The 144179-nt window shown below is 35.3% G+C and overlaps 1 long non-coding RNA gene across 1 annotated transcript; it reads left to right on the top strand.

The window, feature by feature from the left end:
* The first annotated feature begins 43249 nt into the window (after positions 1-43249).
* LOC102135648 (uncharacterized) lies at positions 43250-130600 on the top strand. The gene is made up of 3 exons (XR_001489651.3): positions 43250-43353; positions 84362-84464; positions 128808-130600. It is a non-coding gene; the product is annotated as an uncharacterized lncRNA (long non-coding RNA).
* Positions 130601-144179: the final 13579 nt, after the last annotated feature.

Raw genomic sequence — 144179 nt, 5'->3', positions numbered from 1 at the left:
ACCAGATGTACAAAGAGCTGGTGTCATCCACACGGAAACTATTTCAAAAATTGAGGAGGAGGGACTTCTTCCTAATTAATTCTGTTAGGCCAGCATCATTCTGATCTCATAACCTGGCAGACATACAAGAAAAAGAAAACTTTAGGCCAATGACCTTGATGGACATAGATGCAAAAATCTTCAACAAAATACTAGCAGACCGAATCCAGCAGCAGGTCAAAAAGTGAATCCACCACAGTCAAGGAGGATTTATCCCTAGGACACAAGATTGGTTCAACATATGCAAATCAATAAATTTAATTCATTGCATAAACAGAACTAAAAACAATAACCAAATGATTATCTCAATGAATGCAGAAAAGGCTTTTGATAAAATTCAACATCCCATCATTGTAAAAACCCTCAATAAAGTAGACATTCAAGAAACATACTTCAAACTAATAAGAACAATCTATGCTAAACCCAAAGCTAACTTGATACTGAACAAGCAAAAACTAGAAGACTTCCACTGTGAGAACGAGAATAAGACAAGATGCCCACTCTCACCACTCCTATTAAACATAGTACTGCAAGTCCTAGTCAGACCAACCGGGCAAGAGAAAGAAAATAAAGACATTCAAATAGGAAGAAACAAAGTCAAACTATTTGTGCTGTAGACAATGCAATCAATACTCTACCATGAACTCCATAGCCTCTGCCTAAAAACTCCTAGACCTGATAAACAATTTCAGCATAGTTTCAATATACAAAATCAATAGCATTTCTACACACCAACAATGTCCATGCTGGAGCCAAATCAAAAACTCAATTTTATTCACAATAGCCACAAAAAGAATAAAATACCTAGGAATACGGGTAGCCAGGGAGGTGAAAGGTCTCTACAATGAGAATTAAAAAAACACTGCTGAAAGAAATCAGAGATGACACAAATAAATGGAAAAACATTCCATGCACATGGATAGGAAGAACCAATATTGTTAGAATGACCATACTGCCCAAAGCAATGTACACATTCAATGCTATTCCTATCAAACTATCAATGACATTGTTAACAGAATTAGAAAACACTATTTTAAAGTTAATATGGAACCAAAATGCGCTCAAATAGCCAAGGAAATCCTAAGCAAAAAGAACAAAGCTAGAGGCATCACATTACCCAACTTCAAACTATACAACAGGGCTGCAGCAACCAAAACAGCATAGTAGTGGTATAAAAACAGACACATAGACCAATAGAACAGATTGAGAGCCCAGAAAAAAAAAACAAAACACACACACACACACACACACACACACACACACACACACATTTACAACCATCTTACCTTTGAAAAAGTTAACAAAAACAAGCATTGGGGAAAGGACTTTCTATTGCATACATGGTGCTAGGATAGATGGCTAGCCATATGCAGATAATTGAACCTCAATCCTTTCCTTATACTACATACAAAAAAATCAACTCAGGATGGATGAAGACTTAAATATAATACCTTAAATTATAAAAACCCTGGAAGATAACCTAGGAAATGCCATTATAGACATAGAAAGAGGCAAAGCTCACATGATGAAGGTGCCAAAAACAACTGCAACAACAATAAAAAGTTGACAAATGTGACCTAAGTAAACTGAAGAGCTTCTGCAGAGAAAAAGAAACTGTCAACAGAGTAAACAAACAACCTATAGAATAAGAAAAATTAATTGCAAACTAGGCATCTGACTAAAGGCCTGGTATCCAGAATCTACAAGAAACTTAAGCAAATTAACAAGCATTAGCCAAACGACCCTATTAAAAAGTGGACAAAGTATATGAACAAACACTTTTCAAAGAAGACATACATGTGGTCAGTAAGCATATGAAAAAAAGCTCAACATCACTTATCATTAGAGAAATGCAAACCAAAACCACAATGAGATACCATCTTACACCTGTCAGAATGACTTTTATTGAAAAATCAAAACCTAACAGATGCTGGCGAAGTTGTGGAGAAAGGGGACACTTGTATACTGTTGGTGGTAATGTAAATTAGCTTAATCATTGTGTAAAGCAGTTAGGCAATTTCTCAAATAACTTAAAATAGAACTACCATTTCCCCCAACAATCCTGTTATTGGGTATATAACAATGGAATATGAAGCATTCTACTATAAAGACATATGCACATGTATGTTCATCACAGTACTATTTACAATAGCAAAGACATGTAATCAACCTTAATGCCCACCAATGGTAGACTGGATAAAGCAAATGTGGTGTATATACACAATGAAATACTATGGAATCATAAAAAGGAGTGAGGTCATGTCCTCTGCAGAAACATGGATGAAGTTGGAGGTCATTATCCTATGCAAACTAACACAGGAACAGTAAACCAAATACCAGATGTTCTCACTTACATGAGGGAGCTAAACATTGAGTACACCAAAAGGACATAAAAAGAGGAACAACAGCGGGCGGAGCAAGATGGCCGAATAGGAACAGCTCCAGTCTCCAACTCCCAGCGCGAGCGACACAGAAGACCGGTGATTTCTGCATTTTCAACTGAGGTACTGGGTTCATCTCACTGGGGAGTGCCGGACGATCGGTGCTGGTCAGCTGCTGCAGCCCGACCAGCGAGAGCTGAAGCAGGGCGAGGCATTGCCTCACCTGGGAAGTGCAAGGGGGAAGGGAATCCCTTTTCCTAGCCAGGGGAACTGAGACACAAAACACCTGGAAAATCGGGTAACTCCCACCCCAATACTGTGCTTTAAGCAAACAGGCACACCAGGAGATCATATCCCACACCTGGCCGGGAGGGTCCCACACCCACGGAGCCTCCCTCATTGCTAGCACAGCAGTCTGTGATCTACCGGCAAGGCAGCAGCGAGGCTGGGGGAGGGGCAGCCGCCATTGCTGAGGCTTAAGTAGGTAAACAAAGCTGCTGGGAAGCTCCAACTGGGTGGAGCTCACAGCAGCTCAAGGAAACCTGCCTGTCTCTGTAGACTCCACCTCTGGGGACAGGGCAATAACAAACACAGCCGAAACCTCTGCAGACGCAAACGACTCTGTCTGACAGCTTTGAAGAGAGCAGTGGATCTCCCAACACAGAGGTTGAGATCTGAGAAGGGACAGACTCCCTGCTCAAGTGGGTCCCTGACCCCTGAGTAGCCTAACTGGGAGACATCCCCCACTAGGGGCAGTCTGACACCCCACACCTCACAGGGTGGAGTACACCCCTGAGAGGAAGCTTCCAAAGCAAGAATCAGACAGGTACACTCGCTGTTCAGAAATATTCTATCTTCTGCAGCCTCTGCTGCTGATACCCAGGCAAACAGGGTCTGGAGTGGACCTCAAGCAATCTCCAACAGACCTACAGCTGAGGGTCCTGACTGTTAGAAGGAAAACTATCAAACAGGAAGGACACCTACACCAAAACCCCATCAGTACATCACCATCATCAAAGACCAGAGGCAGATAAAACCACAAAGATGGGGAAAAAGCAGGGCAGAAAAGCTGGAAATTCAAAAAATAAGAGCGCATCTCCCCCGGCAAAAGAGCGCAGCTCATCGCCAGCAACGGATCAAAGCTGGACGGAGAATGACTTTGACGAGATGAGAGAAGAAGGCTTCAGTCCATCAAATTTCTCAGAGCTAAAGGAGGAATTACGTACCCAGCGCAAAGAAACTAAAAATCTTGAAAAAAAAGTGGAAGAATTGATGGCTAGAGTAATTAATGCAGAGAAGGTCCTAAACGAAATGAAAGAGATGAAAACCATGACACGAGAAATACGTGACAAATGCACAAGCTTCAGTAACCGACTCGATCAACTGGAAGAAAGAGTATCTGCGATTGAGGATCAAATGAATGAAATGAAACAAGAAGAGAAACCAAAAGAAAAAAGAAGAAAAAGAAATGAACAAAGCCTGCAAGAAGTATGGGATTATGTAAAAAGACCAAATCTACGTCTGATTGGGGTGCCTGAAAGTGAGGGGGAAAATGGAACCAAGTTGGAAAACACTCTTCAGGATATCATCCAGGAGAACTTCCCCAATCTAGTAGGGCAGGCCAACATTCAAATCCAGGAAATACAGAGAACGCCACAAAGATACTCCTCAAGAAGAGCAACTCCAAGACACATAATTGCCAGATTCACCAAAGTTGAAATGAAGGAAAAAATCTTAAGGGCAGCCAGAGAGAAAGGTCGGGTTACCCACAAAGGGAAGCCCATCAGACTAACAGCAGATCTCTCGGCAGAAACTCTCCAAGCCAGAAGAGAGTGGGGGCCAATATTCAACATTCTTAAAGAAAAGAATTTTAAACCCAGAATTTCATATCCAGCCAAACTAAGTTTCATAAGCGAAGGAGAAATAAAATCCTTTACAGATAAGCAAATGCTTAGAGATTTTGTCACCACTAGGCCTGCCTTACAAGAGACCCTGAAGGAAGCACTAAACATGGAAAGGAACAACCGGTACCAGCCATTGCAAAAACATGCCAAATGTAAAGACCATCGAGGCTAGGAAGAAACTGCATCAACTAACGAGCAAAATAACCAGTTAATATCATAATGGCAGGATCAAGTTCACACATAACAATCTTAACCTTAAATGTAAATGGACTAAATGCTCCAATTAAAAGACACAGACTGGCAAACTGGATAAAGAGTCAAGACCCATCAGTCTGCTGTATTCAGGAGACCCATCTCACACGCAGAGACATACATAGGCTCAAAATAAAGGGATGGAGGAAGATTTACCAAGCAAACGGAGAACAAAAAAAAGCGGGGGTTGCAATACTAGTCTCTGATAAAACAGACTTTAAACCATCAAAGATCAAAAGAGACAAAGAAGGCCATTACATAATGGTAAAGGGATCAATTCAACAGGAAGAGCTAACTATCCTAAATATATATGCACCCAATACAGGAGCACCCAGATTCATCAAGCAAGTCCTTAGAGACTTACAAAGAGACTTAGACTCCCATACAATAATAATGGGAGACTTCAACACTCCACTGTCAACATTAGACAGATCAACGAGACAGAAAGTTAACAAGGATATCCAGGAATTGAACTCATCTCTGCAGCAAGCAGACCTAATAGACATCTATAGAACTCTCCACCCCAAATCAACAGAATATACATTCTTCTCAGCACCACATCGTACTTACTCCAAAATTGACCACGTAATTGGAAGTAAAGCACTCCTCAGCAAATGTACAAGAACAGAAATTATAACAAACTGTCTCTCAGACCACAGTGCAATCAAACTAGAACTCAGGACTAAGAAACTCAATCAAAACCGCTCAACTACATGGAAACTGAACAACCTGCTCCTGAATGACTACTGGGTACATAACGAAATGAAGGCAGAAATAAAGATGTTCTTTGAAACCAATGAGAACAAAGATACAACATACCAGAATCTCTGGGACACATTTAAAGCAGTGTGTAGAGGGAAATTTATAGCACTAAATGCCCACAAGAGAAAGCAGGAAAGATCTAAAATTGACACTCTAACATCACAATTAAAAGAACTAGAGAAGCAAGAGCAAACACATTCAAAAGCTAGCAGAAGGCTAGAAATAACTAAGATCAGAGCAGAACTGAAGGAGATAGAGACACAAAAAACTCTCCAAAAAATCAATGAATCCAGGAGTTGGTTTTTTGAAAAGATCAACAAAATTGACAGACCACTAGCAAGACTAATAAAGAAGAAAAGAGAGAAGAATCAAATAGACGCAATTAAAAATGATAAAGGGGATATCACCACCGACCCCACAGAAATACAAACTACCATCAGAGAATACTATAAACACCTCTACGCAAATAAACTGGAAAATCTAGAAGAAATGGATAATTTCCTGGACACTTACACTCTTCCAAGACTAAACCAGGAAGAAGTTGAATCCCTGAATAGACCAATAGCAGGCTCTGAAATTGAGGCAATAATTAATAGCCTACCAACCAAAAAAAGTCCAGGACCAGATGGATTCACAGCTGAATTCTACCAGAGGTACAAGGAGGAGTTGGTACCATTCCTTCTGAAACTATTCCAATCAATAGAAAAAGCGGGAATCCTTCCTAACTCATTTTATGAGACCAACATCATCCTGATACCAAAGCCTGGCAGAGACACAACAAAAAAAGAGAATTTTAGACCAATATCCCTGATGAACATCGATGCAAAAATCCTCAATAAAATACTGGCAAACCGGATTCAGCAACACATCAAAAAGCTTATCCACCATGATCAAGTGGGCTTCATCCCTGGGATGCAAGGCTGGTTCAACATTCGCAAATCAATAAACATAATCCAGCATATAAACAGAACCAAAGACAAGAACCACATGATTATCTCAATAGATGCAGAAAAGGCTTTTGACAAAATTCAACAGCCCTTCATGCTAAAAACGCTCAATAAATTCGGTATTGATGGAACGTACCTCAAAATAATAAGAGCTATTTATGACAAACCCACAGCCAATATCATACTGAATGGGCAAAAACTGGAAAAATTCCCTTTGAAAACTGGCACAAGACAGGGATGCCCTCTCTCACCACTCCTATTCAACATAGTGTTGGAAGTTCTGGCTAGGGCAATTAGGCAAGAGAAAGAAATCAAGGGTATTCAGTTAGGAAAAGAAGAAGTCAAACTGTCCCTGTTTGCAGATGACATGATTGTATATTTAGAAAACCCCATTGTCTCAGCCCCAAATCTCCTTAAGTTGATAAGCAACTTCAGCAAAGTCTCAGGATACAAAATTAATGTGCAAAAATCACAAGCATTCTTATACACCAGTAACAGACAAACAGAGAGCCAAATCAGGAATGAACTTCCATTCACAATTGCTTCAAAGAGAATCAAATACCTAGGAATCCAACTTACAAGGGATGTAAAGGACCTCTTCAAAGAGAACTACAAACCACTGCTCAGTGAAATCAAAGAGGACACAAACAAATGGAAGAACATACCATGCTCATGGATAGGAAGAATCAATATCGTGAAAATGGCCATACTGCCCAAGGTAATTTATAGATTCAATGCCATCCCCATCAAGCTACCAATGAGTTTCTTCACAGAATTGGAAAAAACTGCTTTAAAGTTCATATGGAACCAAAAAAGAGCCCGCATCTCCAAGACAATCCTAAGTCAAAAGAACAAAGCTGGAGGTATCACGCTACCCGACTTCAAACTATACTACAAGGCTACAGTAACCAAAACAGCATGGTACTGGTACCAAAACAGAGATATAGACCAATGGAACAGAACAGAGCCCTCAGAAATAATACCACACATCTACAGCCATCTGATCTTTGACAAACCTGAGAGAAACAAGAAATGGGGAAAGGATTCCCTATTTAATAAATGGTGCTGGGAAAATTGGCTAGCCATAAGTAGAAAGCTGAAACTGGATCCTTTCCTTACTCCTTATACGAAAATTAATTCAAGATGGATTAGAGACTTAAATGTTAGACCTAATACCATAAAAATCCTAGAGGAAAACCTAGGTAGTATCATTCAGGACATAGGCATGGGCAAAGACTTCATGTCTAAAACACCAAAAGCAACGGCAGCAAAAGCCAAAATTGACAAATGGGATCTCATTAAATTAAAGAGCTTCTGCACAGCAAAAGAAACTACCATCAGAGTGAACAGGCAACCTACAGAATGGGAGAAAATTTTTGCAATCTACTCATCTGACAAAGGGCTAATATCCAGAACCTACAAAGAACTCAAACAAATTTACAAGAAAAAAACAAACAACCCCATCAAAAAGTGGGCAAAGGATATGAACAGACATTTCTCAAAAGAAGACATTCATACAGCCAACAGACACATGAAAAAATGCTCATCATCACTGGCCATCAGAGAAATGCAAATCCAAACCACAATGAGATACCATCTCACACCAGTTAGAATGGCGATCATTAAAAAGTCAGGAAACAACAGGTGCTGGAGAGGATGTGGAGAAATAGGAACACTTTTACACTGTTGGTGGGATTGTAAACTAGTTCAACCATTATGGAAAACAGTATGGCGATTGCTCAAGGATCTAGAACTAGATGTACCATATGACCCAGCCATCCCATTACTGGGTATATACCCAAAGGATTATAAATTATGCTGCTATAAAGACACATGCACACGTATGTTTATTGCAGCACTATTCACAATAACAAAGACTTGGAATCAACCCAAATGTCCATCAGTGACAGATTGGATTAAGAAAATGTGGCACATATACACCATGGAATACTATGCAGCCATAAAAAAGGATGAGTTTGTGTCCTTTGTAGGGACATGGTTGCAGCTGGAAACCATCATTCTTAGCAAACTATCACAAGAACAGAAAACCAAACACTGCATGTTCTCACTCATAGGTGGGAACTGAACAATAAGATCACTTGGACTCAGGAAGGGGAACATCACACACAGGGGCCTATCATGGGGAGGGGGGAGGGGGGAGGGATTGCATTGGGAGTTATACCTGATGTAAATGATGAGTTGATGGGTGCAGCACACCAACATGGCACAAGTATACATATGTAACAAACCTGCACGTTATGCACATGTACCCTACAACTTAAAGTATAATAATAATAAATAAATTAAAAAAAAAAAAAAAAGAGGAACAACAAACACCAGGGTACACTTCAGGTTGGAGGGTGGGAAGAGGGTGAAAAACTACCCATAAGGTCCTATGCTTATTACCTGGGTGAAAAAATAATCTGTACACCAAACCCCTGTGAGAGAAAATTTACCTATATTATAAACCTGCACATGTACCCATGAACAAAAAATAAAGTTAAATACATAAAAAAGAATAGCCTATGGCAGCCTGGCCAACATGAGGAGATCCCATCTTTGCAAAAAAAAAAAAATCTAAAAAAGTAGGCAGTTGTGGTGGTGCATGCCTGTGGTCCTAGCTACTCAGGAGACTGAGGTAGAAGGATTACTTGAGCCTGGGAGAGAGGTCGAGGCTGCAGTGAGCCACAATTTTGCCATTGCACTCTGGCCTGTGCAACAGAGTGAGATCGTGTCTCAAAAAATAATAGCCTATGACTCATAAATTAACTTTTTGAATCTCAATTATTAAAAATTTTTTTTTTTTATTTTCAGTTCTGGGGTACATGTGCAGGATGTGCAGGTTTGTTACATCGGTGAACATATACCATGGTGGTTTGCTTGCACCTATGAACTCATCACCTAGGTATTAAGACCAGCATGCATTAACTATTTTTCCTAATGCTCTCCCTCTCCTCAACCCATTTTTATTTGATGCCAAATATCCAAAAAAGCAATTCTTTTAATAGTTTGGTTAAATAGGAAGTAAATTTTGTGTATTTCCAGTATAAAACTGAAGATGTTGCCATCATAATATATTTTCCCAAAGGTTTTCATGTACACAATATCATTTTTTCAAGGATCCACCTGAATTACTTCCATTAGAGTCATTCATTTAGGCTAAGTAATTATTTTCAAGAGGCTCTTGTGTAAATGAAAATGTCTTACCTCTTTAGCCTATAAATTGCGATGAATATTTTTGTTAGTAAATAGGAACTATTAAAAAAAGTCCTGAGGGAGATTACATTACGAGAGATATGTGAGGGACGGGAGCAGGAAAATCGTTATAATCCTGATACCTGTAATGGAGAGAAATACCATGTTAGGCAGTTAACTGGTAATGCTTATACCACTGCAATGCAGAATGTTCTAGGAGGCAAAGCAGCATAGTGGTCCAGAGCCTAATGGCTTTGGTTCAAAATTCTGTTTACCACTCCCTGGCTGTGTAATATCTTGCAAATAACTTAACCTCTCTATATCTAATCCATGAAATAGATACTATAATAATATCTGTCTGACAGAACTATTAGAAGAATAAAAGCAATTTCTGCATAACAAAGTGTCTGCATCAGCTAATGGTGACTATTATTATTAGAGAAGCTGAAAAAAACAGATAAAAATGGCTACCAAAAAATGGAAACCCAAATTCACACTATATGTTAAATTATTGACTGAATAAGAACAATTGGTGTCAGATGAGCAAACAATATATATCAAAGAATAGAACCTCATAATGCCTTATATGTATTAAATGATCAATACTAATAAATGAATAATTATAAAGGAAACATTTTGATGTCCAACTATACATTTGAAAGTAAAGTAATAAAAAGGAATAATGTAGACAAATAGGTAATTAGTTAACCATAAAACAATGGCAGGTATATTTTTTAAATTGTATTTATTGTTTTCGGAATTATCAACAAAAATACTATATGCCTCTACTCCTAAACAAAGAATGTGGTAAAATGAAATTATCATAGAAAAAATCTAAAGAGTATTAGTTAGTCTTTAATAGTGTTGATGCTGCATTTTTAACTATCTTCCCATGTAATTATGTAATTAAATTATTTCCATTGAGGTTTCTGAAGGTTTTCTTATGGCATCACTACGACTGCGTTTAAAATGTGTTTAGACACTAATGCAGTTTGCATAATGACCTGTTCATCAGCAAAAGGCCTAGGGAAACAAGAAGAAAAAGTGTCGAATTCTTCATATTAACTTATCTAAAAAACTCAAGTATGTATCTGATATCAGCAAAACAAATACCAAATATTGTTTTCATGTTTCATTTTCAGTATAAATAGCATTATGTCTAAACTAGTTTTAGTTAAGGAGAGCTGCTGATGAAAGCCTGTGTTAGTCTGTTCCCACTACTATAACAAAATACCATTGACTTGGTGGTTTATAAACAACAGAAATTTATTTTTCACAGTTCTAGGAAGACTAGAAAGTCCAAGATAAAGACCCAGAAGATTCCATTTTGGGTAAGTGCCCATCATCGTGCTCTGACTTCACATGGGGGAAGGGGCAAGGGATCTGTCTAGGATCTCTTTTATAAAGGCACTAATCACATACAAGGGAGTTAACCAGCTTTCAAAGTCCCCACCTCCTAATCCATCACCTTGGGGATTAGTATTCCAACTGTAAACATTCAGTTAATTGCACCTAACTTTTGTGTGTTTGCATATGTCAGTATTTAAATGTATTACTACTCTTTATAATGACCAAAAAAAAAAAAAAAAATCCAGAATTAGAATACATCTAAAACCTTCTTTGAGGCTTAAGCCTTGAGGCTATTATTCATTAATTGTAAGAAATTGATGATTTGCTCTACCACCCTAAATGTGCGATGACATAAACCAGATTATGTTTGATTTGATTTTGTGGTGCTCATATAGCAGTTCTAATTAACAGTCAAATAGTTCAGATTCAAATCTCCTCAGGCAAACCTACAAAATCTTTGAGGGAAGAAAAAGCTGTTAACTGTCACCGAATTTTGCTTTTTATTTTTTCTCTTCTCTGTCAAATGTCAAAGTGATAAATCAGGAATTTGAAAACCATATCAAAGAAAGGCGAGCACATGTTGTGGCAGCACCACATCAAGATTCACATCTGCATAAAGACTCTTGGACCAAGGTACTGTGCAACCTACCATTGAGATGCAAGGCACCCACTTGCTCTTCCTGTCACTTTCAATCACTCATTCAGGTTCAACAGGGACCCATCAGATATAAAGATCAAATGACAAAATAAGCCTCCAATCATGAGCTGCTACAGCACAGGCGCATCACTGTGTCCACTTCATGCCATTTTGACAGGCCTTTCATACAAAGGCAAAGACTAATGTTAATAGACACTTCAATAAATTATTTTTGAAAAGGTATTTACTATATGCTTTCACAGGACAAGCAAAGGTAAATCATTTAAATTTACTCGCAAAAAGTGAGTTGAAAACAAAAATGAGATTTTAAATGTGTATATATATATATATATTTGAGATGGAGTATCACTCTTGCTGTGTCACAGAGGCTGGAGTGTAGTGGAGGGATCTCGACTCACTGCAACCTCTGCCTCCAGTCTTCAAGCAATTCTCCTGCCTCAGCCTCTGAAGTAGCTGGGACTACAGGTGTGTTCCTACAGGTGTGCCACCATGCCTGGCAAAATTTTTATATTTTTAGTAGAGATGGGTTTTTACCATATTGGCCAGGCTGCTCTCGAACTCCTGACCTCAAGTGATCTACCCATCTTGTTCTCCCCAAAGTGCTGAGAATACAAGCTTGAGCCACTGCGCCCAGCCAAAAAAAAAAAAAAAAAACCAAAAAACCCAGAAAACGCTGGTCTCCTTGAAAACTCTCATTGGTGAAAGCAGATGCAACATTGTGAGCATATTTTGCTGGCAGCTTCCCTCCTAGACTGAAGCCACACCGTCTTGTATGTCTATCCTGTGAGTCATCTGTTGTTACTCATTTGTGTGCTCTCTTTTGCTTCTTCCCCCCACCCCCCGCCGCTTTCTGGGTGTCAGTTGAACTTCAAAGGGATAAAGGAAACAAAGCTTGATATCAGGTAGAGTGGCAACTCCTTTTTAAATAGAGAAAGTGGTTCGTGTGAGAAAAAGCTGAAATTCTTACATAGGGTTTGAGTCTCATGAACACAAGTCCTTCCTAAAATTCCTTGAAAAGCAGCACATTGCATTTCATGTTTGTCTCACTATTGTTTTATGATGGCGATCATTTATGCCGACAGAAACAATATAGCATTTCAAAGGGTCAGAATTTTTTGTAACATACTACAAAAAATATGAGAGACCATGTGAGAGACCAGTAAAAAAATAGTCATCAACACCAAGAATTGAAACACATAAGTCATTAAAAGTGACTTGCTTCAATAACATATTTCCCTAAAACAACAAATATAGTAATTTAATATAATACAAATTGCTATAGGAAAAAAAACAAAAACAAAAAAAACCCTTAAGCGAGAAACAATGTCATCAAGTTAAAACAGAGTGACTGACTGTACAGTGATAAAATAAAACTATGGAATATTTAAGTTGAACTATATAAAATTGGTGATATCTGACTGATTTTTACCTAGAAAAGTGCCAGTTTCATCCATATATTTTTAAATTACAGACAGTTTCTTGCTCTGTTACCCAAGCTGGAGTACAGTGGCATGATCATAGCTCACTGTACTCTCCAACTCCTGGGCTCAAGCAATCCTTTCACCTCAGCCTCCTAATCAGCTAGGACGAAAGGTGTGTGGCATCATGCCTCACTAAGTTCCAAAAAATAATTTTGTAGAGACAGGGTCTTGCTGTGTTGCCCAGGCTGATCTCAAATTCCTGGCCTCAGGAGATCCTCCCTCCTCAGCCTCCCAAAGAGCTGGGATTACAGCTGTGAGTCACTGAGCCTCGTTTATATGGTTTTATCTAAAGCTAAAATATATGCTCTATACAAATAACATCTTCAGAGATCTTGCATGTATCATGTATGTTGTAAATAGGATTTTTCTTTTTTATGACTAAAACATCCAGGTAAATCATTATTTTTCAAAATTCTTCCCAAGTAGGAATCTTTATCAAATTATCTATAAAATTGTATTGCTTTTTATCTTCTCCTGCCCTTTTTTCATACTTGCGTCTTTAGAAAAACTTGATGACATTTAGAAAGTGCATCTGATTCATATGTTTATCACTTGTTGAAAAGAAAAATCCATTTTGTACAACTTGAGAAATACACTTCTCTTTGCTTTGGAGTTCAAATATTGCTATCTGAGGTTTATTTGCCAGAGAACAGGTAAACTTTCTGCAGTAGTCAAAGCTTGAGGCAATTATGCTGGCAGAAACAACTATCTAACCAGAGAAGTTACAACTGGGAAATAATTAGAACGCTGGTCCTTGGCATCCGGTTCAATGGTTTTAAGGAGAGCTTGCAAAGATATCTCTGACCCCTTAGTACCTATTACCTCATTCACAAATATCAACAAAAATGGCTGGTGGGTGATATCTTCCCTTTAATGTGATTACTGCATAATTGACAAGAAGAAAATATTTTCTTGCTTTACACCACACTACCGTAGTTAGCAAGACTACAGCAAAATGTAAAAATGTGATGGACATGCAAAGAAGTTAAAGAGTTTACCAACAATAGGATTCTCTAGTCTCATGGCATGAGAAGCAGCGTTAAGAAGAAATTATACATGCATACATATATTTATGGGTAAATATCATATTATCAGAATTGTTAGGTACTTGTGAGGGTAGAAATAAACTAAAGATATCCATCATACATTGCTTTTTACTTATTTTCCAACTCTAATAAAATTGCATCTGACCTTGAAAACTTTTTGGCAAAATAGAATTGTTAATTACCCATCTATATATTTACTGATTAAAATAGCATCCTTAAGCTTTTAATTTTCATGTTTATTATCTGTAAACAGTTTTATGTTTTCAGTACGTGGAGTTAATTTTTCTCTGTGAATATGTACTCTATCCTCCTTTTTAATTTTTATCAATCTCAAATTTAACCTTTAAATTTAATTTTATATTTGCTATCCATGTTACTTTTTAGAACCTACCATTTATGGAAAGAGAATTCTCTTCATGATACCATGCTAGGTTGAAGCTAGGAATTTAACTTAGCTTGTTTATTGACTGATCTAGACTTGTTAGGTGCAAGAAGAAACAAGTTAATTTTTTGTTAAAACTGCCCCTATTGTCTGCCATATGGACTCTTGCCCCTAGGCGAAACACCAGCAGATTTCATGTTTTTCTTGTTTTTCTTGTTATTATCAAATGCTTTAAAGCCCAGTCTATTCTACTATACAAAATGTTAGATTTTAGGATTTCACCCTATATGGATACAACATCCCCTCTCACTGTAGCAATTGGAAATATCATTGAGAATGTTAGAGCAGCACAGTCACTTTCATGACTGCAGCATTGTCCCTCTGTATATGACAAATTTTTGTAGGGTGATTTTGTAATTGTCTCAGAATTTGCCTGCTGGATATTATGTTAATTGTTCTCTAGTGTAAAAGATATCTCAATTAGTTGGCTGCAACTAATTCATAACATCTCAAGCTCTGGTTTTCTGTGTTTGGTGTAATTGGGACACCTCAACTTATCAGCTTGGGGAGATAGGCCTTTAAACTTTCATTGCCCCTCATCTGTATTTTTCAGGGTATACTCTGGCCTATAGGAAATAGATGCCTTAATCCAACAACTCAAAAATGGTGTCCCTCTCTTTCACGGTGTTAACTTAAGCTAGATTTGGGTCCTTTGCTTTTATAAGTATAAATTGAAGTGCATAACCAGTTGACTTTAATTAAGGGAGATTATTCTAAGAAATCTGTGTGGGCCTCTTCCAGTCAGATAAAAAAACTTAAAATTAGAGAGGCAAGGTTCCCTACAGGAAGAAGAAATTCCCTCTATGAATAGAAGCTTTAGCTTCTGCCCAAGGGTTGCAACCTACATTTCTTGATCGTGTTCAGATTTCAGGTTTGCCTTGGCAGCCTCCCATAATTGCATCCTTACAATAAATCTCTTAATACCTATCTACTTCTGGTTTCACTTCTCTGTTTGTATCTCTTTGACAGATGCAAATGGTGGTACCTAAAGAGGTTCAAGAGAGACAGAATCTTAGGATGAGTTTTCTGAATTGGTTATGTATTTTCTGGTATTGGTTCTCTAATTTGATTCCATCTAAAGACACTGACGACTCAATTTTCATTGATGAAGAAGGCATTAGTAGTCCGTGGCATGGTATGATAGCAGCAATATGCAAAATATTGCAATTGGACACTCCTAATCAGATGCTTATTAAAGGTAGGGTTCTAGGTGACCCTGTATTTGGTATCTCAATATATTCAAATTAAACTAAGAAGTATAATGGGATTGGCTGGTTGCTCCTAACTGCCCTAGAGAATGTGGGGAAAAGAGTCAAATAAGAACTTCAAATTTGCAACAGAAACTCCTTATATATGACCTTGAAGCTTTCTATGCTTGATCTGCAAGAAACTCTTAACTTCTGTTGCTGCAGGGCTGAGATTCTGAAAGTTAAACCCAGAGCCTTATCCTGCTTGTCGCTGAATTAAAAAGCAAATTTAATTACTAACTTTAGAGAGTTCCTTCCATTAAAGTGAGGGCATTTATTAGGAAGAAATAGAATCCTGAAAGTTGGAATGGGGAAATATGGGAAGATCCTGATGGGGGACATCAAACCTGTAAGTTTCGCTAAATCTTCTTGCCAATTGAATGAGCCTTTTTTTTTTTTTTTTTTTTTTTTGAGACGGAGTCTCACACTGTTGCCCAGGCTGGAGTGCAATGGCGCGATCTCGGCTCACTGCAAACTCCCCCTCCCGGGTTCCCGCCATTCTCCTGCCTCAGCCTCCTGAGTAGCTGGGACTACAGGCGCCCGCCACCGCGCCCGGCTAATTTTTTGTATTTTTAGTAGAGACGGGGTTTCACTGTGGTCTCGATCTCCTGACCTTGTGATCCGCCCGCCTCGGCCTCCCAAAGTGCTGGGATTACAGGCTTGAGCCACCGCGCCCGGCCAAGCCTTTTCATTCCTGCCTGAGGAGGTTACCTCTGCTTTGCCTGAAGAACCAACTCCTGTGGTAGTTGCTTTGCAAAGCATTGCTGATTCTTCTTAGGCATTTACCCCTGCTGTTTTTCACCTCCAGACCTATGAGTAGAAGTCCCAGCAGGTCCTAGAGGATAAGGTACAAAATGAGATTCAAGAGGAGATGTACTATACACATGATGGAAAATAAACAAAGGTGGATCAGGTTGAATTTATTGATATAGGTACACAAAGTAAAGATTTTGCATTCAAGTTTTCTTTCTTTCTTTCTTTCTTTCTTTCTTTCTTTCTTTCTTTCTTTCTTTCTTTCTTTCTTTCTTTCTTTCCTTTCTTTCTTTCTTTCTTTCTTTCTTTCTTTCTTTCTTTCTTTCTTTCTTTCTTTCTTTCTTTCTTTCTTTCTTTCTTTCTTTCTTTCTTTTTTTTTTTTTTTTTTTTTTTCTGTTTAAGACAGAGTCTTGCTGTGTTACCCAGGCAGAGTGGAGTGCAATGACGCCATCTCAGCTCACTGCAACCTCTACCTTCGGGGTTCAAGCAATTCTCCTGCCTCAGCATCCCAAGTAGCTGGGATTACAGGCACACACTACCACACAGGGATAATTTTTTATTTTTGGTAGAGACAAGGTTTCACTATGGTGGCCAAACTGCTCTTGAACTTCTGACCTCAAACAATCTGCCTGCCTCAGCCTCCCAAAGTGCTGAAATTACAGGCATGAGCCACCGTGCCCAACCCTCAAGTTTTATTTCAAGGAGCTAGAAAGAACCCTGACCGTTTAGTTGGTTGGCTGAAACATGAATCCAAAGGTGATTTACACCAAATGAGATTGAAATGCCAGAACTGATTTGGTATAATATAAAGAAAGGAATACAAAAGCTTAAGGAGATTTAAATGTTGAGTGGGCCGGGCGCGGTGGCTCAAGCCTGTAATCCCAGCACTTTGGGAGGCCGAGACGGGCGGATCACGAGGTCAGGAGTTCGAGACCATCCTGGCTAACACGGTGAAACCCCGTCTCTACTAAAAAATACAAAAAAAACTAGCCAGGCGAGGTGGCGGGCGCCTGTAGTCCCAGCTACTCGGGAGGCTGAGGCAGGAGAATGGCGTAAAAACCCGGGAGGCGGAGCTTGCAATGAGCTGAGATCTGGCCACTGCACTCCAGCCTGGGCGACACAGCGAGACTCCGTCTCAAAAAAAAAATAAATAAATAAATAAAATAAAATAAAATAAATGTTGAGTGGATTTATTATGGAAGACCCACTCATTCACTCTGAGAAGGCCCAGAATTTTTCCCACGACTGTGAGAAATGAATTTTTGAGGGCAACTAAGCATCTTTAAGTTATCTGTGATCACTTGTGTCTGTAGGTCAGAAATTGCAGTGGGAATGCTTATTGCCAAACTAGAATCTCTAAATACAATGGCATAATGGTATCCTACGGAGGCAAGACCAAGTAGAAAAGATGTTCAAAGTCAAAGTGGGCATGGATGTCATAATGGACAGTGAAGTCACAGCAGTAATCCTTAATCTGATTTGCAGAGACCTGTGGTGTTGGGTGGTTAATCATGGTGTTCCTACAAATGAAATAGATAGGTAGTCCACTAGTTCTGTGTAAAGGGGATAGTTCTAGGTCAAGTGAACAGAGGACTAATTTGTATGATAAAAACAGGAGTCAGGACCACTCAATAAATTTCTAGACTTGAGGAAATTTGCAGAGACACAAAACTCCTTGAATAAAGGAGAGGCTATATCCCCTTGAGAGAGGATCCCATGAAGTTGTAAACAATCTACTCTGGTATTCTTTCTTCAAACCTTCCTTTAAGGGACACATGACCATTTACCAAGATGACAGTGTATTGGGAAAAAAGAAATAATCATACTTTTCCTAGATTACTGACACTGACTCTGAACTGATACTAATTTCTAGAGATCCAAAACGTTATTGTGGTCAAACAGTTAGAGTGGTAGACCTTAGAGGCTTATGAAGGTCCGGTGATCAAAACAGTTTTACAGCACCTGTCTCACCATAGATGCAGTGGGTTCCTGAACATATTTTTGGTTATTTCCCCATTTTAGATTGCATCATTGTTACAGTTGTACTTAGCAAATGGCAGAATATCCACATTGGTTCCCTGACCTGTGGAATGAAAGCTATCATGGTGGTAGTGGCCACATGGAATACAATCAAACTACCTTTATGTACAAAAATAGTAAAGAAAAAGCAATGCTACATTTCTAAAGAGATTTCAGAGATTAATGCCACTATCAAGGAACTTGAAAAATGTAGGGGTTGTGATTCCCACCACATCCGCATTCAACTAATCTATCTGGCTTGTGCAAAAAAGAGATAAGTCTTGGAGGATGACAATAGATTAACTTAATCAAGTGGTGACTCCAGTTGCAGCTGTTGTTCCAGACATGCTTTCATTGTTTCAGCAAATTAAGGCATTCTCTGGTCCCTGATATGCAGTTATTGTTCAGGCAAATGCTTTTCCTTTATCCTTGTTATGAAAGACCGCCAGAAATCAGTTTGTTTTGAGCTCTTAATGCCAGTAATATAAATTCTCCAACCCTATGTCATAATGTAGTCCATAGGGACACAATCACTTCTGCCTTCCACAAAACATCACAAAACAAAGTGTAGACTGCCATCCAGTAACTTTGAGTTTCACGCCTCTGAAACAATAGGCAAAAAAGGAATAATATTATCAATGCATTACATTGATAACATTATTCTGGTTAGAACTGGTAAGCAAGAAATAGCAAGTATTATAGACATATTTTTAGGGGTCCGGAGGTGTGAAACATGTTGAGATGTTCCTTGTACACTTATGGATAGTTGTCACATTTGGCCTCTTCTACAACCGAAAAAGAGCACAACACCTAGTTGGCCTTTTTGGATTTTTTTTTTTTTTTTGTCAGCAACATATTCCTTATTTGAGTTTTAAGTAGGGCCCAGAACAAAAGAAGGCTCTGCAAAATGTCTGGACTTCTGGGAAAGCTACCCTGACACTTGGTCCATATAATCCAACAAACATCTTGCAGTGTCATATGCAGATAGAGATGTTCTTTGGAGTCTTTGACAGTTCCCTATCGGTGAATCCTAGGGCAGTTCCTAATGATTTTCGGACAAAACTTTGCTATCCTCTGTGGATAACAGCTTTCTTGAGAAACGCCTCTTTGGCTTGCTAATGGGACTTAGTAGAGACTGAACATTTAACTCTAGGCTGCCAAGTTACCATATGACCTGAGCTGCCTATCATGAACTAATACAAACTGACCCAGTAAACCATAATGTTGGGTGTGCACAGCAGAACTCTAGTATGAAATGAAAGTGGTATATACAATCAGGTCTGAGCAGATCCTGATAGCATAAAGGAATTGTATGAGAAAATGGTCCAAATACCTATGACCTCTACGCCTGTTACACTACCTTTTATCTCTAAGCTCACTCCTATGCCCACGTAAATAATTTCCTGTGACCAGTTGACTAGGAAGGGAAAACTGAGGCCTGATTTATGATTGGTTCTGCTTGATGTGCAGGTACCACATAAAAATGGACAGCTGTAGCAGTAAAGGCCCTGTCTATAACATTCCTGAAAAACAGTGATAAAGGAGAATCTTCCCAGGGGGTAGAACTTCAAGCAGTATTCTGGACTGTTTATTTTCCTAGGAAGCAAAAAACAGTCAGAAGTAAGAGTCTATATTAACTCCCAAGCTCTGATCAATTATTTGACTAGGTGGTCAGGGATTTGGAAGGAGCACAATTGAAAAACTGGTTGCAAGATAGTGTGGGAAAAAGTATGTTTATAGACTTCCCTGAATGGACAAATAATGAAAATTATTTTGTCCTGTGCGAATTCTCATAAAAGGGTGATCTCAGAAGAGCAGATTTAATTAAACAAGTGGATAAGATAATCTTTTCTGCTCGTACTAGTCAACCTCTTTCCCCAGCCCCTCTTGCCATTGTCCAACAGGTTAATAAAGAAAGTGACCATGGCAGTAGGGATGGAGGTTGTGCTGGGTTAAGGAATTGAACTTCCACTCCCATTGTCAACCTGGCCACAGCTACTGTTTACTGTCCAATCTGCCAGAGGTAGAGAACAATACTGAGTCCTTGATATGGAACCATTCCGTGGAGCCAAAAGACAGGTTGATTACATTGGATCACTTTCATCATGACAGGTGCAGCACTTTGTCTTTACTGGAAAAGACACTTAGTCTGAATATGGATCTTTATTTTCATTTACAAGATGTTCCTGCCAAAACTAGCCACGAGTTTACAAAATCCCTTATCTGCCTTTATGGTATTCAACACAGTATTAATTGCCTCTGATCAAGAAACTCACTTAACAGCAAGTAAAATGTAGCAATGGGACCATGTTTATAAAATTACTAGTCTTACTATGTTCTTTATCATCCAGAAGCAGTTGGTTTGGCAAAACAGTGGAATGGCCTTTGAAGACATTTAAAACACCATCTAAGGAACAATGCTTAGTGAGGCTGGAAAAATATCCTCCAAGATACTCTATATAATCTAAATCAGCATCCAATATAATAGTGTTTTTTTTTCTTGTAGCCAGGATTATGGTCTAGGAATCAAGGGGTGGAAATGAGAGTGACTCCACAAACTTTTACCCCTAGTGATCTGTTAGCAAAATTGATACTTTCTGTTTCATCACCTTAACATCTGATGGTTTAAAAATTTTGGAGAAACAACAATGGCCATTGAACTGAAAGCTTAGACTGCCATCCAGTAACTTTGGGTTTCATTCCTCTGAAACAATAAGCAAAGAAGGGGATTACTAAATTGGCTATGTGGATTGGTGCTGAATACCAAGAGGAAATTGGGTTACTGCCATAGAATGGAAGTGAGAAACAGTGTGTCTGGGATACAGGATATTCCGTAAGGCATCTCTTAAGATTATCATATTCTGTGATTAAATCAATGGAAAACTACAAAAACCCAATTCAGACAAAACTTCTAACGGTTCAGACCCTTCAGGAATGAAGTTTGAGCCACCCTGTCAGGCAAATAACAACAACTAAGTATATTGATTTCTGAGAGCAAAGAGGATATTGAATGGGTAGTAGAAGAAGTTCTAAATACCAGCTATGATTATGTGGTCAGTTGCAAAAATGAGGACTGTAATAGTATGTCTGATGGTTAATTTTATATGTAAATTTGACTGGGTCACAATGCTCACCTATTTAGTTAGACATTATATTGAATATTTCTGTGAAAATTTTTTTTAGATGAGCTTAACATTTAAGTTGGTGAACTTTGAGCAAAACAGTTTACTCTCCATAATGTGAGTGGGGTTAATTCAATTAGTTGAAAGCCTTAATACACCAAAGTATAACCACCCCAAGAGCTAAAAGGAATTCTATCAGTAGAGTGCCTTTGGATTTGAACTGCAACTCTTCCCTGGGTCTTCAGGCTTCCAGCCTACCCCATCAGATTTTGGACTTACCAGGCTCTGCAATCACATGAACCAATTATTTAAGTTCTCTCTCTCTCTCTCTCTCTCTCTCTCTCTCTCTCTCTCTTTCTTTCTCTCTCTCTTTCTCTCCTTATCCCATTGGTTCTGTTTCGCTGAAGAATCCTAATATGTTTGCATATATAAGCTAAATATTTTTGTTTTCTATCCTCTCTTATTCCTTTGTCATAAAAGATACAAATGATAGCTAACTTTATATTACAGCATTTGAATTACTGAATATCATCAGAGAATAGTGGACATTACTCAAGGTCTTTGCATCATTGCCTCATGTTTTTTAGTTGCACGCAAGATAGTCATACTATATTAGGCAGAATTATGACACTGTTATTATCTTTATTTAGAGATTAACGTGGATTAAGAAGATTTTTGCATGGGTGCTAAAGTGAAAAGGGGTAGGATGTGAATGTAAATTTTGTGGATCAAGTTGGTTAGGCTCCAGCCTCACTTATTATTTACCTACTGAGAAGGCATTTTATAGATTTGAATACAGTTCATAATCAGTTGACTTTAAGTAAGAAAGATTAACCTAGCCTTTCTCCATGGGCCTGATTTAATTAGCTCAGAGTCCTTAAGAGCAGAGCTGAGGCTCCCCTCCCCGGGGGAAGAAGAATTTCTGCCGGTGAATATATGCTTTGGCTTGAGCCGGAGAGTTCCATTCTGCCCTCTTGATTACTTACTATATGAATTTTGTACTTGCCTAGCTATGCCCTAGGAATAGGAAATATTTCAATAGGATATATATTTCAATAGGAAATATATATCATTTCCAATGCCCGTAATGATAAACACTGATATGGATGTAAGGTAAGGTGCCAGTCTTCCAAGTGTTCAAAGTATTCTGTAAATCTCAAATCACCCCCATCATTATATTTACAATTTGCTTTCATTCTTTAAGATCTGGGTTTAATTAAAGGGTTTTCCATATTTTTGACCATGTTTATTAATATGTTTTGGTTAGTTAACCAGATACTGCATTAGCAAAAGTGGAATACATGGTAACCTATATTATAAAAATGTCATTGTGAATGGTTAACTTTGATGAAAGAAATTCTATACTTGCAGAGAATACGGTAGCTGAAGAAGTTAGCCTTTAAATTTAAACATGTTGATAAAGTGAGACTAGCAGATATACTTGGGATTCTATCTATCTATCTATCACTATCTATCTATTTATCTATATCTATCTATCTATTTATCTATCCATCAATGAGGCTGAGGAATAGATGAAATGGGGAGGCATTGATCAAAGGGTATAAACTTCAGCTATAAGATGAAAAAGTTCTGGGGATCTCATGTACAGAATAACTATAGTTAATAATGCAGACAGAATTAGTTTTTGCTGGTTGCCAGTTATGCAATTTCTGCCTTCACTTCTCATATTAGCTTGAGATACCTCCTTAGGTACATTTAGTAAGTCCTGACCTGTTCCACCAGAATGGATAGACTTCTATAGAAAAGCTCCTATTTATGAAATCATGCAATTGCAAATTACACATTTTCCCCTTTGTGTTGTCCTAAATTAATTTATATTTTTCTAATGACTCATAATGATGTCAAGCATCTTTTTCTGTGTTTACAGGTCATTTGTATATCATCCATTGTGAAGTGTTTGTTCAAATATTTTGTGTAGTTTTTATTGTATTGTTTTATTATTGAGTAGTAAAGTTCTTTATATATTTTCTACAGAAATTCTTTGTAACTTACACATATTGTTAATATTTTATCCTACTTAGCATTATGCTGTATGATTTTCTTGTATTATCTTTAGAAAAGCAGCTGTTTTTAATTTTGGCATACTCCAGTTTATTATTATATTCTTCTATACTTAGTGACTTTGTATCCTGGTTGAGAAATTATTGCTTTATAATAATTTTCTCCTGATAATGTTATTGTTTTATGTTTTAATTTAATGTTAATTTTATTCCTAAAAATCTTATCCTAATTCTGTGACTTAATTATAAAGTTTTCGTGAATAATTTTTGAGAATGTTGTAAGGTATGGGTAAGATGCCTTTACTTTTACAAAAAATACATTTCTTCCAGCACCATTTCTAGAAAGACTAAACTTTCCCTATTGATATATAGAACTATTTTCATATGTTCTATTCTGCTTCATCAGAATAGTCTTTTATATATATATACATCTAGATATAAAGCTGGATATTCTAATTATATATCTAACTTCAATACTACACTATTAATCAAGCTTGACAAGAACTCTTGAGGTAAGGTATTTTTAGTCTTTGAGCTTGTTCTATTTTTTAAGATTCTATAAGCTATTCTATGTCCTTTAAAATCCTACCTATTTTAGAATCAGTACATCAGTTTCTAAAAACAAAAATTCTGCTGGGCCTTTGATTAAGATGGTGTTGACTCTATAGAGTAATTTGGGAGATTTGCCAGCCTAACATTATTGAGTTTTTAAATTCATTAACATGGTCTTTCTCTCCATTTATGTATAGTTTGGTACAAAAGTAATTGCCATCTTTGCAATTACTTTCAATGGCAAAACTGCAATTACTTTTGCACCAACCCAATACTTCCTTTTAAATGTCTTCCACAATACATGGCAAATTTAACTGTATATCTTCAACATATTTTGTTAAGTTTGTCCCTGGATATTTCATGTTTTTTGATGCTATTTATAAATGGCATTTTACAAATCGATTTTCTAAGTATTTATTTCAAGTTGTAGAAATAATTAATGTTTTATATTTACCTAGATACTGTTACTGCTAAATTCACATATTGCCTAGCAGCTTTTCTGTGGGTTCTTGAGTATTTTGTACATATATATATATAAAATATTACTTTGTTTATACTATATCTATTATATATACAGATATATATTTATTTATCTATACTATACATAGATAAATATCTATGTATATTATACATATATAAAGTCTATATAGTACATATATAATATGACTACATATATCTGTGTATATATAAAAATCTCTGTTATATATATTATTTCTGTACAAGAATAATATATACAGTTAATATAGTTTGGCTGTGTCCCCACCCAAATATCATCTTGACTTGTAGCTCCCACAATTCCCACATGTCATGGGAGGGACCCAGTGAGAGGTAATTGAATAATCATGGGGGCAGGTCTTTCCCATGCTATTCTCATGATAGTGAATAAGTCTCACAAGATCTGATGGTTTTATAAAGGGGAGTTCTCCTAATCAAGCTCTCTTGCCTGCCACCATGTAAGACATGACTTTGCTCCTCCTCCACCTTCCACCATGATTGTGAGGTCTCCCCAGCCAGGTGGAACTGTGAGTCCATTAAATCTCTTTTCCTTTATAAATTACCCAGTCTTGGATATGTCTTTATTAGCAGCATGAGAACAGACTAATACAACAGTCATAGTACCTACCAATAGTGGCAGTTTTATTTCTTTCTTTGAAATATGTATTCATTTATTTTACCTTACTGAACTAACTAGGACATTCAATACAATTTTGAGTCAAATCTGTGTAAGCAGAAATCTGTGTCTTGTTCTCAATCTTAGGTGAAAAGCATTCTTTTGAGGATTTTCATAAATAATCTTATCAATATGAATAAATTTCCTTCTTTTAGTATTTTACTAAGAGGTTTGTTTTTTCTTTTTCTGGTCATCAATGAGAGGTGAATTATTACAAGTGTTATTGCTCTACCTATTGAGATGATTATACGATATTTTTCCTTGAATCTGTGATCATGGTTAATCACTTAACATGGTTAATCACTCAACATTTCTAGCTCAACATGTGGCTGTGTTTCAGATGTTAAATCAACCATGAATTCCTGTTATAAAATTCATTTGATCATGAATCTTTTTATAGGGTCCAAGATTAACTTTTCTAATGTTTAGTTCAGGATGTTGTGGCTATACTTATGAGGTATATTATTGGTAGATTTATTGTAATGCCTTTTCTTCTGGTTTTCATATCAGGGTAATGCAGGCCTCATAAAATTAGACTTCATTCCTTCCTCTTTCTAAAATTGTTTGTATAAGATCAATATTCATTATAAAAAAATTGATGTAATTAGTGAAACCTGGTGCTTCTTAAATATTAATTCATTTTATGGATAGAGAATTGTAAGACTAAGACTTTTTTTTCTTGTTTCAGTAGGTAATGTGTGTCTTTGAAGATTTTTTTCTCTTTTATCTAGATAGATTCTATTGTCATAAACTTGTTTGTAATATTCTATTACTTTCCTTTTAATTTCTCTACTATTTGTTATGTCTCCTCTTTTATTTTAGATGCTATATTCAGTTATCTCTTTTTTTAATTGATCAGGGTAGATATTTTTGTCAGGTGTTTAAGTTCTATGTGTTTCATAAACTTCAGAATACACTAATACTCTATTTGTTTTAAGTGACCAATTATATACTAACAATTAAAATTGTAAAAATAAAATTTATATTTACTCACATTTTTGGTATTCTTTATTTCCTTGTATTCCTTTGATATTCTTTCCAGAGTTATTTACCTCAGGCTGTAGAGTTTCCTGTAACATTTCAGGTAGTGCATTACTGCCAGCAATACATTTTTACATCTTTTGTTTGTTGGTAAGTATCATTATTTTGCCTTCACTTTTCAAGGTTATATATAATAGATATGGAATTCTAGGTTGATAGATTTCTTTTCTATTTAGCACTTTATCATGTCATTTCATCATCTTGTTTACATCGCTTATGACGAAAAACCTATGGTGTTCTTTTCTTTGTTCCTCTATTCTATATGTTATATGTCTTTTTATGGCTATTTTTAATTTTTTTTTATTTCCATGGGTTCTGGGGGAACAGGTGGCAGTTGGTTGCATGAGTACATTTTTAGTGGTGATTTGTGATATTTTCTCACACTCATCACCTGAACAGCATACACTGAACCTAATTTATCCCGTACCTCCCTCCCACCCTTTCCCATGAGTCTCCAAAGTCCATAGAGTGGCATTCTTAATGCCTTTGCATTTTCTTAGCTTAGTTTCCACTTATGGGTGATAAAATATAATGTTTAGTTTTCTATTCCTGAGTTACTTCACTTAGAATAGTAGCGCTAGTTCCATCCAAGTTGCTGCGAATGCCATATATACTGCAATTTCTTTATCCACTCGATTGATGGGCATTTGGTTCCATATTTTTGCAACTGCAAATTATGCTTCCATAAACATGTGTGTGCAAGTATCTTTTTTGTATAATGACTTCTTTTCCTCTGGGTAGATACCCAGTAGTGAGATTGCTGGATCGAAAGGTAGTTCTATTTTTGGCTCTTTAAAGAATCTCCAAGCTGTTTTCCATAGTTGTTGTACTAGTTTAAATTCCCACCAGCAGTGTGGAAGTGTTCCCTTTTCACTATATCCATTTACAGCCAACTGATCTTTGACAAAGCAAACAAAAACGTAAAGTGGGGAAAGGACACCCTATTCAACAAATGGTGCTGGGATAATTGGCAACCCACATGTAGGAGAATGAAACTGGATCCTCATCTCTCACTTTGTACAAAAATCAACTCAAGATGGATCAAAGACTTAAAATCTAAGACCTAGACCTAAAACTATAAAAATTCTAGAAGACAACAACAGGAAAACCCTTCTAGACATTGCTTAGGCAAAGACTTAATGACCGAAAACCCAAAAGCAAATACAACAGAAACAAAGATAAATAGGTGTGACTTAATTAAATTAAAGAGCTTCTGCACAGCAAAAGGAACAGTCAGTAGAGTAAACAGCCCACAGAGTGGGAGAAAATCTTCACAATCTATACATTTGATAAAGGACTAAAATCAAGGATCTGCAAGGAACTCAAACAAATTATCAAGAAAAAAAACAATCCCATCAGAAAATGGGCTAAGGGCATAAATAGATAATGATGCATTCATCATTGACTTTCAGGACTTTGATTATGGTGTGCCTTAGTGGTATGCATGTTTTTTACTTGTTTAGGGTACACTGATCTTCATGGATTTCTGAGTTCAGAGTTTTCATCATATTTGGAAAGTTTTTGGTCATTATTTCTTCAAATAATTTTTTATTCTCATTCTTTTAGGTAGGTGAAGTCACATGTATATTGGACTATTTGATATAATTATAAAGAACATTAAAGCTCTGCTTATTGTTTTTAGGGTTAAAAACATCTTTTTGTTTCAGTTTGGGTAGTTTCTATTTTTCTGGCATTAAGCTCACTGATCTTTTGTTCTGTTAGTTTCCTATCTGTTTCCAGGCCTGTCCAATAAGTTTTTCTTCTCAGATATGTATTTTTTCAGTTGTTGAAATTCTAATATTTTATAGTTCCCACATTTCCATTCATTATGCTAATGTTTTTCTTTAATATCTTAAATATGCTCATGGTAGTTAGCTATGAGTGTCTCTTTCTTTTCTTTTTTTCTATTTGTCTTTTTCCTTCTAATTTTAGATCAAGATTTCTGCTTTCTTGCACTTCTGTTTTAGTCAGTTCGGGCTGTTAAAACAAAACACCATAGACTAGATGGCTTAAACATTTATTTCTCACAGTTCTGGAGGCTGGAAAGTACATCAGGGTGTCAGCATGGTCATGTTCTCCTGTGGCCTTTCTTTCTGGTTTTCTCATGCGGGCACTTTCTTGCTGTTTCATCACATGTCCATAGTGAGAAAAAGACATGCATGCCACATACACACACATACAGAGAGACAGAGAAAAGACAAGCTCTCTTATGTCTCTTCTTAGAAAGGCACTAATCTCATCATGAGAGCTCCACCTTTATGATCAATTACCTTGCAAAGGCTCTACCTACTAATATCATCCCATTGAGGATTAGGGTTTCAACATATAAAGTGGGGGAGGGCACATAGACTTTCAGTTCATAGCACTTGCATGTGATATTGGTTGCTGGACATTGTTTATACTGCAATATTTAATGTTTCGATTTCATTATCTTCTTTTAAAGGATGTGGAATGTTGGTTTTCCTGGCAAGTATTAATTTACTTTTGTATTAGAGCGATGATGATGATGATGATGATGATGATGTGTGTGTGAGTGTCTGGTGTGTGTGTGTGTGTGTGTGTGTGTGCATGCGTATTTGCACTAATGGGACAACTCTAAAATAGCTTTCCCCTAAGGGAGATTAGTTCTCTTCTTAGAAGAAAGGAATTTTTGGACTCTCTACTAAATGTCCCAGGTATTTAACAAGGTTTCTCCAATCTGTTTTGTCAGGTCTCTAACATTTTTCAATACTTTGGAAGCTCTAGGAAATGTTGCTAGAGATTCTTGGTCATTGTTTTCTTGATAGTTTCTTTTTCTGAGCACAGAGTCTAGCCTTCATATGTACATTTCCAAATATTGGCCACAAGTCAAGGGAATATCTATGCAGATTTAGTCATTCTTCCACTGTGAATGTACCTTCTGACAAATATTTTGCCGTATATTCTATCTGCTTGAGTTTATCTAAACTCTAGTCTTCATCCCTTCAATTTAGCAAGACCATCACGGTTGTGTGAATTCCCTTCCTGTCTGTGCTTTGAAAAAATCATTCAGGCCATGCGCGGTGACTCACTCCTGTAATCTCAGCACTTTGGGAGGCTGAGGCAGGTGAATCACCTGAAGTCAGGAGTTTGAGACCAGTCTGGCCAACATGGTGAAACCCCGTCTCTACTGAAAATACAAAAAAACAGCTGGGCATGGTGGTGGGTGCCTGTAGTCACAGCTACTTGAGAGGCTGAGGCAGGAGAATTGCTTGAACCCAGGAGGTGGAGATTGAAGGGAACTGAGATTGCACCACTATTCCAGCTTGGGTAACAAGAACAAGACTCTGTCTCAAAAAAAAAAAAAAAAAAAAGGAAAAAGAAAAAATTATTCAATCAAAAAATTGGACAATTGTAGGGTTTACTTTATTTGTTTTTTGCTCTCAGGACTCAAAGTCCTGTACCGTCTCTTGTCTTTTTTTTTTTTTTTTAATATATACTTTATTTTCTAGAGCAGTTTTAGGTTCACAGAAAAATGCAGCAGAGAGTACAGAGATTCTCCATATACTCCCTGCCCTCCCACATGCATAGCCTCTCCTCGACCCTGCCCCTGTTTGCATTATCTCCCACTACAGTGGACCATTTGCTACAATTGAGGAACCTACAATGAACACATCATTATCACCTCAAGTTCAAAGTCTGTGGCTCACTCTTGGTGTTGTATGTACTGTGGGTTTTGTAAAATGTATCATGGCATGCATCCACCATTAAAGTATCATGCAGAATAGTTTCACTACCCTAAAAATCCTCTGTGCTCTGCCTGTTTACCCTCCCTCCCTTCTAACCCCTGGTAAACACTGGTCTTTTTATTGTCTTCATTTTTTTTTTGCCTTTTCCAGAGTGTCATATAGTTAGAATCATATGCTATATAGCATTGGTTTGTTTCTCTTAGTAATATGCATTTAAGTTTCCTGCATATTGTTTTATGGCTTGATAGTTCATTTCCATTTAGCGTGAGTCATATTCCATTGTTTAGATTTACCTAGTTTATCTATCTATTTCCCTATTGAAGGACATGTTTGCTTCTACATTTTAGCAATTATAAACACAGTTGCTGTAAACATCTGTGTGTAGTTTTTTGTCTGGATATGTATTTTCAACTCCTTTGAGTAATTACCAAGTATGATTGCTGAATCATAAGATACGTTTAGTTTTGCTAGAGACTGCCAACCTTCTCTCAAAGTGGCTATACCATTTCAAATTTTCATCAGATTCTGTTGGTTTCACATCCTCCCCAGCGTTTGATGGTGTCAGTGCTCTGGATTTTGGCCATTCTAATAGGCAAGTAGTGGTACCTCATGTCATTTTAATTTACATTTCCATGATAACATATAATGGGGAGCATGTTCTCATAAGCTTTTTATATGCTTATTTGATGAGATATCTGTTCAAGCCCTTGGGCCATTTTTTAAATCAGGTTGTTTGTTTTCTTATTGTTGAGTTTTAACAACTTTTTGTACATTTTGCATAACAATCCTTTACTGACATGACTCTTACAAATATTTTATTCTATTTTGTGACTTTTTAGAAACTCCCTTTACATTGTCTTTATTAGAACAGAAATGTTTAATTTTAGTAAAGTCCAGCTTATTAATTCTGTTTTTCATGTATTATGCCTTTGATTGTATCTAAACCCTTGGTCATCTAGACTTTGTCCTGTGTTATCTTCTATAAGTTTCATAGTTTTCTGTTTTACATTCAGACCTGTGATCTGTTTTGAGTTAATTTTTGTGAAGTGTGTAAGGTTTGTGTTAAGATTCAAATTTTTGGACGTGAATGTCAGTTATTCCATCCCCACTTGTTGAAAAGACTATGTTTTCTCTATTATTTCTTCTGCACTTTCTGAGAGACAGGACTAGCTGGATTTCCTAGGCCAAATAAGAATCCCTAAGCCTAGCTGGGAAGGTGACTGCATCCACTTTTAAACTTGGGGCTTGCAACTTAGCCCACACCCGACCAATCAGAGAGCTCACTAAAATGCTAATTAGACAAAAACAGGAGGTGAAGAAATAGCCAATCATCTATTGCCTGAGAGCACAGTGGAGGGATAAAGATCAGGATATAAACCCAGGGATTGGAGCGGGCAATGGCAACCCCCTTTGGGTCCCCTCCTCTTATATGGGAGCTCTGTTTTCACTCTGTTTCACTCTATTAAATCTTGCAACTGCACTCTTCTGGTCGTGTTTTGTTACCACTGGAGCTGAGCTTTCTCTTGCCATCCAACACTGCTGTTTGCCATGTCGCAGACCCGCTGCTGACTTCCATCTCTCCAGATACCGCAGGGTGTCCGCTGTGCTCCTGATCCAGGGAGGTGCCCATTGCCACTCCTGATTGGGCTAAAGGCCTGCCATTGTTCCTTCATGGCTAAGTGCCAGGGTTCATCCTAATCAAGCTGAACACTAGAACACTAGTCACTGGGTTCCACGGTTCTCTTCTGTGACCCACAGCTTCTAATAGAGCTATATAACACTCACCGTGTGGCCCAAGATTCCATTCCTTGGAATCTGTGAGGCCAAGAACCCCAGGTCAGGGAACATGAGGCTTGCCACCATCTTGGAAGTGGCCCGCTGCCATTTTGGAAGTGGCCCACCACCATCTTGGGAGCTCTGGGAGCCAGGACCCTCCGGTGACACTTCCTTGATATAGTTGATTATGTTTATGGGTGAATATTTCTGGGCAGAGTTTATTTTTCATTTATTTTGTTCAGTTTTCTAGCTCTTTATGAGGCTAGTTCAGTTTTAGTTAATCATTATGGTCAAGAGAGGGAATTCTGAAATAAGATTTTTGAAGGACAGGATAATTTGTTCTAAGTTGCGATTTATAAGGAAATATTATTTTTAAAAAATATTTAGGGTAGCAAAACAAGAGATGAGTAGTACTGGGTAGACTTTAAAGGCATGTAAGTAATTGAAAGTAAGAATAAAGAAAAAGTGACCAAGGTCATTAAATAATGCTTTATTTGTCACAGTTAGTAAGCATATCCTGTGTTTTTCTCTTCCTCTTTCTCAATGTATTAGCTCAGATTTATTCTATTTTAAAGGTATTAGGACAGAATTTTATGATCTGTAGATGGTGTAGCTATTTTAATCAGCATTAATAGCACAGAGATAGTGCACACTATGTGTTTATTTTGCTCTTGAAATCAGGTGGTGAATTGAGGGCTATTAATAATACTTCCAGTATTAGCAATTCCAGTAATAATGGCAATATCATTTATAAAACAAGTTACACTTTTCAAACAGATTTTATATATAATGTTGTTATTAGTCTCCTAGGGGTTAAATAACAAAATATTACAGACTGGTGCCTTAAAAACCAGATATTAATTTTCTTACAGTTCTGGAGATCAGAAGTCCTAGATCAAGGTGCCATCAGGGTTGGTTTCTGGCGAGGCTTCTCTTCCTGGATTGCCTTCTCATTGAGTCCTCGCATGGCCTTTTTCTCTTTATGCGGGTGTGGGGGAGATTGAGCACACTCTCTGATGTTTCTTCCTTTTCTTATAAGGAAAACAGTACTATTGCATTAGTGCCCCACAATTTTGACATTGTTGACCTTAATTAAAGTCCCTGTTTCTGAACATAGTCACGTTAAGGGTTAGGCTTTTACATATGAATTTTAAGGGAAGGCAATTCAGTCCATAACAAATATCTTATTTGATGATCACAGTTCATGTTTTATTTTAAAATATGGGTCTATATTTTACATAGCTTTTGTATTATCAAACAAAATAAGTAAGCCATTTTCAAAAATGTTTCATTGTTTGCACACATAATTTCACTTTCAACCTTTTTAATGGTGAAACATGTCATGCAAAAAACACATATGAAGACTCTATGTTATTCTTAAATAAAAATGCTAACGTGAACACTGTTGTTGCCCTGTGAATTAAGAAATAGAACTCTAATTTTTCTTAGATATCAACACCCAAGTCAGTGTATTTTTCCTCCTTCTGCAATCTCGTTACATCTTCTTTCTTCCCAAACATAACTACTGTCTGAAATTTCATAACAATTTCCTTTTTTCTTATAGACTTGTTATATAACTATGTATATCTAAACAATATACTATTTAATATTGCCTATACTTAATTTGTATAAATGAATTAATACTGTGTATATATTCTTAGATTTTGCTTTTTGCCTAACATCCTTTGGAAATTTATTCTTCGCATCAAATGTAGCTGTAGTCATTTATTTTCACTGCTATATAATAATCCATTGCTTCTAAATATTACAATTTATTATTTATAATAGTGATAAAGTTTGGGTTGATTTTTCTCTTGCTTGTTCAATGAATATACTCCTGTATGTCCTCTAGCGTATGTGAAAGGTTTCCCCTAGGTTACTGATATGACTTGGCTGTGTCCCCATCCAAATCTCATCTTAAATTCCCACATGTTATGGGAGGGACTCTGTGGGAGATAATTGTATCATAGGGGCAAGTCTTTCCTGTGCTGTTCTCATGACAGTGAATAAGTCACATGAGATCTGATTGTTTTAAACAGAGGAGTTACCCCGCACAAGCTCTTTCTCTTTGCTTGCTGCCATCCATGTAAGATGTGACTTGCTTCTCCTTGCCTTCCTCCGTGATTGTAAGGCATTCTCAGCCATGGGGAACTGTAAGTCCAATTAAATCTCTTTCTTTTGTCAATTGTCTAGTCTCTGGAATGCCTTTATCAGGAAAGGGAAAATAAATTAATACAGTAAATTGGTATCAGTAAAGTGAGACATTGCTGAATAAATACCAAAATATGTGGAAGCAACTTTGGCGCTGGGTAACAGGCAGAGATTGGAACAGTTTGGAGGGCTCAGAAGAAGACATAAAAATGTAGAAAAGCTTAGAACTTCCTAGATACTTGTTGAATGGCTTTGCCCAAAATGTTGATAGTGATATGGATAATAAGGTCCAGGCTGAGGGGCTCTCAGATGGAAATGAGGAACTTGTTCGGACCTTGAGCAAATGTAACTCTTGTTATGTTTTAGCAAAGAGACTGGTAGCATTTTGCCCTGCCCTAGAAATTTTTGGAACTTTGAACTTGAGAGAGATGATTTAGGATATCTGGCAGAGGAAATTTCTAAGCAGTAAAGCATTCAAGAAGTGAGTTGGGTGCTGTTAAAGACATTCTGTTTTATAAGGGAAGCAGAACATAAAAGTTTGGAAAATTTGCAGCCTGACAATGCAATAGAAAAGAAAATCCCATTTTCTGAGGATAAATTCAAGCTGGCTGCAGAAAATTACGTACGTAATGAGGAGTCGAATGTTAATCCGAAAGATGATGTGGAAAATGTCTCCAGGGCATGTCTGAGATGTCCATGGCAGCCCCTCTCCTCACAGGCCTAAGGGCCTAGGAGAAAAATGTGATTTCCTGGGCCAGGCCCGGGGTCCTCATGCTGTGTGCAGGCTAGGGACTTGGTGCCCTGCATCCCATGAGCTCCAGCCACAGCTGAAAGGGGCCAATGTAGAGCTAAGACCGTGGCTTCAGAAGGTGCAAGCCCCAAGACTTGGCAGCTTGCACGTGGTGTTGAGCCTGTGAGTGCACAGAAGTCAAGAACTGGGGTTTGGGAACCTCCACCTAGATTTCAGAAGATATGTGAAAACTCCTGGATGTCCAGGCAGAAGTTTGCTGCAGAGGCTTTCATGGAAAACCTCTGCTAGGGCAGTGAGGAAGGAAAATACGGGATCAGAGGCCCCATGCAGAGTCCCTACTGGGGCACTGCCTAATGGAGCTGTGAGAAGAGGGCCACAATCCTCCAGACCCCAGAATGGTAGATTCACTGACAGCTTGCACTGTGCACCTGGAAAAGCTGCAGATACTCTATGCCAGCCTGTGAAAGCAGCTGGGAGGGAGGCTGTACCCTGCAAAGCCACAAGGGCAGAGCTGCCCACGACCATGGGAACCTACCTCTTGCATGAGCCTGACCTGGATGTGAGTTATAGAATCAAAGGAGATTATTTTGGGGTTTTAAGATTTAACTGTCCCACTGGATTTTAGACTTGCATGAGGTCTGTAGCCCCTTTATGTTGGGCAATATCTCCCAGTTGGATTGGCTGTATTTACCCAAAGCCTGTACCCCAACTGTATCTAGGAAGTAACTAACTCGCTTTTGATTTTATGGGCTCATAGGTGGAAGAGATTTCCTTGTCTTGGATGAGGTTTTGCACTGTGGACTTTTGAGTTAATGTTGAAATGAGTTAAGTCTTTGGGAGACTGTTGGGAAAACATGATTGGTTTTGAAATATGAGGACAGGAGATGTTGGAGGGGCCGGGGTAGAATGATATGGTTTGGCTGTGTCCCCATCCAAATCTCATCTTGAATTCCCACGTGTTGTATGAGGGACCCAATGGGAGGTAATTGTATTATGAGGGCAGGTCTTTCCCATGCTGTTCTTGTGATAGTGAATAAGTCTCTCAAGATCTGATGGTTTTAAGAAGAGGAGTTCCCCTGCACAAACTCTCTCTCTTTGCCTGCTGTCATCCATGTAAGATGTGACTTGCTCCTCCTTGCTTTCTGCCACGATTGTGAGGCTTCCCTAGCCACGTGGACTATAAGTCCAATTAAACCTCTTTCTTTTGTAAATTGCCCAGTCTCAAGGATACCTTTATCAGCCATCTGATAACAGACTAATACAGTTATATACCTAGGAGTTGAATTGCTGGAAACCAGTGATGCAAATGTGAAATTTTATAATATGTCAAGTTCCCTCCAAGTAACCAATTTGCACATTAACCAGAATTATATTAAATTTAATATATAAAAAAGTCTTTCTAAATCTCCAATCACATCTATGTTTAAACTTTTCTTTCCATGAATTTTAATGCTTTTATGTGTTCAATTACTGGGCTGCATTCTGGATCAGTTAATCACATCTATCTTTGAATTCACTCATACTTTCTTCACTTATGTTAAACATTCTGAGTAAACCTATATAATAAATTCCTACTACCATATATATACATATGTATACCGTGTGTGTGTATATATATATTCTATTTGGTTTATTTGGTTCTATTTGAAATCTGATTCCTCATTCACTTTTTCACTATCACTGTGACTCAATTTTATTATCAAAAGCCTTCTTCTGGCTGTTTTATAGGCCTTCGTAAGCTTCTTTTGCCCTAAAATAATTTTTAATTCCAAATAATTTGCCTCTTTTCTATTGTCTTTTTTGCTTTTAGAATGATCCCTTATTAGCATTTTATAGGGTTTTTTTTTTCACATAATCGTAAGAGAACAATTTGTATTGTTTTCCCTATGTTAATAATCTTTCTTAGTTGCTTCTAAATATTTTGTCAATATCTCTTCTTCTACAATTTCTCATAAAATTTTTCCCAGCAGTTTATTATGTCAAATATTTCTTATTACATTTTCTCTGACTTTAAAAGCTTTTTTAAAAGTCTTAATCTCCTTTAAACTATCAGTTTCAATTTGGTTAATACAGAAATATAAAAATAGTTGGTGACTCATATATTAAATTTTTAAACTTAGAATCTATTAACCATTTTCTGCATTCCTGATAAAGTGCTAAAGAATTTATAGGAATTACCTCATTTTAAAAATCCTTCCAAAATGTATAATTTTCTTTTATATATTTTGTCTAGAAATAATGCTATACAATACTTTCCCAACCATGTGTAACACTGACAAAGATTTAAAAGATTTGTCCTATCAAATTAAATAAACATGACATGCTGTGAGGCAGGCAAGTGCCCTGCATGTAAAACCATATGAGTAACCAACTATGATGTAATGTGATACTGAATTACCTATGCTCCTTTATTGGAATAAGGAAAATAGTGCCAATGAGAATAACCATAATAGGTATGTGTGTCTGTGTAGATATTTAACAAAAGACTAAATATCAGCATATTGGAGAAGAAAACTAGATATTAAAAAATAACATCTTTAAGGTAAATCATATTAGCATTTGTTTTTCATCTTTGAAAATCATAAAACCTATTACATCACCTGACCTTCATTGTTTTTCAGTCTAACTATGTATCCTATATATAAAAGTAGCATACCCCAATCACACCAAATAAAGTAAGGTATTCTGAATCACATATTCCTGTTTTCAAAGGATCCTACACTACTGAGTATATTTGTTAAAGACTCATGAGGTAATCATCCTTCCATATTTTCACATTTTCTTTGATTAATTGGATCATTAGTATGACAAGTAATTTTATAATATCAGTTATGCTCAAATGCATAACTTAATGTTTTCATGCTCTTATAACATTTTAATATAGTGGAATGCAATTGTCATAGTTTTCTAAGCTAAAAACTTTATTCAAATCACATACAATTACATTCATTTTTCTAAACAAAGGCAATAAGAAACAGTCTTCTGTGTTATGACATGTCAGACTACGACTAAAGTTGTTTTACTCTACAATAAGACAAGCAAATTACTTACAAAAATACTTAAAATTACTCTTTATTATTCTCAAATACATGCTTACTGCAAGCATTGATATTTCTGTCTGGAAACATCATATTTTGCCCTTTGACTAAATTATTGTGGACAGTAGAGGTGAAGTACTAACTAATGTTTCATTGTTTCAATAGGCTAATCAGAATTAATTTAGATAACATCAATACTAGGATAATTATTAAATGCTATTTAGCATTTTATACATGTAACCTAGTTGGTTTAATAAAAGTCTGAGAATTAAAATAATTTTGAAAATAAATTTTTCTTTACACATTAAACCTTAATATATTAGGCGATTTCTATGGAAAATTCATATGTTAACAAATATATGAGAGTTTTATTTGCACATGTAGATGCACATTTTAGAACTCTGCCTCATATTTGGATACATTATTATAAGACTGAGCTGCCAGTCTCCACTGGAGTTTCTGGGCTGAACTAGGAGACATTTTGCATGTCGATACTAGACCACTGTGTCATGACCACGGACATGTTTGTATATTGCGAGCCTATGCTATCTGTTTTTGGCACCATTGTGTACAATAAATCTTCACCATCAGAGGCCCTAAAATGTATTATATTGCTTCTCTTTAAAAAAAATACTACCATTGCTTCCTATAAAATAAGCCTGCTTGTAAAACCTAAATGTTTCAGCAACAATAGACTTCCTGCCAAATAATGTGTAACCAAGAAAAAAGTAATTGACTTTAAGCAATGCAATGAGCCTTAGATGAATTGTATCTTATAATAGCATATGAACCTCTCTCCTATAAACACATTTTAGCAAGTAAATTGTGTTTAAGAAATGCCTTTATTCTGATGAATTGGAAATCAGTATTTTGATATTCAAATAGAGTTATCTAATATTAGTATCTAATATTATATTAAATATTAATATATAATATTTAGAAAGTGAATTTTACTCCATTCTGAACTTTAAAGAAGGCCTTTATTTTGGCACCCTCTGACTGCATAATTATGGAAAGATGTGATTCAGTCTATTAAGAATTTCTGCTCCTTTAAGGTTTAGAAATGTCATGAACATCACTATGATTAGTAATTAGGAAAAGGTCCCCTCTACTCATTCTGAAAATACTATCTTTCTTACTCAATTCTGCGATCCGTGTCTGTCATCAGGTTCACACAAAAAGGGCAATCTTTCATCTAAGTATTTTTACTTCCTTTCTTATTTCTTTTTTATCTGCTATCATCATTGTCCATGTTTGCCATTTAGGGATAACATGTAACTGGCTTAATAACAGATGTGAAACTTTTTCATATGTTCTTCAGTTTCCACAACCAGTAAAGTATTCTGTATTTACAACAGAGCCAAATGAAAAATGAGTTTTTAAAACACAGGCTTCCATCACTAAATGTCTGTGATATTTAGTGTAGATGGCATACAATTATACTTAAGCCTCATTGTGATGCTCTTCTCCAGGTCTGAATCAAGGTTGACTGTAAAAGATAAAATTACTTAGTACTGAGGAAAATTAATAATGATGTGCTTATGACTCTATCCTCTGACCAGTAAATATATGGCAAGTTATAAGCATGTCTTTTGGGGATAGTGATGTAGAATAAAGTTTCTTGAGACATTTTCCAATTATCAGAGAGTGCCGTTTATAAATACTCCTAGTGCCATTTATAAATACTGGAAATGGCTGAAAGTGAATTGAAGAACTGTTTGCCCCTTAAGGGCCAAATTGTAACAATCCCATGACCCAAAGCCATTTTTAGGTACTCAGAAGGGGCATATTGTTGAGGTATTGAAACAGATGTCTTAGATTACATTAAATCAGTGAGTTCATGTAATGGAAGTCAATTACAATAGTACTTCTTTCCACAACAAATGCTGGATTAACAGTTGGTAATATTTCCTAACAGACATTTGAGGGCAAAACGTTAGATGGTTGTGGGCACTTGCAATGCTCAAGATTTTCTTTTCAAGTCAAAGTGATTGACAAGGTTTATTGGACGCCAGTGTTGATTTGAGCTTGAGATTCCCAAATGAAGGCTGCTGCTGACAGTCTTTAAGAGAGGGAAATGTGAGAGCAAGGTAGTTGCGATGTAACAAATATTCTTGATGGTTCAGGCATTCATTCTCTTATTAGAGCTAATGGCAACAATTTAGTCAAAACTTTTTATCACTTTTTGACTCAGTTAATTTAGACTTTTTAAATAAAGATGATTATAAGTGTTAATATTCATGATGAATTCAGAGATAATTTGCTACTGAGAATTATCAGTCACAAGAAGCAATTTAACTTCATTGGATTTGATGATCTTAAATCCACTGGTGCTTCACTAATAATATTTTAACAAAAGCTGGAGAAGTGACCTATACTAATTACAGAGAAATAGTTCAAATGAAAAGATATTAGGGTTCTGGGAAGGAAACATATAACATTACAATATAGTAATTGTTAAATAATTATAAACTGGGGTTGTTTTTAGGAGACCCAAACACAAAGTGTTTTACAAGATTTTTTGTCTCAGTGAAGATGAAAATTGGTACATATTGTTGTCAATGTTTCATTACCTTTTACATTTAGATGGAAGTTTGGTAGAAAGAGCAAACACTGGAATCACAGTGTTGTCCAGGCTGTGCTTTTCACCTTATTGTAACTTTGAGGAAGCTACTTGTCCATGTTACCTGAATGGTCAGTTTCCTCATCTATAAATATGTCATAATAATGCTTATTTCATTATACAAAGGTTTCAATGCAAGATATGTCAGATATGCTTTTTACACTAGGCTACTAAGTTTTCATTATTTAAATTATTACTATTATTATTCTTTGAGTTGTCAATTTTATACTTTGTTCAATAATGTAACTCAGGCGTCCAGGTATTATTGTTATCCCAAAACACTTGTTAGAACCGTACTACTCCTTGCGTATTTTAAAGTTACATCTATTTTTTATTCTTAAGCAAGTATAGATAGTTGAAATTATGATATGTTTAAATAACGACAGAACTTGAGTATAAATACCATGATAATAGATAACATCATTTATTTAAAAACATATGAATGAATTATTACTTTGAGTTGGACATTTTATATCATTTATTTTATCTTCATGAATTTGTATTCCCATTCCAATTTAGCAACATTAATTTGTCCTAATGAAACATAATTTTATGCTTGAAGGCCCCCTATATTGAATATCTTATCCTTCTCTACAAATATTTGTTTTAAAATTTGAGTCCCTGTTACCATAAGGCTCTATGTATCTTCTAGGTAAGTTTTTATTACAATTGTTAGTAGTACATCATTTATTTAAAACAGCAAAATACATTATAAATTCTAATAAATACAATTTTAGAGAAGAAAATGTATTTGAAATGCTTTTTAAATAGCATAAAATGCTATTTAAAAGTAAGAATGCTATGGATTATTAGAAGCAATTGTGAAAATATTATTTTATGTGTTAGTCTGGAGATTTGTATGTATCAGACAACCACTAATGTGAGTTTTGAATCAGTCATATGCTTTTTGTTGACTGTCATTGTTAAAGGGGGTATAGGAAAGGAGAACCTGCAGAGCAAATAACATTTCAGCCTTATTCATTTTAAAATAGATTGTAAATAAAATTTAAAAATATGCTATCTGATTTCCTTAAAGCTATTAATAATTTAATAGCTCCTTTCATTAACCCGGGGCCTTTCAGGAATACAAATTAGAAAACCATTTTCTTAACACTTTTTTCCTCCCTCAAAACATGAAAATTCTCCTGCTTTTTATTAATTCTGAATAGTCAATCATCTTTCTTGTCTATTTTCATCAATTAGCCAGATTGTCTCAGTTGTAATAGAGATGAAATAATATAATTCAAGAGAGGTTAGGCAGACCTAAGTAAATCTAACCAACGTAGAACCCAATCAGATCAACTATGGAGGGAATAATTTTGTGTTTCCAAACTCTGGCCATTCCCTATAACTGAGAGGTTTGTTCGTTTGTTTGTTTAAAGACAGTATCCCACTCTGTTATCCAGGTTGGAGTGCAGTGACAAAATCAGCTCACTGCAGCTTTGAACTTTCAGGACTCATGTGATATTCCTACTTCAGCCTCCCTAGTAGCTGGGACTATAGGCGTATGCCACCATCCCCAGCTTCTTTTTATTTTTACTTTTATTTTTTGCAGAAACAGGGTCTTCGTATATTGCTCAGGCTAGTCTCATACTCCTGCGCTCAAGCAATCCTCTCGCTTTGGCCTCCCAAAGTGCCAGAATTACAGGTGTGAGTCACTGTGTCAGGCCTCAGAGGTTTTCTAGGGCCCCGAAATATGGAGATGTAAAGAGCCACCATTATACATAACAAGAAAATCATATTTATGGAACAGCCCACCATTTGGGTGGCCTGGCAAGGGGCTCTATAACTCTCCAGCATTTAATCAACATAGATGGCTAAATAACTGGTTGGTATAGCATGAGGCCAAAGAGCAGCCTGAGGTAGGCAAGTATGATAACATTGAAGAGGAGGCCTCTGCACTAACTTAAAAGTATGTTAAAGACATGACTGAATTGAGAATCATCTATATCCATTAGAGAATATTCTAGGTTTTTATGTGTTTGCTTGTTTGTCCGTCTTTTGGGTTTTTGTATAGTTCAAGTACAGAACATTTTGAGTTCAAGAACTGTCTTCTGTAAGACCTTTGAATTACCCTAATTAAAGGTACATTGTGCTTTCTAGTGGTTATTGATTTATATTCAAAGATTTTTTGGTGACATACAAAGGAATAAATGATCACCTAGACAAACTTTCATCTAAAAAAGGATAAAACAGTAAACCTGAAATAGTAAATGCCATTTCCAAAATCACACAGCTAATGGCAAAGCTGAGTTTAGAGCCTGCTGTTTCAATTCACTGCTTTTCCCCTCTATCTTAATGCTAGAATCATTCTACAAGTGAGGTCCTCAGGGCAGCAGCATCCAAATCAAGTGGGAACTTGCTGGAAACGGGAATTTTCTGGTTCCACTCCAGGCTGAGTGAATCCGAAATTTTAGGTCTGGGGCTTGACAATCTTTGTTTTAACAAACCTTCCAGTGATTCTGTTAAAGCTAACATATGAGAACCACTGTTTTAGAGGCTACAGATCAAAATTGAAAATAATTTGTAACGATGCTGTTTTACATGCCCTTGGCTTTGGTGCACTGAGGCACTGTCTGTGTCCTGCCTTTGGAAGGCTACTGGGCACCATATTGACACAAAATAGAAGTGGTGCCATATAGTATTAAAACTTTGACCTACGCATTTTTAAAGTCCATCTCTCCTTCATTTTGATTTTTATATTTTTTGGTAGAAAAGGTGACAGACTTTGAATTTTAACCATGATTTTTTTGTTTATTAAAGGTCTGCATGAAGAAGAAATGATGGGAGTGAACAATCAAGAGGCAGGGAAGCTCTGTACCAGCTCCTAACACAGGAAGTGCAACATGTTATCCACTAGATGTGACACAACCAGATTGCCCCTACTGCCAACGTTTCAGGAAGAAACAACCTTATACTCACAAGTAAGAAATATTTCAAAAGGCTATTTGAAAGGTAAAATCTGATGATGTATATTTTCAAATAGGTTATATTTATATTTTTAAAAAGTTAAACGTACATTTGAGAGCAAAGACAGTTGTAATAATTGTTCAAAGAAAAAAGTTATGAAGGATATTGAAGTTCTACAAAGGGATTCTGATGTTAGAATTAAATATTTGATTTTTGTAATATGTGACACAAAGTGTGATTGATTATGGAGGAGCTGATTTCATTATCAATATTCAAAGAATATGTGTATGCTATAGAGAGAACAGAATTAAATATTTAAGGCATGGACAATTGTTTATGTAAAGTGTCATAAAATCTATTACTATAACTATAATCAGATATGTAATCAAGCAGAAGACTTAAATTCTTGTTTTCAAATGCTTGTTTAATTTATATAAGTATTCTTGTTGCTCAAAACATGCTCTTATAGCATCATTTCATAAATAAGCATAAAATTAGTATACAATATAAGCAGGCTAACAGCATATTTACAAAGGATATTCTTGAGAATGTTAACATATGACGTTCAAAGGTTTCCTTTTAACCCAAAATACTTTAATGGTTAAATATGTTGTAATTGGCTGAATAAGTTACCTAAAAGTGTCCTTAAGAATTATTATAATTTTTTTCCTAATGAATGAACACATCCACACACCTTTCTCATTCCTATTTATTTTTATGACTCAATAAATTTAAGGACACATAAAGAAAAAATGAATGCTGGCTCCTTAGACATCTTTCCCATATGCTTCCAATATACAATTTGGAAGGAAAAGGAGTGGTTGGTAGCTAAATTGCTGAATATATTTCCTTGCAATAAAAAGAAAAGTGCCTTTGTAGAAATGCTGTGGAATTTTCCTATTAAACATGGTGGAATAATTTCTTGCCATCTGTAGCATTCATTTAAAAATATAAACAGTGGTGTATTTGCCATCTGTTTGAGTGACTTTTTATGATACTTTTTGATTCTGTCATTCAGTGATATCACCAATTTTATCATCTAAGGATGATGGCTTAAACTATGATCAATGGCATTTTTGGTAGCCAAACATACATGCTGTGGAAGTGAATCAGCAAATGGCAATAAAGATGGCCAGTAACAACCATAATAGCTCTGTTAACACCAATAAAACAGTACAGAATTGCTATCTGAAAGCATTTAACATCTTGCTGAAGGTGAAGAGCAAAATATCTGTGGAATGAGTGCTGCATATCAGCTTACATCAGGTAGCTATTAAACAGGTAAATTACAATCCCAGCCCTTCCCACATCCTTGAAAACATTTTTTTAAATGATATTGCCCACAGCAATTTTTACCAGAATTTCTAACCAGCATAATGTTCCAAGAAAACTAGTGAGTTTCTCTACATATTTGAGACTGATTAAAAGTTTACTGAATGAAGTCAGATATAGACATTTATCTTCAAGAGAATGTCAATGGGCCCATTAGTATTTCCTATACTGAGGTGGTATAAACACACAGATGTTCACAGACTTAAATTTCCAAGGATAAGATAATAGTTAGTTCTCATGGAATTAAGACACAATCAGTTTATGAGGTTTGGAATATTTACACAAGAGCAAAACAAAATCATTCCTTTACAACACATTTTTTTAAAACTTTTATTTTAGGTTCGGGGTACATGTGCAGGTTTGTTATATAGGTAAACTTGTATCACGGGGGTTTGTTATACAGTTTATTTCATCATGCAGGTATTGAGCCTAATACTACTAGTTATTTTTTTCTGGTTCACTCCCTCCTCCCACCCTCTGACCTCCAGCAGGCCCCAGTGTCTGTCGTTCCCCTCTATGTGTTCATGTGTTCTCATTATTTAGCTCCCACATGTAAGTGAAAGCGTGTTTGGTTTTCTGTTCCTGTGTTAGTTTGCTAAGGATAAAGGCTGCCACCTCCATTCATGTCCCTGCAAAGGACATAATCTTGTTCTTTTTTATGGCTGCATAATATTCCATGGTGTATGTGTACCACATTTTCTTTATTCAGTCTGTCATTGACAGGCATTTAGGTTGATTCTATGTCTTTGCTATTATGAATAGTGTTGCAATGAATATATGTGTGTATGTGTCTTTATAATAGAATGATTTATATTCCTTCGGGTATATACTCAGTAATGGGATTGCTGGGTCGAATGGTAGTTCTGTTTTTTGGTCTTTGAGGAATTTCCACACTGCTTTCCACAGTGGTTGAACTAATTATGCTATTACTAAAAATGTGTGGAAGCATCCATTTTTCTCTGCAACCTGGCCAGCATCTGTTATTTTTTGACTTTTTAATAGTAGCGATTCTGACTTGTGTGAGATGGTATCTCATTGTGGTTTTGATTTGCATTTCTCTAATAATCAGTGATGTTGAGTTTTTTTTTTTTCATTTGTTGGCTGCATGTATGCATTCTTTTGAAAAGTGTCTTTTCTTGTCCTTTGCCCACTTTTTAGTGGGGTTTTGTTTCTCTTATGAATTTAAGTTTCTTATAGATGCTGGATATTTGACCATTGTCAGATGCATAGTATGGACACATTTTCCCTCATTCTATAGGTTGTCTGTTTATTCTGATAATAGTTTCTTTTGCTGTGCAGAAATTCTAGTTTAATTAGATCCCATTTGTCAATGTTTGCTTTTGCTGCAATTTCTTTTTGGCATCTTCATCATGAACTCTTTGCCCATTTATATGTCCAGAATGGTATTGGTTAGCTTGTCTTCCAGGGTTTTATAGTTTTGGGTTTTACATTTAAGTCTTTATCTTGAGTTGATGTTTGTATACGATGTAAGGAAGGGGTCCAGTTTCAAGCTTCTGCCTGTGGCTAGCCAGTTATACCAGCATCATTTATCAAATAGGGAGTCCTTTCCCCATTGCTTGTTTTTGTCAACTTTGTTGAAGACCAGATGGTTAGGCATGTGTATTCTTATTTCTGGGCTCTCTGTTCTGTTTCTTTGGTCTATACGTCTGTTTTTGTACCAGTACCATGTTGTTTTGTTTACTGTAGCCCCATAGTAATTTGAAGATAGATAGTATGATGTCTCCAGCTTTTTTTCTTTTTTTTTTTTTTTTGCTTAGGACTCTCTTGGCTATTTGGGCTCTTTTTTGGTTCCATATAAATTTTAAAATAGTTTTTCTTAGTTTCATGAAGAATGTCATTGGTAGTTCGATAGGAATAGCATTGAATCTATAAATTGCTTTGGGCAATATGGCTGTTTTAATGATATCGATGCTTCCTATCCATGAGCATGGAATGAGTTTTCCATTGTTTGTGTTGTCTCTGATTTCTTTGAGCAGTTATAACACATTTTAAAATAATACATTTTGAGACATTTTCTCTTGAAATTACAAATATGTGCATAATTACTGAGTAATGCCTTGCCACTTATTACCTTTACCCTGGAAAATAGTAGTCTGGCAAAAAAGAAGGTCAGCAAAATTCAGAACAGACACAGAGGATATAAGATCATATTCTTAGTGAGCCTCACTGATGGTGAAGAGAGCTACCTACAGCCTCTGATCTTTAAGTTAATGTATATAAAGATTTTGTTTTTTATTCCAGGTTTAGTCATTAAATATTTTTATACAAGTATCTGCTGAAGATATACTTTAGAGATTTGGAGTCAAGGATTGAGGTGTCCTAAAGCACTTAATTGTGCCTAATTAAAGAATAGCATACTAACAATATTTAATGAAGGTTGTATAACACTATAATAGAGAATGATTTTGATATTCAGTTCATTACTGCTAGAAACTTAGTTCAGTTATGATTCATACACAAACACAGAGATAGAAAAAATACAAAGTTAGAAAAACACACACTGACTTTAACTAAAGTAAGTTTTATACATTGTGGCTGCATATATTAATAAAATATATATTTAAATAGCCATTTGTGTCTCGTATTATAATCAGTTTTATAGTGGTTCTAACTTCCCTAAACCCAAATAGACTCGTATATTTTCTAGCAAGATATCACTGATGTGAATTTGCCATCTAGGAGAGAATACCCACTGAGAAAGTTTAGCTCTTATAATTGACTAATAAATTTATTTGAATATAGTTTATTTGGGAGCAGACATATGGGAGGTTTACCGGCAATGTAAATGTATTCTTAAAATTCCAGGAAAAAGTATGCCATAATACTTACACTATAAAGTGTAATACTGTATACCTTTGTTATAGTAAAATAGCTTGATGTAAGATAAATATAAAGAAATTAACAATTTCTCAATACAACAGAAAGGAAGTAGAAATTATTTTTAAAATGTGTATCTATTCACAATCACAACAAAATATATAAAAATCTAGAAATAAGTATAAGAAGAAAAGGTGAAAACTTTACCAAGAGACAAAAATACTTGAACAAAAAGAGAAGTACATTATATATTTGGATGAGTGACAAAACATAACAGATTAAATACACTTTAAAGCTTCTTTGCAAAAAACAAGAAAGGCGATAGTAAGACCATTTGGAAGGACACTCAGGGTATAATAGCTCAGCTGTCATTGAATAGGATGAGATATGAAAGGAATTTGTTCTGTTAGGTACTTAAACATACAATAATTAAAATACTGCAGCTTTGATATAAAACCTGTTGTGTTGGTAGAAAGAATAAAATAAATTAGCCCCAAATGGACATATATATGTAATCTACCTGTATATGTGTATGTTCATATGTAAATTAATTTAATATTTAAATAAAAAGCTAGTTACTCAACTGAGGATGCTGGAAAAATTGCTCTATATTTACGGAAGAAGTAATTAATTAATTACAAGAAACCACAAAAGGAATCCTTTTTTGGATATCTTAAAAAGCTAAATATGAAAGATGAAACCATAAAAGGCCTAGAAGAAAGCTACAAGTAAGCAGTTAAATGACAACTAAGAATTTTCTAAGTATGCAAAAGAAATTATCTGAGAATGTTAAAATGTATTAAATTATGATACATTAAAATATATTAAAAGCTAAATGAAAAACCAATGAGCATATTTGCAAGAAGTATGACAAAGTATTACCTTGCTTCATATAAACAGTGTTTTTAAATAATCAGGAAAATATATCAGTTAGCATGAAAAAATAATTCACACAGGGAAAGGTAAAAAATAAAAACGTGTAATTTTTTTTGGTAATTCAGGAAATAGTGATTAAAACATTAATGAGAAATGACTTTTTTCTTAGTGTCTTTTAAAAGTTTAAGAATTCTTTATATTGCAAAATACTAATTTCACTTGTAGCAATCTTCTTTTAAAAATAAGCTTATCTTCCAAAAATTATTACTTTATTTTTGTAAATAGAGGAAACTTCAGGGCTTTTTAGACATATTAGGCTAGAAGAATGAGATTAAAAGTCATGGTACAAACACAAAAAGGAATTCAGCTATTAAAATTATTGTTTTGGCCCTTCTTCTTTTTCTTCCTCTTCCTTTCCTTTCTGAACAATTTGGTCTCAAAATTATTAGGTAGGGCAAAGAAGAGTAGGCATCCATACCCTTGGGGGACACTTGTAGATCCCTGCATTGGATACTAGTGACCAAGTAGGATAGAGGGCACTTGTGCTTGATGTCAGCCTGAGCAGGGTAGGGAGGGTGTCCCCACAAGGGACAGCCTGAAGTAGGAAGCTGTAGCTACAGCAGAGTGGACAGGTGCCCGTGTGGTGGGCAGCAGTGTTCATATCCAAGGTGTCACCCACCTGGAGAGATGGGTGACACACTTCTGGTGTGGGTGGTCACAGCCTAAATAGTATGAAGGATCTTCATGAAGGAGGAGCACCCTGGCACAGGGCTCTGTATCTAGGCAGAGTAAGGTCATCATCTTCACAGGTGAAATAGGACTGTTTTTAAACACAGATAGTGTATCTATGAAGGAAAATGAAAGTGGTTTTCTCACTGAAGGAGAAGGCATTGACAAATTTAGAATGGGATGAAAATAGCATAAACCAGGTGGTATTGGATGATAATTGAAGATACTGGTATGGACTCAGTTTTCAACATGTAGGTATAGGCAAATGTAGAAATATTTGTATCTGGGTAAAAAGAGAAAGTAGGGGGAGAGAGAGAGTTTCATTGCATTTATGCAGAACATTCTGGTTAGTAGGAAGTATATAAGGAAATCAGGAGGTGAGAGGGTCAGCATTTATTTTTAAAAACACAGACAAATATTTTAAAATATTATTTAATATACTGAAAATTCATATAATCATTGTATTGTTTTAAAATTTTTAAAATGTAATTTGGAGTATTATTTAATAGCCTAGATAAAATATTATTCACACATATAAACACTCATATATGTTATGTGAGATTAGAAGTTAAAATGATGGAAGCAGTTTCCCATGTAAATGATCAAAGCTTCAGTTCTATAAACTTAGAAAAATGATGGTATAACCACATGCATTGTTAATAAAACTGTTAGTTTATGAGGATGCTTCACATTTCCCTTCAGTTGTGTGGTAATTACAAATTATTACTCTACTGATCAAACATTAGTGAGAGCTGTAGTTTGACATTTTCACAGTTTGGGTTGATCGATTTACCCATGACTGAAAATAAAGACTTTAAAAATATACATATACGTATACATATATATATATATAAAACACACACACACACACCCCCCAATAAATTAACTAGTAGCATAATAGAGATCAGGTTAACTGCACAAACTCTGGGGTCACTTAGACTAGTTTGAAGTTCCAGTTCCCCCAATTAAAAGCTATTTGGTAAGTTTGAAGAAGTAATCTAATTTCTCATGAGGGGTTAATAAAGCCTGTGTTTTTGGCTTATTGAAAAAATTAAATATGGCAATATATGGTATCTATCATATGATAAGTATCTAGGAAAGTGTCATAAATTATTATGATCTATATATCACTAAGGGAAGGCTAACTGCTGAACCAAACAACCCCAACATTTCAGAGGTTTAGTGAGAAAAACAAATGTTTCTCACTTATTTCACAGTTTCATGCAAGTCAGAAAGGAAATGTCGCTCTGTTCAGCCACTCAGCAACCCACTCTATGTGCCCTTGTCATTTTCTAAGGTCTTGAAGTCCCCTGTGGAATTCTTTGCATCTATCTGTCATACCAATAAAAAACAGCATGTGAAAGGCATACCCATTCTTAATCACTTGGTGAGTGTTGGCATACATTATTTCAGCCCATCATCTATTGATGAGAACAAACCACACTTTTACAAAGGTCTAGGAAATGTAGTCTAAAGATAAGCCCAGGATGAAGAGAAAGAATACATATCTTAAAGCATTTGTGGTCTTTGTTACAATCTTCTGCCATTCTGATCTCCAAATTGTTAACTCCGTTCTTTGCATAGAGAACACATATAACCTTCCCTAAAATAGACAACTCCAAGTCGTGCTACATCACTACACCAGTTCAATGTCCAAGATTGTTAGCAAACAATTTTTCATAGGTCTTTTATGTTGCTGCACATCTAGTTTAAGTTTTTGCTTCAGAGTATTAAGAATTTTTTTATATATGAAAAACAAGTTGGGAAGATAGATATAGTTTCACTCCTTAGGGCAGAGGACATATTTGTTTGCTGTCAAGGAATATAAAAATAATGCCTCCCACTTGGGCAAAGGTAGGGAAGGTTGCCAACAACCTCCTTTAAAATATTGGCATTTCCTAAGCTCAGTTTCCTTAGCAGGAATGCAAACTAATGGTGCATATGCAGCATCCACTTGGGACACTCAGCATTGTTCCTTGGGACTTGGGGGCCAGGAGAACCTATGTGAACATGAAGCTTGAGCTGCTTGCTGTCATGGGTAATGAAGGCTTTTGTCTCTGACTTAAGTGTCTCATGTCTTCCGTGAGCATCCATGAAACTGTACAAGTACCTTGTACATTTAAAATTAGGGTGAAATCTTAGACCCTTCACAATACTTGACAAGGATCTCCAGTTAATCTGCAGCCCTTACACTTGGTCATATATGTGACACTACATAGCGCAGCAACCTATGAAATGAAAAAAAAGAAGTAACTTGCTACACTCAAAATCCTATATACATGGTGGAGGGGTAATAACTGCACACACACACACACACACACACACGTCCAGAAAATAAAAATATTTTTTAAAAGATGTCACATGGTTGTCACTGGAATTCTGGAAAGATATTTTGAAGATTCTGAAGATTGCCCCTAGGGTAGGAAAAATGTTGTTAAACCCTCAGTATGGTCTCTGAAATGAATTTCCATGTTTATCTGTTCACTGTTGGTTCTACCCTGTAGGACAGATACGAACTTTTTTTGTAAGTATAGCAATCTTTTGGGCTTTGGAATTCATATGATCTCTGTCATAACTATTCACCTCTGCTCTTGTGGCATGAAAGTAGCCATTAACAATATATAAATGAATGGATATGGCCACATTTGTGGCTACAGTTTGCAGACTACTGCTCTAGATGATTAATCCTTGTTTAGGACCCTCTATATCACATCCAAAGGGATGCTAGGAAATATGTCCTCTCAGAGTATTTCTAAGCTTTCATAACTCATTTTCTATTAATGAAGGTTTGGGGTTCTGAAAATTGTCTTGTTTCTTCAACAAAAACCTTTCCTAGCCCTAGCCAGTGATTTCTTTGATTATGGCAACAATTTGGTAGGCTTAGGATATATTTATTTATAGTTAGTTTCATGTGTTAAAAACCACACCCAACATGTAGTTTCAAATTATGCTATACCTACTTTATTGACTTCTTAGTAACTCTGTGACTCCTATTCCTCAATTTGGTGGAAGCTACATTGAAGTCATTTGAAATACACTCAGTCTAATCATTGTTACAAAGCTGAATGACTTTGTTGAGCTGAGTTTTACTCACATGGTAGTCTTCCAGCTCCTTTCAATCTTATCTGGTAACTGCTTGGGACAGGAGCAATTTAACATTTTTTTTCCTTTAGTATTCTGTCTTAATTTGAGTTTTTCCAAATAAAATTCTAAGGAAAGAATTTGAGTTAAAATACAGAAAATTGAGGGATCAAGGAAAACTCTGATGGGAGGTTGGGAACTGGGACTGGGAAGCCAAACAGCCAAATAAATATATGTTATCAAGCTATCTAACACTTTGAGTTACTAAAGCATAATCTTAAGGGGAAAATATGAAAAATACTATAGAAAACTGGCCTCAGATTTTCAAATTCCCTCACTCACAGAGAAGAGCAAGGGTTTTGGGTTACTTACACACCAATCTTCGTCAGTCATTGTTTAAAGACTGTTCCCAATGAGACATTTATTTCCCAGGCATTAATGTAGGGAAGCGGAAAGGGAGTTAGGTAAGATCTTGCTATATATTCCAACTGTCTATACTTTGTCAATTCCTTTACATTTCTTGTGGCAAATTGGAAAAGTACTTGCCTAGTTCATCCCTTTCTTATAGTTCTTTAATGCAGCTAATAACAACTAACAACCATTATTTATGTTTTGTTATCCAATCTTTTCCATAAGAACTAAAAACTTAATAGTTATAGTCTTTCATCCAAACTATGATGGGTGAAATTTAGGCAGACAATACCCCACTGCATAAAATAAAGAAGATGAAAAAGTCAAAACTAAAATGTGCAAAAACTTAGAGAAGTACCTTAAAATAAAATCTAAATGACCAATAAACAAATAAAAAGATTCTCAAATTTATTAGGCTGGGCGCAGTGGCTCATGCCTGTAATCTCAGCACTTTGGGAGGCCAAGCTCAGCAGATCGCCTGAGGTCAGGAGTTCGAGACCAGCCTGGCCAACATGGAGAAACCCCATCTCTACTAAAAATACAAAAAAAAATTAGCTGGGCGTGGTGACGCGCACCTATAATCCCAGCTACTCAGGAGTCTGAGGCAGGAAAATCACTTGAACACGGGAGACAGAGGTTGCAGTGAGCTGATCTCATGCCACTGCACTCCAGCCTGGACAACAGAGTGAGACTCTGTCTCAAAAAAAAAAAAAAAAAAAAAAAGAGTTTCTGGCAATACAGGCAATACAAATAAACTTAAACCCACCAAAAAGACCTATTGAAAAGTATGAGATGAGCCGGGCACAGTGGCTCACGCCCGTAATCCCAGCACTTTGGGAGGCCGAGGCGGGCGGATCACAAGGTCAGGAGATCGAGACCACGGTGAAACCCCGTTTCTACTAAAAATACAAAAAATTAGCCGGGCGCAGTGGCGGGCGCCTGTAGTCCCAGCTACTCAGGAGGCTGAGGCAGGAGAATGGCGTGAACCCGGGAGGCGGAGCTTGCAGTGAGCCGAGATTGCGCCACTGCACTCCAGCCTGGGCGACAGAGCGAGACTCTGTCTCAAAAAAAAAAAAAAAAAAAAAAAAAAAAGAAAAGTATGAGATGAAATGAGAGTTTTCATATGATCATATGATGGGTCAGTCAACTTGTAAAAACACTTTATAAAATAATTTGGCTTTATTTTTATAGATTTAAGGGATGCAAGTGCAGTTTTGTTAGATGGATATACTGTGTAGTGGTGAGGTCTGGGCTTTTAGTGTACCTATTACCTGAATAGTGAACACTGCACCCAATAGATACTATTTCATCCTTCACACTACCTCCCTTCCTTCCCTTGTTTTGGAGTCTCCAGTATGTATTTTTCTCTTCTGTATTTCCATTGTATCCACTGTTTAGCTCCCACTTATCAGTGAGAGCATGTGGTATTTGATTTTTTGTTTTTGAATTATTTCACTAATGATAATGGCTTTAAGATCCAACAATATTGCTGTAAAAGACATTTCATTCCTTTTGTGGCTGTGTAGTATTCCATTTGTGTGTGTGTGTGTGTGTGTGTGTGTGTGTGTGTGTATCACATACTCTTTATCCAATCTTCTATTTATGAACACTTGTGTTGCTTCCATGACTTCGTTATTGCAAACAGTGCTGCAATAAATATATCAGTGCAGATCTCTTTTTGACATAATGATTTCTTTTCCTTTGGGTAGATACCCACTAATGGAATTGCTGGATTGAAGGGCAGTTCTATTTTAAATTCTTTGAGAAATCTCCATACTGTTTTCCATAAAGGTTGTACTATTTACATTCCCACTAACAGTGTATAAGTATTCCTTTTTCTCCTCATCTTCATCAACAGTTGTTATTTTTTGACATTTTAGTAATAGCCATTCTAACAGGTGTAAGATGGCATCTCGTTGTGGTTTCAATTTGCATCTCTCTGATGATTAGTGAGTTGGCATTTTTTCATGTTTGTTAGACACTTGTATGTCTTCTTTTGAGAAATTTCTGTTCATATAATTTGCTCACTTTTTATTGATATTTGTTTGTTTGTTGCTGGTGCTTCCTGTAGATTCTGCATATTAATCCTTTGTCAGATGCATAGTTTGCAAATACTTTCTCCCATTCTGTAGGTTGTGTTTACTCTGATGATTATTTCTTAAGCTGTGCAGAAACTGGTCAGCTTAATTAAGTCCCATTTGTCTATTTTCGTTTTTGTTGTGTTTGCTTTTGAGGACTTAGTCATAAACTCTTTGCCTAGGCCAATGTCCAGAAGACGTTTTCTTTTAGAATTATTTTAGTTTCAGGTGTTTCATTTGAGTCTTTAATTCATCTTAAGTTAATTTTTGTATATGGTAAGAAATATGGGTCCAGTTTTATTATTTTGTATATGGCCATCCAATATTCCCAGCATCATTTATTGAGTAGGGTGTCCTTTCCCAATGTATGTGTTTGTTGGCTGTATTGAGGATCAGTTGGTTGCAGACATGTAGCTTTACCAAATTATTTTCTAAATAAAGCCACATACCTAGAAAATAATTTGACATTCTGAATTATAGTTGAAGAAGCATACTCTAGAACGCAACAATCTTGCCACCGCACGATAACTCATTGTAATAGTATTTATTTCTGGATAGCCTTTGGGCTGTGTACAGTTTTCCTTATTTTAAGCTAAATAAAGCAAATAGGTGTTTGTTTTATAAGTATTATTTTACCCCATACCTACATATTTATGCACTTTATGCAAGCATGTTACATAATTGTTCCAATATAAAAATATATATATGATCACAAAAGCCTATCAATATACTTTACTATAATCTATTAGTCAAACACAGAAAATTCACATGTTCCTGTTAATGCAGAAAATATATTGACAATATTCAACATTCACTGGTAATAAAATAAAACCTATATGTACACTAGAATTGAAAAAGATCATTCCTAAACCTATTAAAGTTACTGATCAAAATCTTTCAGTAAATCTCGCACTTCAATAAATATTGGAAGCCTTTTCTTTAAAATCAAGAACTGAATGAGACAAAGATATTGACTGTCACTGCTCATATCAATATTATAATAAAGGGTTTAGTTAAGGAAATAAGATTACTAGATAAAAGATGAATTCAGGTCAATTATCTACATTGCTTTATACTAGCAAACAAAAATATGTGCCTTTGATTAAATCTAACGATGTATGTGAATTCATGAAAAAAATGGAATTTTATTTAAACAAATCAAAAACAGTGAAATATCAACAATGTCATACGATTCAACTTAATATATCAATGAAGAAGACGCAATATTATAAATCTGACACTTTTCTCATTAAGTTGTATAGTAATTTGTTGTCCAATCAAAACCCAACATAAGGTAACTCTAAAGTCTATATGATTTCTAGAAAAGACTTCTTATTAAGAAGGTACAAACACACTTACCCTACCAGAAATTAGTATAAAATTATGATATTAACCAAGAAGCAACACTGGTATATGGACAAGCAAATAGTCAATGAGGCAGTATTAGAAGCCTTGGAACTGACTCCTCATTTTTGCCTATCTCAATATAAATCTAAGTTGCCTCTGTAGATCAGTTGGAGGAAAGAATGGACGGTTTAATGAAGAGTAGTTGGACAAGTGGGTATCTATTTAGAAAAATATAAAGTTTGGATCCTTCATGCTGTATACAAAAATCAAATCCAGGTAACAAAATTCTGAAGTTGTGAAAAATAGAGCTTTAAATCTTTTAGAAGTAAATATAAAAGATATTTGTGATGTTAAGGTAGGAAAGGATTTATTAAACAAGATATAAAAAGTGCAACTTACAAAGGAAAAGATTGATAGATTTAAGGTCTTCTATCCATCACAGGCATCATTTAAAAAGTGTAACTAAAAGCCACAGAATTTTAACGTATAAAACTGGTATAAGATTTGTATAGAGAACAAGTACTCTTACAAATGAGGAGAGAAAATCAACCAAATTAAATTTTGGGCAAAAATCAAGGCCATGCATTTTACATGAGAAATAAATACATGACATAAAATATAAAAACCTGCTGAACTTAATTTGAATATGAGAAATACAAATAAAAAATATACCAAATTATCATTTTTAGCTAATCACATTGACAGAACTTTAAATATTTTGCTTATAGTTTTGTATGTGGTGCAGTGGGAGCTATCACACAGAGAGGGCAGGAATATAGATTGGGAAATCACTGCAGACAAATTTAAATTCATCCAGTGAAGCTAAAGATGTGAGCCTTATCACCAAGTAAGTTATTTCTAGGTATATACTCTAGAGAAATTCTTGCCTGAATGCTCAAGGAGTCATATATAGAATGTTTATAGCTGTATTTTCTATGATGTCAACAAAACTAGGAAAATTCCAAATGCTCATCATCAGTAATACTTTTCACATAAAGATATCAACATGCAAAACAAAATAGTGTATATTTTAAGAATACACACATGTGAAGTGATTTTTAAAAAAAAATAATTGTATGATAAGTACAAAAACTGGGGTTATGATTATGCCAGAGAGGAGGAGCAAGTGGGTAAGGTCAGTGAGTAGTACACAGACTGTCCTTGGTATTGATAATTCAGTTACTTGATTTATTTTATTATTTATATCTATAAAGATATTAAAATATTCCTATGTATAAGTGAAATGTTTCACAATAAATTTTGAAAGAGAGAGTAAATTGCTGCCCAGAAGGCCCAAATGGGTTGGGAAACAACAGTGTCAAATAACTTGAAATCAATTAATTCAACTTTCTTGGCTCTGAATAATCCAGCCTTTTGTGAACATGATTTAAAATCCAGGCCAGCTCTGTCACTGACATGACACACAAATACACTCATATATCTTTTGCTCCACAACTGTTAGGGCTTGCAGGATTCTTTATTTTTATATATATATATATATAAATATTTTTCTTTAGACAGAGTCTCGCTCTGTCGTCCATGCTGGAGTACAGTGGTGCGATTTCAGCTCACTGCAAGCTCTGCCTTCTGGGTTCACGCCATTCTCCTGCCTCAGCCTCCCAAGTAGCTGGGACAACAGGTGCCTGCCACCACGCCTGGCTAATTTTTTTTGTATTTTTAGTAGAGACTGGATTTCACCATGTTAGCCAGGATGGTCTCCATCTCCTGAACTCATGATCAGCCCACCTCGGGTTCCCAAAGTGCTGGGATTAGCAGGATTCTTAAACTATAATCTTAAGGCAACTCTGTCCCACTTTGCCTCTTTAAAATTAATTCAGTGGTCAACATGATATCTGCAATCTGCCTTAATAAATCCAAATGTGGCACTATATACAGATGAAACTAGCTGGTCATGAGTTGATGACTGTTATGATTGTTGATACATGCTTAGAAGTTCATTATACTATGATCTCTGTTTTTGCACTTTTGAAATTTACAATGAAAAATTTTTTAAAGAAATCCAGTGACCAAAATTATTTCTTGCATGTACATAAATATTAAATCAGTTCATTGACTTATAACTTTTTGTAAGTAATATAAATCATATGGTCACTTTAAGTCAGAAATTAATGTACTTTCTTAATTCAGAAATTATAATTGGTAGATCCATATAATGATAAAACTCTTAAATAATCTACCCCCCCCAGTTAAGAGATTTTTTAGGCAAATGGTCAGCAAATTCAGTAGGATTGTATTGTGGTTCATTTTCCTTTTCCTTCTCATATGTCCATTTGCAAAGAAAATGGATTCTGTTCTCCCTCAGATTGGACTTTTTAGGTAGAGGGGAGAGTAAGAGGACACAAGAGAATTCTTACTTAACTCAGCGTGTGCTTAGATGGCTTTGCAGTCTATAGGCACTGAAGATGTTTAAAGCCTACTTGTTTTTAGGGCACTTTTTTTTTTCATTTATTTATTTTTTTTATTATTATTATACTTTAAGTTCTAGGGTACATGTGCATAACGTGCAGGTTTGTTACATATGTATACTTGTGCCATGTTGCTGTGCTGCACCCATCAACTCGTCAGCACCCAACTACTCGTCATTTACATCAGGTATAACTCCCAATGCAATCCCTCCCCCCCTCCCCCCTCCCCATGATAGGCTCCGGTGTGTGATGTCCCCCTTCCCGAGTCCAAGTGATCTCATTGTTCAGTTCCCACCTATGAGTGAGAACATGCGGTGTTTGGTTTTCTGTTCTTGTGATATGTTCATTACGGCACTATTCACAATAGCAAAGACTTGGAATCAACCCAAATGTCCATCAGTGACAGACTGGATTAAGAAAATGTGGCACATATACACCATGGAATACTATGCAGCCATAATAAAGGATGAGTTTGTGTCCTTTGTAGGGACATGGATGCAGCTGGAAACCATCATTCTTAGCAAACTATCACAAGAATAGGGCACTTTTATGGGTTTTACAGAGGTCACATTGAGAATTCTTTCTGCACTGCCCATAAGGCAGGCCATAACACTTTCCTGTCACTTCCACTACCCTCTGAGCAGTTTTGTTGATGGCCTTCTCACTACGCTTAGACGACTTCTACTCTTATTCTACAGGTCTCAAGAGTATGGCTGTATTTAAAAAATTATCTTTATAACCCACCCTTCTTAATGTTAACATCATGAATGATGACCTCAGAATTGTAAAACCTAGTTTTGATTATTTTCAAACTTTCCGTCGTGGTGTGGCACTGAGCTGATATCTGGTCTCTTTCAATTTATTCTTGTGTTAAAAATTACCCCAGGAGCTGAGTGACATGTTGAAACAATATCAGTGCTGGGTTTGATGGTCTTTGAAAGATAATGATGAATGGAAGTTCAACAAATAATGAAGACAGGCAAATATCATGATTAAGAAAAAATAAGCTTTCTGGAAATTAGAGCCAAATGGTAAATTTCATGTTGATTTATAGAATTCTTAGACTGAACTAGGAAACATTTGGTTACTATTCAGGCAATGAAATATTGAAGCCTAGGAGCAAAGTGATTTATTATTAACAAATACTGATGTGTTCATAAGTATTGATTTAAATATAGATATTCCCAATAATGGTAGTTATGTTTATCATGAGATTAGTAAGGCATTTAACAATTTATTTGGCATTCCCAATTTTTAGATTAGGCTTAATATATGGGCTGAGAGATAGAGGTATTAGATATCTAGTTGAATATTATTATGAAAAGAAGTTCATTATTAATTATGCCATTTTTGAAGAAAGTCGCTAATAGAATAATACTCTTTCCTACTCAACATTTTAATTGATGATTTAGGTAAAAATATGTAAAATATATAAGTAACACATTAATGTACTTTTACTTTTGTGTAGTATGTAACTTGCTTGATAATTACTTGTTAAACTTCATTTTTTCGTCTTTTGTCGTTTTGTCTTAGAGCTTTGAAACTTACAACTTAAGATAATACATCACCTTAAACAATGGTTGAATGATTCATTCCACACACATTATTACATGAATAGTCTATAGTAGTAGACAAATGTATTTCTCAGACATTCTGAAAAGTCAAAGTTGTAGCTCAATTATACAGTAACAGTTTTGGATATCTGGGGGTAGAGCAATTAAGGTTAATAAAAATGAGACCTTGAAAATGAGCCAAGGCATTTTAATGAAACGTGTTTCTTTTGGAATTTGAAGCACATGGTACACTGAAATGCCATATGATGATTCTGTCAAGGATATGTCAACAGTAATGGATGATACCTCTCCCTGTTGGTCTGTAAGGTGATTTTTTTTCGAAGAGAATCTTATTATAATCAGTTGAAGACCATATGGCATGTAGACTATAATAGCTAGTTTATCTTTGCCTCTCTACTGTGAGCAAGACTCCGCACTTTCTCTGACTCTTTTCCAAGTGGAAGTTCAGACCAACCTTCAGCATTTTTGAAAATGTAAAAAAGGGACTTTATAATGAGTAGAATTTAAGTGCATAAAAAGACCCAAATTTATTTCCTTTTATCTTATCAACTTTGTTTCACCAGTCCATCTATATCTATTTTACAACACTTAAGAAAATAAAAAAGGAATGGACAGATAAAAAGAAACAAGAGAAAAAGAAAGGTAATAGAAAAATAATTTTAAAAGAAAGGATAAGAAAAGAAAAAACATGAAAAGAAAAATGCTCAACTTATTGATAAAAATTACTAGAAATAGAAAAGGAGGCCATTCTTGTGGGAGTGAGGTGATATCTATCACATTGTGGTTTTGGTTTGCATTTCTCTGATCATTAGTGATGTTGAGCACCTTTTCCTATGCTTATTGGCCATAGTAGATGTTGGCATGGATGCAGTGAAAGGGAACACTTCTACATGCTGGTGGGAATGTAAACTGGTACAACCATTATGGAAAACAGTGTGGAGGTTCCTTGAAAAACTAAAAGTAGAGCTACCATTTGATCCAGCAATCCCACTATTGGGTATCTACCCAGAGGAAAAGAAGTCATTATACGAAAAAAAAAAAAAAAAAAAAAAACTTTCACATGCATGTTTATAGCAGCACAGTTCACAGTTGAAAAAATGTGGAACCAGCCCAAATGCCCATCAGTCAACAAGTTGATAAAGAAATTGTGAGATGTGTGTGTGTGTGTGTATACCATTGAATACTACTCAGCTATAAAAAGGAATGAATTGATGGCATTTGCAGCAACCTGGATAGGATTAGAGACTATTATTCCAAGTGAGGTAACTCAGGAATGGAAAACCAAACATCATATGTTCTCATTCATAAGTGGGAGCTAAGCTATAAAGGATGCAAAGGCATAAGAAGAATACAATGGACTTTGGGGACTTGGAGGGGAAGGATGGAAAGGGGGTGAAGGATAAAGACTACAAATTGGATATTGGGTTCAGTGTGTACTGCTTGGGTGCTTGGGTGATAGGTGCACCAACAATCTCACAAATCACCACTAAAGAACTTACTCATGTAAGCAAATACCACCTGTTCCACCAAAAGCTATGGAAATAGAAAAAATTTTAAAAAAGAAATATGAAAGGAGGAAAAACAAACAAAATAGAAGTACGTCTTTGCTCTCCCTTTCTCTTCACATCACTCTCAATGCATACACATTGCTTCTAGATGAACAACACTCACTTTGTCACATTACACAGCAATTTATGTTTTTCTTTTAAAAAGTGGTAATTGTACTTTTTAAGGCAGTCGACTATATATTCAGTTAGGTTCTAATCTAAAATGCAGTGTCCAAAACACCTCACATAGCAAATGTTTTCTAAATGGAAGCTTATTATACAGTGAGATCACGGTCCAATTAACATTGCAAAGTGATATCATTTTAATCAACATTTTCTATTTGTCTAAAAAAGATATGGACGTGAATGTGTGGGTGTATGTGTATAAATATGAGTATATGGTTGACGTCACTTCATTGCATTGCTTAAGCAGGGACAAAAGGCTAAAATCATAAAGATTTCAAAAGTACTCTGGAAAAAAAATGAAATAATTAGGTAATTGGATAAATGCTAACATTCCCTAATACAATACAGAGAAAAATTATATAGTGCTATAGTAAAGGTCAGGATTGGGAGAAAGGGTCAGCATAAGGAGTCATGAGGCCAAACAAGTTCTAAATGTATGTGTAGACTGACCAAAATAAAGTTTTAAATTACTTATGCTTAATAATGGGATGTATTATATAATGTGTATTGGTATCTGGGTAAACTAAATAATATTTAAGTACCTTTACCAGATAGACAAAGGCTGTGCTTTGAATTTCTGTCTTGGTGGATTCTAAAGGTTCAAAAAATCTTTCTCTGAGTGTGGAGAACAGTAGGAGAAAGTGAAGAATCCAAGTAAGAATATGAAAAAGACCAATACCATGACTGAGAAGTTCAAGGATTTTATAACAAGACTGTTAGGAAATGTAAATCGATTCTAGGATTGGAGCACAAGTTCTGATTTTCAAGATGAAACTAAATGAAATAACTTTAGTGGTGTAGCTCAGATGAATCAAATGGCTTGGCAGGAAGCAAGAGTGTTAATAAATGGACTTTAAATTTCCCAGTCCTTAAATCCCCTGGAATAAAAGAAAAGAGAGACAGCAAGAGCCTGAGTAAGACCATTAAAATTCATTTCTACATTTAATTTGGTGATGAACTTGGAGGAAAAAAATCTATTACTCTATGTTCTTTAAGTTAAGCTATAATTTAATGTAACCTGTTCAATAACTTTTAGGTTCCCAACTTTCAAACTTTTAAACTTTTTAGACCACATCTAAAATACTACATTTTGCAAAATCTGATCTATATACACTCACACCCATACTACTGATAAAAGCTTTCCTGAAATACTGCTTGCTGTGATAAAGAGTGAAATTCTGCTTTTGATGTTTGACTGCTCACAGATTTCATATCCTACCATTCCCCGCTTTGTCTCTTACCTCACATCTAGGAAAACTAGTAAGAAAGCTGACTCTTTGGGGCTAAGATGGGTGTGGGATTTCAAACTGCCCAAGGCTCAGATAACACGTGGGAATCTTCTCCACTGCTCAGCTCCCCAACCACTGTAAAAGCCTCATCCATTCTTCTTTCATGACTCTCTTAAGTCATTTTTGAACCTGCCTGGGAGCTTTCCTACTTTCCTCAGAAATCGTTTGATGTGGATAATAAATCTTTCACACTGTCTTGGTGCATATGTGCCATCATTAGTGTCCATAAATGACCAAAATTTTTGAGCCATTTCACTTCTTTAAGGTGAATGTGACATTTTCTTGTGTGTGATGAATTTCATATTTTCTACTCCACTTCATTATATTTCATTTAAAATAATACCAATTATTATAAACTGATTTTAAAGCCCATTAATTGGTTGTATATGTCACATGAAAATTCCAGTTCCAAATAAGAAAATCATGTTAAAAATTCTGACCCTTGGTAAATGCATTGCTGTAATTTTTGTGCGTCTTTTTTACTCTCTCCACTTATGAAAATGCCTCTTTCTTCTCTTATAGGACACCACTTTCTTCTGGCTCCCCACCTACTTTCACATTCTACTTTTTAAAGTTATATTTCCCCCAGAATTTTGCCTTTTAACATTTATGACAGTCGTCCCGAGTATTCTGATCTACTTTATTGACTGAATTCGACCTTGGTGTTTGTGTCCGAGAATTAAACTTCCAATTAAGACCTATCTGCTAAGACCAAACCTGAATATTCAGCTTACTGCAAAGTATTTCCATGTAGCTGTCCTCATAAACACTTGAAAAGGTTACATTTATTTTCTCACCCTTCAACCCACTCTTTTCCCAAATAATCTCTCTCTGGTAACAAATGACTTTATTGTGTTCTCATGTTTTACTGATTTTTAAATTATTTCTTTTAAAAACTTTATTTTAAAACAGTTTTAGATTTATGCAAACAGTGTAAACATAAGAGTTCCCATTTATTGCACACCCAGTTTCCTACAATATCTTACATTTGTATGCTACATTGTGTAGTAGATTTGTTATAGTTAATGAACCAATATTGATCTATTATTATTAACTAAAATGTGTACTTTATTCTCATTTCTTAAGTTTTTACCTAATGTTCTTTCTCTCTTTCATGATACCATACAGGGACTGCATTACACTAATTAGGCATATCTTCTTAGGTTTCTCTTGACTGTGATAGTTTCTCAGGCTTTCCTTGTTTAGATGACCCAGAAAATATTGAGGTATTTTATAGAATGTTACTAATTGAAATTTATCTGGTATTTTGTTCATAATTAGACTTGGAGTTATGGGCTTTTGAGAGGTGAGTGTCACTTTTCACCACATCATATCAAATGTACATAGTATCAAAATAACAATGACTTGTTATTCCTGAGAACCCTAATCACCTGACTAAAGTAGTATTTCTCCTATTTATTCACTGTAAAGCTACTGTTTTCCTCCGTTTTCTTTTGGAAGGAAATGCAATCCATACTTCAACAAGAGAACTAACTTTCCACCTCCTTGAGCATGAAGTAGCTACGTAAATTATTTAAAATTATTCTGCACAGAAAATAGGTCTATTCTTACCCATTTGTGTATTGAGTCAATCCTTATATCAGTAGGAATTTATAGATATGTATTTTATACTCTAGATTTCAATCAAATTATGCTTTATTTTGTTGCTCAAATTGTTCCGACTTTGTCCATTTAGAGATCTTTCAGTTATTTCCTGTGGGTTTTTTTTTTTTTTACATTAATCAGTTGCTTGTATTTGTATTAGTCTATTCCTAGACTATCTATTCTATACCTATGATCTATATAGGTTTATTCTTCCAACAAAACAAAATCTCAGTCTTAATTACTATAGCTTTATATTAAGTCTTGAAATTGGGTAATGTGAGTATATCAACTTTGTTTTTTTATCTTCAATATTATGTTTACTGTTTTATGTCTTTTAACTTTCTGTAGAAACTTTACAGTCAGTTTGTCAATATCTACAAATAACTTGCTATTTTGATTGAGAGTATGCTGATCTATAAATCAAGATGAAAATAATTGAAATCTTAACAGTAATTAGTCTTCAGATTCATAAATACAAAATTTGTCTCCATTTATTTAAATCTTGTTTGGTCAATTCATCAGAGGACTGTAGATTTCTGCATATAGATCCAGTATCTACTTAATTAGATTCACGTGTATTTTATTTTTTGGTGTAACTGTACATGGTACTATGTTTTTAATTTCAAATTTCAATTGTTCATTGCTGGTTTAAAGGAAAGCAATTAATTTTTGCATATTAATTTTGGATCCTGCAACAGTGCTATATTTTTGTCTAGTTCAGGAGATTTGTTGTCAATTCTTGGGTATTTGCTATAGAGTCAACAATGTCATGTGAGAATACTCTTTTCCAGAGTGGTTGTACTAGTTTACATTCCCACCATCAGTGTAAAAGTGTTCCCTTTTCTCCACATCTATGCCCACATATATGATTTTATATATATATATATATATATACACACACACACACACACACACACATACATATTGTTGTTTAATTTTTGTTTAATTTTCTTGATTCTTGTTACAGATCATAGTGGGATGGTGCCCAATTACTTGCCATTAAGCATATGACATTAATATAACTACTCCAGCTTTTTTGTGATTAGAATTAGTGTGGTATATTTTTCTCTGTCACTTTACTTTTTTTTACTTAAATAGTGTGGTACAGGTGGGTTTTGGTTACTTTGGATAAATTCTTTAGGAGTGGTTTCTGAGATTTTGGTGTACTCATCACCCAGGCAGTGTACACTGTACCCACTGTGTAGTCTTTTATCCTTCACCCCCTCCCAGCATTCCCCCCAAGTCCCTAAAATTTATTATTATCATTCTTATGCCTTTGCATTCTCATAGCTTAGCTCCCATTTATAAGTGAGAACCTGTGATATTTACATTCCACTTCACTTAGAATAACGGCCTCCAGCTCCATACAAGTTGCTACAAAGGCCATTATTTTGTTCCATTTTATGGCTGAGAAGTATTCCGTGGTGTGTATATATAGCACATTTTCTTTACCCACTGGTTTGTTGATGGGCATTTAAGTTGGTTCCATAGTTTTGCAATTGTGAACTGTGCTACTATAAACATGCATGTGCATGTGTCTTTTTCATATAATGACTTTTTTTCCTTTGGGTAGATGCCCCACAGTGGGACTGCTGGATCAAATGGTAGCTCACTTTTAGATCTTTAAGGAATCTTCATACTGTTTTCCACAGTGGTACTAGTTTATATTCCCACCAGCAGGGTAAAAGTTTTCACTTTTCACCACATCCACACCAACGTGTATTATTTTTTAACTTTTTAATTATGGCCATTCTCACATGGTATCTCATTGCGGTTTTAATATGCATTTCGTGATAATTAGTGATGGTGAGCATTTTTTCATATGTTTGTTGACTGTGTATCTTCTGATTATGAGACTGATGTGCTGCCTGCTGTGCTATGGAGGCACTGCTTGTTTGTACATCTTTTTTTGAGAATTTTGTATTCATGTCCTTTGCCCATTTTTTGATGAGAATATTTGTTTTTTTCTTGATGATTGTTTGAGTTACTTTTAGACTCTGGATATTAGCTCTTTGTCAGATGCATAGTTTGAGAATATTTTCTCCAACTCTGTGGGTTGTCTGTTCACTCTGCTGATTATTTCTTTTGCTGTGCAGAAGCTTTTCAGTTTAATTAGGTCCCTGTATTAGTCAGAGTTCTCTAGAGGGACAGAATTAATAGGCTATATTGATATATGAAAGGAAGTTTATAAAGGAGGATTGACTCACATGATCACAAGGTGAAGTCCCTCGATAGGCCATCTGCAAATTGAGGAGCAAGGAAGCCAGTGGTGGACCAGTCCAAGTCCCAAAACCTCAAATGTAAGAAAGCTGATAGCACAGCCATCAGTCCGAAGTCAAAGGCCTGACAGTCCATGGCAAACCACTGGTTTAAGTTCAGGAGTCCAAAAACTGAAGAACTTGGAGTCTGATGTTTGAGGGCAGGAAGCATGCTTCACGGAATAAAGATGAAGGCCAGAAGACTCAGCAAATCTGCTCTTCCATCTTCTCCTACCTGCTTTATTTTAGCCATGCTGGCAGCTGATTAGATGATGATAACCCAGATTGAGGATGAGTCTGCCTCTCTCAGTCCAGACTCAAGTGTTAATCTCCTTTGGCAACACCCTTACAGACACACCCGAGAATAATGCTTTGCATCCTTCAATCCAATCAAGTTGGCACTCAGCATTAACCATCACGGTCCCATTTATTTATTTTTCCTTTTGTGGCATTTGCCTTAGGGTTCTTAGTCATGAATTATTTGCCTAAACCAATGTTCAGAAGAGTTTTGAGATGTTATCTTCTAGAATTTTTATGGGTTTCAGGTGTTAAGATTTAAGTCTTTGATCCATCTGGAGTAGATTTTTGTATAAGGTAAGAGATGAGGATTCAGTTGCATTCTTCAACATGTGGCTTACTAGTTTTTACAGCACCATTAATTGAATATAGTCTTTCCCAACTTTATGTTTTTGTATGCTTTATTGGAGATCAGTTGTCTGTAAGTATTTGGCTTTATTTCTGGGATCTCTATTCTCTTCCACGGATCAGTGTGCCTAATTTATACAAGCTGTTTTGGTAACAGTAGCTTTGTAGTTTAATATGAATTTGGTGATGTGATGTCTCCAGATTTGTTCTTTTTGCTTAGTATTGCTTTGGCTATTCAATACTTTTTTGGCTCCACAGGAATTTTATAATGTTTTTTCTAGTTATGTGAAAAATGATGATGGTGTTTTGATGCGAATTGTATTGAATCTGTAGATTGCTTTGGGCAGTATGGTCATTTTCACAATATTGATTCTACCCATCCATGAGCATGAGATGTGTTTCCATTTGTTTGTGTCATCTATGATTTCCTTCAGCAGTGTTTTGCAGTTTTCCTTGTAGAGATCTTTCACCTACTTGGTTAAGTGTATTCCTAAGGTGTTTTTTTTTTTCTTTTCTTTTTTTTTTCTTATTGTACTTTAAGTTCTAGGGTACATGTGCACAATGTGCAGGTTTTTTATATATGTTTACATGTGACATGTAGGTGTGCTGTACCTGTTAACTCATCATTTACATTAGGTATATCTCCTAATGCTATCCCTCCCCTTTCCCCCTACTCCACAACAGGCCCTGGTGTGTGGTGTTCCCTACCCTGTGTCCAAGTGTTCTCATTGTTCAATTCCCACCTATGAGTGAGAACGTGCAGTGTTTGGTTTTCTGCCCTTGTGATATTTTGCTGAGAATGGTGGTTTTCAGCTTCATCCATGTCCCTACAAAGGACATGAACTCACCCTGTTTATGGCTGCATAGAATTCCATGGTGTATATGTGCCACATTTTCTTAATCCAGTCTGTCACTGATGGACATTTGGGTTGATTCCAAATCTTTGCTATTGTGAATAGTGCCACAATAAACATATACGTGCATGTGTCTTCATAGCAGCATGATTTATAATCCTTTGGGTATATGCCCAGTAATGGGATGGCTGTGTCAAATGGTATTTCTAGTTGTAGATCCTTAAGGAATCACCACACTGTCTTCCACAATGGTTGAACTAGTTTACAGTCCTACCAACAGTATAAAAGCATTCCTATTTCTCTACATCCTCTCCAGCACCTGTTGTTTCCTGAGTTTTTAATGATTGCCATTCTAACTGGTGTGAGATGGTAGCTATTCTAAAAGAGATTGAGTTCTTGATTTCAATCTCAGCTTGGTTGTTGGTAGTGTATAGTAGTGCTACTGATTTGTGTCCATTGACTTTGTATCCTGAGACTTTACTGGATTCATTTATCATGTCTAGGACCCTTTTGGGTTTTCTAGCTATATGATCACATCATCAGCAAACAGTGATCATTTGAGTTCCTCTTTTCCAATTTGGATGCCATTTATTTCTTTTTCTCTTGTCTAATTGTTCTGGCTAAGACCATGACATGGTTTGGCTGTGTCCCTGCCCAAATCTCATCTTGAATTATAGCTCCCATAATTTCCACGTGTCATGGGAGGGACCTGGTGGTAGGTAATTGAATCACTGGGGCAGGTCTTTCCCATGCTGTTCTCCTGATAGCAAATAAGTCTCACAGGATCTGATGGTTTTTATAAAGGGGAGTTCCCCTACACAAACTCTCTTGCCTGCCACCATGTAAGACAGGACTTTTCTCCTCATTTGCTTTCTGCCATAACTGTGAGGCCTCCCCAGCCATGTGGAATTGTGAGTCCATTAAACCTCCTTCCTTTATAAATTACCCACTATCAAGTATGTCTTTCTTAGCATCATGAGAACAGACTAATATAGATTGCCAGTACTATGTTGAATAGAAGTGGGTAAAGGGGGCATCCTTGTTACTTTTAAACTATCTGAGTCTTTAATTAAAGTTGGCTTCTGAGAAATAAGAAATAGGGGGTCTGTTTCTATATCTACTCTGACAACCTACTTCTTTCAATTTAGACCAGTCACATTTGAAGTGCTTATTAATACAGTTGAATTAATACCTAACGTATTTTCTATTTGTTGCATTTTTAATTTTTTTCTCTTTTCTCTGGTTCTAATTTAGTATTTTATATAATTCAATGTAATATCCTATAGGATTTAAATATTTTTTTAAAAATTTTGTTTTAGTGCTTGTCTTGGAGCTTTCAAAATACAATTTTAACTAATCTGTCTAGCTTCAGATTATATATTATACTGCTTCACATGTAGTACAGTACCTTAGGAAGGAGTTTTCTCAATGTCTTCCTCCTATTATGACATTCCTGTTAATAATGCTCATATTGTACTGGTGCTTAATGCGTGGGGTGCTTACCACTTAAACACCAACATATTAGTAGCATTATTATTAATATTTCAGTTATCCTTTAGATAAATAAAGAATAAGGAAAATAATTTTGACTTCTTTTTTCCTTCTCTGACATTCTTGCTTTTTAAATGTAGGTCAATGTTTCTGAGGTATATCACTTTCATCCTCCCTGAAAAATTGATTTTAATATTTCCTGTTGGACTGGTCTGCTAGGAAATAATTTTTAGTTTTTCTTTCAGGAGGTATTTATTTCTCCTTTATTTCTGAAGGATAAATTTGCTGGATATAAAACTCTAGGTGTTTTTGTTTGTTATTTGCTTTGGTTTGGTTTTTGGTTCTCTCAAATTAAATAATTTAGTCTAAGTTCTTTTTGTCTGCATGAATTCTGATAAGTCTACTGTAAATTTTACTCTTGAATCTTACAGGTAAGCAAATACTTCTTTTACCTCTTGCTATATATTTTTAAAGATTTTCTTGTTGTCTTCTATTTTCTGTAGTTTGATTATAATATAACTAGGTGTGTATTTTTTGGTAATTATCCTCTTTGGTGTTCTCTGAGCCTCCTGAATTTGTGACTTCATGCCTCTCATTAAATTCAGCAAATTCTTAGAAAATATTGCTTTGAATATTTCTTCTGCTCCATTTCATGTTTTTTCTCCTTCTGGTATTCCCATTACATGTGTGTTACAACTTTTGGTATTGGCCCTTTTTTTGATGTTCTGTTTTCATTTTTCTTTCAATCTTTTTACATCTCAGTTGGGGCAGTTTATAATGATCTTTCCTCAGACTCAGTGATTCTTTCCTTCTCTATGTCCAGTCTACTAATGAGCTCATTAGGGGCATTCTTTACTTCTGTCATAGTGTTTTCTTTGATTTTTAGCATTTTGTTTTGATTCTTTCTTATAGTTCCCATCACTGCTTACACCCACTTGTTTTTGCATGTTGCCTTTTTTCACTAAAGTCCTAAACATATTAATCATAATTATTTTAAACCCAATGTCTGATAATTCTAACATCTATGTCATGTATCAGTCTGGTTCTGGTCCTTATTAGATATCTTCAGTCTGTGGTTTTTCTTGCCTTTAACATGCCTTGTAAATTTTTTGTTGAATATCAGGTAATAAGATTTGAGGTAAATTGGCTTTTAGTGTGAGATTTTATGTTGATCTGACTAGAAGACAACATTTAGTCTTGCCTCTAGTTATCTCTTTCACCATTTTCTTTTGGCCTTTCCTAGAATCTTTTTTTACAGTCAGTATCTGATAGCTCTTTCAGGCTGCCATCCATTCTCACTATATTGGAGTATTGTTTGGATAGTGGTGAGGTATAAAGGATGGAAAGTGTTCTATAACCTTATAGTTAAATTCAATCTTTTAGTAGTTCTGTGTCCCCAGTCTTTGATCTTCACAGTAGTTCTTTTAGTGGTAGAGCTTGTGTTTTGTTGTTGTCGTTGTTGTTTCTTTTTGATGCTTGAGACAATAAGGCTAGAGAATGCTGGAGTCTGAGAAATATCTTTTCCTCAGGTAGAATAAATCTGTCGTCATGCTTTTTTTCCTCCTATGTTATGGAGACTACCCTAGGGATATTTCACAATGATTCCTTTTTCTCTTCCATTGCCAAGATTCTTTCTTCGTTATTCATGGTGATAACTCCTGATGGGGTTCCTGGGGATAAAGCTATGAAAGTGTGGGGGCCCTCTTAAGTAGTTCCTCACTCTCATGCTAATCCACACTTAGCCTCCAATAGTTTGTCAAAATTCTCATTTAGATATTAATTAGTTTATGGCTCCAGAATCTTCTCCTCCAGGTTAGCAGATCTTGGCTATATTTCTTTCGATTCTCCTGTTTCTCCATATTTTAGTGTGTCAACTCGTTCTATCTACAACCTCAGGTCTCACGTGAGTTCAAGAAAGGTTGTTGATTTTTTCACTTACTAGGTATAAGGACAGGAGTGGCAAGTTGTATGTTTTTCTTTTTCCAAATCAGAGCTGAAAGTGGATGATAGATTTGTTTCTTAAATTCAAAATCATTTTAGATTTTTCAAAAAGTTATAGCCAGATTTCTCAAATACTTTAACTAGATTCCCCAAATGTTGACATTTCCCCCATTTGCATTGTCGTTCTTCCTATTTCTCAGTCTGCATATACATATATAATTTCTGAATCATTGGAAGTAAGTTATAGACAGGATATTCTTTCACCTCTAAGTAGTTTAGTTTATAATTCCTTAAAATCAGACACTCTCATAAATAAGCAAAATACAATGATTCAATTCAGGAAATTAACATTAAAAAGCATTATTTTGTAATTCACATTCATTGTTAAAATTTCATTGCCCAACTAATGTTCCTTGTGAAAAAGAAACAAATTTTTTGTCCAGGATCAAAGCCAGGATGACATATTGCATTTAGTTGGCATTCTCATTAATCTTCTTTAATCCAGAAGAATTAATTAGCCTTTCTTTTCCTTTCATGTCCTTGATATTTTTGAAGAGTACAGGCCCTTTATTTTAAAAAATAAATTCACATTTTTCTGATGTCATCTTGTAATTTAATTCAAGTTATACATTTTTTTCAGAGACACCAAGAAGATATGTTGTACTTTTGGTTAAGCATTCATGAGGAGGCATGTGATATATATTTGTCATATTACTTGTGAAGTTAACTTTAATCACCTAGTTAAGGTAGTATTTGCCAGGTTTCTACATTGCAGAATTGCTGTTTTGGTGTTTGCAATTAATAAGTACCTTGTCAGGAGGTATAGTAAACATCTTATTTCTCATCAGCTGTTCATCTTCTACATTTAGTAACTATTGATAATTCTTATTTAAACAGCTATTATTATGGTGGTTGCCAAATGGCAATTTTCTAATTTCATATTTCTTTCTGCCTAAGTTGACATTCTATTGTAAGTAGCATTTCAAGATGATAATACAAGAAATCTGAAAAATTGTTTTTAATTTCTTTTTTTCTAATCAATTATGCTGGCCAATCATATGGCAACAGCTTGACTAATAGATAGCACATAAAGTAGATAAGGCATTACTATTTCTATAAAATCAATGTCCTAAAGGGCTTTTGAAAAGTCACAGGGTAAAAGTATTCAAAAACAAGAAGAAAAAATAAACAAAACCTTCAGGATAGCTATGCAATGATTTCACAACATTACCCACCTAACTGAGAAAGCCTGACACTTTGTGAAGAAGCAGCTACAGGGCTTAAAATCCATAAAACAGGGTCAGATGCAGGTGGTTCAAGAGTCTGAATCCTTTTACCCAATTACATCCTCCTCCGCACAGAGAAGTCTTCCTTGTCTACAGTGGGAAGGTCATTAGATGTGCCCAGAACAATATTTTTCTTCTTAACACTAAACTAAGTGCGAATTGGTTTTATCAAATGTGTGTAATTACTTGTGAAATGCCTAGACTTTTATGTCATGCCCCTGGAGTTTTTCAAAGAATAAAATCATACCCAGCTCCTTGTTGGATGAGAATGATTCACAGTTGGATTGAACGTAAAAGAAAATCTCTCAAAGATATCCCAAAACAACCATTGCCAAAGAGAATATCATCTAAAAGTTATTAGAATGGATATTTGCTCCTTATCATTACTATCATATGCTTTATTGATTTCAAAGGCATTCTCTGTATTTCCTCCAGCAGCTCATATAAAACAGCCACAGAGCTATAACATCTGCTTGCCTGGATTGACATAATACATTTGAAAATCAACTTATCACAGACATTTCAGTCTACAGTTGCATTGTTTTTCTTGTTAATGCCCGGTAGCTAATGTAATATGTCATCTGTGAAAAGCCAAGCTCAGATGTTCTGATTAAGTTTGGCACCAAGGAGAATAATGACCTGCATTATCCAAAGATGTTACTGATACATTTACTCATAGACAGAAACCACTATCAACCATGCACTTATTTAGTAAAACACTATTAGATAGGAAACTACTTTTTTGTGTGTGTATATAAAGATTTTAAATATTGGGAACATAAATTTATGGATAATTACTCCCAGATTCCTACTAGGTAAATGACTAGACATGAATATTTTGATGCAGGTTGGCATGAACAAAATGATATTTTTAGGAGAAATCTGTGCGAGAATGCAGATGATATTTCAGTGTTTAACCTCAAACACATATACACAAGCATCCTTAGACACAGATTGCCCCCTTGTGTGAAAGGTAAGCCAATGTATACATCTCAATAACGATTGAGGATATTGCTGCAGGTGTTCATGGTGATGATACAGACTTAGCAATAAAAGATAAAACAGTACTTTTATTTTCTATTCAAGGAGGCAGAGGTTTAAGGTGTATTTAGGGTTTCCTTCAAAATTTAAAAAAAATTAATAGGAAATTTGCTGTAATAAACATCTGAAAATTGGAAACAATAATTTTGTCCAAAAATGGGAATTATTAACTTACAAATTGTAACAGGAATTAAAGGAATTACAGCAAAGTATCAAAAATATTGTTTATGGATCTTCCTTATTTATCTTTATTTTATTTATATTTTCCTAATTTCTGTAGTGATCTTACAGGAGATGGCATCTGAAATTGCTACCATTGATAATTTATTTTGTTAATTTATTAGGAATGGATGTAAAATAGTGGATAAAACAAGGTCATCCTGTGTAATTTTCAGAAAACCTTTTCATGAAGACAGCTATTCCCTAGAACTGCAAGACATAGAAGCATTATAAATAAACCCTATGTATGTTTTGTTAAAACAACCATTGATATTTATTAAAATTCTCAAAAATTTCCATTTTTTAACCCAGTATCTTATGTTTAAAAAGAGTAACCTGGTGATCTCATGTTTAAAATTCTATTCCAGTGCAGAAAAGCATGGACAAAAATTAAAAAAAAAAAAATAGTGGAAACATTGAATGCAGTAAAAATACTGTGAAAATTACCTGAAATTCTAATGACAGTGAAATAATCAAGTACATTCTTCTACTGTCACACAATTAAATATTAATTCTAAAGGAAACAACAGCAATTTTTTTTCTATATTTTCCAAGATTTGTAAAATCTCTTGGAAATAACATAAAATAAATCCTGGAGATAATATAGATTATTTTTTGTAAAAGAAGGTTAGCCACCATACTATTTGTTGTTACAGTAAAACAAAACAAAACAAAACACCAACATATTTTTCCAATGGGATTTTTCCCCTCAAAAATCTTATAATCATTTGGATTTACTTACTCCCAAATAATAATTTCATTAATTTTTAAGGCTTGTAGCAGGTCAATTTTATACATAGGGAACTTAAGGAACATAAAATAAAATAATGTGGATAATGTTTACAGCAGAGTCCAAGGAATAATTTAGTTTTCCTGCCTTTGTTCTTTCTTTTATACACAATTAGTCAAGATTTTTGATGATGCTAGTAATGATAAATTAGTTATCATCTGTTTTTGAAACCAGGTGTAGATTTGGATTTTATTATTTAATCAGAAACCAAAATTCCTAAATAACTTTTGGTTTATTCTGAAAAATGTTTCTTGTCTGAAAACCCACCCTTTTCCATTGCCATTCTTAGTATATATATTATATATATTTAGTATATATATTCAAATTTATGCCATGAAATTTTATAACTAGCCAAACTAGGGTACATTTGTAACATAAAAAATCCTCTGCATGGCTATTATTAAGAAGACCAAAAATAACAGATGTTAGAGAGGATACAGAGGAAAGGGAACTTACACACTGTCGGTGAGAATGTAAACTCTCTGGAAAACAGTATGGAGATTTCTCAAATAACTAAAAATAGAGCTACTATATGATCTGGCAATCCCACTACTGGGTATCTACCCAATGGAAAAGAAATCTTGATATCAAATAGTTACCTCCCCTTGTGTGTATCACAGCACTGTTCACAATCTCAAAAACATGGAATCGACTTAAGCATCCATTAAAGGAGAATTGGATAAGGAAAATATGCTATCTATACACAATGGAATACTATTCAACCATAAAAATAAAAAAAATCATGTATTTTGCAGCAACATGGATGGAACTGGGAGCCATTATCTTAAGTGAAACAACTCAGACACAGAAAGATAAATACATGTTCTCACTAATAAGTAGGAGCTAAATAATAAGTACACATGGAAGTAGAGTGCGGATTCACAGACAATGGGGACTTGGAGAAGTTGGGGGTTGGGAGGGTGGATAATGAGAGGTTGCTTGGTGGGTACAATATATGTTGTTCCAGTGATGAATATACTGAAGGCCCTGGCTTCATCAAAATGCAATATATCAATGTAGCGAAATTGCACTTGTACTCCATGAATAATACACAAGTTAAAAATAAATAAATACCTTTCATCTTAAAAGAACCTTAGCATTTGGAAATATTTCACTGATCATTACAATCAGCCATAACTAAAATTTATGATAGGGTCAATAGCCGGGAAATCATTCCATTTTTTCTTAAAAATCTGTGTGTGTTCCTTTATGTATGTGTGTGTGTAGCACACACAGACACAGGCACACACTGAGACTTAGGAGGTATCTTTTATTCTTGGCCATTCTTGCTTATCATAACATAAGGAAAAATGTTTCCAACTCATAATACAGAAGGGAAGCTTTCTGGTAGCTACTTTTATTGAACAAGATCTTCCAGATATAATCCCGGAAGACAACTGATCATCTATGTGGCTATCGTCAAATAGAAATTTGCGTGAATGTGGATTCAAAAAATGCATTTTCTCTCCTCATTTTTCCCACATCCAGATCACAGTTAAACTCAATCTCAGGGTAAGTTCACCTGGATTAAATTAATTTAAAAAATAGTTCTATCTAATTCAGTTCAATCAAATGTGAAGCAACATAAAAAAGAGGCTTGTTATTTGTAAAGTTAGCATATGTCTGGTTTCCCAAGACAGAGCACTTAAAACTTCATTTCAAAGCAAAATAAAGGGACTACATTTGACTTGTAATGTAACCAAAATTATCTAGGAACTAATTGCTCATACGTTGTCTGGGAACTATGTTCCTACAAACATACAAAGCTCTGTTACTTTAGCCGAATTTGTACAGTGTCAGTCACAATGTCTTCTCCAGCCCACAGGCTTGAGTTACTGCCCTGTTATGTCTCCCTTTTCTGATGTTCTCAAAGGAGAAGGGAAGGGTACTTTGGCCATTGTAACAACCTCCGTCATACTTTCTCCAATATTATACTTTTGACATAAACAAGGGCTGTGGTTGCAAATCTCAAAATTAGTGAACACTTGCCATTAGACATGAATTTTTTAGAGTTAAATTTTTTACTGGCTAAATTTTTTAGAGTTCTTGGTTTTATTTTACTCTCAGAATCAATGCCAGTTATATTTCTTTTGGGTGTGCTTTTTAAAATAGAAAATATTATTTTTGTTTTATTGTAAAATTACAACCTCTGTTGCATATGAAATAATGCATATAGAGCAAAAAACGTTATGTGGCATTTCATTCTGCTGGGCAGGCTGCTAGGTTTACTCATTAGCTAAATGCGTTCCTCACAACTAACAACAACAAAAAGTGTTAAACCTGCAACTGTTGCAAAGGTAGACCAATAATCTGCTAAGATCAATGAGGCAATTATTTTTATTTTTTACAGTGTAATAAATTGGCTTTAGAGTAACTATGTTTCTGAATACATTCCCACCTTTTTGAGTTTTGATCTGCTTTGATGACATTTGGGCCACATACGTCAATAATATTATCCCACCTTTCACATCCGGTATTCTGAATCAGATTCTCAGTTCTCTTGTCCAATATATCACAACGTCCACGAGACAGCACTTAACGCTTCCTTAGTTTTTTATTTATTTCAAATAAAGTTTTATGTATTTAAATATAGAATGTCAGGATTAAACGATTATTATTGATAACATTGTTTATGGAATAAAATATAACTACCTCATCCTGTAGTCAAATTATTTTACATTTATGACCATTTAATTCTTCCCTGCCCAGACTAGTCAAGATGCTTTCTTTTTTTTTCTTCAGAAAACATTTCACAAGCAATTACCCACAACATTGCCCTTGACAATTTGAAAGGGATTTAAAAAATGTAAATATTGAAACATTACCCAAATTATCTGTTTAAAAAGGAATGGGAGGAGACGATAGGGGAAATCGAACATGTCCCGAAAACCTAACCTCTTGTGTGCTTCATCCTCTTTTGGGGCTTTTAGGCTAATGAAAACCCAACAACACACATAATGGACTAGCTATTATAAGCCCTATTTTGTAAAATCGGAAATGAGGACAAAAAAGCTTAAGTAATTTGCCGAGCCCCTATCCCTTTGCCCTCTAACTAAGCTTGCTGTACAGCATGGGCCATAGGCTTCATTTTATAAGTTGAACTTATCTTCAAATTATGTTCTGTTTACATACTGCACTAAAAAAATGTGGCAAGAAAAAGTTACTAGATGCAAACTACCACTTAGATAATTTCTCAGAATGAAAAAGGCAAAAAATAAAAAAATTAAAAGCATATCCAACTTCCACATTATTCAAATGATGCTGCTAACTATTCCAAATTAATTGGCCTACCTATTAGTAGATGTTTGAAAACGATTAACATTGAAAGCACAGGCCTTTTTAAGTCTTCAATAAAAAGTATTATTACATCCAATTTACATGTTTAAATGCTCATCCATTAGTGATCTTTTGCACCTTAAAAATCAATCATACCTTTAAAAACCCTAATTTCATAGTAGGAATCTCGGTGTTCAAATTCCTATACTTCATTCCATTTATCCTTTCAAAGACAAAGTGAGGTATTGGGGTGGGAAGAATACTGACTAGAATTCAAGACATTTGAATTCTAATTTGAATACGCCTCTAACTACAAAGGGTAAAAAGGGTAGGAAATTTGTTTTCTCACAAGTAAACAGGTAAATGAATGCTATAGTATTTTTAAGATCCCTGTTGGCTGATACATTATTTAAAATTATTGGGGCTAAGTAAATTAACATCTTCTTTATAAACCAACACAATATACTAAAGCTTGTATTTGAAAACGTAGGAGCCAATTTCCTTTTTAACTTATAAAAACATAAACTACAGAGTTTCGTTTAGTGTCAACCTCTGGTAGGGTCTTAGCTTTATTTACAGTCTTTGTAATTTATATACAGATTTTTAATATAAGAGTTAACCAACAAAATGTACTAATTATAATGTCTAATTATAATGACAAATTCTACTTGTTTTCTTTTGACAAAGAAGCTACATTATATGATTGCCAAAATGACAAGGAGGAAAACAGAATAAGAATCTCACATCTTCCTACTATTATCCATGACCTTTATGAATGAAAAGAAGTGACTTATGACATTTTTGCTGAAGACTGCATTTTCCTCTGCTTGGAATATGTTCCATATCTCCAAAATAAAATTCAATTAACAGTCCTATGAAGCCCAGGAAAAGTGGCTAAGGATAATGAATCCAAAAGCAAGGTTGTAAGAATGACTCTACTTGGGAATTATTTTTTTCTAATTTGAAGATGGACATTTCTTCACTGGTTTGCCATTACTAAATTATTTTAGAATTTATTTGGCCTGCAAAGGGGTGGGGGAGTTGGAAACATCAGAAAAGGGTTTCAGGTATAGAATGTGCTGTTACCCGGGGTAGCAGAGAACCAATATTGACCTGAATATTTTTCATGAAAGGAAGCTAATTTTTTGACCACCAATTGCAGGCTATATTAGCCAGAACACAGGTTAGAATATTTAATACAGATGACGGCCCATTCCCACTGCTTAGGCCAAATAAATCAGAAGGATTGGGTTTGCGGTCCAGTAAGAATATACTTGAAAAGGTCTTTAAGTTATTCTTATATGAACTAGAGTTAAGAACTAATAACCTAGAGAAATAGTTCCAAACTTGGCTATGTATTAGATATTCCTGGGGAAATAGAAATAATGCAAAATGCATCCAGGGATTCTGGTTTCTTGGGTATGGCGTAGGAAGCTGAAATTTAGCAAATGCACCAGGTATTTCTGATATAAGTGGACCTCAGTGAGAGACACTGCCCTAAACAGTAGTCCGTATAGTGAGGTCAATTTCTGATAAAGATTGAAAGAGGATGTTCATTGAACAATCTATTCAATCAATAGACAAAGTTACAGGTTTGAATAAAGCTGGGCATGGGGAACTTATCTGTAAAGGACAAAGTGTAGTCCATTGTTAAAATGTAGATTCCTGGAGAATCAATCTTTGAGAGTTTGGGGTCTTGGAATATGTATTTTATAAGCCTCTCATGCTCTGAAAATATGCCCTAGTTGACTAGCGATCTCCAATTCAATGCCACTCTCTGGGCTCTTTAAATGACTTTTCTCGGTAATTGTAAAGCAATGAAGGAGGTGCCTATCCTTTTTGTAGAAGAATATTTTTATTTATTTTATTTATTTATTTATTTATTTATTTATTTATTTATTTATTTTTGAGACGGAGTCTCGCTCTGTCCCCCAGGCTGGAGTGCAGTGGCGCGATCTCAGCTCACTGCAAGCTCCGCCTCCCGGGTTTACGCCATTCTCCTGCCTCAGCCTCTGAGTAGCTGGGACTACAGGCGCCCGCCACCTCGCCCGGATAATTTTTTGTATTTTTAGTAGAGACAGAGTTTCACTGTGTTAGCCAGGATGGTCTCGATCTCCTGACCTCTTGATCCGCCCGCCTCGGCCTCCCAAAGTGCTGGGATTACAGGCGTGAGCCACCGCGCCCGGCCAGAAGAGTTTTTTTTGTTTGTTTGTTTGTTTGTTTTGTTAAAGGTAATAGGACCAGTTATAAGTCTCATATAAGATCCCTGTTTTAGCAAATAATCGAAATCCTAAAAGTTACTATTATCCAGATGCACTTGTCACTACGTATAGGGGTCGGTAGACGGGCTTGTGCTTAGGGAGATTTAATAGGATAATCTAAGGACATAAGACGGGATATAAAATTCGAAAACACTCCCAGGTCACATTGCCCCAATCCTCCTGCATGTATTTGGATATTATTAATTTCAAATGGCTTTATCAAGAGCAGATATTCCCAGGCTACATCATGTGGTCAAGTCTTGCCCTCCTAAAACTTTATTGTATATATGAGTCTCTTGGGCATCTTGTTAGAATGCAGGTTCTGACTCAGTATGTCTGGGATGGGGCCTTAGATTCGGCACTTCTAACGAGCCTCCAGTTATTGCTGAGGATGTTGGTCCAAGGACTGCACTTCGAGTTGCAAGGATTTAGGCAGTGTCCGTAGGTCATGACAGCAGCGTACACTCTCAACCTTTATCATTTTCTTGTGAATGAGATTATTGATTATAGAATAAATTCTCTTGAGAGCATTTAGATGCATCCCTGCCAACTCATTATACCATCCTCTCTTGGATTGGACTCCTTCATATTCTTCACTTTTAGAGCTCCCATTGTTCCAACCTCTTAATAGCTCCTCAAAATATTTAATTCACAAACACTGCCACAGTTTTAATTTACAGAAAACCTGTGAAGTTTATATTATTTTATCAGCTTTATAAAAGAAAAATCGAAGTTGCAGGTAAGTGTCAAAACATGCTTATGGGGATTTCATGGCTTGCCCAAGGCCACAAAGATTCAAATTCAGACTTCTAATTTCAGGTTCAAAATTGTTTTCCCTAACAACACAGTTTCGTGTGTGAACTATGATCTCTCAATTCTCTTTACCTATTGGAATAACATATCAGTAATAGAAACAATCAGGACTCCCATGAATAATTGTATAGGCTTGGATATAAAACTCTACATAAATTTTAACTAAACCTCAACAATACCCATATGAAGTATCATTATTTTCGCATTAGTGTAGAGAGAAAAAAAAAAAAAAAAAAAAAAACAGTTTGAAATCACCTAGTTTGCCTGAGGCCAACAGAATATGGAATACAATGCATAATAATTCACTGTGAGTTATCACATTCCGTATTCACACATTTTATAAAAAAGAAGGTCTAATTGGTTCACAGAGGAATACATGCAAAAGCCATTCTATGGGTTACATGGTATGTTAACTTATCTAATGAGCCCCTCACAGAGGGAGCCAGCTATCTCACTGAGTCATGATATCTCTTGTACTTTACTGTATAATACAAGAACTAAAACAAAATTTAATAATTTATAAAAGGCACCACCTGTAATACAATGTCATGTGATTCCTAGTAGCTTCAGAATAAATTGTTTTTAATATTTCAATGTCAATGTAAAGAGAAAAATTTCTCAACATTTTAATTAATATTTCATTTCTAAATTCAATCAAAAGTCTACCATCAGACAAAAGTTTCCCTCTGCAATCCCTGTGACTTATCTTTTGGGGTCTCTAGTACTCTGCTAAAGAACAGAACACACAGAGAGAAAGGGAGGTGATTGAAGACAGAGGGCAAAAATGAACTCAGTAACTCTGTACCAAATTATTATAGAAAATGAGACCTCAATGAAATTTTTCTCACCAGATAACTTAGGTCTTTTCAAAATGCCATCAAGCCAATGATCTGAAGCACAGTCTATGACAACTGTAACATCAATGGTTATTTTTATAGTTCTTGCACTATCATTTTAGTGGCTCTATATGAATGAGATGTAATATACTAACTATAGCATATATTAATGACCAGTCTTCTCAAACAGCATCACATTGTTTGAAGCTTATTGACAAGGACTTCCTCCCATCAGGAAAGTGAGGAAATATTCATTTACCAAGCCTTGGTAGAGACACTTTCAAGTACTTGCCTGCATATGTTGAGTTAATATGATTATCTTCAGTTATTTTTTTAACCTTAATAGTGGACTTACTAGATTTGAAGACTGGAAAACATGAATAATTATGTGAGATATTAAAAAAGGGAAAATATAATATTAGTAGGAGTTAGGATTGCATCAATAGGATTAAACTATTGTGCATCCTTAAATAATTGAAAAAGGAAACTACATATGTATGATATCTGAATAATACATCATATATATCTGATAATATCATCCTTTATTCTTCATTTTTTATTTTTGCTTTTATCTTACTCCTTGTATTTTTTGTTTTTTACTAAGACTTGTTTTTCTATCGTATAAAAACAAACTATTAGCTAAAAATTAAAAAAAAAAACCTGTTACATTACATCGTGTAATTCAAACAAATTGCTTAATTAAACTCAAGCTGTTTTATTTCCTAAATCATTTAGGCAAACTTAAGGATGTTAACCCTGCAGAACTGTACTTTACTTATGCTTTAAACACAATTGAAACACATTCACATTATCAAGACTGTGGAAGGGATAATGAATTTTGCTTTGTTATGAGGCATTTTCCAACTTCCAAGGACAATTACTGTGCACTTTTGTTTATGACGTAGAGTATTGTCTGTGACACTTGGCCACTTAGTACATTGCCTCAAATTGAGTATTGTAAAGTATTTTCTTTTATTTGGAGGAAAGAAAGAGACATTGAAAATAATGTGTAAAGATTTCTAAATAAAATAAGACTTTATGAGTTTGTTTCCTGTGTTCCAAATTTTTACACTTTTCTGCTACTTCATTTTAAAAGAACTCTTCATTTGAAAGAGTCGATTCCATTTTGAAAATGGGTCTCTGGACCCATAAAAAGCAAAACATCTTTTATTACCTGAACATTGGCCAGAAATGAAATAGCTGTGAAGTGTAATTATATAGATGTGCTATAAAATATATTTCTAGATTGTTACTAGTGTAGGGTAAATTCCCCAGATACATTTCCTTCTATATTCTTTAGACTTTTTGATATGTTCCTCACCAATTTTCTATTTGAAGTATGTTTATTAGCTTGAATTGAATGTGTATAAATATACTTTTAGTTTCCAGTGTCATTAGATTGGGTATTAATATGTACTAATGCTATAAGAATTTAGAAAATTGAAGTGATATAAGAAATAAGTGTGATGGTTAATTTTATGTGTCAACCTAACTGGGTTTAGAGATGCCAAAGAGGTGATACAATGTTATTTCTGGGTGTGTTTGTGAAGATTTAAAAATTGAATGGAAACGCACAGATGTCCTATAGGAAAAAACAGTGGACAAATGACATTATCCTGAAATTGTAAGAAAAAGTTATTAACATTGCCCTTAAACATATGAAACTATATTCACCTTCACTCAGAATAAGATGAATACAAATAAAATCATGCTGAGTTCCAGAGTTTTCCCACCATGATTGAAAAAAAGCAAAAAGAAAATAAAAGAAAAACAAAATTGAATATATGCTCTGCTAGTAAAGCTATGGAGGAAAGGGAACCTTTTACATGTTACTGGTAACAATACAACATGGTCCATTTATGGAAGGGAATTTGACATATCTTTTGATCCAGAAATATCTTGTCTAGAGATTTACTCTGAAGATTCACCTTGACTATAAAAGTACATTTGCACTAGATAATTTATTACAGCTTATTTATATTTGCAAAATAGGAATGACCTAAAAGCTCATACTCGGGAGATGAACTGAATTACAAAAGATGCAACAGAGTCCTGTGAAGCTATGGAAAAGACTGAGGAAGAGCTCTATGAAATGGTAAGGAATATACTGCTAAATAATATACTGTATAAAAATACACAGGTTATACTGCTAAATATTTTTTAAAATAAAAAACTTTATATATGCCTACTTTTGTGTAAGAAATAAAAGGAGGAAATAAGAACATACTCATGTATCCACTTATCTAATGTAAAAAGAAATAGAATGAATAAACCAGAAAATAGTATGGTTAATTAAGGACAAGAGTGATGTGAATGGGATGCAATCGATTGGTGGTAGAGTGGCAAGTTTTATCATGTACCTTTTTTATAGATTTTATGTTGGGAACCATGGGACAGTTTACATACTTTAAAGAAGATAAGAAAATCAACAAGATGAGGAAATAAATAATCTCTTCACCCTCCAAATAATCCAGAATGAAATACAAACAAAAACATGCGGACCTGAACAGATTTTAAATTGATAATGTAACCATAGTGAAATGGGAGGGGAAAAAAAAGACAAAATAATTTTTGAAATCACTAATTTTAAGTATATATACTCAATCTAAAAGTGAGAACAATGTAAACAAGTACTGAACTCTAAGCAGAATATGTATTTCCTTAATGGTATGGGTTAATACTTTTGAAAGTACATTTTATGTATAATTTGTAAAAGCAAATGAATTGAATATATTGAGGATGATAGGAGCCAGGTTTCTCTTTACTGGTGAAGGGAGTTACTAATATTAAAAAGGAATTGTCCTGAATCAACTTTGGGGTGTTGAATTGGGATTGGAGAGATCAGTATGAGTTCATGGTTTATGGTTTTAAGAGATGATGATGATGATGGTAGACAGACTAATAGATGTATATACCTTCCAGCTGTCTTCTGAATCTGCCTAGAACCCAAAGCACCATAGTAGCAATGAGCACACAGTCTGCAAATATCAGTTTCTAAATGTCATTTCTTACAAAATAGAATGAGGGCCCTTAAAAAATTGTTGATTCCAGAATTGAGGCAGGAAAATAGAAACAATTAGAGGGAAGGTGGAAAGAACAACAGTCACTTAAATACACTATGAATTATCACAAAATAAATAATAAAGCAGCCATTAGAAGATGATGTTTGAATTAGTAATTTAGAAAAGAATACAACACATATCCTAAAATAACTTATTTTTGAAAAGACAATCTACAAGAGAAAATAAGATAATAAAAATCTGGCCCATGAGTTCTCCAACAAGAATGCTAAGAGAAAACAAACAACACCCACAATGTTTTGAATACAAAATATAATGCTCTTAAAGTAAAATAGCCTTTACGTCATTAAAGAGAAAGAAAGACATCTTGTCAAATTCACCTGATCCATTAACACTGGCCATCACATTAACCCTATTAATGACCAAAAGGAATTGCCATTTGGCTGTGTAATTTTGGTTATATAAGCCCCCCATTATTTAATAAAATTTCATGGTATACATTCTGCATAATAACTCATTAAATCTTAAAAGTATAAAGAAAAATTTGAAAACAGCAAGAAAAACCACATATTGGAAAAACAGAGAGGACACTCAATCTGAAGATGAAGTAAATAAATCTTAAAAATTCAGGTATTTGAATGGTTAAGAAGATATCTGGAGTGTATAGATTAAACACAACACACACACAACCAGGTAGAAGAATGTAATAGAGAATCATCTTATAGGAAATGGCAACTAAAAAAAGTTATGTGAGGTCATTTTGATTTTAACAAATGTGTGGAATAATAGAAAACTTTAAAAGTTGACTAAGAAGAGGACTTATATGAAATCATCACTCATCAGTGGAGCTATCTCAAAGCTCACCTGTGGCCCGCATTCATTCTGATTGGTTGCTGGTTCTATTCTGAGAAGGCAGTCTCTAAGCTGTACTCTTTACAACATATGTTAATATTATCCTGACATAGAATTATATGGTAAGACACAAGTAAATGGAAAGATAGAAGGGAAATATTTTCCTGTTTGGATTTCTGAGTAATTTATTCAATAACTGATGATGGGCAATGAGAGGTTGGCTTTTTGAGGAAAAACAAATTGTAAATCTTTTCCTCACAAGGATACTTAATATAAACTCATGTTTCATTATAGAAATATATATATTTTAAAAGACTTCAGGTAAAATTTTAATTTTTGGAGCTGGGCACAGCATTTGTCTTATAAGAAAAGTTTTCTTTTTCATTTTATTAAAATATCTTGAAAAATTATTTGGAAGAGGGTGACTTGGGTGTTCAGCAGCAAAGGCAAAAATTGCAGTAGCTACATAGCACTGATGGCCAATAAATCAGCATTAGGGGAAGACAAAAAAGACAAAGGAGAAGTGAGAAGAGAAAGCCCAAGAGAAGAGGTGGCCCAATGGCATGAGATTGGAGAACTACAAGAAACACCTGCAGTGATCCAGTGGCTAACGGGGCTAAGCACTGCTGGACCAGGCTGGATCTAAGGAGTGGAGGGTAGCATAGAAACAGCAAAGGCCCAGAAATACCAGGAATCATTCTGGGAAAATGCACCTGAGTTGCTATTTAGACTTGTAAACTTTCAGAGGTCTACTAGAGGGATAAAAACTCTAAGAGGACCTATGGGCCTCTAATCCTTTATACAGGAAACGAGAAAATAATGATTTTCAGATTCAGCTGCTTATGTGACCTCAAGGTCTGATCAGCCACAAGCTCTGCAGGACTTTGATTTCCAAAGTCTCCATATGCTGATGCTATTATTAATGATAATAATATATTTATTGAATTGCCAAAAAAATGGTAGATGAGATAAAAACTAAACAATGGTGACAATTTTAACAGCTTGCAATTCTCTGACCAGTGAAAAAAGTCTACCTCAACTCAAACTGCACAGAGGAAAGTTAATCACCAGAAAATTGAAGTCCAGCCTACTCATCTGCTCTGATTTTGCCAGCGCTGCACAAGTGTCAACATTATGGCAAGGCGGAGATGTAACAATCAATACAAAAAGTAAACAAGTTAGCTGAATGGACTTAAAGTAAATCATAAATACCTATACCCTCAAGTTAGCAGTGGGTTAGTGAGACAGTGAAGTGGCGTGTGTGTGTGTGTGTGTGTGTGTATGTATACACTCATGTGCCTGTGCATGTGTGTGCATGTGTGCATCATGCCCATAAATGTCATAAGCCCCGATCAGGCTTGAAAATCCTTAAACACTAAGAGCCATTCATTAAGTGATAATATATTCCTAATTGTCAAAATTGCATATACTCTATTAGATATAGGGCATTTTGCTTTCTTCATTCAGTCCTATATTCCTTTCACCTTTATAAATAATTCTTAAGAACCTATTATGTGTTATTCTTAAAATAAAAATTAACAATATGAACTCAAGATAAATTAATTAAGCCAATCAGTGTGTCAAGACAAAGTCTCTGCCCTCACGGGTATTAAGTATTCACAGTGTGAGGTGTGTTCAGTTCCTCAAAAAGATACAAATAGATACACTGTCTTGGAGTGTGAGAGAAATGATGTCTGCCCTCACATAGCCACACTACTATACCTGCACACAGTGAGGTGCTGTGGTTACATAAACACAATCATATTTTTAAACACGGATTAAAATGAAAACTCTTTTGACATTAAGAATATATCAGCAAAATAGCAATATAAGTGTATGTATTTTTCCTTCAAAATTCATGGAAAGCACAGTAAAATTCTCCTTAGTGCATATTAAAATGAATCGATATAAGAAAAGGCACTAAATCTACATTTAACATCTTTAAGTAAATACAGAAACACTTTTCTGCTCCTGTGTGTCTGTGTGTGTGTGTGTGTGTGTGTCTATGCACATGCCTATGCATGTTAAAGAGAAAGAAGAGAATACAAGCAACGTACGTTAAACATTTCTATTCCAAGTACTGTGATATGCACTTTCCTGAGAACAGTTATGTGAAATAAAATGTGTTACCTGCATTTTACAGATGAAAGACCACTTAGAGAAGTTAAGACACTGGTGGTTTTACATTGCTAAAATTTGATGCTTGAAAATGACTTCAAAATGCATATTGTTAGGTGGACACTCATCTCCTTTACTAAGTATTATCTTGTCAGCTTATGAAATCTGTTAATTGTAATACTGAAGTTATAGATTGGTATGAATTTGAAGGAAAACAATAAAATTCTGCCTGGCTCAGTTCAGTGTTCTATTTCTTAAAACTTTCACAAGTAGCAAACGCCTGACAATCCATGCAAAGTGAATGATGGGGGGAAGAATTATTGGAAGAATTTGTGAAAATAGTTTCTCCACTTACAAAAAGCAACAAGTTTTTGCCATGTTTTTAGCAAAACAGACCATCACATCCATAGAAATTTGGTGCTGATTTCAAGGATTACCTAACCAAAACCATGAGTTCCATGGTTTTTGAGTACCTTGATACTTGAAAATATCAATCAGAATATTTTGAAAGCTTCTAATTTTTTAACCTAGTTAACATATAGAATTGATTAAGTGAAGTAAATAGTAACCTTGTTCATGCATTGGGGGACTTGGGTTTTTACCCATGTTCACCTAGCAGCAAGGACAGGCTTTGGGAAGTGAGTTACCGGTTTTGGCGAGAAATGGAGATTAGGTTTTGGCGAGAAATGGAGATTAAAAAATGTCTTATCCCCAAACACCACCAGGGAATAATGGCAACCACCAGGATAAAAGACACAAAGAGGCCAAGAAAGGGTTAAGAGAGGTCAAAACTAACAGTCTTCTCTAGGGCAGTATTAGAAGAAAAAAAGGTCAGGGAAAGTATGCTGAACTAAACGAAAAACAAGAATTGTAAGTGGAGGCTGGTTACGGTTTTTTTTTTTTTTTTTTTTTTTTTTTTTTAAATGAACACACAAACAAGCAAAGAAAACATGTTATAGTGGCATTTTTGGAAAAAAAAAACCAATTGGATGTTTTTAACAGCTGAATGTTACAGTATTCACATTTATTGTAAATGAAGAATCTGAAATCAAATACCAGTACCATGCTGTTTTGGTTACAGTAGCCCTGTAGTGTAGTTTGAAGCCAGATAGCATGATGCCTCCAGCTTTGTTCTTTTTGCTTAGGATTGTCTTGGCTACATGGTTTTGTTTTAGTTTTTTTTTCTTTTTTGGTTGCATATGAAATTTAAAGTAGCTTTTTCTTATTCTGTGAAGAAAGTCAATGGTAGCTTGATGGGGATAGCATTGAATCTATAAATTACTTTGGGCAGTATGGTCATTTTCACAATATTGATTTTTCCTATCCATGAGCATGGAATATTTTTCCATTTGTTTGTGTCTTCTCTCATTTCCTTAAGCAGTGGTTTGTAATTCTCCTTGAATTGGTCCTCCACATCCCTTGTAAGTTGTATTCCTAGGTATTTTATTATTTTTGTAGCAATTGTGAATGGGAGTTCACTCATGATTAGGCTCTCTGTCTATTATTGATGTATAGAAATGCTTGTGATTTTTGTACATTGATTTTGAATCCTGAGACTTTGCTGAAGTTGCTTATCAGCTTAAGGAGATTTTGTGCTGAGACAGTGGGGTTTTCTAAATGCACAATCATGTCATCTGCAAACAGAGACAATTTGATTTCCTCTCTTCCTATTTGAATACACTTTATTTCTTTTTCTTTCCTGATTGCCCTGGCCAGAACTTCCAATACTGTGTTGAAAAGGAGTGGTGAGAGAGGGCATCCTTGTCTTGTGCTGGTTTTCAAAGGGAATGCTTCCAGTTTTTGCCCATTCAGTATGATATTGCTTGTGAGTTTATCATAAGTAGCTCTTATTATTTTGAGATACGTTCCATCAATACCTAGTTTATTGAGAGTTTTTGGCATGAAGGGGTGTTTAATTTTATCAAAGGCCTTTTCTGTATCTATTGAGATAATCATGTGGTTTTTATCATTGGTTCTGTTTATGTGACAGATTATGTTGATTGTGTGTATTGAACTAGCCTTGGATCCCAGGGATGAAGTGGACTTGATGGTGGTGGATAAGCTTTTTGATGCGTTGCTGGATTCTGTTTGCCATTATTTTACTGAGGATTTTTGCATCGATGTTCATCAGAGATATTGGCCTGAAATTTTCTTTTTTTGTTGTGTCTCTGCTAGGTTTTGGTATCAGGATAATGCTGGCCCCAAATCTTCTTTGGTAGAATTTAAAAATTCTTGGAGAATTTTTAAAATGAAAATTAAGGATAATTTTTCATTATCATATGATTGCCTTTGCAAGAAGGTGGGCAATGACAAATTATTTGAGAGTGACTGAAAATTTCTTTCTCATGAACTATTTTAAGAAGGCCCCCTAGCAACCTATTTTACTATTTATTTGCTTACTAAATTTTTCTTTATTGATACTGTAAATGAAATGCTGTATAACCCCTTTAAAAATTATTTTTAAAAATTGAAATCCAAAATAATGAGCTTTTACTATACCACATTTATGACTCAGAATAAAAAGCTTCTTAACTGCTAGAATAAGCAGAAAATTTAATAAACATAATGAGGCTTTGGGTATTCCACTGGGTAATTCATTCTAAAAACACAAAACAAAAAACAAAAACGAAAAAACACTTCCGGCCAGGCGCAGTGGCTCACGCTTGTACTCCCAGCACTTTGAGAGGCCGAGGCAAGCGGATCACGAGGTCAGGAGATCGAAACCATCCTGGATAACATGGTGAAACCCCGTCTCTACTAAAAATACAAAAAAATTAGCCGGGTGTGGTGGCAAGCGCCTGCAGTCTCAGCTACTTGGGAGGCTAAGACAGGAGAATGGCGTGACCCAGGAGGTGCAGCTTGCAGTGAGCCAGGATCGCACCCGGCACTCCAGCCTGGGCTACAGAGTGAGACTCCATCTCAGGAAACAAACAAACAAATAAACAAACAAAAACACTTCCATACTGATTGTCTGGACTATCGCTCTTGCATTGAAATCCACCAGTGAGCTCTTATGGCTGGATTAGTAAATTGAAACATATCCATAACAGCATTTGAGTTCTGCAAGTGCCTTAGGAAGGCAAAGAACAGAGTCTTTTAAAATCATTTCATCTGAATGTGGAGAGTTTTTGAATTCCTTTGTCCATAAGCATGTTCAGGTTTAATTAGAATTTTTTCTTGTAGGAGAATTTTGTATTTCTCAGAAACAGCTACCACAAAACTTATTAACATTACTTACATGATTTCCTCCATCATCCATTTTCCTGCTCTTCCAAACTTTGTGGAGAAAAACAAAATTGATTGTACATTCTTGAGCTGTATTCCCATGGAGACGGTTACCAAAGCAAAGGCAATTCTTCATAGTGTCTGGTTTGATGACAGTAGCCTGCTGCCTCTCTTCTGTTTTTCCACTTGCCTATTTGCTGGTTCCCTGTAGGCTTCCTTTTAGGGAGACCTTTGATTCATTAGAAAATGTCTCTTCTCTGTTGTTCTTGGGTGTGCCCAGTACTCAAGGTCATTTCTTAGTTCCTCCAGGAATCTTAAAAATTCAATACAATATTCCACATAACAGGTTTTGCTCTTCATTGGTACATCTCCCCCCTTCTCCCGATGACTCCTATTTCCAAAGCAAAGACTTGAAAATTTTCTCCTACTTCTAGTAAGGGATTCTTTTCGTCCACAGTCAAATAAAGAATAAGACCTTCCTTCTTTGTAGAATTAAAATATCAGTTAAAGAGATGATTGGATGAAAAAGAAAAAAGGAAAGGAGAATAGTGCTACAGTAAAAGCTAATTAAAGATTTCACATCATGAATCTAACTAGAACATAATAGTGAACTTTGGTTCATTTTCTCATGAAAAATTGCATTAGATAAACATAAATATTAAGATTATAACTTTGCAAATATTCTAATAAATTAGGTCATGTACTAATATGTCACAAGGATCAAGTATTGAAAGTCACATTTAAATCAGTGAAGGGTGACAACATAATCTTTAAACTATTTAAATGATAAAATATGTTTCATAAGTCTTATTTTTTTTTCTATAGTCAACTTTTTCCTATGGGAGGGCAGTTCACACAACACTTTGCAGATAATTTACCTTTTTTGCAAAAAGAACAATTTCAATATATGGTTTTTAATTTGCATGACATGACTTTAAATAATGAGATTGCTTTTCACATATACATTATAGAATCAGTTCCTTGCATATGAATGAGATGTGTCTCCAAAAAGATTTTAACATACAAACTATAATTTTCTAAAAACCTTGTGCAATATACATTTAAGAAATCATAACAATTTATATTCAGTGGGTGAGAGAGGAGCAGACAAGTAATCAGGGAAGATGCAGAGCTGCACTGAAAGATAGAGTTTAAAGCCCATGCTCTGGGTTTAAATTCTGTCTGCCATATATGAGTTGAAGGAGTGTGAACATCTGCACTTCAATCTTAATCTTATATACGGACAGAGCCTCCATTTCATGGATTGTCTTCTTTTCTTTCTTTTTTTTTTTTTAAATTCTTTAGATATTTTATTATCATTTCAATATGCCTATATTTCACAGTTTTGAGCTGTAGATCCTCAATATACAAAAAAAGAAAGATCTGGCTGGGCATAGTGGCTCACACCTGTAATCTCAGCACTTTGGGAGGCCGAGGCAGGTGGATCACCAGGTCAGGAGATCAAGATCATCCTGGTTAACATGGTGAAACCCCGTCTCTACTAAAAATAGAAAAAAGTTCGCTGGACTTGGTGGCATGCGCCTGTAGTCCCAACTACTCGGGAGGCTGAGTCAGGAGAATCGCTTGAACCCAGGAGGCACAGGTTGCAGTGAGCTGAAATCACGCCACTGCACTCCAGCCTGGTCAACAGAGTGAGACTCTGTTTCAAAAAGTAAAACTAAAAATAAGAAATAAAAAGAAAGATCCTCTATCATGATGCATATCAGACCACTTTGAGGCTGTTAAACAGACATCCCTCCAAGAGGATGAGAAAGCCTCATTTGGGCAATGATGATAGACAGAGAAAAATGAATTAGATGGCTTCAAGTCACTTTCTAATGGCAAAATCAAGTCACTTTCTGTGCGAATCTTTCCCAGATCGTGGTTGGGTTTATTTGTTTCAAAGTAAGTAATGTTTGTTAAATTGAATTGAATTGAAACTTGAAGCTGTTCCCTCAAACTAAACACTTGTCCAGAGGTAAACTTCAAATTCTCATTATTATTTACTTATTTATCTATTTATTTATTTATTTAGCTCCAATTTCTTTCCACCCTTTATGAGTATCTATCTCCAAAGTCCCAGAATGCATATGGAGGCATATCTTTATATGTGGCAGGGGTACTTTAGGTGACAAATGTGCTCTATTTTCTTGTCATTTTCCAAATTTAAATAAAAGCATATGGGAAGGAGTATGGACATCTCTGGAGGGATGAACATCCTTGGACAACAGTTCTATGTTGCTCCTGAGGGAAAAAATTAATTGCTGTTAAGGTACAGATTTTCTAGATTATAAACTATACTCCACTTTTGTTAGAGGTTTATTTACTGTGAAGCTAAGGCAGCTTAAGCTTTAGGCCTCCCTAGTTAGAATGAGCCTCCTCCAAGACTATGCACCTAATCTCTCTTTTGCAATTTTAATTTTTTTTAAGCAAGGAAACACCCACAGTTGTATAAGCTTAAGGCCTTACCATACCTGAATCTGCCCCAAATATCATATAAATGATTATTTTTTTGAAAAAGACTTCAGAAGGTGCTATTGCTAAAAATGACAAGGGTAATCAGTAATAATAATCTTATTATTAATTCTCATGTGTTTACTGAGGCCCTTTTAAGGCTATTTATAACTACTTTACAAACATTTTGCCCAAACCTTAGTAATAACTGTGCAGTATAAGAAACCAAGGGAGATTTACAGAGATATACAAAGAACTGACTCAATCTATGTTTTGCCTTATTTGGAAATATTTCCTAATTTCTTTACACGACATCATGTCTCAGTATGGTACAGTGGCTATTTTTTAAAAATTCCTTTTACATGTCACTAGGTACTAACTGAAAGTCAATAGAGTAGTGAGTTGGCATATGGCTTTTAAATTGTTTACTTAGTTATAGGTCATGCTATGTCAAATCACATCTGACTTTAAAACACCAAATAATACATTAACAAGTAAGGTAATAGTCTGTCAAGTCTGCATGCTGGGAACATTAGCGGAAGATAAATTAACCAATCAACAAGGTTGTTAAATGTTAGTAGGTATGAGATCTGAAAGGGTGAATGTTAATTCGAATAATGTTAAATGGTATTCATGGGATGGGTGAACTAGGCCTCACACTTAAAAAATAACTCAAGTATGGAATGGTCCAAAAATGCTTCCTTGAGACTATTTATAGCGACACCACAGTTTTATATTTCTCGGTTGATGTGGCTTTCCATTCAAGACATTACACTTAATATGTATGTGAACATTTTGTGAATCTGGCCAAGAGGAAGGATTTTCTATAAATTTTCAAGTGATTAAAAAGCTCTGAGTGTTTACTAATCTAAGTCTTTCAGGCTCCGAGAGCTCAGTAGGCTATTAGCCTATGCAGAGTGGCTCCATATATCTGGGGTAAACTCACATTTTCTAAGCTGAGAATACTGATAAGTGAAACTAGAATGCAAATTAATTATGTTGTAATGAAAATGTAAGTGCAAATGACTCCTGCAAACTCATGTCCTATAGCCAGGGCTATTTTTTTCTCTAGAAAAACTACATACAAATCAAAACTGTGAACAAAAAGAGAGTAAGTATGGTATCAGTTGGTACTTAATAAACATTTTTGTTGAACAAATGAAAGACTAACATACTCTGCCTTTCGGGTTTTTTGTTTGTTTGTTTCATTTGGTTTTACCATATGGCTTTTCCTGCCAAGCAGCCGTGACCATAGACTGTTACTGCAAAGTTGTTCCACACATGCCTTTCTGATTCTTCTCTTCTTGTGCTTAGGACTCACGGATGCCCTTTTTACTGCTGCAGTCTTTCTTTCTACATACACTATTCCTACCTCATCTGTAGTTTTGCTTTCCACAGTTTCAAATACCCATGGTCAACTAGGGTCCTACAATATTAACCAGAAAATTCCAGAACTAAACTCACAAGTTTTAAACTGTGCACCACCATCCTGCTTTTCTCACCAGGGCTGTGAATCATCCCTTTGTCCAATGTATCCATGCTTTCCGCCTGCTGGTTAGTCACTTAGTACCCCTATTGGTTATCAGATGGACTGTCACCTCAGCATTGCAATGCTTGTGCTCAAATCACCCTTATTTTACTTAATTATGGTCCTGAAGTGCAAGGGTAGTGATGCTGCCAACTTGGAAATGCAGAAGAGAAGCCATAAAGTGCTTCTTTTAAGTGAAAAGTTTCTCTAGTTAACAAGGAAATAAAAAATAATTGTATGCTGAAGCTGCTAAGATCTGTTAAGAATAACCCTTTGTCTATAAAATTATGAACAAGGAAAAAGAAATGCAAGCTAGTTTTTGCTGTCACATTTCAAACTGCAATAGTTATAGCTATAGTGCGTGGTAAGTGAGTGCTGAGTTAAGATGGAAAAGACTTCTTTAAATTTCTGGGTGGAGGATGTGAACAGAAATGTGTTCCAACTTATGACAATCAGGTTCCTTAGTAATTATGGTTCCAGTCATCCAGCGGGGTTCTTGGAACTTATCACATGCAGTAAGGAGGGATGTGTTTTACCTTCTCCACCTCAGCATTTCCTCCTGCCCAAAACTGTTACATATTCTCTTTCTTAGTGAGTAGCTCTATTTATGTTCAATGCAAATCTGAGGTTATCGGTTGCTCCTCCTCTCTCGTTTCTTCCATCTAATTTATCCCAAAGTTGTCTGCTTGACTCATACATTTCTGAAGTCTGTTCATTCCTTTCATGGCTATTGTATCCAAATCAAGCTATCATCTTCTCTTACCTAAATTATCACACTGGCTTGCTAACTGAATCCTCACAGATAATTTATCCCTCTATTCAGTTCCCACACTGCTACTAGAGTATTTTAATTTTACCCAAAGATAAATGGAACCATCTCAAGTCCTGCCTTTTCCCTGCCCAAACATTTCTTCATTTGCTTTGGGATAAATCAGATATTTAGTACAGCTTGTAACATTTTGCATGGGCTGGCCCCTAATGGATGCTCCCACTTACCTTGCTTCTCCTGACTCCAGCCTCAGTGGACTTCTCCTTTTCTTTCATGGCGGTGTTCTGTTTTATCACAGGGCCTTTACATTCTGCAGGGAACACTCCCTCCACACCCTCACACTCACCTGTACTTAATTACCACACTCCTTTCACATCTAGCTTCCTGTGAGAACTTTCACCTTGACCACCTGGACCAGGTGCAATCTTTCTATTACAATTTCCCATAGCATCAACGGCTGTCTCCTCAGCATTCACTATCACAATTGGGCATTTATTCTGTCAAAGCAAAAATTACACTGTACAAAGTTAAACAGGCAAGGCAGGCTTTATTTAAGGTGACTGCTACAATAGGAGAAAGACATCAGAACTCAGTCTGGGTTCAATTCCACTAAGACAAAGAGTTGGAGAGTTTTTAAGAGTTGGGGTGGGAGATCTTAAATCATCTGTGTTTACTAATTGACTTTATCTAAACAGAAAGTAAATATTATCATATCTTCATGGCAGGAGGTAGTTTTATAACTTGGACTGAGGACCTTGCTACAGTTAAGCTCTTACTCTCCCACAGAGTCTGAGAGGTAGGGGCAATATCCTTCTCAATTGCATTTCAAAGGGATGGTTCCTAGGTCCTACGGAATTGCTTTCCTGGGTTGTGATACAGACAAGAGGCTTTTAAAATAGGGTGATGGGTACACTAAAAGCCCGGACTTCAGCACTATGCAACATAAGCATGTAAGAAACGTGCACTTGTAAACCCCTAAATATATTTTAAAAAGAAAAAAAAAATATTTACAACTCAAATGGGGGAGGGAGAGAATTTACAATTACAGGATTTTGAAAGTAAATGCTCAAAGAAAAAGGAGGACAGAGGTCTAAAGGCAGAAAGAAACCTGTCTAAAGTTTAGACAAGCTGAAGGCAACATTAAGAATATCTTGGGCCGGGCGCGGTGGCTCAAGCCTGTAATCCCAGCACTTTGGGAGGCCGAGACGGGCGGATCACGAGGTCAGGAGATCGAGACCATCCTGGCTAACACAGTGAAACCACGTCTCTACTAAAAAATACAAAAAAAAAAAATTAGCCGGGCAAGGTGGCGGGCGCCTGTAGTCTCAGCTGCTCAGGAGGTTGAGGCAGGAGAATGGCGTGAACCCGGGAGGCGGAGCTTGCAGTGAGTCCAGATCGCGCCACTGCACTCCAGCCTGGGCAACAGAGCGAGACTCCATCTCAAAAAAAAAGAAAAAAAAAAAAGAATATCTTGGTCAACTTGCTATTCCTCTGATTAAATTGCCCCAATGGCTTCCTATAATACTTAATATTCAAATCAAAATGCTCACTATGCCTATAAGGCCTAGAAAGAGTTTAATCCTTTCTCCATTGCTGTCTTTATCTCCTTCCATTTTCCATTGCTTAAAATGCTGTCATTACATTGCTTTTTGATAACCTCCATAAATATACCACATGCATTCTCTTCTTGGGCCTTACATACCAGTGCTTCTCTCTTTCTCTGTGGGCTCCATGAAGACAAGGACTTTGCATCATTTTCACTTTTGTACTCTCAGTACTCTCAGCACTGTCAGCAACTACTGAACACATAGAAGGTGCTGAATTAATATTTCTTGGTTGATAAATGGAAGACTGAGTAGCTGAATGAATTGAAGAATGAATTTAAAAATATTATGATTAAAATTTTCTGTTCTTTAAAATGTCTATTTTCTGTTCTTTAAAATGTCTATTCATAACTTTGAATTGTCCTGGCCCTTTTAGTTTTAAGTAAATTTCACAGTTTATTCCTCACATGAAAACTGTTTATCTTCATACCCAAGTTTTTTGATGAAGTCTCACTTTAGCCCCTAAGTACTGAGCACAGTAGCATTAAGAACATTATTTTGAATAAGAACTGTTTATAAGCAAAACAAAAACACAAACAGAAATAAATAAGCATATTCTGCAGCGTGGCATAGCAAACACACATCACAGGGCTTGAAGAGGTTCAATACTGGAAACTCAAGCAACCACGTAGGGTAGAGACAGAGGGTGTCATGGGAATCAAAGAAGTGATGAGGGAGGCACCAGTGGTGTGCCCAGAACACAGATTCAATGGCACAATATGCACTCAAAGTTGTACTCATATTTCATACTCTAAGAATCCTGCCAGATCTATTAGAACATAAAAGCACAGCACCTCTACCTTCAGTAGCATCTTCACCCAGAAAAGCATTTGAGCCTGAGATGTGAATATCTGTGTTGGCATATAAACATCTGATACAATCCTAGTGATGACCTAAGTGAAATAGGTTATTTCTTGGTTCGAAGTGCTGCGTTTATCAACACAAAACCTTCTTGTTATAAACATATTGCACCTATTCAAAAGTTGAAGTGAGAATAAACACTTGAATAATTTGAAGTTAGTAATTCACCCAATAAATCAAAGGCTGATTTAATGTTTGGAATACGGATTTTCTGACTCCTTTAAATATATTATACCAAGAACTAAGGACTGTATTTTGAATTTCTCAAAAAACCTGTTGCTTTCCTGGTCATCTTTGGAGTAAATTGACAATAACAGTAAAAAGAGCCATGAGAAGAATGATGACTGATCACTGAGCATTTTGGTCCTCTCCTGCGAATTTGATATTAGATACTCAGAGAGAATTTTCTATAGAGAACTGCCTAAAACTGTTAAGCCCAGGTCTGTTGGATACCTAACACAGTTAAACCTCATTGGGAAATGATGAATATAAATATTCTTGACATATTCTGAATTACTCAAAGAGGAAAAAATGAGAGTATGATCATTACATATAATAGCAACATTAAATGCTTAGATGACCTAGCAAAAAATGTAGCCAGCATCCCATCCCTCTATGTTTTTAATTTTAGACAACCCATTCAAACACCATGAATGAAAACAGAACAGAAACATGTTCGATATGGAGGAGCTTCTAGGGTTGGCTAGAGTAGACTGTGCATTTCATGGTGTGTTTTTCCTAAAAAGAAGATATGCAGTCTACTTAAAAATATGCATGATGAAGAACTTGAAAGGAAACGTCCTGATGTCAGCAGCTTACTTTGAATCCATCAAAAAAGTAAGGTGGATTAAAGGATGAATAGAAACATAAATAGATAGCTACTTATGTGATAAAGTGCCTATAGTAAAATGTTAATTGTAGAATCTAGGTGGTGGTTATTTAAGTGCCCACGGTGAAAGTTTTTCAAAATTCCTATATGTAGAAAATTTTTTATAATACAATATTTTTTTAAAAGGGCATTGTAGTTACTACTAGAAAGGGCAATGGCTAGAAGGAGAATAGGGAGGTTTGAGGGATGCTGGGAGTCTTCTGTTTCTCAATCTGGGTGATACTTATTGGGAATGTTACTCTGTGAAAACTTACCAAACAGAATACTTGTGATGTTCGATTGTTTTTGTATGTATGATATATACTTTAATTAAAAGTTCAGAAATAAAACAAAAAAAATACTAGTGTTATTCTGGAGATTTTGATAGCAAGTGAGAGAAACCCATTGTAAGTAGCTTAGGGGGGAACTACAAACTCAAATAATTGGAAAGCCCTAGGGCACAGCTGGGTTAGATGAACTTGGAACATAGGGCATTGCCCGGATCTATCTGTGTAGCCACGCTTACTTATCTCTGCTTGCTTACTCAGCCCAGGGCCTTACATGTTGCCACTAGGCTATCATGCCAGGACATGGGCCGAACAAATTGGCACACCAGTAGGTTCCCCATAGGAAATAATCTAATTAATATGAAAAAAAGCCAAGAAGAACAAGGAAACACATGCCCATAGACAAACACACACAGATATGTCTACAATAGTCATTATTCATTGTGATGTTGAGATAAACATCTTCAAAGGATGCTGAGCTGGGGCAGAAGAAACTTGAGAGGAAGGAAATATATTTTCTAGGACCCCAAACTCAGACTATAATATCACCACCAAGGGGATATAAAATCTAAAACAAAACAAAGCTTAGGTCATGACTGTAAAATATGTTATATATAAATGTATATGCATACATGTTATATATAATATATACTATATACAGGATACAAAAATGTGTGTTTTTGCATATACTTTTACATATACATGTATGCATATATGTAAATATCCATATATGTATTTATATGTATACACATATACAAAATGTACTGTTTTTATAATTTCTATGCTACCGGAAACTCTGTGCTTTTAACTATGCAGATAAAACTGGGACTTATAGTTTGAGAGAGAAAGATTTTGGCTCTCTTTCAGCTACATATTTTCAGAGTTGTGGGGGAAGGGAGGATATATACCGTCGAAAGTAGGTTCAAACTTAGAAAGGTGGTGCAAGCTGTAGAAGGATTTATAAACCCCAGATGAATAATGGGCCAGACTGCAAGATACTCCAATTACCTAGAGAAGAAAAACTGGAAATAAAATTAATGTCTGCAGAAAATAAATGATGTGACTTCTTCAAAAGGACAGCAGTACATCCTGGAATTTACCAATTAGACAAGGTTCAGCCAGCTGTGGTGGAGGGGGTAAAACGCTGTTTCCAAATCAATCCTATGATGATGGTAATGATTTATTTTTTCATCATATAAAGCCAGTAATATTATCATTCCCAGAAAAAGTCTTCTATAAGCCAAAGAAACCCCAAATACTAATGAATCAGTTTCTTTAAATTATTAAATTGCTCCCCTGATCTGTAATTGATATACAAAAGGCATAGAGAAGAGTGTAACAATTACCTGGGTACCCACCCAGGTAAAGAAATCATTAAAACTACTATCAATGCTCCCCAGTATAACACATTAAACATTTATTTCAAGATACCCTAATTATCTTGGTAAAATTAAAAATTTATTTTTACTGTTTTATACATTCATATAAATGGTATAATTATGTTAATCCTTTGGCCATGTATATTGTTATTCAACTTCTAGCTCTGATTAATTTATTTCTGCTGCTATATGGTGCCCCATTGTCAGAGTGTTCCATAATTTAGTGGTCTTTTATTATATTTATTAATATTTAAGGTGACAGAAAATTTTGTTTGATATTAATAGAACCAACCAAGTTTTAGTTTGGTTTTTATATACGCAGTATATATTCTTCAAAACTTTCAACATCTCCTTCCCATTGTGTTCTAGGTATATATCTGTAAAAACATGTGTTTTTAAACAAATACACTCTGATACATACTGCCATTTAATAGATGATTTTAATTAACCTAATTGTGTCATGTGCACTATGTATTTGGCATAATTTTATAACATATATCTGATTTTTATTTCCCCTGGTTATTTTTATTTGTCCTTTTCTGATTTTCAGTATATTACTTTAGATTAACAGAGGTTTTAATCCTTTTTTTATTTCTGATTTGGAAGTAGTACATAGTGTTTCTAGTCTAATAATTGATTCTGATTAACACCTACCCCATTGTATATTATTTAAATATTTAATTTTCACATTTCTCACCAAATTAGATATATTATTTTATACTGTTCAATGTTTGTTTATATTATTTATGTATATTAAATATAAATATGTATATACATATATTTATATTAAATATATACATATATGTTTATATTAAATATAAATACATATTTATTCATGTATATTTCAGGTTGTTTGTCATTTCATTCCAATTCAGTTATCTTTCTTCACTGTATTTCCTTCTTCTTCAGGAATTCTCTGTAGAAGGTCCTTTATTCAGATTAGCAATAACCTCTCTGAATTTTAGTTATCTGAAAATGTCTTTATTTCTACCTCTTCCGTGAATAAGAGTTTGCTTTGGTAGAACATCATACATTTTCAGTTATTCTTCTCGATTCTTTTATAATACTTTTGTTTTGTTGAAATTCTGTACTCAGTCGAATTGACATTCTTATTTGTGAAGTTCTTTCTCCTTTTCTTTCTGGCTTCTTTCCCCTTACCCTTTCTTTCTCCCTCCCTCTGTCTTCCCCTTCTTTCCTTCCTCCATGCCCCACTTTCTTTCTTTTTGTTGTTGTTGTTATATATAGTACACTAGATCTGTCCGTAGTATTTGAATTCATTAATTGGTATTAATTTAACACTCTTGAGACAGACCAGTCCAAAAAGAAAATTTCTAAATGTGCAAGTGCCATAAATATAAAACTTTCTCATCTAAAAATGTACAAAATATCAGTCATTTCTGGAAACGTCTTAAGGAAATCAGGCAATCACATGCCCATAGGCAGCTGTCTGATGTTGATGGTGCTAATATTAGAAACATATCACCTCAGATCTAGCACAATTATTTTTATGTTTTGTGCCAACACATGTTTACATAAACTAAACAGCCTGGGCTCCTTGGTGGTTGGATGGAAGCCCTTCTTGATACAAGCAGAAAGCCCAGAAGTGCCAGAATTGGTAAGCCTGGAGATGCCATATCTTTATGCTTTGATGAACAGACAATGACAACAGCCTCTGGCAGCATGAACTGATAGGAACGGTGAGCGTGAGGACCAATGCTGGATAATAATTCAGTTTCAGATGAAGGGTTAGCTGTGTTTGGATCCTTCTCAGAGTAAGGAGATCATGCTGATCCTGAACATTAAATAATTCTTTTGCATTCTCCACATCCCAAGAGTCTGGTCCTGAAGATTCCTTTGGCACAATTACATGGGTAATAGTAAGCTAATTATGTGGCAGCTTTCCAGAGAATTCCACAAAGTTCTATACTCTTACTCTATTAGATTCTACCAACAGCAGAAATATGTGACATAGATCTCCCGATAAACTACACATTCCAGTCCTTCAACCATTAAATTCTGAACAGCACTTGGAGTAGGAGCAAACTTTAAGACTCTGTTTATAGGAGAAGACTGGTTAGTGTGATTGTTTGCATCATTTTTATTAGGTTGGTCATACAATAATTCATTAAAGAATTGTTCTGGTGTGTGGAAAGTCAGGACAAAGCATCCCCATTAATCTGATTTGACAGCACTGGGCTAGTTTGTTTTAAGATCTTTGTTTTGTCTTCATTGTTCTACAGAATCAGTACAATATGGTGTAAATGTGTTTGTTAGAATGAAGTATGCAATTGTTTGCTTTTTTTAAAAAAAGAATTATTTACTTTAGTTTCAAAATGTCTTGGCATGTAAATTTGCTCATTAATTTATGCTGACAATGCTCCTGACATTTTTCTTTATATATCTTTATAATTTGGGATTATACTAAAGCTTGGTGGAGCTTTACATGTCAGAATCCTTATAAGGCATTCATTGAAGGTTAAGTTTCTCCAAATAATATTTAATTTTGTTTATTCCAGATAGCACGGAAGAGTTACTAACTGGTCCAGTTTTTATTTTCATTTATCAGCTTATCATTTCCATAATAATATAAGTAGTATAAATTTAGATCTCAATCCTGTATAAAGGCAAGCCTGTGGTTATGGTTTTAGTAAATATTTTTTTCCACTCGAGAACTCAGTTTGAAACATAAAAAAATACTTGTTATATTATCCTTGTTTATGAATGACATTTTAATATTCTAATCTAGTTTCTCATTATATGAGGATAGCAATGTTAAGCAGGTTTTTCAGGTCCAACTCTCCAGTTCATGCTGTCCTTTACTGCTCTCTCTGGGTTAGAAACTAATAGTTAACAATGAATTGTCAATATAGAAGCTCCGTTATAACTTATGGTTGCAAATTCATTCAGTATAGTTCACAAAGCATTTTGCTTTTCAGTATTTTTTGGTCAATCCCTGGAAAATTCCTCCTGTCAATATAAGATTAATCATGAATTTAATGTTTGCTTTACTTTATCCAGATTCCTACTTTTGTTTATTTATTTATTTATTTATTTATTTATTTATTTATTTATTTATTTTAGAATGGGTTTATCTGGATATCTAAGATGCTACTTTCAGAAACTCAACTCATTTACTTTCTCCAAGATTCAAGCTTATGACCTGTTCATTAAAATTCTATTTGCTAAAATGATTCAGCCTTATTTCTTGGGTTATGAAACATGATAGTACCCTTCAAGTGAAGTTTTATATTTACAAAATGTTTAAAGTCCTGTTGATTCATGAAACTAATTGTAAAACTAAAATCAAAATACAATGTCAAAAGGTCTACCTTTTTGGGTCATTGGATTACTAGGAGAGGGAAAAAATATTTGAAGATATAGTGGATGAATCTATCCAAATTTGATATTGTTTCACAGGTCCTTGTGGTTCATATTGTTCAATATATTTTTTTATCTTCTAAAAGTGGATAATTTATATTAATCTGTCTTCAATTTCTTTGAATCTTTCCTCTGTCATCGCCATTATGCTATTGTGCTTATCTAATAACCTTTTTCAAAATTTCAGGTATTTTATTATTTCCATTTGGTTCTTATTATTGTATCTATTTCTTTTTTGAGAAATACTAACTTTTCATTAATTTACGGTAATTTAACATTACCTCATGGAGCATGATTATAATAGCTACTCTAAAGTCTTTGATGATTCTAACATGGGGGTCCTTTTGGAGTTTTTGTTGATTAACTTTTCCCTTGAGAATAGCTCATATTTTCCTGGCCCTCTGTATGTTGAATAATTTTAGACTGTACCAGAGCCATTTTGTATATTATCTTATGGTACTCTGAGTCATGTGAAAATCTTCTGGAGAAAGTACATTTTGTTTTGCTTTGTTTTATTGGCTAATTGACCTAATTAGGTCAGACTGCAGATCCTGTCTCAACTTCTCTGAGTCCTGGTAAGCTGAATTTTCAGAGCCTTTGCTCTGCTGCTTTAGGTCTCTCATGCATGTATCTCTCAGGGATTAGTGTACAACTAGGATCTCAGTTTATATTAGAGTTCAGCTCTCACAGCCTTTGAGATTAGGCTTTGCGTCTAGTCCTTGCATGTGTTCTTCAGAGAAGAGTCTGGGACTTGTATCATTTCATGTCCAGACTCAGGGAAACCTCTCCTCTAGCTCTCTTCTCTGTAGAATCTCTCACGTACTCAGTAACTTCCTGGGAACCCTTTTGCCTATCTTCTGAATAGAAAGATAGAGTTTCTTGTAGAGTATTAGCTCCTGGCTTTATCGCTTGCTCATTTCTGCATAACTGGGTCTACCCTGGGGCACCACAGCGACAGAAAAAAGAAAGACAAATAATGGGTTCCCTACCCTATCACTCTTTGGAGTTTATGGTTCCCTTTTCTTAGTTCTTCTTGTCAAAAATACAGGTTTTTCCTTTAGGATTTTAGATCTGCTATCACTGCCACATTGCAGCTGTATGATTGGGGTTGCCCTTGACACAAGACCAAAAGAGAGCAACAACAACAGCATCAACAACAACCATAGTGATCCTACCCCCTACTCCTGGTGGTGGCTTCCTGGGGCTCCTTATCCGAGTTCTCTGGACAGTTTATCTCAGATTTTCTCTGCTCACACCTGCTGTGCAGTTCCATACAGGTAGTATCTTCAGAACAAGTTGAGAGACAAACAAACAAACAAACAAAAGACGACAGATTAAAAAAAAAAAGAAACTCAACCTGGTTATAGATTATTCTTCAAGTTTTGGTCGCTCTCACTAATGTGCCTTCCATTTTTAACTTTTTAGAGTCCTTAACAAGTGACTTTTGCATTTTGTTGTAGTTTCAAACAGTAGAAAAGATAGACTATAATGGGTTGATTTAATTTTTTCAGGCACCAGAAATTTCTTACTTGGCAGTGCAAATTCTTGTCCCAAAAAATATAAGCAGATTACCAAAATGTGTTGATCTTTCAAACCTCAACAGTGCATTTAAGGTCAACCTTCAGTGATCACTATTGATGCAGGCTCAGTGTGCATCTTGTTTAAGACCAATATATTTGTATTTGACACATACTTATACTGGTTTGGATTTACAACCTAATTGGATGCCAGAATTTCTGTAATTCTAATGTTTTCCAAGTGATCATCAGGATTTTTTTTTTTTTTACTTAAGATAAATGTTTCCTGTTGTTGAAAAAGCTCAGTCTACAGTAACTCCTGAACACAATGGAACTGATTATAAGATGCAGAACTCCTTTTCAACACTGATGATAAGGATTCTTTCCTAAGTAATTTCTCTAAAATATGGGGAAATATTTTGAGAAGTAGAAACCAGTATTTTCAAATTTTCATTTCTCTCCTTTAGTTTTATTAAAATTGTACTGAACACATTAATTCCAAACCAGTATCATGCCTACAGTTCAATATGCTTCCTGGTAGCTTGATGAAGAGGCTATAAAGCTTTCACATGTTCCTTTTATTTTCAGCAACTTAATAAAAAGTTAGTGGTATCTGCTTTATGTTAGTTTCTTTGATGTTTTTAAATGTTCACCAAGGAGAGTGTTTCTTTACCTCTTTCTGAGAGATTTGCAAATGAACGTAGAATAGAAAGAAAATAATTAAGATGGCTAGAATACTAAAATCCATGGATACAATTCAGAGGGTGGAAATCCCTATTAATCACTTGGGCAGCTTTTCTCCAGAGGCCTCCCCAGGAATCTATTGAGTTGGAAGTGACAAAAATAATCAGTTAGTCTGCTGTTTTCTTCATTGTCCCAAGTGATACGGTACCTAGTGAATTAAGCAATCAAATCAATCACCTACCTGCTTGACACAAAAGCCATTATTATTTTACTCTGAATATTTCAGATATAAAATAGGATAAATTGTGATTTTCAGTGTATTCTCTTTTTCTTAACATCAAAAAATGAAAAATTAGGGAAAAAAGGATGATTCATCCTGGTTTGGGTACATATTTTCACATCTCCTTTGCAATCTTACATAATTATTCGGGTTGAAGAGAAATTAGTCATTTCATTTAAAAGAAATCTTAATTTTCATCAATCTAAGTCCAACAAAAAAATTGTAACTATCATCTTTCAAAGAAATCACTTCATTTTTTGCTTTTGCTTTTTTATTTATTTTTTATTTTTTGGTTTTTGAGGCAGGTTATACTTTTTTTTTTTTTTTTTTTTTTTGACAGCGTCTTGCTGTTTCCCAGGCTGGAGCTCAGTGGCTGTTCACTGCAGCCTCTACCTCCCAGGCTCAAGCCGTCCTCCCACCTCAGCCTCCCAAGTAGCTGGGACTACAAGTGTGTGCCACTAGAACTGTTTTTTTGTAAAATAGGGTCTCCCTATGTTGTCCAGGCTGGTCTCAAACTCCTGGGCTCAAGTGAGTCTCCCATCTCAGCCCTGCGAAGTGTGGAGATTACATGTATGAGCCACCACACCTCGTTTCTAAGCAATCATTTTTGAGTGTCAGCTGGGTTCAAGAAATACATTTCTGAAGTAATCAGAGTTATAAAACACATCACCAACACTTAGGATCTTCTGATCTTTTTGGGAAATAATGCTTGTTAGTTTAAAAGTTTAAGTAGCATATAACAAAATTGAAAATTTTTGTGAGTGGCTATGCTATTCCACATTCTCACCACACATGTATGAGAGTTCCGATTGTTCCGTACCCTTGCAAAAATTGTCCTTGTCAGTATTATAGCCATTTCTAATTTTAATTTTAAATTTTACCACCATAATATGTACATAGTAGAATATCACTGTGGCTCTGATTTGAATTTTCCAAGTGGTTAATGATGTTGTACGTATTTTCATGTAAAATAAGTACATGAAAACATGTACTTATTTTTAATCCACATATCCTCCTTTTAAAAATATCTTTTAAATCTTTTGCCTATTTTTAAATTGAATTGTTTGTTTTCTTGCTATTGAGTTCTGAGAGTTTAAAAATACATCTTTCTATATTATGGCCACAAGCCTTGTAAGATACATAGTTTGCATATGCTTTCTCAGAGTCTACAACCTGTTGATTTGCCCCTTTAGAAATGTGTTTGGACATACAAACTTTTTAATTTTAGGCCAGAAGCGGTGGTTCACGCTTGTAATCCCAGCACTTTGGGAGGTCAAAGTGGGCAGATCACCTGAGTTTAGGAGTTCGAGACCAGCCTGGCCGACATGGTGAAACCCTGCCTCTACTAAAAAATATAAAAATTAGCCCGTCGTGTTGGCGCGCACCTCTAATCCCAGCTACTTGAGAGGCTGAGGCTGGAGAATCTCTTGAACCTGGGAGGTGGAAGTCGCAGTGAGCCAGTGTAATGCCATCCAGGCTGGCAGGCTGGGCTACAAGAGTGAAACTCCATTAAAAAAAAAGTTTTAATTTTAGTAAAGTTCAATTTATTGTTATAAAGCAATTTTTATTTTATGGACTATGTCTAAGAACTCCACAACTAACCTCAGGTCATGAAAATTGTCTTCTATATTTTCTTCCAAAATTATTATAGATTTATATTTAGACTTATGCTCCATTTTGAGTTAATATCAAGTAAATTGCAATATTTAGGGCAGGTTCTTTTTTTCATTATGTCAATGTCCAATTGTTCAACCTCATTTCTTGAAATAATTATCTCCTCTCCTTTGGATTGCCATTGCCCCTTTGTCAGAAATTGGCAATATTTTTCTTGTTGTATTTTTGGATTTTCTATTCTGTTCTATTGATCTGTGTTTCTGTCTTTTCTCTAACACCACATTACCTCGATTATTGTAACTTTTATAGTAAATCTTAATATCAGATGATATGCTTCCTTTGAATTCATTTTTCTTCAATATTATAAATATGTTATATCCTGTATAAAATAATCTATCCAGTTAATACTATCTCAACTTAGATATCATCAGAGAGATTGTTTGTTTGTTTCTGTAGTTCTTAGGGTGTGATAATGATGATTATGTAGTTTAAAATTACACAGAAGTTCTTGTGGAAAACACACATGGGAGAAGAACTTGCAAAACTCTGGAACAGAAATGCAATGAGAGTAGAATATTACTATAAGCTATTAAAATGTATTATTAAACTATGTTTATGAAAATAGTGTGATACTGGACCACATATTGGCTGACCAATTAATGAAATATAGTCCAGAGCTTGCCCTGGTATAAACATCAAATTTTTGGGATTTTAGTAAATATAGGACCTGAAATCAATGGGATAAAAGGGAATTCTTAAGTACAGTCATGAAATACATAAGGACATTTTGGTCAGTGATGGACGACACATATAATGATGGTCTCATAATGTTATAGTATTGTATTTTTACTAAATTTTCTACATTTAGATACACAAATACTTAACACTGTGTTAGTATTGCCTATAGTATTCAGTACAGTAACATGTTACAGATTTGCACGAAATAAAATTATCCATTTACACAGTTCTCAGGATGTATTCCTGTTATTAAGTGACACTTGACACATAAATAAAATTCTTAAAATATACTATGGCAAAAAATAGAAACAACGACTAAAGGGCAGAGTTAGAAAAGCAAATACACAGTCTATCATTGATAGGCATTTAAATGTGGCACATATATAACATGGAATACTATGCAGCAATAAAAAAGAATGAGATCATGTCCTTTGCAGGGACATGGATGAAGCTGGAAGCCATTATTCTCAGAAAACTAACACAGGAACAGAAAACTAGACGCTGCATGTTTTCACTCATAATTGGGAGTCGAACAATGAGAGCACATGGACACCAGGAGGGGAACATCACACATGCAGGCCTGTCGGGGGTGGGAGATAAGGGGAGAGAGAGCATTAGGATGAACACCTGATGCATGTGGGGCTTAAAACCTAGAAGATGGGTTGATAGGTGCAGCAAACCACCATGGCATGTGTATACCTATGTAACAAACCTGCACATTCTGCACACGTATCCCAGAATGTAAAGAAAATTCTTATTAATAAAAATAAGAAAATTTTTAAAAAGAAAAGCAGTTACACATATCAATTGACAAATTACTAATTGCCTTAGCATTTTGCATATTCCCTATTGCTGCTATAATAAAATACCACAAACGTAATGGTTTAAAACACCACAAATGAATTATCTTACACTTCTGGCAGTGGTAAGAACTTACCTTTATATACTACATGAATTTTACAGGAGAAAATCAAGGTCAGCTGGGCTGCATTCCTTCTGGAGATTGTAGGGGGTAAATCTGTTCCTCGCCTTTTCTAGCTTCTTAGAGACTGCCTACATTCCTTGGGTTGCAGTACCCTTCCAGTAATTGCCTCACTCTGCTCCATTATCACATCATCTTCTCTCCCTCTGTTTCTGTCATCACATCTCCTGCTGTGACTGTTGTCTTCCTGCATCTTTCTAATGAAGACTTTGAATTACACTGAGTCCTCCAGATTATCCAGGATAATCTCCCCAGGATACTTAATTTAATAATACCTGCAAAGTCCCTTTTGCTATGGAAGGAAACATATTAACAGATTCTGAGGATTAGAATGGTAGCATCTTTGGAGGTGTGATTATTTAGCATCCCACATAGACAAAGGACTTTTGTATTAATAAGAAAATAACACACAACTGCATATAAATGTATGCAAAAAAAGATGAGAAGCAATCTAGAAAAAGATGCATACAGGATACTGACACCAACTCACATGTGAAAAATTGCATATACTACTTTTTTATCAGATGACAATGCTTTGATATAAAAAGAAAAGGAGGCACACACAAACACCGTAGGGAGAAAGTGTAAGCTCAGCATTTTTGGGAGAGATTTTGGCAAAGAAATATACATGTGCTTTAATTAAGCCATTCAATTATATTTTAAAAAGTAGAATTTTTTTTTTCAGTAGAATAATTTTTTTTTCAGTAGAATAAATTAGGGGAAATACTCAATTGCTTATCAATAGAGCACTGGGTTAAGCAAGCTCTATTCAATAATCAATTATTAAGACGCTAAACTGGTAGCGTGCTTGGCCCTCCATATCCATGGTTTCAACATCCTCAGATTCAACCAACTGCAAATTGAAAATAGTTTTTAAAAAACACTAATATAAATGCCAGGCACAGTGGCTCATGCCTATAATCCCAGCACTTTGGGAAGCTGATGCAGGTAGATCCCTTGAGCCCAGGAGTTTGAGACCAGCCTGGGCAACATGGCAAAAGCTTGTCTCCACAAATAATTAAAAAATAAAAAAATAGCTAGGCATGGTATTGTGTGCCTGCAGTCCCAGTTACCTGGAAGGGTGAGGTGGGAGGATCACCTGAGCTGGGGAGGTCAAGGCTGCAATGAGCTATGGTAATACCAGTGCACTCTAGCCTAGGCAAGAGAGTAAGACCTTGTTGCAATAAATAAATAAATAAATAAATAAATACTAATATAAAATAACAATACAACAATAAGAAGAAATAATACAAATAAAAACAATACAGTATAACAACTATTTATATGATATTTATATTGCATTCGTATTATACATAATCTAGAAAGGATTTAAAGTATACAGGAGGATATACATAGGTTATATGCAAATATTTACTATAGCATTTTATATCAAGGACTTCTACATCCATGAACTGTGCATGTGAGCCTGTCCTGGAACCAATTCCCCTGTGAATACCAAAAGATAACTGTTAGTACAATTTTTGTCAACCTATTTATGCCAACAAATATTAGAAGCTTGTATTATTTAATTCACACATGATTGGAATGAGAAAGGTAAGTACAGAAGTCACAAATCTCAGTTAGTGATTTATTAAAAAAAATTGAACAAATGCAAAACCTCTGATGTCACTGGTAAGAAAAATTAAGCACTGATCTGCTTCTTACAAGTAACTTACTAAATGTGGGAACAATAACAACACTTAACCATCAAGTTGCTAATAGGGCCAAATGTGTTAATGTGTATTGAAGTGGTTATAGCATTGCTCTAAAAGATACAAAAAAAAGTTTAGTGAATATTTGTATGGGACACACAATAAATTTTAGGTTGAATCTATATCAATTTTGTATAAAGGTAAATTTATATCAGTGTCTGTATACTAACAAGGGCCAAGATCTTTCTAAAGTATTAAAAGTTTGGTTTTAAGTACTCTATTCTTTACTTAGGAGTATGAGATAGTCAGTCTTTAAAAGTTTAATGTTATTTCCTATGAAATTTTATTATTCATAAAGGGGGTTAGTTTATGTGTGCTTGGTTGGTAGAGAAATGATTTAACTGCTGGTTGTATGAGTTGAATGTGTCCCCTAAAGTTCATGTGTTAGAAACTCAATTCTGCATGAAGCAATGCTGAGAGGTAAGACCTTTAAAAGCTGATTAGGTCATGAGGGCACTAGAGGATTAATGCCATTGTTGCAGATGTGGGTTCGTTATCATGAGAGTGGGTTCCTGATAAAAATATAATTTTGCCCCCTTTCCCTTCTCTCTCTGTCTCTCTCTTCCACTTTCTCTATGTTTCTAGCATATGTTTTCTTGCCCTTCAACTTCCTGCCATAGAATGATATAGCAAGAAGGCCCTTACCAGATGCAGGTCCGAGGGCCTTGGACTTTCCAGCCTCCAGAACTGTAAGGAAGAAATCCCTGTTCCTTGTAAATTACCCAGTCTCAGGTATTCTCTTAATAACAGCATAAAACAAATTAAAACAATATATGTTTAGAATAAGAAACTATGTTTTTAAAAATATTTTTGAAAAAAGCTAATTACTTGAAATCACAAAATTATGTGGTCACAGGAGGCTGATATTTACCTACCAACATTGTGATAATAAACTCTCTATTATTCCTCTGTCTTTATTCTGGAACCTCAATATTATATCAGTAGTGTCAGGCCTCTGAACCCAAGCTAAGTCATCATATCACCTGTGACCCGAACGTATACATCTGAAGCAAGTGAAGCATGTATACGTTCTGAAGCAAGTGAAGAATCACAAAAGAAGTGAAAATGGCCGGTTACTCCCTTAACTGATGACATTCCACCATTGTGATTTGTTTCTGCCCCCCCTTAACTGAGCGATTAACCTTGTGAAATTCCTTCTCCTGTTTCAGAAGCTCCCCCACTGAGCACCTTGTGACCCCTGCCCCTGCCTGCAAGAGCACAACCCCCTTTGACTATAATTTTCCACTACCCACCCAAATCCTATAAAATGGCCCCACCCCATCTCCCTTCACTGACTCTCTTTTCGGACTCAGCCCGCCTGCACCCAGGTGATTAAAAAGGTTTATTGCTCACACAAAGCCTGTTTGGTGGTCTCTTCACATGGACGCGCATGACAAGTAGTATGATGTGCTTTGTGAGTCGGCATGTGAGAGTTGTTTACTGCGTGGTGACTACAAATGCGCTTTCCAACATATCTCTGTATGACTGTAGTAAGGCAGGGAAATATGACCAGTTCCGCCCAGTGTGTGCTGTAAAGGGAAGTAAAGTGTGCTATTTCCTGGCTGAAGCCTGGAAAAGAGGCTACATGTTTTAAATGATACAACTACAAAAAGTGGAATCTTCGTCAGTCGAGGGAGCTGAATGACTTTATTTATGGAACAGAGTTCCTGACTCACTTGCATTATACATATTACCTAAGTGAGAAATAAATCTATTTTATTAATCCATTCAAATTTGAGGTTTAATTTCTTATTGCAACCTGACATAGTCTTAACAGGGCTAATAAAGTTTGAAAAAATAGTATATTTTGTTTTAATATTTCTTAATATTTAGTCACAAACCCATTGATTCTAATATGCAAGTTTCTCATGTGACTATGTAAATATACGTACATGTACACACACATATGCACGCCCTTACAAATGCATAGTGAATTTTTAACAGTGTAGTTAGCCTTCGGGAAAGGGTTAGGATAGGATAAAAAAAAGTTTTTGATGAAGGCATTTTCCTTTTTGCAATGTTTTAAACATTTCTATGTAATTTGCATTTTTATAAAAAGTAGTATGTATGATTGTATAATACAAATAAATAAGGATGTATATTTTCTGAAATTCCCATATCTCCAGTTGAAATTTGTTTCTTCCTTTTAAACAATTTTCTTTTTTATAAAATAATTTTTAAACAAATTTTAATTTTAAATAAATTTAAAAAAAAAATTAACAAGTTTTCTTAGGTTAGGCGCGGTGACTCACGCCTGTAATCCCAGCACTTTGGGAGGCTGAGGCGGGTGGATCACGAGGTCAGAAGATCGAGACCATCCTGGCTAACATGGTGAAATCCCGTCTATACTAAAAATACAGGAAAAATTAGCCGGGCGTGATGGCGGGCACCTGTAGTCCCAGCTACTCGGGAGGCTGAGACAGGAGAATCGCTTGAACCCGGGAGGCGGAGCTTGCGGTGAGCCGAGATCACGCCACTGCACTCTAGCCAGGGGGACAGAGCAAGACTCTATCTCAAAAAACAACAAAAAATGTTTTCTTATTAAAAAATATGTTTGTATACCTACTTTGCAGAAGATGATGTCTTTCTTTTTGAACCAAAAATAAAACACAATGCTTTTTTATCTAACCCCCCTTTTAACTATCTCTTCTTCCTTTTGAATGTTTAATTTCCGTGTCATACTGTATCACTCTTGTTCTCAATTTCTTCTTTTTTCACCTTAGTGTATTCAGATCCATTGTATTCTCTTGCTACTCTCTCCTCACCATTGACAACAGCAAATGTAGTCAGTACTTCCATTCACCAGTTGTTAATTTGTCATCGCTTAATTCCAAAAAGAATATATATTGGCCATGGACAATGTGTAAATCTATGAATTTGCCTTCAAAATCTATGTTTTCATCAATGACCTCAGTTTCATCCTTCTGTCCACATTCATTGTCACTTCTTAGGTGCATAATTCTACTTGGTGTGTCTTACCTTAAATTTTCCTTATTCTAAATTAAATTCATCTCATTTTCCACAAATGCACTCTTCTTCTGACACTTTTGCTCAAGTTACCACTAACGTCCTAATCTCTTTGACTCAAATACTCAGAGTTAAGTTTGAGTTTTCCTTTTTCCTCAACCTTCAATAGGTACAGGACATTTGTTATGCTTTGACCATCCTTTCGTATTTGGGGATTTCTGCTCTTTGAGACCCACCTCAAGGTGAAAGCCTATAACTTTCACCATAGCCTTTCAAAGGCTTGTGACCTCAACTCTGACAATCAGACACAGCCATCAGAGACTTAAGTTTAGAGAGAATAAAGTGAATAAAAACATAACATTTAGAATGGATTAATGGTGGCAGAGTAATTGAGCTTTCAGAAACAGTAGTGGTGGGGGTGCTGGCTGAAGCTTCTGTTCCCATGATTGTTTCAGTGACCTGCAGTGTTTCCCCTCTAAGGTGACAACAGCATCTGCACCTTTTAAAAACTGCTGCTTAATTGAGGCAAATTCAGAGTGAATGTCCTTACAGTGCTCTACAAGCTCCCATGTGATATGGCCCCTGTTTATGCTTCCAATGTTATTCAAGGGCACTCTTGTCTTGCTCACTGTGCTCCAAACACAGTGGCCTCCTAGCTGTCCCTTGAACCTACTTTTCCTCCAGGGCCTTGCTAATTTCCCATTTCCTGCTAGCATTCTCCCCAGGTATCCTTACAGCAGGCTCATTCCCTTCCTTCAGTTTCCTTCTCAAGTCACTTGATCAGAAAGGCCATTCCTGTCTTTGTGAAATAGAAACCCTTTCACTCCCAGCCTAAGGACTTTCATTCCCCTTATCCTCCATTTGTTTTATATTCTTTGCCACAAATATATCATAAGTCTGTTGTTTGTCTTACTCTATAAAAATGTTTAATCCAAGTAGGCCTGTTTTATTCATAGCCATAGTTTAATCCTATCTGTCTGTCCTGCAGAAATCATCAATAACTATTCATCCAATAAATAGGTGAAAGGATGAATGAGTATTTTCCTAGATGTTTGATTTCCAACTCTGATTTGCCTATCTAATAAAGTTCCTTTTACTTTTCTATCAAAAATGAAACTTGATTTTTTCAAAGATTTTTAGCTAATGCACAATCTTTTAATAGAACTAACATATTAACGCCAGAATGTTCCACACCATATCATGTCTCTTCCTTTCTATTCCCTTTTTGAATTCTAAATTAGGCCCTATTACTTATAGCCTGAATTATAGCAACACACTAAAACTGACCTTCTTCCTGCAATATTATCCTATCCTGATTTATCCCCTGATTATTCTTCCTAAAATACCCTAAGTATTTCTAATACCAAGACAACTTGCCAATACAATGGTAGGGTGATAGAAAATTAAAGTAGATTTTGATTACTGAATGCATTAAAATACTATTTAATTAGTTTATATTTCAAATGGCTACCTTTGAATCAACAATCAAAAGTTATTTGAACAAACATCACAAATGGTTTTTGTTAAAAAAATAGAATGATGATAGAACTATTTTATAACAACATATTCACTGTCCATTTCTAGACATGTGCTTAAAATTTCATTCCTTACTCTTTGTTATGGATTGAAATGTGTCCCCCCAAAAGATATTTTGAAGTCCTAATCCCTATACCTTAGAATCTGACCTTATTTGTTAATAATGTCTGCTATTAACTGAATGTTTGTCTCCTCCAAAACTCATGTGAAAATTGAATTATTTCCATTGTGATGATATTGGGAGGTGGGACTTGTAAGAGCTGTTAAGGTCATGAGGATTCTGCCTTCATGAATGCACTAATGCCATTATTGAGGGAGTGGGTTGAGCCTGTCTTACTCTCTCTTTGTCCTTTTGCCATGTCATGCCTCTGTCATTGTGATAACTGAGCAAGAAGACATTGGCCAGATGTAAGCATTTTAATAATAGAATTCTCAGCCTCCAGAACTGTGAGGAAATAAATTTTCACTTTTAGTGAATTACCCAGTCTCAAATACTTTGTTATGGCAGCACAAAATGGACTAAGACAGGGTTCTTGCAAATATAATTAGTTAAGTTAAAATTAGGCCATGACGGAGTAGGGTGGATCTCGAATTCAATTTGCCTTGTGTTCTTAGAAGAAAATAACCACAGGACAAGAGAGACACACAGGGAGAAGGCCACGTGATGATGAAGGCAAGTATTGGAGTTATGCAGTTGCAAGGCAAGGAAATCCAAAGATTCCTGGTGTTGGGGTGCAGAAAACAACACTCCAAAATATCAGGCTTTTGAATGCTGAGTGCTTTTAATTATAGAAAATTAAAAGGCTTCAGAAACCAGCTTCAGAACCAAAGTCTCTCTCTGGCTCCCTAACATCCTCTACCCCTCAAACATTCCCCACGCATTCCTGCCACCAACCAATTGTCAATTCTTTTTTTTTTTTTTTTTTTCCCAAAGCGCTGGAAGAGACTTTACTGGAATTTCCTTATCTGACAAAAATGACTTCTTTCCAAAAGAAATACAATTGTTTTAAGACCCCCTCCCTCCTTAGCTATCTTATCAAATAATCAGCGAAGATTAACCACCAGAGACGAGAACAGACTGGGCATTTTCCTCACACTTAGAGAGAATTTTTGTCTATTCTTTTGTGGATAGCTTCAAGAGACTGTCTGGGAGACTTTATCTCCATAATAAGACAACATTTGCTTATAGTGAAGTTCCACCCCTCACCTTACCAACACTTACCCCAGAGCTCAGATAAACAGTCCTAGGTCATTGCTTTTGTGCTTATTACTTTCACCTAAAATGACTTAATCCTACAACTCCCATCTCACCTTCCCCTGTAAAGTAGGGTATATAAGCATCTGGATCTCATCAGGTTATTGGGTAATCATTCTTCTGCAATTCCTTAGTGTTTATGCCATTAAATAAATTTTGTATGTCTTTTTCTCCAATTAAGCTGCCTTTTGTCAGTTCATTTTTAGCAAACCTTCAGAGGTTAAAGGAGAAACTTTCTTTGACTATACACTGGCAAGCCAACAAAGGATAGGTGGAGGCAAGGAAGGAAGGATCTCCCTACAGATTTCAGCTGGAGGATGGCCCTGAAGTCTTATTTCAGACTTCCAGTTACCAGAATTGTAAGCCTAGAAATTTCTGTTGTTTTCAGCCAACCAGTTTTTGGTATTTTTGTTACTATAACCCTAGGAATCCAATAAAATCTTCAGGTGGGAGAAAAGGGTTTATTTGACATTTTTCAGATGACTTGTGGGAAAAAATGTCTAGTCTTTTATTTGTAGTGCAGTAATATATGGTAAAATATAGTAAGTAACAACCTGCTATTTAATTTTTGTCTGGAAATCGCCTCTATTGTTGAATGTAGTTTTGATGTTGAAGCTTGTAAACAAATCCCACAGAGTGATTCTATCCTGGCACACACAAGTATACATTACAGATGCTGATAGACTCTTATTTGCTTATGTTTACAGGGGAAAAAATTCTTAAAGCAATTTATTTCTATGACATTTATTCTCATAAATTGACATTATTAATAGATTAAATTTATTTGGACCTGTGAGCAGGAATTACTAAATTCTAGTCTTTCTATTTCTAGATGAACATCCATTAGAAAAAATTATAACCTAGGTGTGAAGAAACCTGATTTTTCATCTCTGTCTGTAGTTTTACTAATCTAAGTCAGCTCACACAGATAAATATTTAACACAATGTCATAGTCTTACTAGTGCTAATAATAAATTCTTCATCTTGCACTTCAAGCCTATTCTTTGTTCCGCCCTTGATTGTAAACAAGTATATCCAATCATCTCAGAATAAATCCTGTAATAGCAAGTCAAACAGTAAATACTTAGTAAATTGAAAATAGTGCATCTCATATTTGAGTATCACATATACCTACTTCAGTGTGTTGAATACAATTCCAAATATTACACATCATTTTTGTCTAAAATAAAACACAGTGGCATTATGAAATGAGTTAGAGAAATGCATAACTGTATTGGTGATTAGTGATTTCTATTTTTCCTCTCATGTTTAGAAGGAAAATACTAATTCCTTATACTGGTTATATTCTTTCGGCCCCAGGGATCTGCTTTCCACCTTTCCCTGCCCAGCTTTGGGTCATGAGAGGCAGACCTTGGAAACTGCTTCACCTGGACCCCCTGCTGACTGGCTTGCCATGTGATTTTGTCAAAGTAGAGCACCACAGAACATCAGAGGTTAGGAGAAGAGAGAAAACACAAGAGAAATTTAGAGTATTACTGCTCTACTTCTTCCTTGCTGTGGCACCTTCCTGAAGTATTTGTTGAATTTCTAAATAACTCCAGCACCCATTAGATGCCCTCTTCTCCATGGTTTCAGCCTCAAGTGTTCTGCTGATAAGGTTTACTCTTGCCCATTCAACCATAGATGTAGTAAGGACTTCAGAATGTTGTGAGTTATGGATACAGTGCTCTTGTTTTTGTTGGTGTTTGTTTTTTATTTTTTTCTTAACCCTGTAAGGAGGACTATCTTTAAAATTTCTTCCTTCAAACCCTTTCTTTCCTGTCAAATTCTAACCAAATAGCCTTCGCTGAAGTGGCTTTGTTAGATAAAATGAATTACACATTATAATAACATGTCTCAGATGCATTTCCTGGGTTAACCTCCGTTACTCACCTTGGTCATATTTTTCTTGCCTTTCACATCCTACCATGAAGCCTATAAATGGTTATACTTGGTCAAAACAGCAAGCAGCTGTGATTGTTGAGATGGAGTCAGCATCATTTTCATTACTAGTTTCACTGAGAGTAGTTGAAGGAATTTGTATGTCACATTCCACATAAGTGGAATTTGTTGTAACTTGGCTCTGGTTAAGCAGGACTTCAAATTGGCCAATTTCAACAGATATCCTTCAGCCCTTCTAACTTGATGTCTTAACAGAATTTCATGCTGTCTACCCCTTCCTCTAGTTAAAACTGTTTCTTATCTAGGTTTCCATGTTATTATCTAGCATATTCTAATATGAAAGGAATGAGCCTTAACTGCAATCAATCTTGGTTCCATGCCTATATTCACTAATTAGTATCTTTGGGTTATATAGTTCCTGGTGATCCTTTTTTTTTTTTTTTTTTTTTTTTTTTTTTTTTTTTAAATTTTTAGAGTTTTCCTTAAGGAGTAGAATATTATTGTGAATATTTTCTATTGATCTGGAATAGTACCTCCAGCTGGCAGTCTAAGGGTTCCAATATGACTTTCCATATGAATATTTTTGGAGGCCAGAGAGTTATCTTTGGTACCGAAAAATGAATTGGCTATCAATCTTTATTATTTGGGAGGTTTCACAGAAAATCCTCATACTCTATTTCAGTAAAAAATTTGAATTCCAATCTATAAGTGGGTCTTCATAAAAATTTATTCATGGCTACAATGAACTGGAGCTGATTAGAGAGTGTCCCATTTAGATAATCATGTACTCACTGGTTCCCAGAAGGCCATTTTCGTTCCTACATACTATTAGTCTGGTTCCTGCTTGCATTTAAATATGCAATCTTTGATTTTGACAATGCACACCATCTAATTCCAGCACACAAATCTCCTTGATTCATCTAACCATAGAAATTCAAAATAAGGACTCTTTCTTTTTCTATTTATCGTATTTGTTTAGGCATCGGTGGCATCAGAAAAAGTTCCGATCAATTAGTGTTTAAAGTAGATATTCAGGCAACAATCTTTTGGATAAGTGGATATTTCCTATGCCTTAACGTCTGCAGAACACTAAAAATTGCATAACACATTATTTCTGGTTCTGGACCTCAAGTTCTCCTTAGGGAGGATACTTACATATTCAACACTCAATTTAAAAAAATCTTTCGTTCTACCCAATATGTACCTTGGTCTGTTGAGTAAAGCTCCTTCTTATTGGAGGGTTTCATCCTTTAAGAATACCCACCTAAGCTGGAGGCAAATGTTTTCATTGTAAAACCCCATTACTATTCATACCACTTTTGCAAAAACAAACCTTGTTTTGATATTTAATTAGCAGATATTTTAATTGAATAAAATTGAAAAAGAAAACAAAAATGTTTATTCTGTCTTCTAATGTAGCATTGGATTATTCTCCCATCCCAAATATTTCTTTTTTAAAAAATGTAGGGGTCCCTTGTTTAGATAACATTTTTAAAAGAGTAGTAATAATTTCTATTCAACTATAAATTATTTTATATATCTCACTTACTTCATGAGGCACTCATGAAATAATTACTAATCATAATAGTGCTCTCTTATAAGGTAAAGGATATGAAAAATTTTTTTAAAAGTATAGTGGTTGCCTATGGGGGTGTGGGCTAGGGAGATTGACTGGAAAAGGGCATAGGGGAACTTTCTAGGGTGATAGAAGTCTATACCTTTATTGGAGTGATGCTTGTGCAGGTATGTGCATTTGTCAGGACTCAACAATCTATATTTGAGATTTCTATACTTTACTATAATTTTACCACAATACAATAACAGAAAATAGTATTTTTTATTTTCTCCCCACAGATAAGAACCATGCCTTTAAGCTGTATAAGTCATACTATCATCATTGACAATAACGTGGGCATTATATGAGTTATGTTTTACATGTGATATCTAAGTTAATTATTCATTTTTGTAGGTTTCTTTCACCTAGTTTCCTCTATATGAACAAAATCTAAGATAAGAAAACCAATGTCAAGTTTGAATGCATATAACCAAGTCAAGCATAAGGCAAAGGATGTGTTTTTATCCAAACACAATTAAGAAATGGCTTCCACTAATCTATTTAAGAAGTCAATATAAAATAGCTCCATAATTTATCATACCTTTTACATATAATTTTCACTGCAGATAATATGTTCATAATAAGCCTTAGTGAGAAAAAATAGGACTGTTGGAAGACAGAACATTTTATTCTGCTTTCATTAAATCTCTTTTGTTAATATGCTAGTCCAATGAGTTATAGTCAATTTTTCTAGAGAAGTAAAATGTTCACAATTTACTGACTAGTTTTTTGAACTGTGAGATGTTAAATTTTATAGGATTGACTTAAACTGCTCTACCTGGCTTATCAGATTCAAATATTTTCTTTTCAAACCAACACAAGGTGGTGAGTTACATCATTCCTCAGGAGACACTTACTTTCATGTTACACTTCCCATGTTTCCCAAGACTTGGTTGCATGTACTGTTTTCCTTTCCCGCCAAGATCATAATGAACAATGAAACCAACACATCATTAAGAAAAGAAAAACTTATTTCTCTAGGATTTGCATTATATCTTGGAGGCATACAGAAAAATCTCTTGAATTGTGATAGATTTGCTTCTCAAATTTTCAGCAATCCAGAGTACACAATGGCTGTTGTCTTTCTAGCTCACTACTCTCTGAAGTAAAAATAATTTTAAGCTGCACCAATGATGCTTGTAGGAAGAACTTTCAAAAGATGCTTCTTTTCCCCCTACATTTCCCCAGTATCATTTCCTGAGTCTCTTGGGGTTTTCTTACAATATCCTATCACTGTAGCCACTCCCACATTAAATGAACATGGATTTTTTTTCCTGTTTATTGTTTACAGTTGCATTAAAATTGTATGCCCAGGCCTTAATCAAGTATTTTTTATACAATGTTTATATTGTATGCATAAATGTTAAATAAATGGAATAATGAGTTAATGAATGAATGAACATATGGAGTTCTATATAATATCCATGTTAATCCATTGATAGCCAGGAACTTAAACAAATTCAAGTAACCCAACCCATGCCTCTTACCTATTACAGAAGTCTATATAATGCTTATGCAAAAATGTTCTGTTTTATAATTCCCAACGTTTTATAAATAGAAAGATAGTAAAGCAATATAGATGGTATTGAATATATTACCTTTAGGCCATTATTTTTCAAGGCATATAACTTGAAAATGCGTTCATTTCAGAAAGCTACTTTGTGGTAATTAGTATTATTATTTTTAATGTAAGTTCCTTGAGGGCAGTAGGAATTTCTTATTCATCTTTATTTGCTACCTTTACATAATATAGTGTCTTGTAAATAATAGGCAATTGTCAACTGAATGACATAAAATTAAACATAATTTCTCTACTGTTGGTACCCTTAATATTTATAAACAATATATTACATTTCTGATCATTTATCATTTTCAAAGCACTTTTGCATTTGTCATTTGATTCATCCATTAATTGATTCATTTAAAAAATTATTGCATCACAATTACATACATGGTTACAACAAGCTTACATTCCAGAGAAGAAAAAGGACATACAGTAGATTATTATAATACTGTATAGTATAGTATGGGACATGTGAAAAGGACATAAAATTAAGTCTCAAAGGTAAGGAAACCACCCCCCCCCACCCCCGAATAGAGATGACTACAGAATGAATAAGACTAAAGTTTTAACACTCTGTAAAGTTTTAGCTTTACTCATGACGAGAAAGAGGACAGGAAAATGGAGGTTTCATGAAAAAGAAATAGCATACACAGGGCCTTTTAAGATGATAAGCTGTTCTAAGAACATGCAATGGGCTTTCTGTACTTCAATGCCTTTATTTGTAAAATGGACATAAAAAAACAGTAGTCAGAAAACATTGTAACAGTGAGGATTAAAAAAGTTTATACATGGAACAGTGCCTCCTGTAAGTGTTAAAAATTAATCTGTTACATACATCTTGTTTCTTTTAATTGCTGAGTAATATTCATTTTATGGGTGTACCAGAGTTAGTTTATCCATTCATCCATCACAGGACAATGTATAGCTGGAGTTGAAGATATAGGAGAAGACAGAGATGAGGTAATGAGATGCCAGATAACAAAAGAGTAATCCAGTAGAGATAATACTGGTTGGAAATATGAGTGAAGAAATGGGATTGAGAAAATACATCAATAAGTTGGACTGCTATCCAGGAGATAGAGATGATATTTGGTAATAGAATGTTTAATATAGAGTGAGAGATAAGGAGGAATGAGAATGATCTACAGATACAGACTTGGGAAACAAAACCCTTTTTAACCATTCCCTATTCATTTCTCCAGATTTTTTCTGTGCTAGTCTCCCTCTGGCTTTCATTATACTCATTACAATAGACTAATATCAATTCCTGGAAATGCCCGTGCTTCTTTCTTCCTTCCTCTGAACTTTTCCATATGTGGTTTCCCATTCTATACACCTTGTCCTAACTTATCTAACTTTCATTTACCTTTATTATCTCAGCTTATTTATCACCTCCTCTGAGAGATCTTCCAGATTTATCTTCTCTTCTAGTTATAGTCTCTTTAAAAGGACAATGGCTAATGTATTCAATTTTATAGTTTTTTTTATGGTTGCTTTCCCTCCTAGATTATAAACTGCATGAGGGAATGGAACATGTTGTTAAAATACCATCAGCACTATATCAGTAGTATCTAGCACAGTGCCTGGAAATAACATATACTAATACTTTTCTGTTGAGTAACTAATTACTTATGATAGAGAATATGGCCAGGAGGATTGGGGATAGAGGCTGAAAAAGTTTTATTTGGATATACACATTTGAAAAAGACCTTTGGAAAACCAGTGGAGATAACTGGTAGGACACTATGTATTCAAGTGTAGGGATCTGAATAAAGATGGGAGTATATGATTAACATAGTTGGTTCTCATTATTCATGGTATCTTATTAACTAAATATTGTACATGTAGGAAATGTGTCCTTACTTTGCGTGGTTTTATGGTAACTGCACAAAGCAAAGACATGGTTCCAATATGCCATTCCAAAGGTTCCAATATGCCGTTCCAAAGGTTCCAAAAATTTTCAGTTAACATGGTGCCACGCAAAGCAAGAACTATCTGTAGTTTATACCTAACAGGCATTAATGCAGATAAGATTGTCCAAGGAGAGTGTATGATGAAATCTATCTATTTGAAGATTTAGTCAATAAGAAGATCATATATATTTTTTTTAAAAAAAGGTAAATCAAGAAGAAAAAAGGGTTGAAGGAAAACCAAAACTTTGTTTTCATGGAAGGCTAAGAAAGCTTTTTGTTGTTGTTGTTGATCAAACTCTGAACAGAAACTGCGGATGTATGTGAGTGAAAGTTAGATTTCAGTGTATGTGTGGGAATGAATTGAAAGAAAGAAAATAGAAAGTGACTGCAAACATTCAAGAAGTTAGATTATTAAGAAAAGGGGCAGAGAATAATCTCTGAAGAAGAGTTTTTGTAGGGACATTTTGTTTTGTGTTTTTTTTTTGTCTGTTTTAAAGATTGATGAGATTTGAAAGTACTTAAATATATGACTATTTACTTCTCCAGGAAGAAGTAAAACAGTGAAAATAAAGAGGATGGCACTGAAAACAAATGTATTGTCAAGCCATGAAAAGAAATGGAGTTTTGTGCCCACCCAAGGATACCTAAATAAATAGACAAATACATAAATAAAATGGAAGAATCTGAAATACATTTTACTAAGTGAAAGAAACCAATCTGTAAAGGCTATATACTGTATGATTCCAACTATATGACATTCTGGAAAAGGCAAAACCATAGATAGTAAAAAGAGTGGTGGCCAAGGTCTAAGGAGTGGAGGGATGAATAGGCAGAGCACAGAGGAATTTTAGGGCAGTGAAACTACCGTTTGATACCTTAATGGTGGATACATGTCATTACACTTTGGTCAAAATTCATAGAACGTACAACATCAAGAGTGAACCCTCGTGCCAACTATGGACGTTGGGTGATAATGATGTGTCAATGTAGGTTCATCAATGGTAACAAATGTACCACTCTGGTGACAATGACAGTGGAGGAGGGTGTGCTTGTGTGAGGAAAGGAGATATATGGGAAAATCTCTGTACTTTCTGTTCAGTTTTGCTGTGAACTTAAAGCTGCACTTAAAAATAAATTCTATTTTTTAAAATAAGGAAGATGAAAATAGAAAATAGAAAAGGTAATCTGCAGGCTTAGATTGTTGAAGAAGCAGAGATGAGGACATTGGTAGCACTGGTTACTTTTTATATTTGTGAAGTCATCTTTTCTACTACATCAGTTTAAAGTGGGGGGAACAGATGAATTAAAATTCTGTTAGGATTACAATTACCTGGAAGTCATTGTATAGTTGCAAAACTCTGGTGATATCTTGTGTGGCGTTCCTGTTTTTCTGCTAAGAAAGAGACAAACATCTATAATGAAGGGGTTGAGTATTTGAGAAGAGTGGACGTGGTTTGAAAATGCCACTGGATAATACCCTACCCGGAAAAAAAGGAATTACTGGACAGTCTTGGAGTCTAGCTGGGGTCGGAGGACATGGATTTATCACAGCACTAATGTTTAAATGTGTGTTATTTTTCTTCAGCAAGACTCCATAGTCACAGTTGAAGAAAGAAGAAAGGTAATAACTGAATTGATCCAGCACTGGGGTTTTCACATTTAGTATGAACAGCAGATTCAGAGGACAAGGGAACTAAGGAAACTTTCAAAATAATGAAGTAATGAATCATAGGGAGATGTAAGGGAGAGAATAAAAAGTAAAGAGCAATAGAACGGGAGAAAGAAGGGGAATCAGAAAACTATTTCTCCGGCTGATGTGACATCCCTAAATAGCCACATTTTGTTCCTTGAAATAACCCTGTGAAGTAGGAAAATATATATAATGGCCATTGTACTGAGGATGAAATTGAGGAACAAAGAAGATGTAATTTGCCTTTACAATCTCACACAATGTTCACTAGCCTCATATGTGTTATACTTAGGACTGAGAACCAGACCTTCTGCCTCTAGGCCTGGGGCTTTCAATTTCCCTGCACTGCATCTCACAATTTATGGGACTGCACTCACCTGACACATGGCAAGTGTGTTTCTCATTCTTCTCTGGAGTCAGAGAAGTCATTCTCATGGGTGTTACTTTCATCCTTCAGGCCATTATCTGTGCACTCGGACTGAAAATGTACTCTGCAGGGCATGAAGCTATACATTCAATTCCGAAAACATTTACTTCATTTTTTCGGTGATATTGCACTCTCAAAATGTCAAATTATTCGAAAAGAAGGAAACTTTCATGAAGCAGAGTTCAAAAGGATGTGACAATTGATTACATACTAAATTCCCAATTTCAAGGGTATCTCTAATCAATAAAGCCTTTAAATGGAAAACTCAGTATATGGGAAAAGTACTCCAAGAGCCAACTCCAAATTTTCTTGGAACTAATGAAGAAGAAAGGCAGCTGCAGAAGCTGACAGAAGGAAAGTGTGGAGGACAGGACGGAATAGGTTATGTCCTTGAAACTAGATCTACATTGTCCGGTGAAAAGAGGGATGGTAATTACACCAGAAATTTCTAATCAATAAAATGGCTCAGTAAGAACCAAATAATGGTTTCCATCACCTCAGGCTTCCCTGGAGATAAAATCATGAAGCTCTCTTTTTGTGACTAAGTTGGTCATTAATCTTATTGAGGGGTTTAAAGTCTGAGTTTAAAGGTTGAATGGTACATGTAAAAGGAATATTTCACATTCTATCGTAAGTGGCCAGAACTCCTCTCAAAATTTAAAAATAACATTTTAATTGTTTTTAAGCATTATAATTTTGCTGTTATCCACTTCTATATATGTTAAGGCCTACGGGTTTTAACTAATATTGAAAATAGTCTGGTACCCAAAGAGAGAAAATTGTGTTAAATGTGGCATTTGCCATGACTCAGCCCAAAAGGGTGACTTATATTCATATAGATGAAAGCATACACTGGAAAATGCTTTTAAAGTCTGTATTAAAGATTATATATCATGAAATGTCTTTTCACAAAATGTTAATAGATATTAAGCAATAATCAAGAACGTAAAACAAAGGATAAATGTTATTTTCAACGGTTAATAATTTTGAGCAACAATGAGTTAAATGGAATTATGCAGGACATTCTACTTCAGGCTTGCTCAGATTCGGCAATAGTTGAATGTAATATGTGAATTACCAAGAGAGGAATGTAGTTTGATAGTTTGCAATGTTTCTCAGGCTTACTTTCCAACAGACTATTTTTCTTCAAGGAACATCTCAGAGGACTAGGTCTCTGAGGAACACACAGTAAAAAATGCTGCCAGTGTACTTATTTTTCTTTCCTTGAGAGAAGACTTTTCTGTACTTTCTGTTCAAATAAGACTAAATTGGATGTAATATGAACATGAGACTATACATGTTTTTAGAGACAACATAATCATAAATTTTGGTCAGTGTGCAGAGAACTAGCAGCAGTGCAGAAATTCAGGCCCACGATGATCCTTCCTAATATTCTATCGAAAGCTTGCTCCTCCCATCCCTGGTCTGAGGAGTCCTGGCCTGACCTTCTAGCATGTTGCTTTCCTTTAATTTCCTTCTTCAGACTCCAGTGAGAATTGTCACCATTTTCCATTCCAGCTTTATCTCCCATAATTCTTTCTATACCCCTTATATTCTAGAAAGCATTGATATAGTGATAGAGGTAGAAGTAGCAGCTAGCACTTTTATGGTACTCATTAAAAATTTTACATGTATCATCCCAAATTATTGTCACAAAAGTTCTATGAAGTACTATTATTATTTCTTTTTCTTTTTTTAGATAAAAGGAACTGAAATAGCTGGAGTTTCATTGACTTAAGGATTTTCACTCTTATCCATTCTGCTCTAAGACTTCTCTAAGTTCAGGAGAGGCTTATAAAGTCAGATCTAAACTGAGTTCTGAAGACAGAAACCCAGAAAGTAGTTCCAAAAACAGAAAAAGCATGCAAATCAGAAGCAAAAGCATGATTTATTTGGACTGCTGACCTGCCTGGGAGACGGTAGGCTCTGGGAAACAGATGGGGAAAAATGACAAGAGATGAGACTGAAGAAGACTGGAGATCAAATGATGAAGAGCACTTTATAGCAACACAAGGTTTTGAAATTTATCATGTGGCCAATTGGAAGCCAGTCAAGGGGAAGGGGTCATCGTAACGTAACTAAGCAAATGAATAAATAAATGAATATATACATAAGTGGTTCTACGTGGTAGGAGAATAAGAATATTTATCTTTTTGTGACTTTTCAATCTGATGATTTTGTGAACTAACCAAAAATTTTATTTAAATGTTTTCAAGGACACTTACTTTATCAGCCACATAATCTTTTGTTTATATGATATAGCCACATCAACTTGATTTACATGTCTACCTAAAGAAAAGAAGCTGAGGCAAAATTAACGTAAGTAGAGAGTTTATTTGGGCCAGCTTTGAGGACTGCAACCTGGGAGACATAGATTCAAGTTACCCTAAATATATGCCCTCATTAACAACAGATACAGTGGGTTTTTAAACAAACAAAAAAAGGGGCAGGGGCAGATCTTAAGTTGTTTACCAAGAATTTACCTTGGTTCATTAAAGTGACATAAGCCAGTGGTCCCCAACCTTTTTGACATTAGAGACTAGCTTCGTGGAAGATACATTTTTTTCACAGATTGGGGTGTGGGAGGGATTTTTTTCTTTTTTAGACAGTCTTGCTCTTCTTGCCCAGGCTGGAGTGCAGTGGTGCCATCTTGGATCACTGAAGTTTCCATCTCCTGGACTCAAGCAATTCTCCTGCCCCAGCCTCCTGAGTAGCTGGGATTACAGGTGTGCGCTGCCATGCCCAGCTAATTTTTGTATTTTTAGCAGAGATGGGGTTTCATCATGTTGGCCAGGCTGGTCTCAAACTCCTGACCTTGGAAGATCCGCCCACCTCAGTCTCCCAAAATGCTGGGGGGGGGGACTACAGGTGTGAGCCACTGTGCCCGGCTGAGGGATTGTTTTGAGATGAAACTCTTCCACCTCAGATCATCAGGCATTAGATTCTGATGATCTGAGGTGGAGCACACAACCCAGATTCCTCCCATGTACAGTTCACAATTGTGTTCTTGCTCCCATGAGAATCTAATGCCACTGCTGATCTGACAGGAGGCAGAGCTTAGGCATTAATGCTCATTGGGCTATAGCTCTCCTCCTGCCGTGTGGCCCTGTTCCTAACAGGCCATGGACCCTTACTGTTCCACAGCTTAGGGGTTGTGGACTCCTGATACAAGCTATAGATTGTCTATACATTGTTCTTACTATCACAGATTCCCAGAACATGAAGATAATGGGTGAAGGTCACATTGTGCAATTTATTGTAACATTTAAGGTAATTTATCAGCTAGCCTGGAAATCACAGGGAAGGAAAAAATAAAATAAAATGCCTTTAAACAATTAACCCTGGGCATCAGTATTAGGGCTGATAAATTTTGCATACCTCATATTCTTCAGACTGCTCTGAGCTACTTCGGTCATGGAATTATTACTATTATTGTATAAAAATTTATTTAAACACTACCTGAGATATTGTTACTCTCTGGTCTTTTTGCTGAGTTTCCTTCAAAATTTGCTTTATGCATTATAAAAGGGGAAAATGTTTAATGCTGCTAATTAAAAACAACATGTACATTTACATTTAAATTATTGTTTTGTAATTTTATTGTTCACTGGAGAAGATCCCACTTTGGTAACCTTTGCATATCCACTTCCAATATCAGGAGAAATGGTTCATGAATCATTTGCTTTGTTCATGACATCCTTCAGATCAGTGAAACATTATGCTTACTTTTGTTGTTAAAAAAATAAGAGTTGAGACTTGCCTTCAAAAATGGTGGAGTAAGAACCTCTGAAAATCTACTCCATGAAATCAATAAAAACACTGGAAAAAAAATGTCAAAGTCAACTTTTTCAGAACACTAGAGATTAAGTAAAGAATTGCAACAATGTCGAGTTTTACTAAGAAGAAAAAAGCTGAATTTCAGTAAGATTAGTGAGTACCGTTGCATTTTAACTTGCTGAAATCACACCCTCCCCTCCCCAGCTCCATGGCACCCTGGGAAATAAGCACATAACCATGGTAGCTGTGAAAAACAGCCACCTAGTAGCCACTGGATGGAGCAGAATGTGTTGGGAGAAAAGCTGAGGGTTGGGAAGAAAGCTGAGACAGGGCTTGCATAATGTCCTCTGGAATGTGTCTAGACTTGCTGGCTCCTTGCTTCTAGCCCTCCTAGGCTCCTGTTCCCTTTATCTCAAGTAGCAGAACATGTTCCTTATAAGTGCTAAAGCATCACAGCTGTAGATCATGCATCTGCCCTTTTGACGTCCACATTCTCACCACCTGTTTCTTTGTTGGATTACCAATGAATAGTGTGGGCTCCCAGAGCTCAGGGCCTTTGCAGCCTCCACAATCGTGATGGCCCCCCCGGTGTCCCACCTTTCTCTCTCAAACTGTCTTTTTCTCAATCCTTTGACTCTGCTGGACTTTGTCACCCCCATGACCTGGTGTTGGGTCTGGCCACCCCAACAGAATGGGCTTGGAGTTCCCAGAAGTCTCATCCCTAGAGAACTGTCACTATTTGACAGTTTCAGAAAGCGCTCTGTTTGGGAGCTTCCAACCTTTGAAGAGTTCCATTTTCAGGGCTTCTCTTTAATTAAACTTACTCAGGTCACAAACTATGTGAACAGCCTTAACCACAGTGTATTGGTCAAAGAAAAAAAAAAAAAATCCACAGCAACTAGCATTGCAGTATTATTGTCTGAGGCAGTACTGCTAATCAGAACAAGAGACTTAACAAAAAAACCCTTAAAATATTGGAAAATGAGATGTCCATAGGGTTGAAAATCTCTGACAATCCTGGGCATCTATGAAGCTATGCATTTGCACAAGACTTTGTACATGACCATGGCAAACCTAAACTCTTAAATCATCAACTCCGGCTGACTGACGTTCTGCACAAACAGGAAGCAGGATAAGGTAGAATTGTAAACTACCTATGAGAGTTTGAAAACTTGCCCCAACATATGCGCTTAGCTTCTTAACAAAGGCTGAATGACTTACTATCCTAAGGACCACTAAGCTAATGGAGCATAGACTTTAGAGGTGGGACATATCAAAACACAAGCCTTAAAGTGTTAATCCAGGAAAGTCACTAAACAACAGATGGCAGAAACAAGAGCAACAAATGACAAAATGACAAACCTTGTATGAAATGGAGTGACAAATCTGATTTCCAGAGTTGGCATATTGTAAAAGAATAAGTTAATATATACAAAATAATATTTTAATTTTTAATATTATATTACTAAAATGTCCAGTTTTGAATAAAAACTTGTGAGACACACAAAAATCAGGAAAGTATGGTCCATCTAGAGAGAGAGGAAAAAAAACGTAGCAATAGAAACTGTTCCTTGGAACATTAGATGTTGGACTTACCAGACAAATATTTTATCAGCTATTCTGAATAGGTTTAAAGAACTAAAGGAAACCATGTCTTAAGAACTAAGAGAAAGCCGTGAATGATGTCTCCACGTAGGGAATAGTTAACGAAGAAATAAAAAAATATATAAATAAAAACAAAGCCAAAAAATCCTGGAGTTGGGAATTACAATAACTTAAATGCAAACTTCACAAGAAAGGGGATTTTAACTGGTAAAAGAAAGAGTCAGTGACCTTAAAGAAAGTCAATTGGGATTTTTCCAACTGAGGGATAAAAAGAAAAAAATAAAGAATAACAAACAGAGCCTCAGATACATTTTGGACTCTATGAAACACACTAACATATGCATAATGAGAACCCCAGAGGAGAAGTAACAGAGAAAAAAAAAATTTTAAGAATTAGCAAAGATTTGAATAGACAGTTCTCCAAAGAAGATATACTAGTGGCTAATAAGCACATGAAAAGATACTCAGAATCATCTGTCCTTTGGGAAAGGCAAATTAAAACAAACAATAAAATAGCACTTAACATCCAGTATGATGGCTGTAATAAAAAGCCAACCAATACGTGTTGCCAAGATAGGGAAAAAATGGAACACTCATATTGCTTGTGGGCATATAAAATGGTGCAGCTGCTTTGGAAAATATACTAGTTTGTACTTTGTCAAAATGTTAAACATAATATTACCATGTGATGCAGTATCTGCACTCTTAGGTATATACCTCAAAGAATCAAAGACATATGTTCACACAAAAACTTTTACATGAATGTCTACAGAGTCATTATAAATGACAGACATAAAGTGGAAATCAGCCAAATGCCCATCAACTGATGATTGAATAAACATGATGTGGTGTATACATACAGTGGAATACTATTTGGCTATAAAAAGCAATGAAGTTACTGTATATGCTATACCATGGATAAACCTTGAAAACCTTATGCAATGTGAAAGATGGCAGACTAGAAAAATCTCAGGTCATTTGATTCTATCTCTCAGCAAACTATTGCAAGGACAAAAAACCAAACACTCCATTTTCTCACTCATAGGTGGGAATTGAACAATGAGAACACTTGGACAAGGAAGGGGAACATCACACACCAGGGCCTGTCATGGGGTGGGGGAGGGGGGAGGGATAGCATTAGGAGATATACCTAATGTAAAGGACGAGTTAGTGGGTACAGCACACCAACATGACACACGTATACATATGTAACCTGCACATTGTGCACATGTACACTAGAACTTAAAGTATAATAATAAAAAAGAAAGAAAGAGAAAGAAAGAAAGAAAGAAAGAAAGAAAGAAAGAAAGAAAGGAAGGAAAGAGAAAGAAAGAAAGAGAGAGAAAGAAAGAAAGAAAAGAAAAGAAAAGAAAAGAAAAGAAAAGAAAAGAAAAGAAAAGAAAAGAAAAGAAAGGAAACTAAAAATGTTTGGTGAAGTCTTGTTTTATGTTCAAGACAAATAAAAAAGAAAATTTCAATGATGAAGACTTCAAAAGCAAATGAGACAAAACCAAAAATAGACAAATGGGACTTAATTAAAGTAAAACACTTCTGACAGTAAAAGAAATAATCAAGAGTGAAGAGACAACCCACAGAATCGGAGAAAATATTTGCAGACTACACATTTGATAAAGGACTAATATATTCGAAATCTATAAGAAACTAAAACAACTCAACAACAGCAACAAAATAACAACAAAATAGCCCCATTAAAAAGTGGGCAAAGCACATGAACAGACATTCCTCAAAAGAGGATATACAAATGGCCAAAAAGCACATGAAAAAATGCTCAACTATGTTAATCATCAGAGAAATGCAAATCAAAAACACACTGAGATACCATCTTATACCAGCACTTGTATCCCCTAAATCTATACACATTAAAATTAAATTAAAAAAAAAACAAAAAAGAAATGTTAATAACAGGCAAATCTCCAGAAACTAAATTAGATTATTGGTTGTTAGGGGATGAGGGTAGGGCAGCATGTTGTGTGACTGTTAATGAGTATGGAATTTTGTTGCTATCATATAAAATTTGAAATCTTTAATTTTTTATTTTAAAAAATTGCTTTTAGACAGAAACCTAACATTTTAACATGTTTCACCACATTGATTTTGTCTTAAGAAAAGAAACTGCAAATAATCTTGAAATTTTTCTGTTAGAAAGTTGTACAATATCCCTACTTACTTTCAGGCCACCTTAATCATGAATCTGGCATGTATTTATAGTACATTTATAAAATTGTTTCATATGTTACTGAGTAATAGGTAGTATTCTGTGTGTAGTTTTAATTTATATAAATGTAATTATATTATGTTTTTTCAAAAGCTTTTTTACTCATGTTCCAGAGATAATCATGTTCTGATTCTAATATTCATACTTTTAAAACTGTTGTGTAGCTGTCTTATGACATCAGCACAATTTATTTGTGATAACTTGAAATTTCTGCTTTTGTACTCAGTTCATTTTTGAGGTAGAATGTTCATAAACAATTAGCAGCCTAGAAAAAATATGGTCTTTTGTTCTTGTGCAGGTTATTACCAAACTTACATAATGATAAAACATCTGGTTTAAATTAAAAGTTTTAACTAGATATTTTGCTACATGATGACAAATATCAGTACTTACTAGGTATTTGGACATTTGAAATTAAGTAAACAAAATATCTACTTATTTTTCAACATTTAGATGTCTGATATTTTGCTTAGAACTATTAAAAATAGTATTTTTCTAACTTTATTTTATAGGTTTGATCTATTTTAATGCAAATAACTTAGAGAATTATTTTGTTTACTTCAAGCAAACAAAAATAGCATTATAAATACATTTAGATAATTGTGACAATGATACAAATCTTCATTTGTCTGGTAAATTGTAATAATATCATACTTCTTTTCATTAAGAAGATCCTCTGGTACCTAACTATGTGGCTTTAGGTAAGATACTTTGTGTCTCAGTTTACTCAATTCTAAATTGTACAGTGCAACTAAAGATAGTAGCTACTTTTTTCATTTCTGTAAAGATTAAATAAGTTAATTTATGTAAACTTTGCTCTTTGCCAGATAGTGCTTGGCATAGAGAAAACGTACAATAAATATTAGGGTTTTTTTATTCTTTTACATTTTAAGACAGTTCATTTTTCTCTTCCTATTTTCATGTATTTTTTGTCATTTTGTTATTTGTGTTTGTTTGTTTGTTTGTTTGTTTTTTGAGATGGAGTCTTGCTCTGTCGCCCAGGCTGGAGTGCAGTGGTGTGATCTCGGCTCACCACAGCCTCCGTCCCCTGGGTTAAAGCGATTCTTGTCCCTCAGGCTCCTGAGTAGCTGGGACTACAGCCACACACCACCATACCCAGCTAATTTTTGCATTTTTGTAGAGATAAACTTTTGCTGTGTTGGCCAGGCTGGTCTTGAACTCCTTACCTCAAGTGATTCACCTGCCTAGGCCTCCCAAAGTGCTCAGATTACAGGAATGAGCCACCACACCTGGCCCCCATGTATTATATTTTTAAATGCATTTTTATTTTAAATGCATTCTTATTGCTTTTTTCCTGTTTACTGTGGGCAAATATTTGTTTAAATATTCCCCCAGAAATCTCCTAAAATTCTGTAAATATGTCAGTCACTAAATCTTGTGTCAAGATTAGCATGAACCTCAAATTTCATAAATTTTTTTCTAGTCTGGGATTCTTTTTAAGTTCAAATCCATATATATTCTGTTCCAAAAGGTAATAATACCAGTGGTACGTAGCACAAATAAGACAAGGATAAAAGGAAAAATAAAATGATGTTCATAGAAGTTAAGCTTAATGAAGGATCAAATCAACAAGAGAAATAAGCTTTATTGGTGTTTCAAATCCTAGGTTAAGTAAATGGAAATAATTATTAAGTGGAGTGCCTAGGCTTATAGATACCTGTGCTCTATTGCTACCACAGAAAGGCATAGAAAATGAAAAACTGAGGGACACATAAATAAAATGGTGTCTGTGATTAAAATTTACTAGTTTCAGGTCCTACATGGGAAATCAGGAGTTGGCTCTATGTTAGGACTTTCAAGGGCAATGGCTTCAGTGTCAGAGCTTCCTAAGGATCAGGATAGTTGATCATTGCAAAACATAACCAGATTGAGAATCAGAATCACTGTAGAAAGCCATCGAGACTACTGTGGCCTGAAACTGGGTAAAGAGCAGAGCCTAGAGAAAAGCAGGGAGTCTGGTAACTTGGACAAAATGTGACTAACAAGACAATAAACTAAAATTGAGGATTCAGTCTATTGAAGAAAAATTCATCACAGAACCCACTGTTTATACAATATCCTGTGATAGTGATATGAGATGTTAAAAACCATGTTAGGTTTAATCAGTACATATACTGTATAAATGGTAATTTCAAAAATTCAGAAACACAAACATTGTGATATATGCCTTGGGGAGCAATTCAGGTGGAAGTAATTTTGATTCCTGATCCTGATTTTTAAAGGTAAACTACTAACAAAGATTCAATAAATAAATCTGCCTTAATTTAAATATTTAGAACATTTTAACCACTGTGCTATGACACGAGTATACATAAAATACACAGTTCTTGAACTCAAGAAGTTCAGGCCCCTTTGAAAAATAAAACTTACAAATAATTTTAAAAATCAATACAGTGGAATAAACAGGACTATGATGGAGAATATAGACAGATGATTATCTTGATATAACTTTTGGTTTGGGAAGATCACTATGGAGAATATTTTACAATATTGAGGATATTTTTTTTTCTTCCTATAGTTAGTCTGGTCCACCAGAAAGGGAAGAATGCAAATTTTCTGCTTGATCAATGGGGTAGACAGTAAGGGTGTTTACTGATACACAGAAGACAAATTGAAAGGGAAGCATGTAAGTAGTGGGATGATTTGGGTAGGAAAATGAATCAAGAGTTCCACTTTGGATTATTTGCATTTGAGAGGTCTGTAATACATCAAAGTGGATATGTCAAATAGTCACTTGAAGATGTGAATCTGGAATTTAGAAGACAGACTTTATATAAACAAAGGAGTTATTATCATAAGGTTGGCATATAAATGCATAAGAATAGATAGGACCACCAGTGATATAATGTAGAAAAAAATACTCAAGGATTAGAATTGAGATTTTATGGTTAACAGTAAAAATGTAAACAGAGTTTTTAAAAGAAATTGCAATATTAATGTATGATAAAATATCAACGGTATCCCATGTTCATGGGTTGAAATAATACTCTTAAAATGTCATACTACTCAAGTGATCTACAGATTAAATGCAATCCCTACCAAAATTCCAATGGCATTTTTCATGTAAATATAATAAACAATTCTAAAATTCATATGGAATCACAAATGACTAAAGCAATCTTGAGCTAAAAGAACAAAGTTGTAGGCATCACACTATCCGATTTTAAAATATACTGCAAAGCTACAGTAACCAAAGCAACTTGATACCAATATAGAAACAGGTATATAGACCAATGGAATAGAATAGAGAATCCAGAAATAAATCCACATATTTACAGTCAAGCGATTGAAACCAACCCCATAGTCCCATAAACTGTTCTTTCGAATAAACATGGAAATTCACCTTTCTGGTCTTAGAGCTTGAAATTTAATATTTGTTTTACCTGAGTTCCTTCCTCAGGAAAATACCTACAGGCATTTCAAAAAAAAAAAAAAAAAAAAAACCCAAGTATCATAAAACTGAAACTCACCAGACCACCACATCCAGTCAATGAGACACCAAACCCCTCATTCATCATTATTGCTTCCTTGCCCTCCCTAGCTCCTACTTTCTTACACATGGTCACATTTCTTCCATGCTGTTTAAAAGCCTGGTTTTAGTCACTCAGGGAATGAATGTGAGGCTGAGCTCCCATTTCCTAGGCTGCAACACCGATTAAAGCCTTCTTCCTTGTCAATACTTGCCATCTCAGTGATTGGCTTTCTGTTTTGCAAGCAGCAGGACCTAGACCAAATCCTTGGTGTTTCGGTAACATAATATTCAACAAAAGTGCCAAGAACAAAGAATGAAATTGGACTCTTATCTCACACCACGTACAAAGGTCAAATCAAAATGGATTAAAAACTTAAGACCTGAGACTGTACAGGGAAAGACACTTACTGACGTTGGTCTGGGCAAATTTTTTTTTTTTTTTTTCTCTTTGAGACGGAGTCTCGCTGTTTCCCAGGCTGAAGTGCAGTGGCGCGATCTCGGCTCACTACAAGCTCCGCCTCCCGGGTTCGCGCCATTCTCCTGCCTCAGTCTCCCGAGTAGGTGGGACTACAGGCCCCCGCCACCACGCCCGGCTAATTGTTTTGTATTGTTAGTAGAGACGGGGTTTCACTGTGTTAGCCAGGATGGTCTCGATCTCCTGACCTCCTGATCCGCCCACCTCGGCCTCACAAAGTGCTCGGATTATAGGCGTGAGCCACCGCACTCCGCCGGCAATAATTTTTTGAATATGACCCCCAAAACACTGGCAAACACAAACTCAAAGTAGGTTAATGTGATTATATCAAACTAAAATCTCCACAGCAAAGGAAAAAAGAAATGAAGAGACAGCCTATGAAATGGGAGAAAATATTTGCAAGGAATAAATCTGATATCCAAAATACATACAAAACTCAAACAATTCAATAATGAGAAAACAACCCAATTAAAAATTGACAGAGGATCAGACATTTCTCAAAAGAAGACATACAAGTGGCCACCAGGTACATGAAAAAATGTTCAACATTACTAATTATCAGGGAAATGCATAGTACAGAAAACAATCAACAAAGTGAATAGACAACCTACAGAAAGGGAGAAATATTTACCAACTGTCCATCCAACAAGGGATTAGTAACCAGAATACTCAAGGAACTCAAGCAAATCACTAACAAAAAACAAAAAAACTGATTTAAAAATGGGCAAAATGACTGAATAGACATTTTTCATAAGAAGACATACATATGGCTAACAGGTGTACAAAAAAATGCTCAACATCACCAGTCAGCAGGGAAATACAAATCAACACCATGCTGAGATATTATTTCACCCGTTAGAATGGCTATTATCAAAAGGAAAATAAAATAATAAATGCTGGTGAAGATGCAGAGAAAAGGGAAGGCTCACACACTGTTGGTGGGAATGTAAATTAGTACAGCCACAATGGAAAACAGTATGGAGGGTCCTCAAAAAACTAAAAACAGAACTGCCATGTAATCATGTGATGCAGTAATCCCACTGCTGTGGATGTTTGTGTATGCATATATATATCTTCAATATATTAATTTCCTTTATATACATTGTATATAATAATTATATATAAATTATGTACAATATATAATTTATATTGTATATATAATATAAAATATAACAATTTAATATACAAAATATATAATATACAATTACATATATTAATTATATTACATATTATATTACATATATTATATATAATATATTATACATATATTATATAGTGCATTATATATTATATATAATGCGTTATATATTATATGTGTTATATATATTATATATAAAGGAAATTAATATATTGAAGAGATGCCAGCACTTCCATGTTGAGTGCAGCATTTCTGACAGTAGCCAAGACATAGAATCAACCTAAGTGTCCATCAACAGATGAATGGATAGAAATAATGTGGTATATATATACAATGGAATACTAATCAGCCCTAAAAAAAAAATGAAATTCCATCATTTGTGGCAATGTGGCTGGAACTAAATGTCACTATGCTATGTGAAATAAGCTAGGCATAGAAAGACAAATATTGCATGTTCTCACACATATGTGCAAGCTGAAGCAGTGAATCTCATGGAGGTGGCTACCAGAGGCTGGGAAAGGAAGCAGAGGAAGAGAAACATGAAAGTGTTGGTTAATGGGTACATTTAAATGGAAGGAATAAGTTATAATATTTAATAGTACAGTTGGAAAATTATAATTAACTATAATTTATTGTATATTATAAAGTAATTAGGAGAAAATAATTACAATGTTTTCAATGCAAAAAAAGATAAATATTTTAGTGATGCATATCCCAGTTACTTTGATTTGATTGTTACACATTATATTTGGGTCTTAATATGTATAACTATTATATATTAGTAGAAACATTTAAAATAATAAAAATATAATCAGAAACATTGCTTAAGAAAATAAGACCAAAAACATTTCAATATTAGCACTACATTTTCTATCGTTCTTTCTGAATGGACCCTTGTCCTTGCCCTCCACTCTGAGGCAGGAACTTCCTGTCATGTCTTCTGCAAGTCTTTCTATGCCTATCCCTGAAAACTCTCATTTTCTAATGGGAATTCTATTCCAATCCTGCTACTTCGCCCACTTTTTTTTTCCCCTCACATATTTTTGTTTGTTTGCAGCAGGGATTTGAAATCTCTGACTGGACAGAAATGACTTCAGAATTTGCGGTAGTAGATCGAAGAAGAGTGCTGTATTCTGCCCACTACACTATGCATCCAAAAAGTGGAGACAGAGGACATTGTATTGCTGGGCTCAGGGTTTCTGAATCAAGAATCTCAGTTGATGGTGGCTGAGGGAGTAGCATGGAGCAAGGGGTGAGGCCTGGAGGTGGGAGGTAGTTGCTTGTTATACAACAATCTTGTTTTCTTCCTATCTCTATTTCATCTTAGTCTCATCTCTACTTCATGAAGTGAAACCAGGTAGGTCTTTCACAGGACTTTGTCACATAGTTTTCTTACTACTCCCAATCCCTTCAAAACAAAACAAAACAAAAGAAAACTCTATTTTTCAACTGTCTTACAATCAGAGAAAGTGCCACTAATTTTCTAGCACTTGGGTTTTATTTTGTCAGTTTTTATCTGTGACCTTTTAAAATCTTGTTCTATGCTTTCATTATATTTTAGTGAGAAGTTGAGACAGCTTTCCTATGTGCCATTTTGATCTAATAATCTTTCTTGAGTTGTGAAAATTGTATCATGTACAGAGAAGGTCATTCTAGGGAAGCACAAGTAAAAAGTTTTTGTAGTATCTGAGACCATGGAATTTTCAGAAAACTCTGATAAATAGGATTTGGCTTGGGACATGATGTGGGTGTCAGTAAATGAGTGAAAATGTGGCTGAAAATAGGTGGGCCACCTGTTGATTCTTTACAATCTGTGAAAGCACATTTTCTGTTTGCAAAAAGAACACCAACTAAAAAGTAGTGTCCATATTGCACTATTGAGGAACCATAACTGATTGTTTTATCATTTTAGCCATATTTCTAAAGCAGTAATTGATGCTCTGGTTTGAATAGAGTAGTCTCTATGTGAACAATTTATGAGGATGTAGGATCTATCTAGATTCTCTTGGTATAAACTGGTTCACGAATTGCTGAAACTAAACCAAGCTGCTGGCTAAAAGAATAGTTTATAAAATATTGTGCTCTGAGGTTTTCTTGTAAAGAGCCTAGTTCTGGACTATCATGTTCCACAGAAATAGGTACCCTTATAGCCAACTACGCACTCAACTATTTCACCTCAGAACATGCCAGACTAAAGGGAAAGACAAATGTGGAATCCACCCATTGCCACTGCTACTTGTTTTAAAGTCTGATTTCTTGGGGAATGGACAGAACTGATTTCTCAAATTCTTTATTGGATCTCTATGTACCCCAGTTTCATGCCACATTTATTATACTTTCCCCAACGCATTCCTTAACCAAAGGATCATTCTACAACATTTTCTGAGCTATTACCATGCATTAGACATCGTTTATGCCCAGCCCTTAAAAGAGTACCTAGTTTTATAGTATAATCATTTTGCTTAAGAGCAACTAAAGGTAAGCCATGTCAGCTTAGTTATTAAATGACTAAGATTTATGCTTCAGTAAATGTCATCTGAATTGGAATGAAAAGGGGTGATGCTACAATAGCATTGTTAAGATCATAAAGTCTTACCAACCTGTCTAAAGAAACCTGAATAAGTAAAACATTTGAAGGCAAAGTCTATGCCAGTTCTTTTCCAATGTATGTTTTAGGGAAACTCCTCTACTCCTACATACACAATGAAATAAATAAATAGATAATATATTTTATCATCATAAAAGTTACTTTGATAGGAAAACCATACTATAATAACTTCATATATTTTTCTTAAATCAAAGGTTCTTTAAAGACCCCACTGAAAATATTAATTTGTAAATCCTCTATGACCTAAAATATTATAGCATCAACATTATCAGTCAAGTAGTTTGTTCAAAAGTTTATAAATAGGGTAAAACTCAAGCTACCATTAACTTTAACTCACCACATTACACTATACATCTTAATTATGATTTCATTAATGGTTATATACTTTCTTGAACTATCAGTATCTATTTTGCTCATAGCACATCTTGTTTTACCTTCATATATTTCAAATACAAGTGATTTGTCTTTATATTAGTGATATTATCAAGGGAAGTACCATTTAGAAACCCTGATGTCTGGGCAAAAGTCATTTTGGAGGTTTTCAAAATGTAATTTGTAAGAAGACTTTATCAAAATGTTTTAGAGTGTTGACTTCGGTTTCAAACTACCCAAAGTATCAGTAACAGAATGGGTTTCTACCAGTGTCAAACCCCTGCCCCCTAGTAGTTCAGCTACTGTGTGCTAGTGATTAGGGTCTTGAACTTTCCATTTCCATATTTACAACGTGGAGATCATATAGTACAGCCTCAGGTCTGTGGTAATATTGGAAAAAGATAAATCAACTAAAGTGCTTGTAAGACTCCCTGGCACATAGTATTTAATAAATGGTAGGTATTAAAGTGTAAGGACGTATGATAAATAATAAATATTAGTTTAATCATTTATCTTGTGTAATGTGGCTCCTTAAAGCACTGGTCTTGCTGTAATATTGTCCAAATAATAAACCTTTAAATATGGACCACTGAAAACTTGGTATAGCTAACTTTGTCACTAAATAGGGATGCATTCCCACATGAACTGAAAATAATTTCATCATGAGAGGAGAAAACATGAAACTTGCAATCTTTCTTGTCTTTAGTCTTTCTTTATCTTAAATTAAATTAAAGAAATATCCCCCAAGCTTCTGAGAAACCAGGTTAGTATCCAATGAGCATACAAGGGCAAATAAGACATGTCCCTGTCCTTAAATAATTTTACAGACTAGTGCCATATAGACACATATAGAAAAAATGAAGAAGTAGTCTACTGTGACCCTTTATGTGCTGAAAGTGTAAATAAGGAGATCCAGAAATGAAGGAGATGGAGGATGCCTGGAATAGATGGCATTAGAGCTAGGTCACTCCATGAATAGGTATATGTACCAAAGCAGAAAAATGAGGAGTGATGTGTCTTTCCAACAGAGGAAACATAGGGCTCAAAGGCAGAGAAGCCAACAGGAAAGTTCAAGAAGAGTTCTGGCACATTTGTATCAATTTGTAGTGCATATAATTGTAATGGGTATATTTGAAAACACAACATTTAATATTAGTACCTTGACTTAAGAATAGATGCTGGCTGGCACATTGGCTCATGCCTGTAATCTCAGCACTTTAGAAGATCAAGGTAGGAGGATTGCTTGTAGTCAGGAGTTCAAGACCAACCTGACTGGTTGGTCTTGCAATAAAACAAGACCCCCATTGCTACAAAAAAAAAAAAAATTAAAACATTTGCTGGACATAGTGGTGTGTGCCTATGGCCCC

Source organism: Macaca fascicularis, chromosome 3 (assembly GCF_037993035.2).
Source record: "Macaca fascicularis isolate 582-1 chromosome 3, T2T-MFA8v1.1".
Taxonomy (NCBI): domain Eukaryota; kingdom Metazoa; phylum Chordata; class Mammalia; order Primates; family Cercopithecidae; genus Macaca; species Macaca fascicularis.
The sequence above is the reverse complement of the archived record's forward strand: the minus strand, read 5'-3'. Positions and strand labels throughout refer to the sequence as shown.